General features: G+C 43.0%; 1 protein-coding gene, 2 long non-coding RNA genes and 1 other non-coding gene across 6 annotated transcripts; 2 read left to right on the plus strand and 2 right to left on the minus strand.

The window, feature by feature from the left end:
* Positions 1-5,742: 5,742 nt before the first annotated feature.
* On the minus strand, positions 5,743-31,663 carry LOC139038495 (uncharacterized). Its single transcript, XR_011491533.1, has 3 exons — positions 30,739-31,663; positions 9,515-9,637; positions 5,743-6,820 (listed from the first exon to the last, which is right to left on the minus strand). It is a non-coding gene; the product is annotated as an uncharacterized lncRNA (long non-coding RNA).
* On the plus strand, positions 11,611-11,717 carry LOC139038537 (U6 spliceosomal RNA). Its single transcript, XR_011491578.1, has one exon. It is a non-coding gene; the product is annotated as a U6 spliceosomal RNA (small nuclear RNA).
* Positions 31,664-45,864: 14,201 nt separating the features above from the next.
* PLEKHF2 (pleckstrin homology and FYVE domain containing 2) lies at positions 45,865-66,774 on the minus strand. 2 transcript variants are annotated; one of them, XM_070477368.1, is made up of 2 exons: positions 66,538-66,774; positions 45,865-48,436 (listed from the first exon to the last, which is right to left on the minus strand). In XM_070477368.1, exon 2 carries the CDS (start codon positions 48,420-48,422, stop codon positions 47,673-47,675), a length of 750 nt encoding a protein of 249 aa, XP_070333469.1. In that variant the 5' UTR covers positions 48,423-48,436; positions 66,538-66,774; the 3' UTR covers positions 45,865-47,672. The 2 variants fall into 2 exon arrangements, with proteins under 2 accessions (XP_070333469.1, XP_020737737.1); XM_020882078.2 differs by lacking the exon at positions 66,538-66,774 and adding an exon at positions 65,686-66,246.
* Positions 66,775-66,988: 214 nt separating this feature from the next.
* LOC110130265 (uncharacterized) lies at positions 66,989-97,624 on the plus strand. 2 transcript variants are annotated; one of them, XR_002311791.2, is made up of 4 exons: positions 66,989-67,573; positions 80,120-80,244; positions 92,954-93,025; positions 97,498-97,624. It is a non-coding gene; the product is annotated as an uncharacterized lncRNA (long non-coding RNA). The 2 variants fall into 2 exon arrangements; XR_011491534.1 differs by lacking the exon at positions 66,989-67,573 and adding an exon at positions 68,742-71,266.
* Positions 97,625-113,564: the final 15,940 nt, after the last annotated feature.

Here is a 113,564-nt window from a genome sequence, read left to right on the forward strand (position 1 = left end):
GCCAAATGCATTTATGCCCTTGGTACTAATATGCATGATTGCTTATAATATCCTAATCATAAAATAGCATAAAGAACCTGATTATATAAAAGCCCTAATAGACATAGAGCCTTTTTAAGGGGTAAAGGAGTCCTATTAGAAAACATAAGAAAAATTATTCTATAGGTGGTTATTGGGTTGAGATTTGCTTGCTGTGTTTTGCTTGCTGTGTTTTTGCTTTTAATGTGCTAAGGTTGTGTTATAGAAACCATTGTTAATATAGTTAAAGTTCTAGAGAAATAAGGACTTAGCCCTAGTGTGGTAACAATGAGATGGTTGTTAATTGTCAGCCAGGAGTGCTAGGCAGAAGCTGCCTCACCAAAGTCGCAGAGTCAGTGTGGGGTAAACTTCTTAGATAAACGCAACTGACAACTTTTGCAGAAGGATTAATTTTTGTATTAACAAGAATATAATTCTACTCTGTACTATTTCCCTATGAGACTGTTACCTTTCAGTTAAGGTCACCATAAAAACAGAAAATAGGTTTACATTCACCTGACCTGCATAAAATGTTAATAGCCCCAAGGCCAGAAGATCATGTGCTAAGAATTACTGTAGAATTAGAAAACAAAAAACATCCTGCTTTTCCTAAAAAACAAAATGATGTAATACTAATCCTGTGTAATCATGAGTAAGCATCTTGTACCTTGAAAACGTTCTGTGAAAGGGTATAAAACCAGTTGTCAAAAAATAAAACACAGACTTGGCCCTATCAAGGTTGGTCTCACGTGTCTTCTTCTTCTCTCTCTCTCTCTCTCTCTCTCTCTCTCTCGCTGATGCCGTTCATCCTGAGGGTACCCCCTGGATCCTGCCGAGGCTGGACCCCGGCACAGGGCATTGAGTAGGAAGGCAACTGGAAGGCGAGCGAGCATGGATAAACCCACTAAATCCAGCCAACCAGCCCCTGTCTATTTTCTTCAGCTCAGTTCAGTCGCTCAGTCATGTCCAACTCTTCACAATCCCATGGATTGCAGCACGCCAGGCCTCCCTGTCCATCACCAACTTCTGGAGTTTGCTCAAACTCATGTCCATCAAGTCAGTCATGCCATCCAACCATCTCATTCTGTCATCCCCTTCTCCTCCTGCCTTCAATCTTCCCCAGCATCAGGGTCTTTTCCAATGAGTCAGCTCTTCATATCAGGTGGCCAAAGTATTAGAGCTTCACCTTCAGCATCAGTCCTTCCAATGAATATTCAGGACTGATTCCTTTTAGGATGGACTGGTTGGATCTCCTTGCAGTCCAAGGAACTCTCTAGAGTCTTCTCCAACACCACAGTTCAAAAGCATCAATTCTTCAGCCCTATTTTCTTACAGCCTTTCGTTTTCACCATCTGTTTGGGGACAGAGGGTAGCAGCAGAACCCGCAGGTCCTGGGGGTCAGAAAAAGCAAAACCTGCCACAAGCTTGAGCCTGACAGCTTGGCGCGTTTCTGCCGTATCTGACCTTTCTTTATCTGGCATCTGACCTTTCCAAATTATCACTACGCCCTTGTCTGCTGCTTCCACCCACCCCTCACTTACCAGGCTGTGGGCGTGCAAGGGAAGGATGACTTATCTTCTCAATCAGAAAGAGATGGAGCTCCCCACAGAGACACCCCAGGAAGCCCTAGGACCAGGGTCCCCCTGGGGAGGGATGCCTTTCCTGAACCTGTCACTGCCACCCAAGATTCAGGTCGAGAACCTGCTCTGGGGTTGGCGAGTGTGGGTCTGCTGAAAGCACAGACTCTGAGGGTGACAGGCGGTGGTTACACCTGGTTCTCACCTGTTTGTAGTAATATAGTCCCCAAATGTGGGCATGAGGTCTCCCCCATGAGCCAGAGATCTCTGTGACACTTTCCCTGAATTTACAGTGTTCAGGGACAGAAGCATCCTTCCCCGCTTCCCAACCACACTGCTCAGTGAGGGCCAGCCCAGCTTTGGGTGGGTTTCTATCCGCTTTGTGAGCATGGTAGGCTGAACCATGGCCCCCAGAAGATTTCCACTTCCTACACCTAGAACTTGTGAGTGTTACCTTACACAGAGAAAAAGGGAGGCAGGAGAATTTTGTAGGTGATATTAAGAGTCTTGATGTGGGGAGATTACTCTGGCTGTCCTGATGGGCCCCACATGTAATCACATGAGGCCTTATAAGAGGGGGATCAGATGCACACAGGAGAGACGGCGATGGGACCACAGGGCAGACCCTGGAGTGATGTCACACAGGAGAGAAGGTGATGTGACCACGGGGCAGACCCTGGAGTGATGTCACACAGGAGAGAAGGTGATGTGACCACGGGGCGGACCCTGGAGTGATGTCACACAGGAGAGAAGGTGATGTGACCACGGGGCAGACCCTGGAGTGATGTCACACAGGAGAGAAGGCGATGTGACCACAGGGGCAGACCCTGGAGTGATGTCACACAGGAGAGAAGGCGATGTGACCACGGGGCAGACCCTGGAGTGATGTCACACAGGAGAGAAGGCGATGTGACCACGGGGCGGACCCTGGAGTGATGTCACACAGGAGAGAAGGTGATGTGACCACGGGGCAGACCCTGGAGTGATGTCACACAGGAGAGAAGGCGATGTGACCACGGGGCAGACCCTGGAGTGATGTCACACAGGAGAGAAGGCGATGTGACCAGAGGGCAGACCCTGGAGTGATGTCACACAGGAGAGAAGGTGATGTGACCACGGGGCGGACCCTGGAGTGATGTCACACAGGAGAGAAGGCGATGTGACCACAGGGCAGACCCTGGAGTGATGTCACACAGGAGAGAAGGCGATGTGACCACAGGGGCAGACCCTGGAGTGATGTCACACAGGAGAGAAGGTGATGTGACCACAGGGGCGGACCCTGGAGTGATGTCACACAGGAGAGAAGGTGATGTGACCACTGGGCAGACCCTGGAGTGATGTCACACAGGAGAGAAGGCGATGTGACCACAGGGGCAGACCCTGGAGTGATGTCACACAGGAGAGAAGGTGATGTGACCACAGGGGCGGACCCTGGAGTGATGTCACACAGGAGAGAAGGTGATGTGACCACTGGGCAGACCCTGGAGTGATGTCACACAGAAGAGAAGGTGATGTGACCACGGGGCAGACCCTGGAGTGATGCACACAGGAGAGAAGGTGATGTGACCACTGGGCGGACCCTGGAGTGATGTCACACAGGAGAGAAGGTGATGTGACCACGGGGCAGACCCTGGAGTGATGTCACACAGGAGAGACGGCGATGTGACCACGGGGCGGACTCTGGAGTGATGTCACACAGGAGAGACGGCGATGTGACCACGGGGCGGACCCTGGAGTGATGTCACCCAGGAGAGAAGGTGATGTGACCACGGGGCAGACCCTGGAGTGATGCGGCCACAACCCAGGAGGGCTCCGGAGGCCAGACGGATCAGGAATAGATTCTCCCTAGGACCCCCAGAGCGTCTCATCTCTGCTGACACCTTGATTTTGTTACCAAGTCCAAGCTCGCCCTGCTCACCACAGGACAGGCCAATGAATCCGAGAGACAGGTGTTGAGGCCAGGAAAACGACTTCATTCGGAGAGCCAGCTGACCAACAAGGTGGCAGGCTAGCGCCTCAAAGTAACCATCTTGTTGGGGTCTGGATGCCAGGTTCTTTTATAGAGCCAAAGAGACAGAAGAATGAGGAACTCAAGTCAAAAGGCAGACTAGAGAGGGAGAGGCAGTGAGGAAGTAAGCAGGGTCTTCAGTCTTGCAAAACATCTTCAGGAAGAGCCAGCCTTTGGAAAGGGGTGTGTTACTCTCCTCTTTTTTTGTAGCCATTCATAGGTGGGCTCATATTTTCTTTGACTCCAAAATCACTGCAGATGGTGACTACAGCCATGAAATTAAAAGACACTTTGCTCCTTGGAAGAAAGACTATGACCAACCTAGACAGCATATTAAAAAGCAGAGACATTACTTTGCCAACAAAGGTCTGTCTAGTCAAGGTTATGGTTTTTCCCGTAGTTATGTATAGATGTGAGAGTTGGATCATAAAGAAAGCTGAGCGCCCAAGAATTGATGCTTTTGAACTGTGTGATGTTGGAGAAGACTTTTGAGAGTCCCTTGGACTGCAAGGAGATCCAACCCGTCAATCCTAATGAAAATCAGTCCTGAATATTCATTGGAAGGACTGATGCTGAAGCTGAAGCTCCAATACTTTGCATCACCTGATGCAAAGAGCTGACTCATGGAAAAGACCCTGATGCTGGGAAAGACTGAAGGCGGGAGAGAAGGGGACGACAGAGGATGAGATGGTTGGATGGCATGAATGACTCAATGGACATGAGTTTGAGTAAACTCTGGGAATTGGTGATGGACAGGGAGGCCTGGCATGCTGCAGTCCATGGGGTCGCAAACAGTCGGACACGACTGAGCCACTGAACAATAGGTGGACAGGGATAGATTATCTCTCTATGAGGTGAACAAAAGCTCTAATTTACAGTCAACAAAGGACAGTGTCCTCTGAGCCAAGCTATTAAGTATGGTTATAATAACAAAAGCAACGAAAAGCAAGTCAAAGGAACAGTTACAACGTGGAGTCAGAATTGTCTTCCTCCCTGCAATGAATTCAGCCCAGTGATACTGACTGTGCCCTTAACGGCCACCAGAACTGTAAGAGAACAAATTTCTGTTGTTTCTGTTGTTTTAAGCCACCTAGTGTCTGGCAACTTTTACAGGAGCCACAGGAAATAAATACAGTGAGTGATCTCATAGAACTCACTCCTCTTATTCATTCAACAAGCATCTGCCATGTGCCCACGCTACGCCAGGCACTGCTGTTGGTGCTGAGATGCACGGGCCACATGCCTTGCCCCACGGAGGTATAGCCCAGCTGTGTGATGAGGGCCCAAGGGCGTGGAGATGACTATCTGAAAGGGCTTGTTCCAAATAATTACGGACAGCATCACAGAGGAGGAAAATGAGAGAATGGTCATTTGAACGGATCCTTTGTAAAGGCAGCTTTTAAAAAACCACACAGACCGCCATAAAATAGTTGCACCTACTGTACAAATTATATGCAAGTAGACTTAGCACAGATGTGCTCTTCAGGGAAACAAAGCTCTCTGGATCGGAGCCACGGCCCAGAAGGCCTTCTGTGCCCGCCTGCAGGCCAGCGCTGGTCAGCCTCTGCACTTCTGCCCTGCAGGGATCACGGGTTCCAGCAGAGGAGGCGGGGCCTCGGCCCTCACAGGCCTGTAGAAATGACCTAACCCAGCAACAGGGTCCTGAAAGAGTGGCTTTTCAATGTTAACATAGAGACTGACGGCATGTAATTTACACCAAACCTGAGGATAAGGTCATGACCCCGGGCTCACTTTAGATGAGTCAAAACACAGTGGGCCCAGAAGACTCCAGGCTTTCCCACATGTAAGCTGGTCACATCCGCAGCTGGTGACCTCATGTAACCACCTGGCCGGTGAACCCCATCTCCAAAGCTGGCTAAGCTTCTAGCACCACCCAGGAGTGACCGGATAACCTGATTCTGCAAAATACCTGCTGATCATCTTGGCCACAGGATCCACTCTGTCTGAACAGCGCGGAAGAAGGCGTGGGGGCAGTCCAGGGCAGGGAGGAGGCCAGGACGGTCCGCAGTCTGCCCCATCACCAGGGCCCCCCACTTCTGGGGTTTAACAGTAATCCTTCTTTCCACCTCTTTTGAGAATTAACACATACAACATTTGCAAATACACTTTGGAAAGTGGTAGGTGTGGAGCCAAGGCCAAGTGATATTTTTAATCATTGTCGTTATTCAGTTGCCTCTGGAAACAGTGAACTCTACATCGTCTTTGTTGGGTGCAAAAAAAAAAAAAAAAATCTTCCTCTAAACCAGGTTTCAGTAGCTACAACTGTGTGTGTTGGCTGATTCCCACTCTACCCCCACACTCATTTGCCTCCAAGATGGCTGCTCCAAGGCTGTTTCTCCGCAAAGGCAGGTCTGACTTGTGTCCTCAGCTCCTGTAAGGTATAGCTAAAATTCTTAAACTATCCTGACTGATAAGCAATTCCCTGGGGCCTTGGACCACACTGGATAGTCTAATACCATGATTTATGGTGGGGACTTGGGCCACATGGAGACGCTCAACCTCCAGAGGGCTGGAGATGAAAGGTCAGCCAAGCAGGTGGTGCTCTGGCTACCTGACTGAGCCTAAACGAAAATTCTAGAGAACAAGGCTCAGGTGGGCTTCCCTGGTTGTCAATATCCCAGGTGCATTGTCACACATCATTGCCAGGAGAAGTCGGTGCTGTCCAGGACTCCACGGGGAGAGGACAGCTGGTAGTTCCCCTCTGGGAAATTTCTGCCACAGCTGTTTTTTTCCTTGGCTGAGTCATGGTAATAAACTGTAGCTGTAACAGCTCCATTAAATTCTGTAAGTTCTTCTAGTAATTTATCAAAATTGAAGGTGGTCTCAGCAACAATGATGGACCACAGAGATTATCACACAAAGTGAAGTAAGTCAGACAGAGAAAGGCAAATATCATATGATGTCACTTACATGTGGAATCTAAATTATACAAATTAACTTGTTTACAAGACAGAAATAAACTCGCGCGTGAGTGCCCACTCAGCTCAGTTGTCTGACTCTTTGCAACCCCATGAACCGTGGCCTTCCCGGCTTCTATGCCCATGGGATTATCCTGGCAAGAATACTGGAGTGGGTTGACATTTCCTCCTCCAAGGGATCTTCCCAACCTGGGGATCAAACACATCACCTGCATGGCAGCTGCCTCTTATATTAGTCACTGGATTCTTTACCACCAAGCCACCTGGGAAGCCCAGACCTGGAAAACAAACATGGTTACCAAACAGAAAGTGGGGGAAGAGATAAATTTGAAATTTAGGATTAACAGACACACACTACTGTATAAAATAAACATCAAGGGCCTATTGTATTGTGCAGAGAACTATATTTAATATTTTGCATAATGGAAAAGAATAGGAAAATGAATACATATATACATATAACTGAATCACTTTGCTATACACCTGAGCATTATAAATTAACTATACTTCAATTGAAAAACAAAAACAAAAAGTTGAGGGTGGTCTTGGGGACCCCACCACTTGCCATCGACATCAGAAGTGAGGGTAGTCTTGGGGACTGCCTCCGCACTCTGTAAATTCTTAACATTTTCATACCCTGGACGCCTTCAGCAGTCAGTCTGGTGAAGCCTGTTGACTTTATCCAGGATAATGTTCTTAACAGCATAAAATAAAATATAAAGTAGTTTTTTAAAAACCCACTTACACTGAAATGTAAGTATCAAAATATGTGCTTCTTTATTAACACATTAAATAACAAGTTCTAACAGAAGACTTACTATCTAGTTTCGTAGTATCAGGCATAGACGATATTTTATGTGGACTGCTATTGGTGTCAAAATCACAGGTGTTGTTACTACTAGTGTATGCTGTTGCCTAGATTCATCATTGAAGGAGATTCTCATTCCAGTTAGAGGTTAGTAAGAATAAATGGTCTAATTTTTTTCCTATCCAAGGTCACAAACCCCACGAATTTGACCCACAGACCATCAAGGGCCCTAGATTAAGAGGCCCAGTCCAAGGTCCTTAGATTAAGAGGCCCAGTCAAGGGCTTGGGTTATAATATCACCCTTCACAGCTGTATACGGGCTGCTGCTCTCAACCTTATTGTTAACTATAATAGCTAACACTCAGTGCTTGCCCTGTGCTAGGCATAAGAAAGGTGAAAGTGTCACACAAATCTGAACCATTCTTTTTATATTATATCAATGAATTTAATGGTTGATTTAGAAAGAAATGGCAACCCACTCCAGTATTCTTGCCTGGAGAATCCCATGGACGGAGGAGCCTGGTAGGTTACACTCCACAGGGTTGCAGAGTTGGACACGACGGAGCGACTTCTCTTTCACTTTAAGAAAACAATAGGTACTGCTTCTGGTGAGTTCGACACGGCCAGGCTCATGCCATGTGCTTCCAGGGGACCCTTCACTTAGGCCTCCCTACAGCCTGATGAGGTGAGTCTGCTCTTCTTCCCTTTTACGGACAAGGTGAGTGCGTCTCAGTTTAATCACCTTACTCAAATCATGGTGCCAGTAATTAGTAGAACAGGGAGTGCACACCCAGATCTCTTTGACTTAAGACAAAGCACAGCTCCCCCAGATCAGTGGAATGGCACTCTGCCAACAGAGGGGGCTGCGAGGTGCCACCAGGCGACGTGCCCACAGCGTCCACTTGTGCTCGGGCAGAAAGAGGGACCACTGAGGGGAAATAGAAACAACTTAGCCCCAAGTCCTGCAGGAATTAACAAGCCAGTGATTGCTGAAGCTGCGAGGCTGTTCCTGTGATAATCATTAGCGTTTAGATTCCAGAACCAGGGGCATCACCGAAGACAGCTGCCTGGCGAAGGGCCTCCCTGGTTTCCCCGACAATGCCCTTGCTCTGCACCCGGAGAAACTTGAAGGTGCCCCGCGGAGCAGCGGCACCCTCTGCACCGGGCCCTGAGGACCCCGCTTTCTCCCAAGGGAAAAAATCTCAGCGCTCCTATGTGACGGGAACTCCGCGTCTACAGAGCAGCTTCCGGCCGGAAAGCCCAGGGCAGAGTCCAGCAAGGGCTACCGAGCCCCGGAGCGCTGCCTCCTGCTCGGCGGGACTCAGAGGGGAGACGGAGACCTCCTCGGGCACCAGCAAGTCTGCAGTGTCGGTAGCCTCGGCCGTTCTTATCACCCGGAGGGAGCCGGGCCTGGCCCTGTGGGCAGTCAGGTGGGAGAGTCTGGGCAGACTGGAGGGCGGGCCCGTGGTGGGCTCAGCTCGCCCAAACCACATTAGCATCACCTGTCACTTCACATAAATAGCCGCCCTTCCTACTTCTACCCATGGGAAAGGCAAATTTTCAGAAACCTCATGTCAGCCTCTCCCAGCACTTTCAAACATTTTGTGTGGCACACGTCACAGTATGTAATAACCTCGCATAGGCAGCATTTCTTTTACTCTTGTTTGAGGTCTGAGAGCCGTAAAGGGCAGATTATACAGCCATTTGGTAAGTGAGGCAAGAAGTTCTGGAAGAGCACGTGAAAAGCCACCACCACACAGAAAATAAAATGGCAAAAATAAACCCAGATCTGAGTGGGAAGACCCAACTCTTTCCACTGTATCACACTGACTCCCACTGAGCTGTTCCCACACCTGCAGCCCTTCATCCTGACGAGGCTCCTGGGGTATCTTGGAGCAAAGGCAGCATTAGACAAGGATCTCTGGGTGCTCACAGCCTCCCCCAGCCTGCTGCTCCTGCACTTTGCAAGCCCTCCCCCAGGCCCCATCTCCCACCCCCACCTCCCTGGCAAGCGCTGATGGAGCCAACAGGTTAGGCCATTAGACACTCGCCAACATGCGGTCAGCCTTCACCGACCACGGGTAGGGCAGGGAGCAGCTGAAATGAGAGGGTTAGACAATCCTGTCTACACAGGGATCATAAATGTATAATCCTCGGCACTTACCTCCAGCTTTTTTATAGAGAAAGCATTTCACAAACAGGTCAGGCTTAGGGTGAGTCAGACAGAAGCCATCCCATCTGCTTAGGTCAAGAAAACTCAGGTGGAGAGAATGTTCTAAGCCGCTCCCTGCAGACAACACAGTATCACGTGGAATTCTGGTGAGAGCCCTGCTTGGGGGGATTTTCACAGGGCCTGTCCGGAAAACGGCAGGCACATACCTTTCAGTCTCACCATATTTTCCTTTTTGGTGGTGGAGTTTGGGCCTGGTTCACCAAAGCAACTCAGGCCCAGTCCTGAGAGATGGCCAGGTCACGAAAGGTCATTCAGTTCACACACGGTCCTCCTAATTCCTGAGGTCCCCTCTGGAATTTCTGCCCTTTTCCTCACCCTCTCCCCTCACTGTGGTGCTGGGGCATCCTTCCTGGCCCAGAAACAAACCAATCTAGTAAAATTATAGCAGGCTAAGATGCGGGTGTCACATTTCCCAAGAGAGATGATAGCAGCTCAGCAGAGGACAGTGTGATGGTTGGGTAAGGACTGGGCGACTAGTTTACCGCCTGGACTGATTGTGTAATTGGAAGGCACCTTTCCTTTTTTCTCCCCCTTGCCTTTCAAACCTTTTGGCTCTTGGTTCTCTCTTCCCGTCCTGGGAGAATATCTTGGGAAGGTACCAAAATGCTCTAGTCACTTTCAGATATTAACCAATGATTCTGATTTTCAGACATTAAATATTCCAGGCCAATCTAAGAGAAAACCTTCATCTCAGCCAGCTCTAGGCTCATCCCCTCTTCTTCTTTGGCCCCACAGCTGACACAGACACCCACCCTGGGGAGGGTCAGTGGCTCTTCCGTCTGACCCTCTACTCCTTCCATATTCACTACCTGCTTTGCATCTGCAGGTCTGGAGCCCTGAAGAGAGATGAGAAGCAGAGAGGGCAAGTGTCCATCTAGCTAATGGATTTGTACTCCTCTCTGGCCAGAATTAGCAAATAAAAAAACAAGACGCCTGCTTAAACTTGACTGTTAAATAAACAATGCATAACTTCTTGGCGTAAGAATGTGGCCTGCCGTATTTGGGCAGCCTGTGTTTCCTCTGGCAGAGATAAGCTGGCTACCGAATGCCTCCAAGTCATAGAAGGTGAATTTGTTCCCCATTGCTGCCCTAACTGCCACCAACTTAGAGACTTAAAGTAACAGATGTTGATTCTCTCACAGTTCTTGAGATCTGAAGTCAGAAATGGACTGCATTCCTTCTGGAGGCTCCAAGGGAGAACCCCTCTCCTGGCCTCTCAGCTTTTAGGACCTACCTGAATTTCTTGGCATGTGGCCCTCTCCACCATCTTCCAAGCCAGCACCACCTTCTCTCTGACTTCTGTTCTCTTCCCTCTCTTAAAATGACTCTTGTGACTATATTAGACCTGCCTGGCTAATCAGGATAATTTTCCCATTTCAAGATCCTTAACTTAATCACATCTGCAAAGTCCTTTTTGTAATTAAGGCAATATAATTACAGGTCCTGGAGATTAGGACATATCTTTGCCAATTGTCTACAGGCAAGCTTTTCCCCTGTTCTTCAAGGGGGCCATTGGTGGGTTCTTGAAGATCCCTTGCTGGGGATCCCCAGCACTGCCCCGTTCTCTGACCCAGGAGACATGGGTGATGCCCCTTCCAGCTAACTTTCTACAAACATCTCTTAGCTCCTGCTTGAAAGTTCAGCTCACAGAGGCACTTTTTTTTACTGGAGTGACCCTTCCTGAGCAGATGGAAATCTTGGGTGGGAAGCTTTCAAGACCCATGAGCCTAGGTATCTCCCAGGGTATCAGTCAGGTCACCTTGAACCCCAAGGAAACATTCCAGCCATGGCCCAAAAATTCTGGAAGTGAACACCATATTCAAGAAATAGTTTAATGAAGCCACCTGAAGTGGCATGTTCTTTCTCATTAAAGAAATCCTCAGATCTCTCAGCAATCTTTAAATTTTCTTAGATCCAGGCTGGAGGTGGGTGATGTCCCAAGACCAGAAGTTGCCAAACCAGTTTGGATACTTCTTAGCAAGTTCTTCATGAATGGTCTAGCATCTCTCTTTAAAATATGTGTGTTGGTGCTCGCTTCGGCAGCACATATACTAAAATTGGAATGATACAGAGAAGATTAGCATGGCCCCTGCGCAAGGATGACACGCAAATTCGTGAAGCGTTCCATATTTTTCAGCACTGTTTATAATAGCCAGGACATGGAAGCAACCTAGATGCCCATCAGCAGACGAATGGAAGAGGAAGCTGTGGTACATATACACCATGGAATATTACTCAGCCATTAAAAAGAATTCATTTGAATCAGTTCTAATGAGATGTGTGAAACTGGAGCCCATTATACAGAGCGAAGTAAGCCAGAAACATAAAGACCATTACAGAATACTAACACATATATATGGAATTTAGAAAGATGGTAACGATAACCCTATATGCAAAACAGAAAAAGAGACTCAGATGTATAGAACAGACTTGTGGACTCTGTGGGAGAAGGCGAGGGTGGGATGTTTCAAGAGAACAGCATCGAAACATGTATATTATCTAGGGTGAAACAGATCACCAGCCCAGGTTGGGTGCATGAGACAAGTGCTCGGGCCTGGTGCACTGGGAAGACCCAGAGGGATCGGGTGGAGAGGGAGGTGGGAGGGGGGACCGGGATGGGGAATACATGTAAATCCATGACTAATTCATTTCAATGTATGACAAAAACCACTGCAATGTTGTAAAGTAATTAGCCTCCAACTAATAAAAATAAATGAAAAAAGAAAAAAAAATAAAATGTGTGTGTTAGTAGAAGTGGGGAGCGGGAGGCGGGGAGTGGGAGGCGGGGAGTGGGGATCACCTATTATTCTAGGTTTTGGATTTTAGCCAATATCCCCAGACAACTGGAAAAGTCTAGCCCATCCTTCTGGACAAAGAAAAAGGTGATCCCGAAAATAAATTTGCAGTGAAGTGTGGAGTCACCTGTCTGGGAAGTACTAACATTAAACAGAGGAGAGAGCAATGATTGACTCAAAAGTACGCATCACTAATGGAAAACTGCCTCACATCAATGATACACCTCCCCAGGAAGCCCGTCACACACCTGGCGCTGCCTACCTGAGCCCAGCATCCACATTCTGCAGGGGGAGCCAGGCCTAAGACACACCTTCAGGCAGGAGACAGATGGGCCCCAGGCTGAGCAGCTGGAGTTCCCCTCTGTGGACAGATACTCCAAAATAACAGGAGCAGGAGACAGTTGAGCCCTGCCCAGATAAGAGATAAAAGACTACATATTCCTCATTCTCGAAGTCAAGGAAATCTCCTTGACCACATGTGCACAGAAAGGCTCCTTGGAGGTCAAAAAAGGCAGGTGACATCACCCCATAGTAAGTGATGTCAACTTCTCTATCCACAGGCCTCCTCACTGGGTTCATCTTGGCTAAGTGATGCACACACACACATGGGAGGATCTGGAGAGAAACCACATATGGACTCAGAACCAGGCAAAGCAAGGTGACTGGCTAAAGGATACCCAGAATAAATGCCCCATGTGTGATTCAAATTACCGCAAGAGCACGACTCTCTCTGAGCCCACCCGTGTGTCTGTTTGCACATCCCCTTTTCTCCTCCTAATATATTACTTGTTTCACTCCTCTCCATCTCATTTCTACACAGCTGATGGGCCAGGGCCTTGCCACTGGCTGCTGGTCTAGTGGCTAGGATTCGGTGCTGTCAGTGCTGCGGCCTGACTTCAGTCTCTGGCTGAGAATCTAAATCCTGCTTCAAGCCACTGCAGGCCGAGATCAACCTGAGTTGGCAGGAAGAGCCCACGATGACCCATGGGACGGCAGCTGGAATGGTGCTGGGAGGGCCCACAGGCGGGGCTTGCACACCCACCCTGTAGGTCTGGAGTGGACCTACTTGGTGAGAAAAGGGATCTCAACCAGCGTCCACCTCTGCCGTGGACACAGGCTCCGAGCAGCGGCTTGGAATGCTCTGAGAAGTGGAAGGTGCGGCTGCGGAAGGTGACTGCAGAGTCAGTCGTGCGTGGGAATACTGACCCCCCCCACTTACCAGTTGTGTGACATCGGGGTTCTTGCTCAACCTGTGAGCTCCCATCTCTATAAACTGATGGAAAGCTATCTCTGATCTAGGATTCTTATGAAGAATAAACGAGGTAATGTTTGCAGAGCACCAGGGACCCAATAAATACTGTCTCTCTTTCCTCTTCTAAGACGCCCTCAGGTCAGACACCTTTTCTTTGTGTCTATATCAGCGGGTGTATTTACCATCCAGTCCCTCCTTCAAGCAGGTGCAAATCCATCTGGGACTAAGGACATCCTTCTGCAGTGACCCCTTCTGGCTGTGACACAGTTTCTCTGGCATTGACTTTTGGGTGTGCCTCTGGTTGGAATTCTGCAGGGACGGGTTTTCAGTTTATAAAGATCAGGTGGTTTTGCTATGAGCCCATGAGCTAATTTCACCCCCTACACACTACACACACACACACACACACACACACACACACACAGAGCCCTCACTGGAGGTCTGGGAGAGGGGAGCAGAGCAGAACCGTGCCACCGCCCCACCTCCCACCCAGGACAGCTGCATAAAGCAGGTGTCATGGAATGTTTCCCACTTACTCCAGAGAAACCATCTCAACCCAAGTTCGGAGCAGCCCGTCCCTCCTCGTATAACACGAGGTGCTGGACTAAGCACTTTAACTGCATCTTCTCTTGTCTCACAGCAAGCCCGTGAGACTGGCGGTTTATTACACCTAACTCGCAGAGAAGGAACAGGGCACAAAGACGCTCTAACGTGAGCTGACAGTGTCTCCACCAGAGCTGAGCCCCTCCCCGGGCTATGCAGCAGGGCCTCCGCTCTCCCTGAAGGTGAGACCTGCTCCACCTGTCCCCTGCAAGTCATCTGACCCAATACAAATGTCGGAGAAGCTCCCCCCTCCAAGAGCACTGGCAGCTTCGCCTTCCCTCCAACCCAAGTACCCCGTCAAAGGCAGGAGGAAAGCCTGCCACACTGATCCACTCACATCTGCTGTCCCCCAACTCGGACGGGCGGGTCATCCCTCCCCCACCCCCAGCAGGGGGCCTGGCTCCGGGGCGTGTACGTCGTGGGGGCCCCTCTGTGGGCTTCGGCAGGCCTGGGAGGTGCTGGGTGGACGGCAGGACACAGGGGCTCTGCAGGCCCTCTGCCTGCTAGGGCGGGGGGTGGTGAGTAGGAAGAGGACCCAGCACCCCGGGGGATCTGCAGAGCTGGGCCACGCAGCCCTCTGCCCTCCGCCTTACATTTCCGAAGAGGCCTGTGGGGCAGGCCAGAGAGCCTCTGCCATCAGGGGAGCCAGAGCAGAGCTGATTCATGGACAGGTGTGAACAGAGCCCGGGCAGGCATAGGGATGGGAGGCTGGTGAGCGCAGAGCAGCCAGTTCCGGCTTCTCCCCTGACCTGACCTGCCCATGACCCACTCCTCCTCTGCAGAACCAGGAAGGGAGGGGACAGACACCACCTTCAGCTCCAGAAAGAGATCAGATGCCGTTCTTCTGGAGCTCCCAGTCCAAAAGGAGGCTCGAGACTCCGTGGCCACCCTCACACCAACAGCTCATGTTTGAGCAGCCTGTGACCTTTTTTTAGGCCATTTCATGATACAAGTCCACAGTTTTGATTAACCAAAATCACTGCAGATGGTGACGGCAGCCATGAAATTAAAAGACGCTTACTCCTTGGAAGGAAAGTTATGACCAACCCAGAAAGCATATTAAAAAGCAGAGACATTACTTTGGCAAAAAAGGTCCTTCTAGTCAAGGCTATGGTTTTTCCAGTGGTCATGTGTGGATGTGAGAGTTGGACGGTGAAGAAAGCTGAGCATCGAAAAATTGATGCTTTTGAACTGTGATGTTGGAGAAGACTCTTGAGAGTCACTTGGACTGCAAGGAGATCCAACCAGTCCATGCTAAAGGAGATCAGTCCTGGGTGTTCATTGGAAGGACTGATGCTGAAGCTGAAACTCCAATACTTTGGCCACTTCATTCGAAGAGCTGACTCACTGGAAAAGACCCCGATGCTGGGAGGGGTTGGGGGCAGGAGGAGAAGGGGACAACAGAGGATGAGATGGCTGGATGGCATCACCGACTCGATGGACATGAGTTTGAGTAAACTCTGGGAGTTAGTGATGGACAGGGAGGCCTGGCGTGCTGCGATTCATGGGGTTGCAAACAGTCAGACACAACTGAGCGACTGAACTGAACTGAACTGAACCCTTCCGTCTTTATGCATCTCCCCTACCAGCCCAGCAAGCCTTTGTTGATTGACTCCCTTGGGAATTCACGAGAGCCTCCCAGGAGTCTGGGAGGTAGTCAGGGTTACAAATCTAGGCTTCCAGATGGTAGGAAGGGAACTGACATTCGTTAGGGATAGGGTGCTCGATTTAGCAAATAAAAGCATGTGGTTCCCAATTAAATTTGAACTTCAGCTAAACAGCAAGTAAGTTTTTCAGTGTAAGTGTGTCTTACGGGTATTTGGGATACACCTACCCTAAATAAATTCTTGTGTATATCTCAAATTCAGATTTATCCAGCATCCTGTATTTTGTTGAATAACCCTAGCTAGAGGCCCAGTATACACCAGATGTCGTCTCTACCTTCTCTCATTTGAGCCTCATACAGTCCTGGGAAGGAGAGATTAGTAAGGTATGTTGACCTCACTGTACAGATAACAAAAAGGATACTTAGGGAGACAACCTGATTTGCTTAATATACCTCAGTCCAGAAAAAGTGGGTGAAGACTAGAGCCTTGAGTCTCTGACCTGCCAGGCAAGGCTGTTTCCTCTACCCTACAGTTTAGGATGCCTGAGGTTGCAGAGCGGAGAAGGGCTTGGGGGATTCCACAGCGTTATGGTCAGAGATGATGGATCCTAGCAGGAGACTCTGTTCTTAGAGCAGAGCCCAGGCACCCGGACCAAGTCCACCAGGGCTCCTGGGGGCAGCACCACACAGGTGGGCAGGGATGTGCCCCACAGCACAGTTCACAATTAGTGCCTTTGCACCCAAGTCTTTTAGGATCATGTGTGGAATGCCTGCATGCTACATGAATAACAACCCAGTGATAACAATAGTGAAGTCACTCAGTGTATCCGATTCTTTGTAACCCCATGGACTGCAGCACGCCAGGCTCCTCCATCCATGGGATTTTCCAGGCAAAAGTACTGGAGTGGGTTGCCATTTCCTTCTCCAGGGGATCTTCCCAACCCAGGGATTGAACCTGGGTTCTCCCACATTGCAGGCAGATGCTTTACCATCTGAGCCCCCACCAGGGAAGCCTAATAATAACAAGATAGACAACAGTAACCGTAGCAATATGCACCAGGGGCTTCCCTGGTAGCTCAGATGGTAAAGAATCTACCTACAGTGCAGGAGACCTGGGTTTGATCCCTGGGTCAGGAAGATCCCCTGGAGAAGGCAATGGCAACCCACTCCAGCATTCTCGCCTGGAGAATTCCAAGGACAGAGGAGCCCAGCAGGCTACAGTCCATGGGGTCACAAAGAGTCGGACAGGACTGAGAGACTAACACTTTCAATATGTATCAGGCATTATGATAACTCTTTATATCTGTTACTCCTTTTAATCCCCCCACCATCAAAGGAACAATAATTGTGTTACTATTACTGACAACCACCAACTGTTGCGTGTTACCGTGTGCTGGGCCATACAGGGACTTTGTGTTATCACCCCATTTAACACAAATGACAACCCTATAGTTATCCACATGTCAGCTGAGGATCAGAGAAGTTAAGGGCCAAGATCACACACATAGCTGTCAGAATTCAAACCCAAATCTACCTTCTGAAGCCCGTGTACTTTCCCGGCCCCTCTTACCAAGAGAGCTTGTCCCTGTGGAAGGTCCCCAGACAGAACACAACGGTAGTAGCAGCCAGCTCTTCCGCACTCCCCCTCCACCCAGACAAAGGAATCCATATCAAAACACAGCCTCACTTCCCCTCAGGGTCAATCTGTCCTGGAATGAAAACTTCAAAAGAAAGTCTGGGCCCTATTAAGGCCTCTGGCTGATCAATTAGCCTTGGGATTGCCTCTGTGATCCCCACAGTTTTTGGCCCCTTCCGTCCATAAGCCAGCCTTAGAGAGTGCCTATTGTGGTCTGGTTTGTACCTTTCTATTGAGGTCAGTTTCACCTCCATGCCCTTTGACCTAATTCAATTAATGAACTAAACATTATGACTGAGAGACCCATCAGGTTCCTGAGAAAAGAAGCCAAAGTGTCAGTCTTCCCAAATTAATTTATGGCTTCATTAATCTCATTCGAAAATCAAACAGGACTTTTTGGTGAAACCTCACAAATTTGGAAAAATAAATGGCCAGGGAAAACCAAGGCTTCCCTGGCTGTTCAGATGGTAAAGAATCTGCCTGCAATGAGGGAGACCTGGGTTTAATCCCTGGGTTGGGAAGATCCCCTGGAGGAGGGAATGGCTACCCACCCTAGTATTCTTGCCTAGGGAATCCCACTGAGAGAGAAGCCTGGCAGGCTACAGTCCATGGGGTCCCAAAGAGTTGGACACGACTGAGTGACTTCCACTTTCTTCTCTTAGGGAAAACCAAAAAATTTAAAAGGGGAAAACAGTAATAACTGGGGACTGGTTCATCTTCATTTTAGCATTTCTTATTAAAATAGCAAGTATATGCAAGGTATAGGCAAACATATTAACAGGGAAGAATTAAGAATCCAGAAACAAACTTTATACAAAGAACCTGACAAAGGACATACCTCAAATATAAGGCTAATGGGTAGATTATTTTAAAAAGATTCTGAGAAACAATACAATGGAGAAAAGACAGTCTTTTCAACAGATAGTGTTGGAATAACCAGACATCCACATGAAAAAGAAAAAATCTAGACTAAGATCTTACATTCTTCACAATTCAAAACAAATAAAAAATGCAAAACTATAAAATTCCTAGAAGATAACAGGAGAAAATCTAGGTGACCTTGGGCACGGCAATGATTTTTTAGACACAACACCAAAGGCACAGCTCATGAAATATCTGATGATAAGTTGGACTTCACAAAAATTAAAAATCACACTGTAAAAACGACACTGTCAAGATAGTGAAAAGACAAGCCACAGCCTGGAACAAAATGCTGCAAAAGACATATTTAATGAAGGATTGGGAATCTAAAATACACAAAGAACTCTTAAACCTCAACAATGAGAAAATGAGCAACTTGATTTAAAAATGGGCTAAAGCTCTGAACAGACACTTTATCAAAGAAGACAGAAGATACACAGATGGCAAGTAAGTATATTAAAAGATGCTCAACAACAACAGAAGGACGGGGGGACTTCGCTTGTGGTCCAGGGGGTAAGACTCCGTATTCTCAATGCAGGGGGCCCAGATTTGATCCCTGGTCAGGGAACTAGATCTCAGCACAGCCATATATATATATATATATATATATATATATATGAAAGATGCTCAACACCATATGTCATTAGGGAAATGCAAATGAAAACAACAATGAGATACCACTATATACCTATCAGAATGACTGAAAACTTTAGAACACTGACAGCACCAAAGGCTCATGAGGATGTAGGGCAATGAGAATGCTCTTCCCTTTTGATGGGACTACAAATTATTACAGTCCTTTTGGAAGGCAGTTTGATGGTTTCTTACAAAACTAGACATACTCTCACCTTAAGATCCAGCAGTTTTTTTCGCTGCTTGGTATTTACCCAAATGAGATAAAAACTTATGTCACTACAAAAACCTGCACGTGGCTATTATAGCAGCTTTTTTTATAATTGCCAAAACTTGGAAGCAACCAAGATTTTTCTGCAGGGAAATGGATAAATAAACTGGTATATAATGGTCAATACAATGAAATATTATTCAACACTAAAAAAAAAAACCAAGCTACCAAGACCTGACAAAAATATAGAGGAAAGTTAAATGCACATTACTAAGTGAAAGAAGCCAATATGAAAAGGCTACAAATGGGATGATCCCAACCTTATTATAGGATTCCAGCCATATGATGACATCTTGGAAAAGGCAAAGCTATGGAGACAATAAAAAGATCAGTGGTTACCAGGGGTTGGGGATGGTAAGGGATGAATAGGTGGAACACGGAAGATTTTCAGGGCAGTGAAACCACTCTGCAGGATACTATAAAGTTGGACTCATGTCATTATACATTTGTCAAAACCCATAGAATGTACAACACCAAAAATGAACCCTAATATAAACTATGGACTTTGGATTATAATGTTGTGTCAATGTAGGTTCACCGATTGAAACAAATGTACAACTCTGGTGGGGGATTTTGACAGTGAAGGAGGCTGGGCGTAGGGGGTTGAGAGGAGAAATAAGGGAACTCTGTATTTTCTGCTCAATTTTGCTGTAAATCCAAAACTGCTCTAAAATATAAAGTCAATTTTTTTTTTAATTTAAGGTTATGGGGAAATGGAAACTTGGAAAAATATTTAGAAAATCATGTCATTTCACACTCAAAAAACTTTTAAGTTAAAATGTAAAAAAACTGACACCAAATAGAAGAAAATATCATTACTTCATCTTATACCTGGATAGGGAAAGACTACATAAGCATAACATCAATAAAATAAATTATAAAGAAAATGATCAATTAATTTAACTACTAAGAAGGCTGAGTGCCAAAGAATTGATATTTTTGAACTCTGGTGTCGGAGAGGACTCTTGAGAGTCCCTTGAACTATAAGGAGACCAAGCCAGTCAATCCTAAAGGAAATCAATCCTGAATATTCATTGGAAGGACTGATGCTGAAGCTGAAATTCCAATACTTTGGCCACCTGATGCAAAGAACTGACTCACTGGAAAAGACCCTGATGCTGGGAAAGATTGAAGGCAGGAGGAGAAGCAAATGACAGAGGACAAGATGGTTGGATGGCATCACTGACTCAATGGACATGAGTTTGAAGCAAGCTGTGGGAAATGGTGAAGGACAGGTAAGCCTGGTGTGCTGCAGTCCATGGGGTTGGAAAGAGTCAGACACAACTGAGCAACTGAACAGCAACAATTAAACAACTTAAAAGTGAAAGAAAGTGAAGGTGTTAGTTGCTCAGTTGTGTCCGACTCTCTGCGACACCATGGACTATAGCCCATCAGGCTCCTCTGTCCATGGAATTCTCCAGACAAGAATACTGGAATGGGTTGCCATTGCCTTCTCCAGGGGATCTTCCTGTCTCAGGCATCAAATCCAGGTCTCTTGCATTCCCGGCAGATGCTTTAATGTCTGAGCCACCAGGGAAATCCAAACAACTTAAAACTCAAAAATCTTACTATTAACTCAAATTTTTTTTAATATTACTATGACAAAATGTTTCTATATCTTTAATAGTTAAAAGTTAAGCAGCAAGATTTCAACAGAAAAATGCATATGATATGACTAAAGAATTTACAGAAGTATCTTCTTTAGTGACTATTAAATCTGTTAAAAAATGAAATTCAAATAAAAATAGCAATGGAACATCATTTACTCCCATTAATTTAGAAAATATTATCTAGAGTAATAATACTCAATATTGATAAGGGTGTGATGAACAAAGCCATTTCTGAGAAATGATTGAACAATATGTATCTAGGGCTTCAAAAATGTTCATACCTTTGATCTAGTAATTTCACTCCAAGAAAATAATCTGAAATATGAACAAACATTGTGCACAAAAAAGTTCATCACAGTGCTATTTATAATACTGAAAATTTAGAAAAATGTAAATGCCTAACAATAGAGGAACCGTTATTATTTTACAATGATTAAAAATATTTATCAATAGTTTCCCCCAAAGGAAAACAGCTTTATTCATCTGTTATTTTGATGATAAAAACAGTTTTCTTTCATCATAATTCCAAACATTACAAACAATAAGCAAAAAAATGACAACTATCCCAAATTCTATCATCAACAGGCAATCGCTAACAGTCTAGCAAATTATCTTATAGCCATCTTTCTGGGCATATAATTTTGCCAAATGGAATCATGATATCCATTTTTTTCAAATTGTTTATTCCACTGAGTTGCTAATAGACATTTTTACATAATAATAAATGCAGACATATTTTTGGGCCATTAATCTGAATGGCCATATTGTATTCCAGAGTACAACTAATTTCCTACTGGTGGATATTTCCTACATTTTTGTAATAACAAAAAAGTTATTACATTTTTGTAATTTTGTTATTACAAAAATTTTGTTATTTCCTACATTTTTGTAATTTTGTTATTACAAAAATGTAGGAAATATCACAAGGAGCACACTCATGCAATCACCTTTACACGTATGTCCAATCATCTCCTTAGACACAATCAGAAACCAGCCTTGAAGAATATGCCTGTCCTAATAATAACACATACTTTCAAGCTCCCCTCCAGAAAGTCTGAACCAATTACCCCCCCAGCAAGAGTTTCAAAAGCCCATGGCCCCCAAACCTGCTACTGTCCCTCTTTGCAGTTGCCACCAAATACCACAAACAAGGACTATCTTTATTGCTTTAATTGGTATTCTTTTAATTATGAATGAGAAAATATATTTATTTCTCATTTGCTTTTAATCTTTTGTGAACTGCTGTTTATGTCCTTTGCTCATTTTTAAAGGCCTTGCCTTATTAATATTAATTTGTAAATGTCCTTTGTATCTTAGAGATATTAACTTATTGTCATAATTGTTGCAAACATATTTCCTTCATTTGTCATTTATATTTCAACTTTATTATTCTTAATCTTCAAACTGTTTTATTTAATTGTATGTACCTGAATCTATAAAATGTTCCTCTATCATTTCCCTTCGGTATCTTACCTTCTGCATTTCAGGACAATAAAGATAGTTACCCATATTTTAGTATTTTATGGTTGATTTTTAGTCTTTGAATTTTTAGTATTTACAATGTATTTTGGTATAAAAATTGAAGTAAGGATCAAGCTTCATGGTGTTTCTGCTAGGTAGCCGTCAGGGATTTGATTTGCCACCTTTATCACATGCACATAAACACTGTCCTAGTTGTTAGGGCTGCCGTAACAAGCGGCGGACTGAAGGGCATAAACAACAGAAATTTCTTTTTTTTTTTTTAACACCAAAAACATCTTGTATTGGGGTGTAGCCGATCAACAATGTTGTAGTTTCAGGTGGATAGTGCAGGGACGCAGTCATACATATACCTGTGTGCGTTCTCCCCCAGACCCCCATCCCATTCAGGCTGGCACATAACAAGAAATTCATTTTCTTATAGTTCTAAAGCTAGAAATCTGAGACCCAAGTGTCAGCAGCGCTGATTTCTTCTGAGTCCTCTCTCCTTGTCTTAAGACGGCTGTCTTCCTGCGTTTTCACTCGGTCTCCCCTCTGTGCACAAGGTCTGTGTCTCAATCCGCTCTTCTTACACTGACACCAGTCATATTGGATTAAGGTCACCCTAACAGCCTCATACTAACTCAATGACCTCTTTAAAGACCCTCCAATATCTCAAATCCATCACATCCTGAGATACTGGGGGTTAGCACTTTTACTTGTGAATGTTGGGGGGACATAATTCAGCCCACAGCACACACACACTCACTCCGGTCTGTACCATCTTGTTTCATTGAGCTGTCTGCTGCCGCACTGATATTATACACACTTAGTTGCTATAGCTTTGTAATACCTTCTAACCCACTCCAGTCTTCTTGCCTGGAGAATCCCCATGGACAGAATATCCTGGCAGGCTACGTTCCATGGGTTCACAAAGAGTCAGGCATGGCCGAGCGACTGAGCGCAGCACAGCACAGCACCTGTTAATACTAAGTGGGCAAGCACCTCCTTGTGACTTGCCTTTTTCAGAACTGTCCTGGCTATTTTTATATTGCTCCCCTGCCCCTATGAGTTTCGGAATTCATTTGTAAGCACTTGGGATTTTTATAGAGTTTACATAGGATTTATAGATTGGCTTGAGAATGTGTGTCTTTCCATGCATCCCAACCTTATTTCTCTCAGGAGAGTTTCATACAGATTTTATTCTATTTTGTGTGGGGTTTTGAATATTCCTAGATATTTCATTTCCTTGATACATTTGTAAGTAGAATATCTTTTCCATTACGTTTTCTAATTGGTTGATGCTGAAATATAAGAAACCATTAATTATATATATATTTAACTTGTAAACTACAGGGAATGCTATTACTTCCAAAAGCTTTTTAATGATTCTCTTGGTAAACAATCATATCATCTTCAAATGACGACAATTTTGCCTTCTTCTCTCCAATAGACTTGTTTCATTGTCTTGCTCACTATGTTGACATGTACTTTTAAACAAGGAGAAAAGGGTGCCATTTATTTTTCTTTGACTCTAACAGAACTGTGTCCAATCAAGGGTATTACTATTAATTTCAGATTTTTAAAAATTATGTGAATTTTCATATGACTTTTCAGTATCAAAATGATCATATAAAGTGCTCACATAAGACTGATTAACAGATTTCCTAATATTCTTTATCTCTGCATTCCTGAAATGAAATTCACTTGCTCATGCTACATTTCTTCAACCAGACTGATGGATCTTATAACCAATATTTTATGATATTTTCCATCAATGTTTATAAATAAAACTGAAATGCAAAATATGTGTGTTCCCGTGTGCTATCATTTCTATCTAGTACAATTAAAGTTTGTGCTATGATTTTTGTTTGGGAAAATGCATATTCATTGTTTGCCTATATGTACAGGGCAGAAAAAAAGGACATCATAATGGTAACACTGGTTATCTTAAGGGGGAATTATGAAGTTTTTTCCTTTAATTTTCTATAACAATTGAGCATCATATTTATAACAAGATGTTTTAAATATATGCCACTAAAAAAGAGTGGGTGAAAGTGTATTAGCAGTTATCTCTGGAAGAGGGAATGAAACATGATTTTTATCTTCTCTGTCCTGCTATGAATCTGTCTATCCATCAGTATTTCCCCTTTCTGTCCATGCCCTGACCCTGCTGATTAAAAAATACAAATATACACATTTACATTATTACTTTCTTTTTTTAAGAAACTACGATTGAACTTAGGACTTTTCAAATTATAGTAAACCAGTGCAAATGGATGTAAACTCTCCTCAGGATAAAGTGAATAGGAAATTGTACGGCTATTAAGTAGGGTCTAATCAGAGAAGGCTCTCAGCTGTGACTATCTTATTTTGGTAACTGGAGTCAGGTATGAGCTACGTCTCTGCTTATATGAAAGCAGATATCTGTCTGGGATCTCAGCAAAACGAGGAAGTTTTGCTCCTTTAGGAAGTTAGCATCTTATCTTGAGTGGTACAAGAGGGACTTTAAACAGCCTACAGCCTCACAAACCACACCTTCAGTCTTACACAAGGCACTAGCATGCGGATATTGGCATCTCTCTTCCAAATAAGCCTAAGCGCTCCACCCACTTTGACTAGTGTTCTTAAACTGTCTTTAAAAAAATGCTGGGGATGTCCCTGGTGGTCCAGCGATTAAGACTGCACCTTCCAGCGCAGGGGGTATGGGTCTGATCCCTGGAGAGGAAGCTAAGATTTCCACATGCTCACAGCCAAAAAAAAAAAACACCCACAAAACATAAACAATACTGTTACAAATTAAATAAAGACTTTTTAAAACATGGTCCACATAAAACATTGCTGGAATTTATGAGGGAAGATGCCTCCCTCCGCCCACCCTGTGACCGCCTCCGGCCGTTGCGCCTTCCCAGCCGAGGTCCCGACGCTGCAGGACAGACAGTGCTGCACAGACAAGCAGACAGAACCCCGTCGGCGCTCTGAGTCACGAAGTGGGGGGCAGTGGTTATACGGCAAGAGATAACTCGATGCTTATTCTAGGTTTACTGGAAAACAAGCTATCTTGCAACTGCTCAGGATAAAGGATTCCCCACAGCACTGCAGAACTTCCACAGGAACCATGAAAGCCAGATAAGCCGCAAGGCCACATGCATCCTGCTAAGCAGCTGCACCCCGGGAAGCAGGGATTCAGCTCTGACTCCTTATGTAAGAGCCCAACAATGGGTCCCCATTAATCATCGGGCTTCTCAGAGATTAGTGGTGAAGGGACAAATCTGGTGAAGGTTTTCAAAAAGTAAAATAAAAGATTTACATCATCCTGCCAAAAATGAAAGATCAGAGTTGTGAGTCTTGGAAAAGTTTCATATTGCCTTCATGCAGTGATCAGGTGAGCCCTCGACTGAAGGTAAGAGCAGGGCCTGGACCAGTGAGGGCTCTGGCTTCTGAGGACCCTTCATCAGCCCACCAAGGGCTACACTGACTGTTAAAGGAGAAAAATGAATCATTCAATCAACAGCGGAATTCAGTTTCCAAACAATTATCTTATACGTATGCCCATCTCCAGCTTTCCAAGTGCTTTTGCAAACCTTGCTTCATTTGATCCAAAGAACTGCTTACAACAGAGATGGCAGATACCATCATTCCTAATAAAAACAGCTTCCATTTTATGTGCAACTACTGTGTGCGCAGTACTGGCCTAAGAGCTTCAAAAACCTTGTATCATTTATCCTCACAACGACCCTCTGAGGTTAGAACAATTGGTCTGCGCTTTGTTTTGTGGCTTTGTGTTTTGCTTTGGGGGTTTTATTTATTTATTTTTGGCTGAGCTGGGCCTTCGTTGCTGCCCACGGGCTCTCCTGGTTGCGGAGGTCAGGGGCTTCCCCGCGTGGCGGCTTCTCGCTGCAGCGCACAGGCTCTAGGCTGCAGGCTCAGTGGTCGCGGAGCAGGGGCTCAGCTGCCCTGCGGCGTGTGGAATCTTCCTAGATTCCTAGGGTTCCAACCCATGTCCCCTGCATTGGCAAGCCAGATTCTTAACCACGGGACCACCAGGGAAGTCCCAGGAACAGCTGCTATCCCCAGTTCACAGCTAAGAGAACAAAGGACTTGAAGAAGTAAACAAAATGCAAATTCAGTTAAACAGGTACATCCCCAATTTCTAAAGGAAGGAATCCAGGCCTTAGCAAAGTCGAGTGACTCTGTAAATTCACAAGGTTCATAACCACACAAACTGAGTCTTAACCGCAGGTCCACCTGATTCCAAAGACCACGATCTTAACCGTTTGGCTGCCCACCCTCCCGGCATCACTGGTAAGTTACCACGGGGACAGGAAGCCTCCGGTCAGCAGTCAGTCAACGTGGCAGAAGGAGCCTCACCACTTCTGTGTCGACACCACGCCGCTTCCCAGTTAGAACCTTCACTGCCGATTCTGAGACTTTTGGGGAGAGTTTTTACATTTTTTCCTGTGAAAAGTTTCCCTTGGGAAAAGTCAGATGCTCTCGCCTTCCTCCATCAAAACAGTCTGATTCTAAGGGACCCGTTGCTGCTTCCTCTGGGAGGCTGCCTGACTTCGTGAGTGGATTTAAGAACATGCTCCCCAGAGGTCAAACCAGCAGTGCAAAGTGCCAGGGGTGCTGGCATGTGGCTGAGAACCCGGGGGAGCAACCCGGGCCATGCTGTGGCCGGTAAGCCCCCCAACAAGGCTGCCGCGGGGGGGGGGCGTGCCCTGGCCTCACCCCCAGAACGGGGAGGCTTTGCTTGCTGTCCTTCCAGCTGGCCGGTGGGGGCCGGCCGCCTGAGTCACACGGAAGGGGCTCAGTGGCCTGGGCTTACCACGTTCTCCGCTCCCCACACAGATGTGTCCAGATGTTTCCAGAAACGCCTCCACCTACAGCTTGCAAGGAGCCCTGGGCCACCTGTTCTGGAAGGCCTCCCAAAGCCGGAGTCAGCGTTTATTTCTTCCTCAGGCTCAAGCAGATGACGGAGGTCAGTGGCACCAACATGGAACACGCTAAGTTGGAATGAAAGACCCAAGCAGCTCAGGGGGGACAGATCTCGTGATAATGGCAACTCAGGGATAAAACGAGCCCCACCCCCAGGGGCCCGCCGCTCCCGGCTCCGGCTGTGACTACCGAGCAAAGGGAGGTGGGCCGGAGCCCCTGGAAGGGCATGTGCACCCTTGCTTGGCCAGGCTTTGGGACCAGGGACCTGAGATGTGACTTCACCACTCCGTTGTGGCAGGTGGATCTGCATCTGAAGGACTTTGACCGTCCCTTTTTCTCCCCAGGCAGGAACTGAGGGTGGAGGGACCTTACAGGGTCACCTGGGCACCCAGAGCAGAAAGACACGACAGGTGAACACGGCCCAGCCCCAAGTCTTTCTGGTATTTCATCTCCTCTGAGGGCTAAGTCAGTATATTTGTTTCAGCAACAAGCCTAAAGTTACATTTGGGTAAATAAAGTAGGACTAAGCTACTGCAGGGGGAAAAAATATCTCAAGCTTTTCTAGAACAAAAAAGAAGTTTGAACTTGCTTCTGGCAATAAACTTACAGGAGAGAAACTCTCCACACTGAGTCCTCCCACCCAAGTGTGACAGTGGGGCCATGGCCAGTTAAGATCCCAAAACAGATCCATTCAACCTTGGCTATGTGTTAACTTAACCAGGGGAGCTGTTAATAAATTCTGATATCCAAGCTCACCAGACTACTGAACCTCAGTCTCAGGAGTAAGGCCTCAGCGTTGGTTATTTTTACAGAAGCCTTCCTCCCCATCCCCACCCCTTGTGTGCAGCCAGGGTTAAGAACTGCTGGCAATCATTTTCCCCTCAAATGAGCCTCACACCTTTGTAAACATGTACCTCACCGAGGAAAGGAACTGGGCAAGCCACGTTTTCACTTCTCTTCACTGTGTACATGTACAACCACTGTCTTCAACGCTGTCTCCCATTCCTGCTGTCTTTTGCTTTGGACATTATTGTGTCTACTCAAGGAGCTGAGCTGACCTTCCCCCAGAGACACCCTGGAGTCTCAAATGATCAGAATTAATTTATTTGTATCTTCTGTTATGCTTGTATCTCTTACTTGTTTTGACAATAAAAATCCTTACTACTTTCTCAAATGTAAAAAAAAAAAAAAGAAGAACTGCTGGCCTGAAGGCTAAGAGAGAGGCCTCAGCAACCCAGAGTGCCTGCAGCACCCACTATGATGTTCAGACACAAAATACGACAGCAGCATCCCCAGGCTACAGACCCCAACTTATGAAATCATGCCCAGGGGTATGGTCAGCTTCATGTTGCATTCGTCTCCATCCACCCCTCTAGGCTACTCCAAGAGTGCACAAGCAGTGCTGGTAGACGTCTGCTGCTTTTGGAAACAAACATCTGCATGTATCTTTGTGGGCAGTGTTACTGTCCATCAAGGTCCTTAGCTCCTGGCTGAGGAAATGGCATGCATGCATGCTCAGTCACCCAGTTGACTCTGACTCTTTGTAATCCCATGGACTGTAACCCGCCAGGCTCCTCTGTCCATGGGATTCTCCAGGCAAGAATACTGGAGTGGGTTGCCATGCCCTCCTCCAGGGGATCTTCCCTACCCAGGGATCGAACCTATGTCTCTTGCGTCTGCTACATTGGCAAGTGGGTTCCTTACCACTGTGCCACCGGGGAAGCCCCAAGTGAGGGGCAGATGACCCAAACTAAGACGATCCAGCCCTCTCTCCCCAAAATCTGACTCTTGGGTGGGGTAACAAAGGAGTAGAAAATGGTTGGAGCTGAGTTGTGCTGGTATCGGCCTGGGAATAACTAAGAGTCCTGGCGCTGTCTTGCTGCCTAAGACCCAGGCCTTTCTTTCTTCAAGTCTGTGAGCTGCCCCCAGAATATAACAAATGCCTTTTTGCTTTAATTAGCCAGAACTGGCTTCTGTTGCTCACAATCAAAGAACTCTGATTGACAACTTCATCGATCAGAGCAGGTGAGGCTATGCTCTGATAAAGCTCCACGCCATCCCAGTCCACGGGGGCCCTGCTGTGTCATCCCCTCCCTGGTACCCAGGCTGATGGGGAGCCATCCCCAGAATACTGCCAGTCACGATGGCAGAGTTTCCCTCAGAGGATCTCACACTGTCTATTAGACTCTGGCCTTGGGTGACACATGCCAGGGCTCACGGCTCATTGGCCAGAACCAACCAGAATTCCCACGGCTCCACCCAACAACTAAGACCACAGTGCAAACAGCACTAATGGTCTTTAGCTCCATTAATCCAACAGCTCAAATAAACTGAAGACAATCTGCCAAATTATTGTTTTGGTATGTTTTTCAGGGCTAGCTTGGAGAAAAAGAAAAAAGTGGAAGTGAAGTCGTTCGGTCGTGTCCGACTCTTTGTGACCCCAGGGACTGTAGCCCACTAGGCTCCTCTGTCCATGGGATTTTCCAGGCAAGTGTACTGGAGTGGGTTGCCATTTCCTTCTCCAGGGGATCTTCCCGACCCAGGGATCGAACCCCAGTATCCCTCATTGTAGGCAGATGCTTTACTGCCTGAGTCACCAGGGAAACACAATTCAAAACAATGTTTCCATGAGAAAGTAGGTGCCATGTTCCAAATAGTTGATGTGTAAAAGAAGGTGGACTCTTGCCTGGGAAATCCCATGGGCAGAAGAGCCTGGCAGACTACGGTCTACGGAGTCCCAAAAGAGCCAAACACGCCTTAGCCACTAAACAACAACAACAAAAGGTGGAACACAATCTGCTGACAAGTTTGGCTTCCTGCTTCTCAGGTTGCTCAGTGCTAAAGCAGGAGCTTGGGTTCGATTCCTGGGTCAGGAAGATACCCTGGAAAAGGAAATGGCAACTCACTCTGATATTCTTGCCTGGAAAATCCTGTGGAAGGAGGAGCCTGGCAAGCAACAGTCCATGGGGTCTCAAAAGTCAAACAGGACTTGAGTGACTAGGCTCAGCACAGCACAGCAATTAAACAGCAGTGGCAACAATACTTAGATAATTATTTAAGAAACAAGACCCCAGACTTTGACAGGCCGACTGGATTACTCAACCACAGCCATGACAAACAGGGCCGGCTAATGCATTTGTGGGGCCCACTTGTGGGTCCCCTTGTTCAAAGAGCAAGAAAAAGTGTCATTAAATGTACTAAACTATACAGCTTTTTCCTTTCTTCCCTGGATGTTTTATTTGCTAGTTCATGGTCTCAGAAAAGGTAAGGTAAAGTATCAGCATGAATTTTACTGTTTATAGTGTGCAAAGCCAGTTTTAAATGCACACACAGGCACCTTGGACAAAACTCCTATTTCAGAGTTGGCACTGGCGTGGGTCTTTAGTTCTTGACAGAACCCTGTTAATGCTGCAGGTCACTGACTCAACTCACCTTAATTTTCCTTCTTTAATACAGAGCAGAGTGCCAGCCCGGCCACCCTCATCTGACTGACAAGAAGGAGCGGTGGTGTGGCTGGCTCTGTCTCCATTTTCTTCCACGGCATCGTTGTCAGAGCAAGCAGTCGGCTCACCAGGGGAGGAGCAGGACTGAGAGAGCATAACCAGCGTGTTCCTCGCTTTCTTCCTGCTTTCCAAGCAAGTTCTGATGCAGACGGCTTCTCAGGCTGCAGGAGCCTCTGCGGACCCCGGCAGGGATGCGACGCGCTCAGCCCGCGGCGGCTCGCATCTCACCGAGCGCGCACGCGTGGCACACCAAGCCCCGTGGTCCACAGGCGCCCAGGACCCTGCGGAAACGCGTGACGGGCACTCGCAGTGCCAGCTCCGTGCTCCCTTCACTTACAAAGCAGACGTTCAAAGAAAAAAGTTATTGGCGATTTTGAGAACGGTGACGGCAGAGCGTTAAAGCAGAGGCCCCTTCTGAGCACAGATCCCTGCGATGGCGCAGAGCAGGCCCAGGGATCCTGCCTGTGACACCACTGCCTTCAGCGTTCGCGCTGCCAGGAAACCAGCGGGGCGTGTTTAGCGATTCTGAGCCAGTGTCCTAAGAGCTATGAAGAGGGCTTGAACGGTAGGGCCTGCCGCTCTTCCTTTCAGACCACAGATGATTACTCAACAGCTATTATATGCTGTTTTAGGTGATGGAGATAAGACAGTAAACATAAAAGAAAAGCCCTGACCTCAAGAAGCTGACTTCCAGCTGGAGAGACAAAAAACAAAATGTGTAAACAAAATCAAATATTGTGTTGGATGGTAGCTAAGGGCTAAGGAAGGAAAAATAAACCAGGGAAGGGGCAGGAAGGATGGGATTGAGGGTAGGGATACTTAACATTTTACAGCCGTTTACCACGGTAGTGAAGGACAGAGGAAATATTACAGGAGAAAGCTGATGGGGAACTGGCAGGTGCTGGCAGTCAGAGACAGGAAAAGTTTTCTGAAGAGGGGCTGGGTTGTGCTCATGCAGATCCCCACCCCCAACCCCCACCAGCTCCACCCAGCCTTGGGCAGGGCATCTGCACAGGGAGCTTCCTGCCACTTGCAGCCAAGCTGGTCTAGTCTGTGCAAGTGTGAAATGAGGTTCATTAAAAGACTGTTACCCTGAATGCAACGGTTGGACAGAGGATGAGCTCTTACAGCCTCAAGAAAGTTCAGAAGCCCACGTTTAAATCAGCTTTTCAGTCAAAGCTTTCACATTTATGGTTAAATGAGCCGGTTGATTAGGCGCCACACTGCTGCTGCTGCTGCTAAGTCACTTCAGTCATGTCCAACTCTGTGTGACCCCATAGACGGCAGCCCACCAGGCTCCCCCATCCCTGGGATTCTCCAGGCAAGAACACTGGAGTGAGTTGCCATTTCCTTCTCCAATGCATGAAAGTGAAAAGTGAAAGGGAAGTTGCTCAGTCGTGTCCGACTCTTAGCGACCCCATGGACTGCAGCCTACCAGGCTCCTCCATCCATAGGATTTTCCAGGCAAGAGTACTGGAGTGGGGTGCCATTGCCTTCTCCGGATTAAGCGCCATAACTTAGGCCAAAAATGGAGGGGATTCCCCACCCCCGGCCTGTAAATCAGATGTCCAATTTGCCTAAGTGAAAGCGAGAGGGTGACGTATATTTGCCCAGGGTTTTACTCTGCCAGCGGAACCCAGACCAACACCAGGCCTTCCAGAACACTGTACTTGTCAGCCTATCTTTTTTAACATCTCCAGAAACCATTCAGTTTCCTCTCCAAGAGAATTGCTTCCTAACTTCTGAGCACTTTTTAAATGAATTTGTGATGCATTTCTTGACAACTATAATATTTGACAATAGACATTAAGAGGGCTTCACTGATAGCTCATTTGGTAGAGTCTGCAATGTAGGAGACCCCGGTTCGATTCCTGGGTTAGGAAGATCCACTGGAGAAGGGATAGGCTACCCACTCCAGTATTCTGGCCTGGAGAATTCCATGGACAGTCCATGGGGGTCACAAAGAGTCGGACACAACTGACTGACTTTCACTTCAGACATCAAGATGGAAAGGTTTAGGAAAAAATGAAGATATTCTCTTTATCCCTCGCTTGTATGATGTTTGTCTCCCTCTCTTAGTAAATCAACAGACAAAGATAATCAGGAGGCTCTCGGGACCTTGTTCTTGAGTCATTTTCACAACCCAGGTTCAAATTCCACTTCTATTAATTTTTAAGATGTCCATTGGTTTGGGGAGAAGAAATTATATTATCACTTCTATAACTAAAACATGGTGACCTTGCAAAAAAAAAGTCAGCCTCAAATATGCTAACCGTCTAGACACAGGGCCACATGTCCCCTTTTTAATTTGGGCAGAGTTTAATGTGAAAGTTAATGTCTAGCCAGATCTTCCTGCCTGGTTTTCAAAGCATGTCCGCACAGGCTGCAAGGGGAGCGGAGTGGGTAGCCTGTTGAGGGAACAGTACCTGGAGGCCGGGATGCTCCCCAGCCCGGCCTGATTGGCTTTGTACTCTCAGGCAGGATGAAGAGGGCTGGTGGGGACGCCCTTACCCATTCACCACTCCCACGCGGAACTCAGTCTGAATGGCCTCTGGTGTTATTATTTGTTGGCATATTCTGCCCACGTCCCCTCGGCATTACACACTGGCATCTCTGAAGCTGGCTTTGTCTCCCACCCATTGTTGGGTTTGGGCTGCGTTTCTGCATTTCAAGGCCCTTAAAGAACCTCACGAAGTAGGAGAGAAAAGAAAGGGGGCAGTCAGACAGGATACACTGGTGTACTATTCTTACCATCCATCCAATTCCAAGAAGCTCCTGCATCTTGAATAGATAATAAAAGGTTGGTGTGCAGCTGGGCCCCATTGACCCACTACCCTTCCCTTACATGCCGGATAAGGGAGGCTTTAGGATGCATCACGGAACACAGAAATGGCTACCTTAAGAAACAATCTATACTTACAAGTATCCTAGTTAAAAAAAATAAAAGGCCAATGTGGGTCCATCAGCTGTGACAAAGATACCACCTTGGAGATGGATGTTGAAGATGGGAGAGAATGTGTATGGCGGGGAGAAGGGGGCATATAGGAACTCACTGTACTTTCTCTCAAAAGTTTCTCTGAACCTAAAACACTCCAAAACATAAAATCCACTAAAAACTAAAAGCCATGAGGAGATCTATTTATTTAAAATAGTTTTCTTAGCCAAACCTTATTCACATATACTGCGGGAATGAAACAAAGTGAAATTTAAATGAACGATAAAAATATTCTTTATCCTTACGCAGCAGATATTTGCATGTTATTTAAAATACAAGTAGTAAATTAAAACACTGATCATCTCGTGCTTAACTATTCATTAAACATCTGCTGAACAATGAACTTCTTAAAAACAACTCTGCCCGAAAAGTGCTATTATTATCCCTTCTTCACACAAGAGGAAACAGGCTGAAGCAGGTTAAGAAAATTGTGTCCAGTCACACAGCCAATAAATGAGCAGCTAGGAAATTAGCATCCACTGAAGAAAGGAAAAAAATAAAGGAGGAGAGGGCATTCACCCAATATTGTTTTGCCTAAAAAGACACAAATTAAGCACATTAAAAAAAATTTAATTGAAAAAAAAAGAACCTTATCCTTATGTCTAAAAGATAAGCTGTAATTAGTAAGTTTGGAGGAGTGGAGAGATAAGGAAAAAAAGAGGGATACCATTTTCAGGGGTTGTTGTTCAGTCGCTCAGTCGTGTCTGACTCTTTGCAACCCCATGGACTGCAGCACGCCAGGCTTCCCTGTCCATCACCAACTCCCGGAACTTGCTCAAATTCATGTTGATCAAGTCGGTGATGCCATCCAACCATTTCATTCTCTGTTGTCCCCTTCTCCTCCTGCCTTCAATCTTTCCCAGCTTCAGGGTCTTTTCTAATTCAGGGGAGAGAGAGTTAAAAGAATTCTGCTGGGGTGGAGGGGGGCAGTGTTATGGAGGGTGGCAAGGGGAGGGAAGCTAAGTTTGGAGACAAAAAGTGAAGAGGGGAAAGGGAGAACGTGAGAGAAGAGAGGAAGAAATATATTAAAGAGTGGGACAATTTAATTTATGTGACTGTCATATTGGAATGTATTGGTTTCAACAAAATGATAGTCTATGGTGGCATCACATGGGCAAACATGCTTGTAAACGAGTCAGAGTCAATTGTATGATTCAGTGAAAGGCCTTTGCATAGTTTTCCATCTCTGCTGAGTGTAGATGCTGCTGCCCCTCTGGGACCTGAGGCTGCTGTACCTTGTTCCTCAGGCTCAGGCCCCCGGGGCTCTCACGGGGGAACATCTCAGGACTCACTGTCTGAAATATGTGTTTGGGGTACACCATGGCCCCCCAGTGAAACCCAGTGGCTTCCTCTAGGGCTTAAAGGAAGAAACAGCCAATGCTGGGGGAAGAGCCTATTTGTCTTGGCTGAGAGCCTGTGAGCCAGTCTCTTCCTAAAGGATTTTCAGAAGACGACTTAACTTTGCTGGATGTTTGCCTCATGTGCTAGTGATAGAAAATAACCCCATGCACAGACACACTCGAGGGGCCGCTCTCTACACCCCGCCCACCTGCACTCAAACCCCAGAACCATCCAGATGGGGGAGGTAAGCCGTTAGGAGAGGCCACTGCCCAGAATCAACGATGAGTCCTCCTCCTGCGCTCTGTCCTCTGCATTAAAACACTCACTGAATGAATGACGCATCTTCAGGTCAGCGTTTTTTAACCCAAACTTACACTGGTGCCTGAACGATTGATCCTGACTGGCAAACGGCTACCATGAAACTAGGCAGCTGAGTTCTCCGCGGGCCTCCGGCTCACTGCTCTAGGCGACCTTGGGCAAGTCCCCACCGGGGCCCGGATTCCTCAACTTGACAGAGTAAGTCAGACGACCTGACCCTTCCAGCCACAAACTTCCATTATCCTGCTCACCTGCCACCTCACAGCAGGGGCAAAACTGGAGTTTCAAAGAATCAATCTTGAATTCTGACCAACACATGAGCCCACCCAAGACTGACCAGTTCACACTTACACATTGGAACACACATTTCCATGCGCCTTTATCTCACATACCATATGCAGGCTAAGGAAGTCCTATCTCACAAACAGAGAACAAGATAAACAGTCTTTATCACTGCATGGGACTCCCAGGGAACATCCAAGGACAAGCTGATGATAAGGAGGTAGAATAATCTGTCCTTTACCTCCAATGTGACTGAACTGCTCAATTTCTATAGACTCTCTGTTATTATTTTAAAAAGGGCAAAAAAAATTTTAAGTGATGAGTTAATATTTAATTGTTGAGCAGTCACAAAGAAACCCAGGGGAGACTGAGAATGTTTAAACATCCAAATGGCGGACCACTCTGAAACTGTCACATCTAATAAGCATCTTGTAATGCATCAATCTCTGTCACACTTCAGAGCCTCAAATCCTACCTTGCGTGCTAAGTCCTACCTTGGGTGCATACTTTCTTCCTTTTCTCTTGTCTGCCCTTGTGATTCTGATTACTTATTCCCAGGATTTTTAATTAAAGAAGCCCAGTTATGAATAAATTTATTAATTAATAATATCAGTGTCTCCTTCGAGGACTGTCAGGTGGTGAAGCCAAGCAACACCAACGATGTGCATATATTCAGTGTCTAAGTGAGTTCAGGGTCTTAGATTCAATTGTTAATACAAGAGATTTATCACAGTTGATCAGTTCAGTCAGTTCAGTCACTCAGTTGTGTCCGACTCTTTGTGACCCGATGGACTGCAGCACGCTAGGCCTCCCTGTCCATCACCAACTCCCAGAGTTTACTCAAACTCATGTCCATTGAGTCGGTGATGCCATCCAACCATCTCATCCTCTGTCGTCCCCTTCTCCTCCCGCCTCCAATCTTTCCCAGCATCAGGGTCTTTTCCAATGAGTCAGCTCTTCACATCAGGTGGCCAAAGTATCGGAGTTTCAGCTTCAACATCAGTCCTTCCAATGAACACCCAGGACTGATCTGCTTTAGGATGGACTGGTTGGATCTCCTTGCAGTCCAAGGGACTTTCAAGAGTCTTCTCCAAAACCACAGTTCAAAAGCATCAATTCTTCTGTGCTCAGCTTTCTTTATAGTCCAACTCTCACATCCATACATGACTATTGGATCTCTTAGACACTCTGTAACCCCCAAAGAGCTCTGAATTTCCTTGTCCTTGATCACCTCCTACGCCTGCTCCCTTCTCTCCGTAACCTTTCCCCACGAGCCCTCTGGAACTTCATTCCATGATAAAGTCTCTCCTGCCCACAACCATGTCACACTGGGTCTCCCCTTCACCTCTTCAGGCTAAACCAGTCACAGCTCATCACTGCAAGGCCACCACTCCTCCCCTGTCACCTTCCCAAGCAGATGCCATTCATCCAGACTGGACCCAAGAACGGGAGGAGAACCACACTGTTGGCTCCCAATGACAGCTTACCCATTCGTGCTGATGCGAAATGAGCCTCTATACTGTCCTGTCAGTGTCAGATGCCAACCCCCATCACTCTTCATCCTCATTCAAGGAGCCTTTGGCACCTTGCTCCATCTTCCTGTCCGCCCCTAGTCCTGCCATTGTCCTGAGTAGCTTCAATCTTAGTTCTTTTCACTCCAGCCATCATCATCACATCTGATTTTCTGTCAGTGAGACCTTCTGTATCGCGACTCCTCTGCTTTCTCCTTCTCTATCAACCCCCGCCTGGTTTTACTTCCTCCCCCCCCAAACCCCTCCCTTCCTGGGTTTCCCTAGCAAACCCAGACTCCATGACACATCACATCAGTCACTCTTACAGACATCCTCACTCTCCTCTCTTGGCTTCAGGAACACTCTTAATTTCCCTCCCCTAAATCCCCTTTTCAATATGTCTTTCTCCTTTCCCTTAAGTGTCAGTGTTCTTGAATGCCTATTGGATTCTTCCCACTCTCCCCTGATAATTTCATGTACACTGCTTGTCTGTTTCTGGCAATTAATTTTTTTGTCTAAGATTCCAAGTCATTTGCTTTGCAGTTTCTTTTCACAAGGACACTAAACATAATTGGCCTGTATGCAGGTCAAGAAGCAAGTTAGAACCAGACATGGAACAACAGACTTGTTCCAAGTTAGGAAAGGAGTACATCATGGCTGTATATTGTCACCCTGCTTATTTAACTTATATGCAGAGTACAGCATGAGAAATGCCGGGCTGGATGGAACACAAGCTGGAATCAAGATTTCTGGGAGAAATATCAATAACCTCAGATATGCAAATGATGCCATCTTTATGACAGAAAGTGAAGAGGAAATAAAAAGCCTCTTGAGGAAGGGGAAAGAGGAGAGTGAAAAAGCTGGCTTAAAACTCAACATTCAAAAAACAAAGATCATGGCACCTGGTCTCATCATTTCTTGGCAAATAGATGGGGAAATAGTGACAGACTTTATTTTCTTGGGCTCCAAAATCACTGCTGATGGTCACATGAAATTAAGACACTTGATCCTTGAAAGAAAAGCTATGACAAACCTGGAAAGCATATTAAAAAGCAGAGACATTACTTTGTTGACAAAGGTCCATCTAGTCAAAGCAATGGTTTTTCCAGTAAACCAGGGATTATTCCATGCTTGTGCCAAACATTTTAAAATATTATATAGTTTCTTTTATTGAAATATATCCAGATTTTGTTTATGAAGTTTACTTGTAAGGAAATCCTATTGAGTCAGTTCTCAACTTTCCTTTTTGCCATTAGAAACAAGAGTAACACCAAGTTTTAAAAATCCTACTTTTCAAACTCAGATCATCGCAATATTTTGTGAAAAATTGATAAGATCTTGAATTTTTCTTCAGCCATAAAGCCTTCAATGGAATACTGACTAAAACTTTAATACCTGGGAAAAGATGGTATATTTTACCATACATCCCTATACGTGCATGCTCAGTAACTCATTCATGTCCAACTCTTTGGGACCCCATGGACTGTAACCCACCAGACTCCTTTGTCCATGGAATTCTCCAGCAAGAATACTAGAGTGGGTTGCCATTTCCTACTCCAGGGGATCTTCCTAACCCAGGGGTCAAAACCCAAATCTCTTGCATCTCCTGCATTGGCAGGCAGATTATTTACCACTGCACCACCGGGTAATCCCCAGTACATCCCTATAATATGCCGTATTTTGAAGTTACCAATAGATCACAGTCTTGGCCTCTGCAGATCTAAATTCAGCCATAGGCTTCAATAGACAGCTCTTGGCCTCTCATTTCATAGGAAAATACAGCAATATGTCCTCTAAATTTAAATACATATTCCAATTGTTCCTAAAGAAAAGTTACTAGGGAAGTTTTTCCTGCTGAGAGGCAGTGGAAGTCCACCGGAAGTCTGCCTGAAGCTTAGTATTTATCCTTAGACTAGTTTGAGAAAGGATTTGAGTAACCTAAGAGATTAGCAAAGAGGTCATGATGAGTGGGGGTTTCCCAGGTGGCTCAGTGGTAAAGAATCCGCCTGCAATGCAGGAGTCTTAGAAGACTCAGGTTTGATCCCCTGGAGAAGGAAATGGCAACACACTCCAGTATTCTTGCCTGGAAAATTCCATGGACAGAGGAGCCTGGTGGGCTACAGTATGGGGTGGCAACAAATCAGGCCATGACTTAGCGACTAAACAACAGCAGCAAAGATGAGTAGAAAAGTTCTTCACCTTTCCCAGAGCAGATTCTACTGGAAATTCCAAAGCTCACTTGCAAAAGGAAAACCTTATGTGACTTTCTTTTGCAGAAATGTGAAAACCAAGAAAGGCTCTTGCTCAGCAAAGGCAGGGCACAGACGGTGAAGGGGCACAGACTCCTTTCCCAGGGCAGCCCCACATGGGCTCGTCCTGGCGCTGGAGCACAAGCCAGGCCACCCCCCACCCACCCCCCACCGGCACACCCTCAGAGCCGGCCGGATGGGCTGGAGCAGGTGGCCTGGGGTTCCCAGGTACACTCAGGATACATTTACCTTTCTCCCAGAAGAGGATGCTCCAGGGGAGACATACTGCACTCAGTTGAACAGGCAGTTGTGTTGAGCGCTTACTATATATCAGGCACGATGTGAGACACTGGGGATAAAAGGCTGAACAAGGCCGCCTTCTGCCCGTAGCCAGTCCCAAACGAGCCCAAGAAACAGGCAATTGAGTCACAATTGAGCTGGGTTTCCTCCAAACCTCCAGAGCCAGGAAGCAAATCCCAATCTTTTCTTCCAAAGCTCGCTGTTCTAAGAACTGGCAAAGGCTTGGAAAGAGCTGCATTCTTTAGATACATAACGTCCTAATTAGTGGCTATCCTCCAAGGCCAAACAAAGCAGCCTGGGAGCAGACTTCAAAGCCACTCATCCGATGACAGACTAGGACACAGAATGACTTGAAATGAGAATAAGGCCTGGCTGAGCTACATTTTGCCTGCATCCCAATTATCACCGCTGCTGGCATGCCCGATTTATTCTCTCAGAAGAGCTTTCTTCTCTTTGTCATCCCACAGCAAGATAAACCATTCTTCCGTAGACCCCAAAGTGAAATATTAACAAAATCAATAATTAAAAGATGAGTGGAAATTTGACCCTGAAAAATATCATTCTGCTTGAATTCAGGAAGAGAGCTTTTAAAAGCTAGAAACCTATGAAACTTAGTCATTATATCCCAAAATATGCTTTACTATACCAGGTTAAAAGTAAACTGGTCTTTAAAAAATCCAGGTATTCTAAAAATATAATCTCTCTTAAACTCACTGTCCTTGCATCTCTTTTAAACTCATTGTCCTTGCCCCGGCAGTTTGCTCTGCTTTTCTGTTTCTTGATGAGGTATTTTTCTGTATAATTATTTTCATTTAATTAGCGACATTACCTTTATACATGTGACTCATGTAATTTTCTGAAATTATATCATGGTTTACCATCCTGGCTCACATATAAATATAGAATTGTGTATAATAGTAGCCACTTATTTTTTATATCAAAGAAATACATTTTCAAATAATTTCTGGAGAACTGTGTGCTTCAAACCCATTCCTCTGGTTCCTTTCACTAAAGCTCTCTTAAAATTCAATATATTCCATTCATAGATCCCTCATTGAAATTGATGTCTTAGGTCTCCTCCCTCAAGCATGTTCTAGATTCAGGGTCATAGCACTGTTAAAACAAGTGTATTTATGATTCATTTATAAGTTAAACTAAAGCCCTGAACATTTGTTGTTCAGTCAGTCCTGTCTGACTCTTTGCAACCCCATAGACTGCAGCACACCAGGCTTCCCTGCCCTTCACCATCTATCGGAGCTTGCTCAAATTCTTGTCCACTGAGTCAGTGATGCCATCCAACCATCTCATCCTCTGTCGTCCCCTTCTCCCGCCTTCAATCTTTTCCAGCATCAGGGTCTTTTTTAATGAGTCAACTCTTCGTATCAGGTGGCCAAAGTATTGGAACTTCAGCTTCAACCCTGAACATAACTTTACAATTTTCCAGTTTTCATCATTAAATAAAAACTGGAAACCACGTGGGTTATCTTGGGCAACATACGAATGTCAGCTGACTTGGTTTAAAGCCAGGGTTTGTAAATCCCCCGGGGTCTTAGCAAGGTGGCGGGAGGACAAGCCAAGGACTGGACTGCTTCTTGGCTCCACACCTCCCTTCAGGCAGAGCAGCTCAGAGTTCCTATCTGTACATGCCATCGGGTGAGTTTGTTTCAGCTATCCCCCTGCTTGCTTGCTTGCTTTCTTTCACCACCAACCCGCCGTTCTTCTTTTTCTAGGAGGTGTATCATGTGCATAGGTCCTTCCCTTCTCCTTCTGAGCATTCAGTCCTAAGCCACTGGGTGGACCACAGGAAGGGAGGGGTCTGTACATAGGAGCCTGGTGGGGGTTGGGGGTCGGAGCCAGAGAGGAGAGTGCGTTGGGGAGGGTGGTGATGGGGTGAGGAGGGCAGGCAGCCTGGTGCGGTGAGTCAAAGCCCAGAGCGGGCAAGATGTCCAGATGCAGAGTGTTGGGAGCCTGGCATGGGTGGTTCAGTTGGAGCTGGAGTTCCTAACCCAAGCACAGTGAGGAGGAAGGGCGTTCACACAGGGGTGAGGCTTTGGGCCTGGTGTCAAAGCAGGATGAGGAGGGCCCTCAGTCGGAAGTGGGAGCGGCCCAGGGAGGAAGTCGGAGACCACGCGGAGTAAAGTGTCCTCGTGTGTGGATGGCTCAGAATGAGATGGCTAGGCAGGGTGAGGAGGGCATCCTCACAGATCCCCTGAAAAGAAGCAGGTCACCAAAGACCACATAAAGTTTGACTTGATTTGTGAAATGTCCAAGTAAGGCAAATCTATACACAGAAAAGTAGATCAGTGGTTGTCTGGGGCTCAGGAGATTGGGGAGTAAAAGGGGAGTGATCACTAATGTGTGCAGGGCAACTTTGAAGTGATAAAAATGTTCTGGAAACGGTGGTGATGGTTTTAAGATTATAACAAAAACCATTGAACTGTGTAACTTCAGCTTAATTTTTTAATTGTATGCTTTAAATGGACGAACTCTATGCTAAGTGAATTATATCTCAATAAAGCTAAAATTAGAGTAAAGCACATTATTTCCTCAAAACATTAAGCTGACTGGAGTGAAATCTGATTAAAGCAATACTGACTACAGTACTCCTTTTTTGATAAACTATTAGCTAATACCATCAAAGCTTTACAGCAATCATTTCAACTAATGTGAATCGTCAAATATAACAATGGTTTGGATGGCAAAGACAACACAGTATTAGCAATGTCGTCAACCAACTTCCACTACCTTTTCTATTACTATTCAATTAAAAGGATAACATTATCAAGCCAAGCAATTCTGCTGCCAATTTGTTTTTGCCAAACACTACATTTACAGTGGATGCAAAGAGCAATACTGTTGGTTAAAAGGCTTAAAAATTCTACTTTCTGGGTTGAAATTTGGTATATTAAGTATACTGTTGCAAAAAAAAATTTCTCTTACTTCAGATGCCAAAGTAATTAAGAAATTTTGTATTTTTAAGAGAATGCCATTAAAAATAACCAGTATAGAAATGACCTTTAAGTTTAAAATATAACAGATACTTAATATTGTTGTTCAGTCACTAAGTCACTTCAGACTCTTTGCAGCCTCGTGGACTGCAGCACACCAGGGTTCTCTGTCCTTCACCATTTTTCAGTTTGCTCAAACTCATGCCCATTGAGTCGGTGATGCCATCCAACCATCTCATCCTCTGTCGCCCCTTCTCCTCCTGCCTTCAATCTTTCCCAGCATGAGGGTCTTTTCCAATGAGCTGGTTCTTTGCATCAGGTGGCCAAAGTACTGGAGTTTCAGCTTCAACATCAGTCCTTCCAATGAACAGTCAGGGCTGATTTCCTTTAGGATTGACTGGTTTGATCTCCTTGCAGTCCAAGGGACTGCCAAGTCTTCTCCAGTATCACAGTTCAAAAGCATCAATTCTTGGGCACCCAGCCTTCTTTATGGTCCAACTCATATCCATACATGACTACTGGAAAAACCATAGATTTGACTATGTGCACCTTTGTTGGTAAAGTGATGTCACTGCTTTTTAATATGCTGTTTGGGTTTGTCATAGCTTTTCCTACAAGGAGCAAGTTATCTTTTAATTTCATGACTGCAGTCACCATCTGCAGTGATTTTGGAGTCCCAGAAAATAAAATCTGTCAGTTTCCATTGATTCCCCGTCTATTGCCAGGAAGTGATGGGACCAGATGCCATGATCTTCATTTTTTGAATGCTGAGTTTCAAGTCAGACTTTTCACTCTCCTTTTTCATCCTCATCAAGAAGCTCTTTAGTTCCTCTTCACTTTCTATTAAGAGTGGTGACATCTGCTTATCTGAAGTTATTTCTCCTGACAATCTTGATTCTACCTTGAGCTTCATCCAGCCCAGCATTTCACATGATGTACTCTGCATGTAAGTTAAATAAGCAGTGACAATATAGTCTTGACATACTCCTTTCCCAATTTTGAACCAGTCCATTGTTCATGTCCAGTTCTAATTGTTGCTTCTTGACCTGCATACAGATTTCTCAGGAGGCAGGCAAGGTGGTCTGATATTCCCATCTCTTTAAGAATTTTCCACAATTGGTTGTGACCCACACAGTCAAAGGCTTCCAGCATAGTCAACGAAGCAGAAGTAGATATTTTTCTGGAATTCCCTTGCTTTTCCTATGATCCAACGGATGTTGGCAATTTGATCCCTGGTTCTACTGCCTTTTCTAAATCCAGCTTGTACATCTGGAAGTTCTAGTTTCACGTACTGCTTAAGCCTAGCTTGAAGGGTTTTGAGCATTACCTGGCTAGCATGTGAAATGAGTACAATTGTTTGGCATTGCCCTTCCTTGGACCGGAATGAAAACAACTTTTCCAGTCCAGTGGCCACTGCTGAGTTTTTCAGATTTGCTGGCATGTTGCATGTAGCACTTTAACAGTGTCACCTGTTAGGATTCGAAATAGCTCAGTTGGAATTCCATCACCTCCACTAGCTTTGTTCGTATAATGCTTCTTAAGGCCCACTTGATTTCATACTCCAGGATGTTTGGCTCTAGGTGAGTGACCACACCTTCGTGGTTACCCAGGTCATTAAGACCTTTTTTGTGTAGTTTTGTGCTCTCTAGGCACCTCTTCTTAATCTCTTCTGCTTCGATTAGATCCTTGCTGGTTTTGTCTTTCATTGTGCCCATCTTTGCATGAAATGTTCCCTTGATATCTCCAGTTCTCTTGAAGAGGTATCTAGTCTTTCCCATTCTATTATTTTTCCTCTATTTCTTTGCATTGTTCACTTAAGACCTTCTTATCTCTCCTTGCTATTTTCTGGAATTCTGCATTCAGTTGGGTGTTACCTTTCTCCTTTGCCTTTCACGTCTCTCCTTTCCTCAGCTACTTTTTTTTTTTTTTGGAGATGGTTTTGGCCACTGCCTCCTGTACAATGTTACGAACTTTCATCCAGAGTTCTTCAGGCACTCTACCAGATCTAATCCCTTGAATCTATTCATCACCTCCACTGTATAATCATAAGGGATTTGATTTAGTTCATATTTCAGTGGTATTCATTTAACATTTAATAAATGTTGAATGAATCTAAAGTAATTTAACTTTTAAATAAAAACTTTAAAGTCACTATCAATAAACACAATTTCATGTATTTTCATCCTAGTCTTTACTATTCAATTTTATTTATCTTCAACAATGTACAGTAATCAGGTGGATTTGTAGATAACTAATACTTTACTGTATAGTGCAGAAACATATATTTGAGAACAAATTAGCATATCCAAGAGAAAGAAGATTACAGCTCACTACTGGAATCTTTCAGGAATCATAATGGTATAGTTAAAACTACCCATTTAAGAATTTCAGCATAAAAGACATATATAAACATTTGACTTTGTACAAAACTGGCCATTTTACGTACTTGACCCAAAGGTATGAACTCCTATATTAAGGTGTATTCAATTTAACATTTATCTTTGGCATCTATGGGATTTTGTTTCCTTTATGCCAATAGTTATCAATTTCATTAATGTACCGGGAATCCAGTACAGTCCAAGTAACTTTCATTAGAGTACAGGATGAGAAATTGGGACCAAAATGATTCCAGGTTTATAAGTACAATTTTTAAGTTCAAAAAAAAAAAAATCACAGAAAAAAATCTGGAAGAAAAGAGTCTGGATTCTATTGGCAGGTAAATTCCATGAAAAGGAGGCAATTTCTGTTCACTGCTTCACTCCTAGTGCCTAGAACAATGCCTGAAACACAGAACAGCAGTCCCCAAGCTTTTCGGCACCAGGGATGGAGCAGGGTTGCGGAAGACAATTTTTCCACAGATCAGGGTACAGGGTGGGGGTGGGGACATGGTTTCTGTATGATTCAAAAGTATTACATTGACTGTGCACTTTATTTCTATTGTTATTACATCAGCTGCACCTTAAATCATCAGGTATTAGATCCCGGAGGTTGGAGACCCCTGACATAGAAGACACTCACAGCTCTTGAAATGAGGTAAAATATGCATAACATCTCCATTAACCTTAGCAAGGGAAAAAATTCTTCAAGTTACAACATGCACAGAACAGAAGATAAAGTTGTAAAATACTTTTTATTGTAAAAACAGAGTCAATAGAGGTTGACAACATAAATGTTATCTCAGAACATTTCCCCTTAGTTCTTCAATTTCCTAGGTTCCTATGTACCACCAAGTCTCCATTAGCACATGTCAGGTTTTATGGTTCTTTTCAGATATGTTTATTGATTATGTGTAAATATTGCTTAGAAACAAAAGTCCATATTAAAACAAACAAAATACCTGCTGTGCCTTTCTTTCACATTTCCTACAGGGAGACCTATCTCAGGTGCTTTCACAATTTAAAAGTTAAGTTAGTGCCTTAACCAAACCAAAGAATCCTCTGTCACAAATTATTAAATCAAACCTCTCATGACATTTCCCATACATCCAGATTTAAAGATTTTAAAACAAAATGAATTTAGAATTTAAAACAAACTTCAGGCTGATTTTTCATATTTGAAAGACTATTTGCAGCATACAAATGGAGAGAGTAGTGCAAAACGCATCAAGTTTTATATGATAAATATACTTTCAACCTAATGGCTGCCTCAAAAGCAAAGAGTGAAAAATTATCCCTTCTCAAAAGCAATCTAGATGGACTCAATAAAGTTCACAATTTAGAAAGATCAACTGCTACTCTATTTCCATAGATTGCAAAATGATTTCAGAAACATATTAAAACATACCATTGTTTTACAAAAATAGAAATATTATTTGGGACTTTACAAAATTTTATAAAATATAACACTATATTTGTAAATTCGAGATAGTTTCACACTGAAATAGAAAATACTTCCACAGATATGAAGTCTATCAAACTTAACTGGTCTGTACTGACCATCCTCCTACATTATTTCTTCCAAATCTTTAACTATTATCTGTGCTCTAGCGTGAGATTTTTTTAAAGAGATTGTTTATATTTCAAGAAATTGTATAAGATTTTTCATTTTAGAAATAATGTTAAAGCAGATGAACTTATACCTAAAAATGTGTCAGTGGAAATAATGCAATGACCATTTGTCCTTGGTAAATTTCAAACCAAACTCCTAAGAATGGCAATTATAATTTGGTACCTATTGAAAGTAAAAGTATAATAACAATAATATTTTATGACAAAATATTCATACAGAATGAAGGACCTCAAAATTTAGTTACTTGTAGGTGTCAAATGAGAAGCATTTCCTAATTACACCCATCTATAACATTCATTTTATCACCTCAGAAAGCACCAGTGTACTTTTAAAACAAAACCAGAAAGTGAGAAGATAAAGGCTTATTTCATGCAACAGTGCTATTATGATAAGGCACCACCTGGTATATGAAAAAGTCAAAGTATTTCCAAAACATGTATTTCTGTTACTGGTATCTTAACCTTTAGATAGGATGGTTAGAAAAAAGCTAATAACATAATTCACTAACCACATCTTACTCCTTTCTCCATCATTCTTTGCTTTTAGTTTTTCCATATAACAGAACATAAAATAAACAACAATGCAGCACATGATATGTTAAACATGTCTTTCCAACCATCCAAGAAAGTAGTCTAGAATTAAAACAAGAAACCAAATATTTGTCTGATATATTTGCAATAGCCTATCCCTGTAGAAGAATAGGGAGCTGGGGGAGGTGAGGAGAAGTTGTGGGGGGGAGGGGGATGATAACAGGACCTATTTTCTATAGAGTATACTGAGGCACATAGGTTGAAAGTTTCTCAGGCAAATTCATGGCAAGAGCAAAATGGAGAGAAAGCTCAGAATTTTACATTCCTCCAGAGCTGATTTCTCAGATAGTCACACCCGATTAAATATTTCAAAATATGCCCTTAGTCACTGCTATCATCATCATCATCATCATCAGATACATCATTTAAAGGAGGCTTCAATGACTGACTGTAAGAGTCTGATCTAGCAGGCTGGCACGTGGCCATGTCCCCAGTAGAAAGCAGGTCATAGCAGAAGTCACAAATCCGCACAGGCTTAGAGGACTGGCTGGGAAGAAGAAATCTCTTTTCAGAGCAGGGCCCACAGACAACAAAACCACATTTGCGGCAATGGTGACGACGATTAACAGGTGTGAATTTTGCTTTCTGACAACGCATACATACAGTTGCCTCAGAGTCAGGAACCCAGACGGCAGCATGTTCATTACTGGGTGTCTTCCCACTTTTGGAGAGTAAATCAGTGACACACTTATTTATATGGTTCATCCATTCTGATTTCTCAGTGGCAGTGGCAGCATAAACTGCAAATGATTTCGTTGGTGTCTTGATCAGCCATCCATTCCTCAAGTCTCCCTCATCTTTGATGGAATCAATTGTGACATTTTCCAGGGGAATAATATGTTGTTTGTTATATTTTTTCTTCTGGATGACAATATTGCCATATACAAGAATATCATTAAATAAGAAAAACTGCCTTGCTTTGGGCTTTTTCCTGCACAACTTAGTCAATACGCCTTCGCCAATAAGAACACGTCCAGGTATAGTTAAGGGTTGGCCAGCTGCTCCAAAACAGTTTTCTACTATATTTATACGTCTAGTATTTGCTTCACTATTTGCCAAGCGATCCACCATCTTTTGCTAATAGCCTTAAAAAAGAAAGAGAGAGAAATTAGCACAAATTATAAATTCATGTACATTTTTTAAAATGACATCATCTAAATTTAATCTAACAAATCATACTTTTACCCCAAAGCAAAGTTCTCCAATTGTTTCTAAAATAATCACTAAGCACACCAAAAGAGCTAACATCTCTCGATTTTTATAATCATCAAAAACACTATTCACCATCTCGACATATGTACCAGACTAGTTAAGGTATTTATGAAAGAATAAACTTCCTATAGACATAAAACAACAAATAATTAGAAAATTAATATAAGTCATCAGGTCCATAAAATTTAATCTTAGAGGTATCAAACAAGAGGGTCAAATATTATATTACTATAAACTAAGAGAAATGACTAATTTTTCCAGTAAGCTCTTACCACTAAGCTATAGCCTCAGTTCTCTCACCTGATTACCAGAATGGTTTCCCAACACATCTCACTGCCTGAGGTCTTGTCCCTTAAATCAATCTTCAGGCAATAATTTCATAAAAGCAAATCTGATCATGCCATTACTCAAAATTACTCCCCTTAACCTATAAAATGCAGAATCTTTAGGATGGCATAAAGCCCTTCATTATCTGGTTCTTGCTTATCTTCCCAGACTCATCCTAAGTCACTCTTTACCTCAAATCCTATGTTCTAAGAAAACCCTATCACTGGCAGTCATCAACTACACAGATCGTCTCTCATGCTGCTGCATCCTTTACTGTTCACTTCCCTGGTAGCTCAGACAGTAAAGCATCTGCCTACAATGCGGGAGACCCGGGTTCGATCCCTGGGTTGGGAAGATCCCCTGGAGAAGGAAATGGCAACCCACTCCAGTATTCTTGCCTGGAAAATCCCATGGACGGAGGATCCTGGTAGGCTACAGTCCATGGGGTCGCAAAGAGTCGGACACGACCGAGTGACTTCACTTCACTTCACCCCCAGCTAACTCTTCAGTTCAGTTCAGTCGCTGAGTCATGTCCAACTCTTTGTGACCCCATGAATCACAGCACGCCAGGCCTCCCTATCCATCACTAACTCCCAGAGTTTACTCAAACTCATGTCCATCAAGTCGGTGATGCCATCCAGCCATCTCATCCTCTGTCATCCGCTTCTCCTCCTGCCCCCAATCCCTCCCAGCATCAGGGTCTTTTCCAGTGAGTCAACTCTTTGCATGAGGTGGTCAAAATATTGGAGTTTCAGCTTCAGCATCAGTCCTTCCAATGAACACCCAGAACTGATCTCCTTTAGGATGGACTGGCTGGATCCCCTTGCAGTCCAAGGGACTTTCAAGAGTCTTCTCCAACACCACAGTCCAAAAGCATCAATTCTTCGGCACTCAGCTTTCTTCACAGTGTATCCTTCAAAACTCAGTTTAGGTTATCATGCCTACTCCAGGAAGCCTTCCTTAAACTCAGTTAGACTAAACACCTTCCTCTGTGCTCTTCATATTCTCTGTACCTTCTGGACTTACTCTTGTGGAAGGACTGAAATTTGTCCTCTCCATAGAATGCAATGGAAACTAAAAGGCACAAACCATCTGATATCTACCTTTGAAACTCACATCATCTGGCACAACAAATGCTTAAAAATGTTGACAAGAACATCTTAGCAATATGCAAAACCCACATTAATCTAATTTTAAATAAGCATAGATTTAAGCACTAGATCTAATTTTTCCCCTAATTTTGGGTCCTTATAAAGCCTTCTTGCCTTCCACAAGGGTGGACTCTGCCCTGAAAGTTATTCCCAAGAATTAATGACAATGCATGGCTCCAAACTGTGATGGCCTCTCTTTCTAATTAGGGCAAATCTGCCAGCCAATTAAAAGTCTACTGTCCTACACACAAGTGCATCACAGAAGAGGAAATAAAAAACAGTCAACATACAAAGAGGTTCAATTCCATTTATAATTAAATAAGCAAATAAAACATTAGGATATTTTTTCATTCAGCAGATTAACAAAATTTTTTAAATTTCTTAGGAAGTAATACTATTACGGATATAGGGCAACAGTTACCCTCATACACTATAGAAAATATATGTACCTGTAGATCCAGGTGCTTAAAAGAAAACTGACTTAAGTGCATAAAGATATGTACAATGAGTTTCAATACAGCACTGTAACAGGAAAAAAAAAAAAAAGGAAAAGCTCCAAATGTTTAAAAAAAGGAATTGGCTGAACAAATATGCTAAATATCTGTTAAGAATGTGATAGATCTAAATACAATGATATGGGAAAATGTTCAAGATATTTAGGTGGGGAAAGCTGAACATAATGATCTCATTTTTGTTTCAAATATATACCAAATTTCATCAAATCTAAGATCCTGTTGATTTTTAAGATAAGAGTCTCATTTTATGTGCTATTGAGAATGAAAAATGTTGCCAATTAAATCATGGTACACTTTTGATTATAAGACATCCCAATTTTAAAGACACAAAATATAGTAAAACCTGTTCATGTTTAGAGTCAATGAAATATGATATAAGCGCATAATCACAGACACTAGTTAAATGTGTAAAATTAGAAAACTATATAATATCCACAATGGTTATTTAGCTCTGGCAAGTACAATTATGGATAATTCTTCATATTTACATTATAGTCAAACACTCAACAAGTGTTTGTTAGGCACTGATTTAGGTACAAGGAAAAAAAAAATCTAAATAACACAGGCAAGGTCCCCACTCTTCAAGGCTTACCTCCTAGTTGGGGAGGAGGTAAACAGAAAACAGGAAAAGAAAACACAAAAATCAAGAAAATCTGTGCAGTGGTTTTCACACTTATTATTTTACTATTTTAACTGTCTCAAACTCCTGTGAAATAACTAGAGAAGTTTTTCTCTCCCAAAGAAGCATCTAGTAATATTAGCTGAAATGTGAGCTGAAGGAGAATCTAAGGCATGAAGAGATTCAGGCAAACAGTCTGGAATAACTACTCACTGGGAGCTCAAGCAAGAGCTGAGCACTGCACATGCATTACTATACTTCCTACCCAGATCAACTTTATGATAGAAGATGCACTATTAGCTCCATTTTACAGATGAGCAAATGGACATAAAGGAGTTAAGTACCATGCTCACAGCTGTCACAGAACTGGGGCTCACAGCTAATTTCTCTGTGCTGTAGCCAATATATTACGGCACACTATTCCTTAAGGCTCCACTGACTCTACAAGAACTAAGAAAGCTACTGCTAGCCTCTGGACTCTCACAGTAAACCCTAAATATACTGAGGATAAAAGAATACTAATTTGAGAAAGGAGAGCTCATCATTATTTATTGGGCCAGTCTTCTGATTTTGCAATGTATGAAGTCTAAATCTCTGTTCATAAGTCTTTCTCCCTGTTTAAGAATTATGCAACAAAAGTAGAGTTTAGGGCATTAACTGTTACTTGGCTAGAACAAATAGCTTTCAAAGTCTGACAGTGACACTAATATGAAATGTATTTCATATTGCAGTGTTACAAACATATATAATTCAACTATGTATCATGTATTCTGCTGCTGCTGCTAAGTCGCTTCAGTCGTGTCTGACTGTGCAACCCCATAGACGGCAGCCCACCAGGCTCCCCTGTCCCTGGGATTCTCCAGGCAATATGGAGTGGGTTGCCACTTCCTTCTCCAATGTGTGAAAGTGAAGTCGCTCAGTCATGTCTGACTCTGCAACCCCATGGACTGCAGCCCCCCAGGCTCCTCCGTCCATGGGATTTTCCAGGCAAGAGTACTGGAGTGGGTTGCCATTGCCTTCTCCGGATGTATTCTAGCATCTTCATTTATTTTAATGACAGCTGTAGCCCATTTGATTGACTTACTGTGACCTATTAATACATTTGAAAAACAATGAGCACAAAGAACTTCAGACCTTTGGCCTCCCTTCCCTTATCCCTGTCAGTTCTGAAATATTTTCTGACAAGAAAAGGGGAAGCACTGAGCTTGAAAACCCAGGAATATACACACACAGAAGAGAAGGTTGGCTGGGCACCACAGGGAGGGACTGAGGATGGGAGACTAGCAAACGGGAAATCAAAATACTACCTTTCGCTGGATAACTGCTAGATACCCCAAGGCAGGTTCTCAATAAACTGGATTTATAAGGCACTACCCTTTGGCCTAGGCCGAAACAGGACCTCTACCTTCTCTCAGAGTCCAAATTCAAGTCTACCACCTGAGGTGCCCCAAACAGTAACAACTCTCAAAGAGTTTTGTGAGAGTATCAGAATACAAGGATACTGAAGCTAGACAAAGAGTGAGCCCCTTGCATATCTGCAGGAAAAGAAGACAACTATTAATATAAAATGTGGCCCAATGGAACTTCTGTCTACTTTTCTTAGGCAGGAATACCAGTGAATATAGTAAGAGCTAGGAAGAATAAATCTTCTGGCAGAGAAGACTTCTTTAGGATAGATTCCAAGAAGTAAAATTACTGGGTCAAAAGGCACCAATGTTCAAAGCACAGGCTACCTTTTACAGAATTTCCATTCTGAAAGGCAATACCAATTTACCAAGTGGCATGATGACCGTACCTGACCCATCTTGTCTCACACAGAATATTTTCCTTTAAAAATTTCAGCAGGGTAGACTTTTTTAAATGTAGATTTTTTATTCATTTCTCCTACTTCTATTTATTATGTTTATCCATTCAAAAACTGTTTACTGAACACTTTCTAAACGCCGGATATTATCCTTTTCCTCTCAGAGCTCAGAGTCTAGTGGAGAAGAAAGACAGTAAGTAAGTAAATGAACAGGTGATTCTAAAAGGTCAAGTGCAATGAAGGAAATCAGCAGTGTGCCAAGATATAGGGAAAAAACTCATTTATTGAGTAATTCAAAGACTTCACTGAGGTGGTGCTACACACTGGGTCTTAAAGGATGAGAAGTCAGCTTTACAAAGGAACTAACACTATGAACAAAGATCCTACAACAGGAAAGAGTACTTTCAATTTAACTGAATGTTTTATAGCTACCTAGTGAGACTGGCCATTTTCTAATATGTTTACTAATCTGTATTCCTATGTTTATATATTTAGATTATTAACCTGTATATTATACATAAAGGCTATTAACCCATTTATCTCAGTGCTTTTCCTAGTATGTTATTCTGCAATTTTGTTTATGGTGTTTGACATAGAGGGAGTTTGTCTTAAGTAGTTATACTTACATATATTTTCCTTTGTGATTTTTCCCATGACTCCTAAACTTTTCTTATCCAGATATCAGATGTTCCTATTTAGTATTCTGTTTTATGACATGAATTTTACATTTAATGCTTTTATACACCTGAAATTTATTCTGGTATAGGTAAGAAACCCTTTTTTCTTTAAAATATTCACATTCTAAAGATGCTAACTGCTCCAGAATCACCAAATATTGTGTGACCTCAGGTTTCCACACTTATAAATGGAAATAATAATAGCTACATCAGGAGAGGATTAAAGGAGATAATGCATAAATAATGTTCAAAGCAAGTAGTCAACATGTGGTAGCTATTATTTATTGCTATTAATAATCCAATCTACTGATTTATAATGTTCTATCATATTAAATTTTTATACAGAATTATAACACTACTTCTGGGCTGTCTGGTCTAATCCTTCACTCTGTTTTTAATTCTTTTGTCAGTAACATTTACCTGGTAAAACTAGCTTAGAGTATTTCCCATTACTTAACATTTTACATGTTTTAGCTAATCTCCTCTGATTATTCGTCCAGATGACATCTACTCAGAACAGTGGTTCCCAACTTAGCTGCCTGAAACCACAGGTGAGCTCTAACCTATAGAATACCAGAAAGAATAGTCATCTCAAAGTACCATCTGGGTCCAAAATATTCTTTTTATTTATTTTTAATATACTGTTATTTTACAACTAACTTACAGCAATACAAATAAAGGGATAGTAAAAAAAAAATTACTTTAAGAACAATCTTTATAAATATTTAAACACAGCAAATATCTTATTCCATGTTTCCATTACTGAATGCATACAGAAGCAAAACAATCTGTATGTTTGCAAAGGATAAAAGATGTATCCTTTAAATGCAACTAACTGCTCATAAGTTATCAAGCATGAATCTACAGTATTTCCATTTGCTTTTAGGAATATTGTTTACTAATTAATTCCGAGTCTGAGAAATCGTCGAGAAAATCATCAGTTGAAGACCTGCAGTCTGAGATTTCACTAGTAATGCTTTACCATCATTATTAAGTCTAAGTGTAGCCTTTTCTTTCCACTTATCTTCTGACTTGTCTAATCACTCTGAAATGTATAGTTTTGTCCTTTTATTGTCATTTATGGAAAATGTAAAATGAAAAAAATCTATATTCACAAATGTTAAATGAAAGCTTAAAATAAACAGAAAAGACTAAGAAGGGTATCTCCAAATTGCTCTTGTATCTTTTTGAAAAATGATGCAATACTTTGGTTAATGTAATAATAAAGCTGAAAAGTGGTGCAATGGTGGTGATATATTTTATCACTGTATCATCCTTCTAGGCAATTACTTCTATGTTCTTTTTTGGGGGGGGGGTGTTAATAATTCCTAATAGTAAAATGCTTCATGATATAGGGAAAATAAGATCACTAAAATCCTGTACTGTATCTTAGATTTATACATGTCTAATAAGCCCATATGGTAATCACAAACTATGTTATTTAGTAAGTAAAATTTCCTTTTTGTTTTGAAAATCTCTAAGAAATAATAAAATATATAAATATCAATCATTACAAATAACTAGAACTGATTAAAACAGAAATTCAAAAACCAAAATTGAAACCAATAGACTGTGATGATAAATATAAAACGTTAAGAATCATGGTTATCTAGATCTCTCCCCAAGATGTTCTGATTTTATTAGTCTGAGGTATGTGGGGTATGGCCTACACTGATATCCTTTAAAATTCCCCAGGTAATTCTACTGTGCAGCTAAGGTTTAGAACCATGTTAAATTACAATAAATAAATGAAAAAAATAAACAGACCAAATCCACTGAAATTTTGATGAATTCATATTATAGTCATAAATTAACTTGTCATAGTCATATAGTCATAAATTAACATAAAGATGTTAATTTATAATTTAAAATGTTCCTAACAGGTTGATACTATCTCTTTCCAAGATTTTAAATCTTGGGTTAATGGGCCCAGTAATTCTGTAGGTTTCCTATCACAAGATTATGATGTTACTTACATAGATTCCCAGGTACTTCATACTTTTGTTGCTATTTTGAATCTAATCTCTTTTCCACATTGTATTTTCTAATTCATTATAAGAAAAGTACTAATATTTCTGTTAGTTTCTTCCCATATCCAGCCACTTCGGGGAACTCTGCATTCTAACCCACTCCGGTACCCTGGCCTGGAGAACCCCATGGACGGGGGAGCCGGGAGGGCTGCAGTCCGGGTCGCACAGAGGAGGATACGACTGAGCACAGCACAGCACACGCTCTAACAGTTCTCCACATGACTTCCTCTGTCTTCTTTTCCAGCAAATGGTGTCTGGCAGCCTTAATTCATAGTTTAAAACAGGAAAAGCATACCGAAAACAAAACAAAGAAATCCTCTTAACCTTTATACAGTCAGCTTTATAAACCACCATCCAAAATTTCAAAAAAAGTTTTCTTGTAGACAAGAATTGTATTTGAATTGTCCAAGTTCCACTCTACTTTTTTGCTAACCTTGTTTCTAAAGTTAATATGTTCCTCAGTAGAGTGTCTACCACCTGTTAAAAATGAAATACTAGATGAGGCAAAAACTCTCTTAAAAAGAATACTGGTTACAATTGAGAAGCGAGTCCAACTGTCACAGAATACTATGGCCCAGTTCTTCTTACTGAAAACCAATACCTCTTATCTCATCCTTGTGGGTGAGTTTAAAACAAAAAATCATCTAATTAACTTCTTACTTGAATCCAAGACATCTGATATCAGTGAGAATGAGTATTCATTCAACTGTGCACTGTACTGGAAAAAACAATAAACTATGAACCAAAAGACCTGGATTCTAATCTCAGCTCAGGCACTAAATAAGAGATTTCATACAAACTACCTAACTGCTCTACACCCACCCACACCAGCCACCACTTTGAATAAAATAATCTGCAAAGCCCTTTCTGCCTTTAAAATAATGAACTCTGAAAAAAAAAAAAATAAAAAAAAAAAATAAAATAAAATAAAATAATGAACTCTGCTAACAGATAACACTTCTGGTTTACTACAAGGCTTTGTTGTTTCTGTTTTTTGTTTTTAGTCGCTAGGTTGTGCCTAATTCTTTTGCGACCCTATGAACTGTAGCCCACCAGGCTCTCTGTCCAAAGGATTTCCCAGGCAAGAATACTGGAGTGGGTTGCCATTTCCTTCCCCAGGAGATCTTCCCAACCCAGGGATTGAACCCACAACTCCTGCATTGGCAGGCAGATTCTTTACCACTGAGCCACCAGGGAAACCCACTACAAGACTTACTTGCCTACAAATTATTTTCAATCAAATTTTTGACTGTGTCTTAACATCCATCAACATTTTTAAATCTGTGTTACTGCTGAGTTCAGACTACAGCAAATGTAGAAGGAAAAGAAGACATAAACAGGAAAGCAGGGAGGAAAAAGATATTTTCAAAAAGCAGCATCTGTAAGAGGTAGATCCTCCTTGGGCAAATGTGTAAGTGTTACAGCAGACTATCCCTCTCCTAATACACCTAAGTCTAATGAGCAACTATTCTAAACACCTAAGAAAAGCGCAAAAAGGTTTTACTTTCGAAAGTTATATAACTTAGTAAGTATAATAATAATCAGGAAATTCTAGGTAAGACAATCAATAAAATACTAGGATAATAAAGAAACAGTTGAACATGTGGCAAATTAAATTTGGCATTTTAGTAAAATGTACTTATTCTATCAATAAGAAAAGACAAAGTTTTTCCCTCTCCTTTCCAGTAGGACACCATTTTTTTTTAATGCATGTTTTTCCATTATACTTTGCTACCTTCAGAAATAAATATTCCATTCATGCGGACTTTACTATGCATTTGGGGAAAGTCACTGAAGACACAAGAAACTTAAAATATATGGCAGTAAGTATTAAATATGCTCAAAATAATTATTCAAACACTAACAGGAAGTGAAAAGTAAAGCTATGGCTAATTTAGCATCTCAGTAAGGGCAGTTTCAAATAGGTTAGGCATGACAGAAAAACTCACCATGGTATATAAAGAACAACTAAGCCACAGTTGAAGATTTTCTAAAAACCAGAAGGGTCACATTATGAATTATTTTTAAAAAAAGGTCTTTAGAGAGGGGAAGAATATGACCTCAAGCAGAAACAAGTCTTCTAGTCTTTAACTTGCATTTAAACCACATCACAGAAGACAACATTAATATTCTTTAACTACAGCTATGATCAGGTAACTCTATTCAACAACCAAAGGTTCCCTGGTCAACTAAATCAAATCCAAAATCCTTAATCTAGTATGTAAAGCCCTTCAGTCAAGCCCCAGCCTGCCTATCTTTTCAGTTTTGCCTCTTTCTGTAAGTTCTCTTATAATCAAACCAGACTACCAGTTATTCCCAGGATATGCTCTGGGCTTCCTCCCCTCCACCTGCTACTCTGAAATCTTACCAGTCAATTCAGTAACCTCACTGCCACGTGGTGTTTCACCTGTACCATTTTATGGCACTTACAATTCTATTAAATTTTATAAAAATGTCTATGTCTGCTTAATTTCAACAGATTTGGAGGTTCCTGAAAAAAAAGAACATCATTTCCTACAACTGTGTATTCCCAACAGCGCCTACAAAATTGCTTGCATATACATACCAGCAATGTGCACTGAGCAGTTAAAAGTGGTAGCAACTTCTCAATCTTGGGTTTTATAAAAATCAAAGACATCATTTTTGACATTCATAGTACTAATTTTCACACAAAACAGGAACCACACCCCACACATCAAATGCTTCACTAGGCCCACAGATCTTAAATTTACAGCAAATGTTCCGGTCTATTTAACTATGGTATCTAATTATGAATTCTAAGTGTTGAGCATAGCAGATCCTGTTTTTAAAGTCTCAATCTCATGATAATATATAAAAATGATTTCTTCTCTTGCCAAAAAGCACAGCTGTTTAGTTAGCAAATAAAAAATGATGATGTATGCGTATTTTCATCAACAAATTTCACATCGGAAAACTGCATCATGTCAGAAAGTATTTGTAGAGGGGCAGCTGTACAGTGCTGACAGCTGTTAAATCATTGTATAACATTTGAAAAATAAAGCTGGTACCCATTATAGCCCTAATAGTAGTTACAATCTCATTACATTCAAGACTTTATGCTTTGTGTTAAAGGGGAAAAAATAATGAACCAGACACTGGGAATTAAGACGTGTTTCCAAAAAGTTTTAATAAAAAGCACAATGAAATAAATACTATAATTTAAAAAAAGTGGTAAGGAAGAATGCAGCAGTTGAACACTTGAAACAGGCTGTGAAAAAAAAGTTGAACTTCAAAAGACAAAAATGATAAGGCATAAAGCCCTACAAGTAAAAATGTGTTGTAAAAAAGTTACATGTACTCCACTCCCTTGCTTTTAAAATCTGAAGAACTGTAAGGACTCCTAATTTTTAAAATAGAGTGTTTCCCCCGCTCCCCCCGGAAAAAAAAAAAAATTACATGTACAGCTGCAGAAAAGGCAGTAGAAGAGTTATTCAGCAGAAAAAGTAACTTAGTGGAAAAATAGTGGAGAAAAACAGGGGAGAGATCTTGTTGATTCCTGAGAGTTCTTTTCAAAGCTTCAGGAATGAGTGGCCTGATTTGATCTGGATTCTTCTAAGATAACTGTGGAAACAATGAAAAGATTTCAGAAGGGAGAGACTGAAAGCAGGACCTAGCTGAAAAATTACTACAAAAGGGGAAAGTTGAGGCGAGTCTGAAGTTTGCAACAAGAAAAGGAAAAACTGGTAAGGTTCAGGACTGCCATAACTAATTAGACGTGGAAGAGTAAAACTGAAATTAAATCCCTGGGTTCTTAGTGTAAGCAATATGAAAGCTAGTAAAATCAGTAATTTTCAATGAATTTCAAGTAAAAAAACATTTACTGATCACTTTGTACAAAGGTAGAGGTACTCAAAACTCCCAATTTTTGTGAAGAAAGATAGTCACCAAGCTTACATACACAGATATATGTAATTCATTGTTATACATCAGGGTATGTTTCCAAAGGAAAGAGGACGATGGGAGAAACTGATAAGGAAGGAAACAAAATAAGAAAGTGTTTGGTACGCATACAATGTGCTATGAACTGAGGAATACGATTACCTCAAATCTGTGCACTCAAAGTCTAAAGGAGCAGAGGAAAAACCAAAACATAAAATTTTTTTAATTAAAAAAATAAAAAGAGTGATGAAACCTCAGGCCAAAGATTATGGTTGGCTTTGATGGTATGGTAACTTTGATCAGGGGGAATATTTAGAAACTCTTAAATGACTAGAAATTCAAGCTAGGCCTTAGAGCAAAAGTCAAACTATTTAGGGGAGAGGGAGAGAGAAAAAAGATGATGGTATTCAAATAAAATAAGGAAATAACTGAGCCCAGGCTGAAGAAGCAGAGTCTGGGGAAAGTGTAGCGGTAAAGTAGAAATCTGGCAAGATAGTGAAGAGCCAAATACAAAGGAAAAGTAAGCATCAGACTGACCAGCTTAGGCTTTACTATACAGGCAATGGGAAGACTAAGGTTTTTAACTAGGAAAATATTAATAAACATGCAGAGGCAGAATACAGGATGAGACTACCAAAGAAGCAATACTGAAGGAAAAAAAAGAAAAAAGCAGGGGTATATTACAATATTCTCTAAATGAAAGGTAACAAGTCTAAGCCACAAATTTGACACCAGAAATAAAAAGGGGAAGATAGAAGTAAGAGAGATTACTGAGATAAGGCAGAAAGGATTTAGCAATCAAGTGAATGTGTTTGAAACTGAATGTAAGATAACTTGTTTTACAGCATTTAAGGTTTAAGCATAAGCCATTGGGCAGATCAGATGCTAGCTTTGTTCCAGGAGGGAGAAGAAATCATTCTGGGATATACTTATCTTGAAGTACCTTCAGGGTATCCGTCATACAAACATCTATCAGACAACAGAAACACCAAGAAAAGCAGGAAGCTCCAGGACATAAAGAGATGTGAAGAGCTGACTGTTGTTGCTGTGAATGAGGAGAGGGCAGAGGACTAACCTCTGGGGAATGCCTGATTTAAAAAGCAGAAGAAGCAAGAGAAGGAGACGAGAGCACAAAGCACCTTTTCAACATGCTTTCACATGTCCCCCAAGTCTCAGAGACTAAATCAACTTGTGCCAAAAGGCCACAATGCGCACTGAAACGTGGAGGGAAAAACTCAAGGACTAAAGGCAAGATATAGTAACATTTCAGACAGCAGAGTTCTTTGATTCTGGAATTTTTAACCACAGAAGTTTATCCTGAAAAATAAAACTCTTGGGAGTGGTAGTAGGGGGCTGTTAAACAAATTCTTCCCTGTAGCATCAACTTTAATAGCGACAAACAGAACCTAAATTTCTAGCCCTAGAAAGGAATGGCTAAATATAACATTTAAAAAGCCAAATATCAGGACTTGCCTGGCGGTCCAGTGGCTAAGAATCCAAACTAAGATATCTCATGCCGTGGAGCAACAAAGCCTGGGCACTGTAACTACTGCGCCTGCACCACAGCGAAGCTCCCTGCATGCCGCAGCTGAGACCTGATGCAGCCAAACAATTTTTTTTAAAAGCCAAATATCATAAAATAAAACATTTTACTACATAAACATTTTAAACTTCAACACCGGTGGGGGGGGGGGGGGGATTAAAGTTAAAGAAAAACTATTGCACAATGTGGCAAAGGATCACATTTTTAATATATAAAGGGCTCCCATAAATCATGAGATAAAAGGAAAATATTCCCCCCCAAAATGGGTAAGATACAAATGGCAATGTCCAAAGGAACAAATGAAGTGAAAGTTTAAAGTGAAAGTCACTCAGTCGTGTCTAACTCTTTGGGACCCCATGGAACTCTCCAGGCCAGAATACTGGAGTGGGTAGTCTTTCCCTTTTCCAGGGGATCGTCCCAACTCAGGGACTGAACCCATGTCTCCCGCATTGCAGGTAGATTCTTTACCACCTGAGCTATCAAGGAACAAATGAAAACAACAAGTAAATGGAAAAAACATTGGCACTCAGTGCAAATCAATGAAATAAAAATTTAAATGATGTATTATTCACCTAAGATGTGGAGAAAATGAGCATGCATAGTCTTCAGAGTATATACTGGAATAGCTTTTCAAAATGCTATTTCCGGCAATGTAAGCACTTTAAAAAGTTTCTACAATTCTACTTCCAAGAATAAATGCAAAAAATAATTAGACCAGTGTACAAAGTTGTTTACATGAAGACGTTCACTGCAGCTTTGTCTATAATGCTGAAAAGTCAGAAACAACCTAAATGTTCAACAAAAAAAATTATGGCATACCCATACAATGTATTTTTAGATAGCTCTTCAGAGAACACAGATTAATATTTAACATGGAAAATTGTTAAATAAGGCAGTTTATGAAATAAAAGCTTCTAAACAGCACATACAACATAAATCTTTTTCTTTAAAGTCTGGAAAAACACCCACCAAAACTTCAGTACTGGTTATCTCTAAGTATTGATACTAGGGTGAAATATTTGGACACTGCCTAATTATTTTCTATTGAACATATTCTCATAAACAAAGAAATGGGTTTTAAATTAACAAAATATTAAAGAATATTTAGAAAAATATAATGAACACAAAATTATAATTAGGGGCTTCCCTGGTCTCTCAGTAGGTAAAGAATCCACCTGCCAATGCAGAAGAAGAATACAAGTTTTTTTCCTTCAACTACTGTTTAAACAAAACAAGTATAAAGAATTAAATGGAAATGTAAAGGAAAAAAAAGATGAAAGAGTTGATGCAAAGAAGAAAACAGAAAATTCACATCACAAAATCCATAGAAGGAAGCAAGGTCATCTGTTAAGAGTCAAGTGTTTCAAGACTGGGTTTAGCAACCTGAATTAGGAGTGAAAAGGCAATAAAGAAAATGAGTCAACTTTGGGATGAAAAATATCAGAAATGAACTAACACACAGGCAGCTGGAAAACAAATATTTAACAGCCATGATAGATGTGCTTTTTTCGGGGGTGCTGCTGCTGCTGCTGCTAAGTCACTTCAGTCGTGTCCGACTCTGTGTGACCCCACAGACCGCAGCCCACCAGGCTCCTCTGTCCCCGGGATTCTCCAGGCCAAGTGGGTTATGGCAACCCACTCCAGTACTCTTGCCTGGAGAATCCCGGGGAAAGAGGAGCCTGGTGGGCTAAAGTCCATGGGGTCTCGAAAAGTCGGGCATGACTGAGTGACTTCACTTTCGGGGGTGCTAGGCCGGGACAAAAGAAAAAGTAAAAGGTGTTATTTACAAGTTGAGAATTGACCAGTAACATAAGATCAAGAAGAGGGCTATGTGGTACTAGTAGGTTCATAGTATATGAACTACAGAATTCAAGATTGGCAAAAGGGAAGAAAACTAACAGCCTGAGAAGGATTGCAGGTGACCATAAGGACAAAAAGTTGGTTCACTGGATAGGATGGAAAATACAAAGACAGACCCTTGAATGACAATCTCTAGTCACAGTTTAAGATCTGAGGTCTAAATGATGACAAGGTTAAAGAACACAAGTCATTCATGTAGGTCATTAATGTAAAATGGAGATGAAGGTCACTGAACTTAGTGAACTGTAGGTCTGAATGTGGTCTTTCTGGCCTGAAATAAAGGTAACTATTCCTTTAATCTTTGTGCACTTCACTTTCCTCCAAATTCATTCTTTCTAACCTGACAGGAATTTGGCTGGTACCTAACCTCTCTCTGCACTTTATTCAACCACAAAATGAAGAGAATAAGGAGATGAGAGACTGAATTAAATCAATGGTTCTCAATGCTGACTGCACATTAAAACAAAGAGACAAACAAAAAAACTGGCAAAGCTACCTATACTTTGATTCCAAAGCCAGTGATTTGATTAATTGTTGAAGGGTGGGGTTCAGGCATCAAGTATTTTTTAAGAAGTTACTCAGGGAATTCTAATGAGCAGCCAAAGTTGAGAACTGAACTAGGTATTTCTAAAGGTTCCTTCCCTTTTAAAAGTTTGTTCACTGCCACTGTGCTCATTTGCTGATTAACCTACTGAACATCCTGCACCAAGCACTTCCACAAACATCTTAGTAAACACTGGGAGGCAAATGTTTCTGTGTCAATTTACAAATAAGTTCAGTGAAGGTTAAAGAAATGAAGTGACCTGTTCAAGATTCAAGAGTCACAAGCCAGAATGGAGCCCAGCTAGAATTGAGGTTTGATTTGATTTTGTTCCAATCCATCCTACATGTAACTTGCTTTATCTAGCACTCACAGCAATTACTTGAATGCCTTCTGTTCTCTTCCCAGGACCCCTTCTCCTCCCGCCCCCAAGCAAAGCACAAAGTTTGTGATTCACAAGTTGACTGGAGAGAAAATTATGGGAACAAGGAATTAACCCCAAATTTTACAGTAATTTCATTACAGAATTACAGACCACCACCTACGGAGGGTTTGCAATTTAAAACAGCACTATGAGAGTGTATTACGGAGTGCATTTTATTCACTTAAGCCAACATACACCTTGCTATTAAACACACAGCTGGTGTACAAAGCTGGTTCTCAAAGATAAATTTATCAACAGAAAAGCAATTTTTATGTTTTCCAATAAGCAAGATGTTCTAAAACAAAATTCTAAGACAATTCCAGCAAAACAATAAATGACAAGAGAAATGAGAGTGTTCTATCAAATAACTTAAATGTATAAACATAATCTTCAAATTTTTAAGGCATTAACTATTTCTATCCAGTGCAAACACTAAACACAGTTGCATTTTAAAAGTATGATTACTTTTTTGCTGACCCACTGCTTCTGCTTTTTTGTTGATTATACTTCAGTACATTATCTACTTGGAAATTTCATAAACATTCAAGTTCTGTACCCCTAATCCAAAATTAGTTGAGTTACTAAGATAAAATCTCAACAACAAAAAAAAGGCAATTAGAAAAGATCTAACTACTTTCGCTTGGAAAGTGCAATTTAACAAGAAATTCATGAAGTATATTTACAAAAGTGTATGTGTATTCATCCATTCAAACCTTTCATGAGCATCATGTTCTCAGCACCCTGAGGAGGAAGAGGCAAGTCAGAGCTCATGTAACGCTTGCTGTTGAAGAAGTGCCATGGCAGAAAAATGTAATATTTACTGGGATTCATCTGGACAGATAAGTGACTTATTCTTGGGGAGAAAAGGGGGTGGGATAAGGAGAACTGTGCAAATAAGCTTTAAAGAGCACAGGTTGAGTATTTTTAAGAGAAAAAAATTCAGTATATAAAACCTTGGAAATAAGGGGAAATTCCTAGGAAACACACACACACACTCACTAAGGAACTAAATTAAAATCAGAAAGAGCAGCTAGGACAGAGAAAACAAAGTGGACAGAAACTACTCCAAGGGAATGAGTTAAGTATCCTGCAAAGTTACACGATAAGAAAAATGAGAAGGCTTCAGCCATAAGACCTCAGTTAAACATCAACTTGTCCGCTAGATTTGTGACATTAGTTAAATCACCTCAATTCTAGGTAACTTTTCATCCAGAAAAACACATATGTATAATGGCAATCACCTGACAATGAAAAAACAAAAACTAAGAATATTAGCAATCAAACCTGAGCAGAAGTTATATTTTTACCTACAGATTAAGAAGAGAAATTCTCCGAGACACTTTGAAGGATTTATCTTCTTTGTGATTAAGAATGCTCTCAGTACAATTAACAAATTTGGAAGCCCAGATGCCTCTATTAAAACTAGTAACTGACATTCATTTACTTGGGTGATTCAAGCTGAATCTTTTTTGATGCCTTGGTCAGGGCACCAGTTTTATTTTTTGAGGCGATTACATGTGCTTTCCAAATAAGTAACTTAATACCATTCACCTCTAACGCTGTGAGGACCGAAGAGATTAAAAACAGAAGCCTTCGTTAATACTAATTAACCCGAGGACCCCATGAGCTACCAGAGTACAGAAAAATGTAAATACTCAGAAACACGGTAGGCATGCACCCTTTAAGGAACCAAACGAGGGGGAAAACTTTACAATGTCAAGATCACTTCACCTTATTCTTAAGGGAACAACACATGCCTTTCTCTCAGTGAACCGTCTTGGCTTTCTTCGCTGAAGTTCTTCAGTAACGCACTAAAAAAACAACAAACCTTGAGTCTATGAATTACAGAGACGGGCTTGGTTATCTGTAACCTTCATACTACCCGTTCTTTCCACCGCACATTCGCAAGTTACTATTACAACTTAGTAAGAGCGCACAGCGGGTATTCAAGCCGCATGAGCAGCAAGCTCTCGGCATCAAACACAAATTTTAAAGAAAAACTTGGGCATACGACTTTAAAAGACTCCACATAAGTAAGGCGTCAGAGCCAACCCTTCTATCAGGGCAAATTGTGCGGTGCCTTTTATTTTTTTTTGGTCTCAAATCACATAAAAAGACACTGTTCAAGTTCTCAAATCACATAAAAAGACGCTGTTCAAGTTACAAGTTCCCTGATGCCCCGGCCCTGCAAACTTTCTGGACAGAAAGACGCTGGCACCCCAAGACGCCAGTGGCCACGACGGGCACCCAAGTCTTCACGCCCTCACAACTTCTCGCCGGACCTCGGGGTTCCCCTCCCCGCGGGCCGGACGAGCACCCGCGCGGCCCTACCCTGCGGCCCGCGAGCCCTCCGGCGGGCGGCCGCGGCCCCCTCAGGGCGCGGGGAGCCGCTCGGGAGCGCCCCGTTTCTCACAGACCCCAACATGGCGTCGGCCGCCGCCGCTGCCGCCGCCCGAGACGACGACACCTCCCCGCGCCGCCGACGGCCCGGGGACGGCGCGGGGGAAGCGCCCGGAAAGTTTCGCTTCTCTTCTCCCGGCCCTCCGGGGAGCCGCCCAACGACCAAGCCCGGGCTTCACCTACCCAGCCGGGCGCGGACGGCCGCAGCGGCGAAGGTCCGATTTCTCCTCGTCCCGGGCGCCGCGCACGGACCTTCCTTACTTCCCCGCCCCAGCTTCGCAGGGTGTGCAGCCAGCGGCCCTGCGCAGCCGGCGCGATCCGGACGCGGCGGGCGGGCGGGCGGGCGGGCGTTGCAGACGCTCGCAGGTGACCCTCCCGCCCCTCCAGCCGAAGCCCACAACAGCCGCCGGGGCTGGCCTCTCCCCTGCGCGCGCGCGCAGAAGCGCGCCACCACCCACACGCCGGGCGCGGGCGCGGGCGCGGGCGCGAGCACACCCCCAGCGCTCGCTCCCCGCCCTTTCTGGCCTGCTCCCTGGCCCCGCCCGGGCAGTCCCGCGCGCCGGGCCCGAGGGGGCGGGGCCAGCGCGGAGGCCACACCCGCCTAGGCGGCTGGGGCTCGCTATTGGCTCCTTTGCTCGGAGTCGAGGGCGCGCGCCCTGACGCGGATTGGCTGCACGTGAGACGTCTTTTACCTGGGCTGCCGGGCGCTGGCGAGCGCTCGGAAAGGACGGTTCACCTCCTCGTGAAGTGCTTACCGACGCTATAAACATGGAAGGATGGCTAGGCCCCTTTCCCGTCACCCTGAACGGGCCTTGCGGGGAATTCAGGAACTTTCCGCAACCGGGAAATGAAAGCTTTGGATTTAGCTGCCCAAGGCATCCGGGTAGACATCTGTTTGCTACATCCCCGTGGCGCGGCCGTTCCTGCACCCTCACGTGTTTCATCCGCTTGCTCGCCCTGAAAACCCAACCGCTTGAAACACAGGGAACGACGGCGGCACACATACCCCACATACTCCGCACAGCCTTTTAAATGATGCCCTTATTCCCTGACTTAGAATTCTGGTCTTTCCCAAAATTTTCTATGACACCACAAACGTGCTTCACACTCTTGGGAAACAGTGATGATGGGTATACAGTATATAAGGTCGAACGTGCCCTTCATTTATACCACAGCTAAGTGCGCTGGTGGGTCCGTGGAGACGTAACGGATGCCTAAGGTACACAAGAACTGGGGGCCTGGTGGCCGGGGGTGGGGGGTGGGAGTGGGGGTGGGGAAGACTGCTTATTCGCTTCAAACAAGAAGTGAATAGGCAGAAATTAGATTTGAGTAAATTTTATCTTTCCCATTGATCAAGATTTTGAAAAAATACCTGTCTTTTTCTATTTTTCTTTTTTTAATTGTTTTCTTCATTTCTGTTTGTTTTTTCTTTTCTTTGAAATAGTAACTTTTTTTTTTACCTTTGATTGTTGTTGAATCAGAACCATCAGAACCCACACACATAAAAGAGCACCCACCTAGGGAACATAAAGCAGGTCTTTGTTCCAACCAACTTTCTTTTGGTCTGGGATCTGCCCTCTCCAGATCTTCCACCTCCCCTCCTCTTCTGTTTGAATATATCAGAAACAAAATTTTTTTTTAAAGAATTGGTGACTAGAACAATACTGGCAAGGATGAATTTTTTAAAATAGGAAAACAGGAAATCACCATCACAGAATCCTTTACAAGTGTTAGCTGTAGTTGTCTGTAGACAAGTAAAAATGTTCCTAGAACTCTCATCTCAACCATCACCATACCCCAAATTCATTTAACCTCATTCCCCCTCTGCACACAGAACAGCCTCTGTCAGTGGAAAGAAGGATGGACTTACCTCCAAAATCCCTTTAAATTTTGAGATTAGGAATTGCTATGTCTGATCAGTTGTCTAAGGTCTAGTCTAAAGTGATAGGAAACATTTTTGATCACTCACCTATTAATAAAAATGTTTGCCCTCTCTCACCTCCCATAATGCTTATTTAGCTTACCATAAATGTCATGGGGACTTCCCTCCTGGCTAAGTGGTAGACTCTGCCTGTAAATACAGGAGACATGTGTTCAATCCCTGAGTCAGAAAGATTCCCTGGAGAAGAAAATGGCAACCCACTCCAGTATCCTTGCCTGGGAAATTCCATGGACAGGGGAGTCTAGTGGGCTGCAGTCCATGGGGTTGCAAAAGTCACATGATTTTGTGAGTAAACAACAACAAAAGGCATGGACTTAGCAGCCAAAAGGACTAATCAAAGTTTGGCTTTGCCACCAGCTACACAGTATCAAAAGGCAAAAAGATATGACACAGGAAGATGATGCCCCCCCCCCCCCGCCCAGATTGGTATGTGCCCAATATGCTACTGGGGGAGAGCAGAGAAATAGCTCCAGAAAGAATGAAGAGACTGGGCCAAAGCAGAAATGACGCTCAGATGTGAATGCGTATGGTGATGAAAGTAAGGTCCAATGTAAAGAACACTGTTGCATAGGAACCTGGAATGTTAGGTCCATGAATCAAGGTAAGTTGGATGTGGTCAAGCAGGAGATGGCAAGAGTGAACATCAATATTTTAGGAATCAGTGAATTAAAATAGATGGGAATGAGCAGATTTAATTCAGATGAGCATTATATCTACTACTGTGGGCAGGAATCCCTTAGAAGAAATGAAATAGCCCTCATAGTTAACAAAAAGAGTCCAAAATGCAGTACTTCAAGAAGCAACAATTAGAACCAGACATGGAATGAACTGGTTCCAACTTGGGAAAGGAGTATGTCAAGGCTGTATATTGTCACCCTGCTTATTTAACTTATATGCATAGTACATCATGTGAAATGCCAAGCTGGATGACTTGCAAGCTGGAATCAAGATTGCCAGGAGAAATACCAACAACCTCAGGTATGCAGATGTCACCATTCCAATGGCAGAAAGCAAAGAGGAACTAAAGAGCCTCTTGATGAGGGTGAAAGAGGAGAGTGGAAAAGCTAGTTTGAAACTCAACATTCAAAAAACCAAGATCATGGCATCCAGTACCATCACTTCACAGCAAATAGGAAAAAAATGGAAACAGTTGCAGCTTTTATTCTCTTGGGCTCCAAAATCACTGCAGACAGTGACTGAAGCTTAATGAAATTAAGACCCTTGTTCTTTGGAAGAAAAGCTATGACAAACCTAGACAGCATATTAAAAAGCAGGGACATCACTTTACTGACAAAGTTCCATCTAGTCAAAGCAATGGTTTTTCCAGTAGTCATGTATGGATGTGAGAGTTGTACCATAAAGAAGGCTGAGAACCGAAGAAGCGATGCTTTCAAACTGTGGTGCTGGAGAACTCTTGAGAGTCCCTTGGACTGCACGGAGATCCAACCAGTCCATCTTAAAGGAAATCAGTCCTGAATATTCATTGGAAGGACTGATGCTGAAGCTGAAGCTCCAATACTTTGGCCACTTGATTCAAAGAGCCAACTCATTGGAGAAGATCCTGATGCTGGGAAAGATTGAGGGCAGAAGGAGAAGGGGACGGCAGAGGATGAGATGTTTGGATGGTATCACTGACTCAATGGACATGAGTTTGAGTAAACTCTGGGAGTTGGTGTTGGACAGGGAAGCCTGGCATGCTGCAGTCCGTGGGGTCGCAGAGTCAGACACGAACAGCGACTGAACAACAACCTGTGTCCTTGGCCACACCCAAATTTTGCCTTAGTTTCTTCATTTGTAGCATTAGGATATTTAAATTATCTACTTCACAGCATCATTATGAAGATAAAATGACTTAATATTTGTAAAGCATAGTGCCTAGTACATGGGAAGGGCTATAAAGGTAAAATATATATAATTAATTGTGTATAAAATAATATATATAATATATGCACACATGGGGGCCTTCTCTGGTGGCTCAGACAGTAAAGAATTTGCCTGCAATGCAGGAGACCTGCGTTCAGTCCCTGGGTCAAGAAGATTCCCTGGAGAAGGGAATGACTACCGACTCCAGTTTTCTTGCCTGGAGAATTCCATGGAGGAGCCTGGCGGGCTACAGTCTATGGGGTCAAAAGGAGTCAGACACGACTGAGCGAGCAACACTTTAGCCGACTGTAGTTATTTAAATTAAAATGTTTGTTCCTGGGGGGATTTCCCTGGTGATACAGTGAATAAGAATCTGCTTTCGAATGCAGGGGACACAGGTTTGATCCCTGATCTGGGAAGAATTCCCGTGCCTTGAAGTAACTCAAGCCCACGCATGGCAACTACCAAACCCACCCTCTAGAGCCCTGGAGCCGCAACTACTGAAGCCCATGCCCCTGGAGTCTGTGCTCTGCAAAAAGAAAAGCCACTGCAATGAGAAGTCCTGGCACCGCATCCAACAGTAGCCCCTGCTCACAATAGCTAAAGAAAGCCCGAGCGCAGCAACGGAAGAGCCCAGCGAACCACAAAGAAATAAAAAATTTAGCTCCTGGGACTTCCCTGGCAGTCCAGTGGTTACGACTCCTCCTTCCAATGCAGGAGCTTGGGTTCAATCCCTGATTGGGGAACTAAGATCTGCATGCTGCACAACTTGGCCAATAAATAAATAAATAAGTAAATAAGATCACTTCATTAAAAAAAAAAAATTAGTTCCTCCATCATATCAGCCACATTTCAAGTGCTTAAAGGTCATATAACTACTGAACAGTGTAGATATATTTCTATCATTGCAGAGACTTCTATTGGATAACACTGACAAAGCTGAAAAAAGCAAGCGACTCAGGCAGTATGATCAACTCTTGACTTGAACTTGTAACTGGGGTACCCTGTTCAAATCGAGTGATAAGATCTCTCTCTGAGCCTCACATCTCTATAAAATGAAAATAAAAATAGGAACTACCTCATGGATTGCCACACAGAGAAAATGAGGTAAGGTGTTAAAGTCTTTGGCAGAGTGCCTAAGAGGAACTTGGAAATGTTAGTAAAATTTGAGTTTAACCCAATTCTACAAGCCTGAAGGGTAAAGATATTATCCTTGACTCTAGCAAGTAAGCTTTTAAAGGATATGTATTTTGGAAAAGACAAGAATTTGGTTAACTTCTAGTTGAAAACAGAATATTCAGAGGAAGATGACAAATACCTGGATTTTAATTACTACTGGATTTCTTTTTTTTTTTTTGGTAAAGAATCCACCTGCAGTGCGGGAGACCTGGGTTTGATCCCTGGGTTGGGAAGATCCCCTGGAGAAGGGAATGGCTACCGACTCCAGTTTTCTTGCCTGGAGAATTCCATGGGCTGTATAGTCCATGGGGTTGCAGAGAGTCGGACACGACTGAGTGACTTTCACTTTCACTTCGCTTTCTTTTTTACTTTTTTGAAGTTTTTTGGCTGCACTGGGTCTTCACTGCTGGGAAGGCTTTTCTCTCGCTGCGGCGAGCAGGGGCTCCTCCTCATTCAGTGCACAGGCTTCTCACTGCGGGGGCTTCTCTTGTGGAGCACGGGCTCTAGGCACACAGGCTTCAGCAGTTGTGGTGTGTAGGCTCAATAGTTGTGGCACGCAGGCCTAGTTTCTCCGCAGCATGTGGGGTCCTCCCAGACCAGGGATCAAACCCATGTCCCCTGCACTGGCAGGCGGATTCTTCACTGAGCCACCAGGGAAGCCCACTACTGGATTTCTTTGTTCCTGGTCTTCTCCCGGTGGTACCCATTTCAGTAATGGCACTGCCACCCACAAATGTCATGAGTCATCACTACACCATCCCCTTTCCCATCTTCTCTAACCAATCCTTTTGCCTCCAAAATATGTAGGATCTGCTTCCAAAACACTTTATCTGGTCTCTTCCCCTCTCTTTGTGTCCCCTCTGCACCAAGAGCATACAGGCTGTATCAACCCCCCGCCCAGGCGGCCATGTACCTGGTGCAGGTTGTAGTAGTAGGACAGCCTTATGGAGGAGTCCCTTTCCCTCTAAGGCAGTGTCAATTTAATATTCATCACCAATATTCTCTGGCAGGTGTCAGTAAAGTGTCTTGTTCTAATAAAAGTATTTTATAGCAATTTTTCAACAAGATGGAAATGTCTTGAGGAGTAGAATACTCTTCTAATTTGCCCAAAGATGCCACATGGGGTATAACATTTCTCTTTCACTTAGAACAAAATGCCAGCTCATCACCAGGTCCTACAAGGCCTAGCACAACCCAGCCTCTACTAGTCTGTCCGTCTAAAATGATGCCCCACTCCACCAAATTCCAGTGATGTTGACCTTCTGTTGTTTTGAAAATAGATCTTGTTCTGTGGTGTCCACCACCTCGGCCATTTCCCTACCTAGACAGTCCCAAGTCCTCCCCACCCTGCCCTTCACATAGCTGTGGCCCCCCCATTTTCTGTCAGGCCTCTGAGCCCTGAGAGGGTACCCTGTGTGTTTCCCTCTCAGAACCCGGAGGTCTGTCTGGAAACTGTAAGCTCCTAAAAGCAGGGAGCTCAGTGTCTTGTTCTCCTTCTGTCCCCAGGTCCTAAGAGGACGGGAGGTCAGCGGTTGTTCGTTTTAGCATTGTTGCCACCCCTTTCTACACTCTGCTCTGCAGATGGGGAGCAAACCTAGAACTCCGTTCTAGTCCCTGAGGACTTTTCCCTTAGTGGTTCCAGGGTGGATTCTGCCGTTGGAGACATATGTGAGATCGGAAAGGCAGAAGAAAAAGAGAAATCATTTCTCTCCAGTATAGCTTCAGGCAGCTCAGATAACAAGGGACTGTTTTCCTAGACTCGTGGAAAAAATGAGACAAACCTGAAAAAAAATGGCATTATATTTTCTAAAGCTGGGGGAGGGGGCCGAATTCTAAAAAAGGGCAGTAGAAATGTTCCAGATTTAAAGAGGCAAAAGAGACATCACAACTAAATGCAATACGGTCAGCCCTCTAGATCTGTAGATGCCAAATCTGAGGATACAGGGGTCTGACTATTATGCCATTTTATACAAGGGACTTGAGCACCTGTGGATTTGGGGATCTGCACACAGCATGGTGGGGGAGGGAGGGCTTCCTGGAACCAATGCCCCTGCGGATAAGGAGATATGACTGTATCCGACCATGTGCTGGGTCCTGAACTGATACTGAAAGGGGAGAATGATACAGAGGATATCGTTGGGTAAACTGACAAAATTGGAATGTGAACAGAAAACTAGGTAAAAAGTGTTGTGTCAGAGTTAAATTCATTGTTCTGGCTAAGAATAATAACCAGAGAACATCCCTGCTTTTAGGATATGCACACTGAAATATTTAGGGGCAAAGGACTATGATGTGTATAACACCTGCAAATAACTCAGAAAAAAATTAATATAATATATGTAACTTAAATGTTAATGACTTCCCTGGTGGCTCAGGCGGTAAAAGCGTCTCCTACAAAGCGGGAGACCCAGGTTCAATCCCTGGGTGGGAAAGATCCTCTGGAGAAGGAAATGTCAACCCACTCCAGTATTCTTGCCTGGGAAATCCCATGGACAAAGGAGCCTGGCAGGCTAGAGTTTGTGGGGTTGCAAAGAGTTGAACACAACTGAGCAACTTCACAAATGTTAAGTATAAAAGAGAGAAGTCACCTAAGTAAGTGATAAAGTAAATGGAGTAAAATATTAGCAGGTGAATTTGTGTAGAGTATATGAATATATAGGTACTATTTCTATTCTTTCAAAATGTAAATTTGAAGTTATTCACCCAAAAAACAATAGTTAAAATATCTATACGATGAAGCATTAAATAAACTAAACTGATTAACGCAAGACAAACTAGAATAATTCTCTTAAATATCCAGTCTCAAAATAGGCCCGGACTGACAGCTACAATTAAAAAACAATACATTTTATACTTTTTTTTCTGTTAGTAATTCACCAGTGAACAAAAAGTGAATTTACTTTCCTTGAAGAAATTAATGCTGCTTGGCTATGGGAAAATAACCTATCATACACAAAGTGACTTACAGTGTAAAATACTTAAATTTTTTAATAAAAAAAGCCTTATAAAATACTTAGCTATCTTTGGCAGGGTTATGCATAATTCCTTTCCTTCTTCTCTGTAATTTACCAATCCTCTATAATAAGTACATATTGTTTTATTTTTGTAAAAATCACCCAAGGCATACTCATGGGTAAGTATTTCAATGAAGTATGAATCATATTCAAATGCTCATACACAAAAAGACACAATGTCTGCTTTCTTTGATAGAAAATTCCTAAATGATTTACATATTACCTTCTGTGCCAGTGGTGGGAAATTATGTAACAGATGCCTTATTTCTCAATATTAACATCTGTAAATGGCAAATAAAACATTAGCTTCAACATACAGTTATCAAGTAAGCTTACCATATATAGAGCTAGCTCAAAATAAGTATAGAACCTGCAAAGTTGGAACAAAAAATTCATCCAAAACTTTAAATCCATATATTATCAAAGGAATCTACTTTAAAGAGCAATATATTTTTTCTAGAATACTTGTATAAATAGGTGGTTCATAGTTTACATGAACATAGTTTACAATAAATTTATATAAAGAGAAGAAATTTAAGCATGATTCATTAATTCATTTTCAAATAAAAATTAAAACTTTTACAGTTTGGAGCCAGATAGACCTGGGTTCAGATTTCTGATACTGCAACATATTAACTAAATAACCTGGGTAAATGGCTTAACTCAATTTTCTTATTAGTAAAATTTGTAAAATGGGAACAATAATCCCTGCTCCCTAGGACTATAAAGATTAGGGGTAACATGAGTAAAGCACTTAGCATATAACAGGTGCTCAGTACACAGTGGATGTGGTGTTAATTGTTGTAGTAGTAAATGTTTTCCTTTTTTTTTTGGACCTTACCACGTGGCTTGTCGGATTTTAGTTCCCCAACCAGGGATGGAACCCAGGCCCTTGGCAGTGAGAGCACCAAGGACAATAAGGGAACTTCCATGTTGTTGTTATTGAAATTATTATAAAATCAAAATTTTACATGAAAAGGCAGGAAATAGTATATTAAACCTTGACATGCCTGATTCACAGATCCCTGGCCAATACATGCAAAGAGACCTCCTCCATATTTGTGCCTCACTGTACACTTAAAACTGAGAACAAACAACGACAGTTCACAAGTAGCATACATCTTATGTGACAAGTGGTCATCCAGCTGCAGCCACAAGACTGTGCTTCTCACCTGAACCCCCCCCCGACTCTGGAGTCACCCCCAACACTCTTCTGCAGCCTCTACTTCGGCTCACGCCACTCACAGCTCTCTTTACTTCTTAGCTAAAGCCCAGCCACCAGGCCTGGCAGGCGCCAGGACAGGCAGGATAGATGGAACAGGTTCTAGAAGAGAGGCAAGGTGGCTGGACCCAGAGAAAAGGTCCAAACTCCTTGCAGCACAGTTGCCTTGCTTCACTGCAACTGGGCCTCAGCACACATAATCAGTGCCCGTTTCGTTATGACTCACGCATAAAGAAGTCCAAATCTGGAAGTGAAACTGAGTGCCAAGGCAGCCAAGAAACAGGGAACAGAGGCAAGAGATACAGACGCACAGCCAGGGACTGCAGGACTTGGTGCAGAGGACTGTTTCCAAGCTGGGGTCAAAACTCCTAAAGGTTGGAAAGGATGTTTTGATGTGGAAAACACTGCAGAGCTTTCTGGTGGTAATGCAGAGCTTCTTCATGGTAATGCAAAGTTATGAATGGCCTCATCCCATCACTCAGTACCTTCTCCTCACTTCCTCCAAGTGCTGAATTTTTTTCCACTTACTTTTCCTCCAAAGCATCTCCAGCATATCTTCTTATTTTCTCCCAGCCTCTACTTTTCTGTAGGAGGATCCTGATACACAGTCTCCTTTCCCAGAAATGGAGTACGTGTCTATGTAGGTGTGTGTGTGCTTAATCACTACAGTCGTGTCCAATTCTTTGTTACCCCGTGGACTGTAGCTCGCCAGGCTTCTCTGCCCATGGGATTCTCCAGGCAAGAACACTGGAGTGGATTGCTATGCTCTCCTCCAAGGGATCTTCCCAACCCAGGGAGATGGAACCCACGTCTCTTAAGTCTCCTGCATGGGCAGGGAGGTTCTTTACCACTAGCGCCACCTGTGTCTATATATAAGATAGTGCTAAGTCGTGTCCAACTTGCAATCCCATGAACTGTAGCCTGCCAGGCTCCTCTGTCCGTGGGATTCTCCAGGCAAGAATACTGGGCTGGGTTGCCATTTCCTTCTCCAGGGGAACTTCCCTACCAGGAAATGAACCCAGGTCTCCCACATTGCAGGCAGATGCTTTACCAACTGAGCTATGTGGGAAGTCATGTCTAAGTATAGAAATACAAATGTGTACATCATCACAGATTTGAAGACCAAAATAATCCACAAACATCTTCCACTTGAGGAAATGGTTCAGATGGGAAGTGAATTAGCCTTATTTATTTAAATGGCATAAGGTATGTAGGGAAGACAAACAAGGACCATGTACATTCTAGCAAGGGGAGAAAATATAGATAATAAACATGATAATTGCAGACAGTGATAGAAAGTAATAAAAGAAATACACGTGGGAAGTACCATGACATCACCCAGGACTATTTAGGGTGTTATTGTTGTTGCTAAGTCACTAAGATGTGTCTGACTCTTTTGCAACCCCATGAACTGTAGCCCACCAGGCTCCTCTGTCCATGGGAATTCAAAGGCAGGAATGCTAGAATGGGTTACCATTTCCTCCTCCAAGAGATCTTCCCAACCTAGGGATAGAACCCATGTCTCCTCCATTGGCAGACAGATTCTTCACTGCTGAGCCACCAGGGAAACCCTATGGGGGATACTTTACCTCTCAATATTCATCAACCCCACCACCATTACTCTTTCTTGCAAAGGAAAACTGGTAGCTTCTCAATATTATGTAAGTCACTGTGCAAATGCATCTTCAAGACAAGTTCTTTAGACGAAAGTCACCACCAACTCCTCCCACCATCACATACTCTCAACCAGATTACTGCCCCTAAACTAATCTTCTATAAAAATTTTGGAGCCATCACAGAGTTTTTAATGGAAAATAATTGGCTATTTTAGATAGGATGATTCATTCAGCTGGGCTAAGGAGATGACAATGCATTGAAGGATGAGAAAGAGGCAGCTCTTGAAAGAGCTAGAAAAAAGATCAGTGTGGCAAATGCATATGTGTGCTCAGTCATGTCTGACTCTCTGCAACCCCAAGGATGGTAGCCTGCCAGGCTCCTCTGTCTATGGGATTTCCCAGGCAAGAATCCTGGAGCGGGTTGCCATTTCCTCCTCCAGGGGATCTTCCCAACCCAGGGATAGAACCTGTCTCTGGAGTCTCCTGCATTGGCAGACAGGCTCTTTGGGAAGCCCAGTATAGCTCAGGGAGAAGCAGATGTATCAAGCATAATGAGGTAGCCAAAGGCCGTAAGAGTTCTTACTTGAACGAGAAGGGCTTGAACTGAAGGGTGATAAGCGGGAGAGTGTTTTTGTTGTTTAGTTGCTAAGTCATGTCTGACTTTTTTGGTACCCCATGGACTGTAGCTATATATTACAATGTGAGGAAGACACTATTTGTTTATATGGCATGATAGCTATATAAAAATTGGGACAGAAAACAATAAGGAAATTTATGAAAGGTTAGCTGTTCTACTTTAATCTTTCTAATATTTTATGCAATTCCTATTCTTTTAATCAGCTTTATTGTTGTTGCTTAGTCACTAAGTCATGTACGACTCTTTGCAACCCCATGGACTGCAGCACACCAGGCTCCCCTGTCCTTCACTATGTCCCAGAATTTGTTCAAACTCATGTCCATTGAGTCAGTGATGCCATCCAGCCATCTCATTCTCTGCCATCCTCTTCTTCTCCTGCCCTCAATCTTTCCCAGCATCAGGGTCTTCTCCAAAGAGTCGGCTCTTCATATCAAGTGGACAGTTTTGGAACTTCAGCTTCAGCACCAGTCCTTCCAATGAATATTCAGGGTTGATTTCCTTTAGGATTGAACTGGTTTGAACTTCTTGCCATCGAAGGGACTCTCAAGAGTCTTTTTCAGCACCACAATTTGAAAGCATCAATTGTTCAGCGCTCAGCCTTCTTTATGGTCTAACTCTCACATCTGTACTTGACTACTGGAAAAACCATAGCTTTGACTATATGCACCTTTGTCAGCAAAGTGGTGTCTCTGTTTTTTTTTTTTTTAATATTTATTTATTTTTATTTATTTGGCTGCAATGGGTTTTCTTTGCAGCATGTGGTATCTAGTTCCCTGACCAGGTATCAAACCCAGGTCCCCTGCCTAGGAGTTTGGCATCTTACCCACTGGACCACCAGGGAAGTCCCAGTATCTCTGCTTTTTAATACATTGTCTAGGTTCATCATAGCTTTCCTTCTAAGGAGCAAGTGTCTTTTAATTTCATTGCTACAGTCAACATCCACAGTGATTTGGGAGCCCAAGAAAATAAAATCTGCCAGTTTACATTTTTTTCCCATCTATTTGCCATGAAGTGATGGGACTGGATGCTATGATCTTGGTTTTCTTAATGTTGAGTTTTAAACTAGCTTTTGCACTCTCCAGAAAAACATCTATTTCTGCTTTATTGACTATGCCAAAGTCTTTGACTGTGTGGATCACAACAAACTGGAAAATTCTTAAAGAGATGGGAATAACAGACCACCTGACCTGCCTCTTGAGAAATCTATATGCAGGTCAAGAAGCAACAGTTAGAACTGGACATGGAACAACAGACTGGTTGCAAATCGAGAAAGGAGTACATCAAGGTTGTATATTGTCACCCTGCTTATTTAACTTATATGCAGAGTACATCATGAGAAATGCTGGGCTAGAAGAAGCACAAGCTGGAATCAAGGTTGCTGGGAGAAATATCAATAACCTCAGATATGCAGATGACATCACCCTTATGGCAGAAAGCAAAGAGGAACCAAAGAGCCTCTTGATGAAAGTGAAAGAGGAGAGTGAAAAAGTTGGCTTAAAACTCAACATTCAGAAAACTGAGATCATGGCATCTGATCCCATCACTTCATGGCGAATAGATGGGGAAACAGTAGAAACAGTGACAGAATTTATTTGGGGGGGGTTCAGAATCACTCCAGATAGTGACTGCAGTCATGAAATTAAAAGATGCTTGCTCCTTGGAAGGAAAGTTATGACCAACCTAGACAGTATATTAAAAAGCAGAGACATTACTTTGCCTACAAAGGTCCATGTAGTCAAGGCTATGGTTTTTCCAGTAGTCATGTATGGATGTGAGAGTTGGACTATAAAAAGGCTGAGAACTGAAGAATTGATGCTTTTGAACTGTGGTGTTGGAGAAGACTCCTGAGAGTCCCTTGGACTGCAAGGAGATCCAACCAGTCCATCCTAAAGGAAATCAGTCCTAAATATTCACTGGAAGGACTGATGCTAAAGCTGAAACTCCAATACTTTGGCTAACTGATGCAGAGAGCTGACTCTTTGGAAAAGACCCTGATATTGGGAAAGATTGAGGGCAAAAGAAGGGGGCAACAGAGGATGAAATGGTTGGATGGTTATCACCAACTCAATGGACATGTGTTTAAGTAAACACTGGGAGATAGTGAAGGACAGGGAAGCCTGGCATGCTACAGTCCATGGAGTCGCCAAGAGTCAGACAAGACTTAGCTACTGAATAACAACAAAGCAATGAAGCCCAGGAATTTTATTTGATAATTGAAAAAAGTGATGTACTTTCTCCTGGGGACATGAACAACGAATCACGTAACCTCAGGACTTTTGGTATCTATCGTAGGACCATGAAGAAATCTCCCTAAGATGCAGCTCACATAGTGGAAACCAGACAGAGAGAGGAAAAGAAATGAGACCTTGATACTGACAAGTCTTATCTGCAACCTGAACCATCTCTAGCCTCTTTAGGTGAGTTAATGAATTCCCTTCATTGTTTAGGTCAGTGAAGCTGGGTTTTCTGTTGATTTCAACCAAAAGACTCCTATTTAATAATACCAACACTATGACCCAGTCACCTTGAGTGAAAAATACACACATTTTTTACTTCAAAATATAGTTAAACTGAACTCAAAATGTATAGAGCATCAGTCAGTTCAGTTCAGTTCAGTCACTCAGTTGTGTCTGACTCTTTGCATCCATCTGCAGCATCTAAAAAACATTTTTACAATTGAGAACACTCCAGATTTCCAGCTGCTGAGGAGTGTCATTCCTCAAGTGTTGACTGGTTGACATCTGCTTGGACAAACAACCATGGGCAGCTCTCTGCACTCCAAGCTTTTCTCAAAACTATCTGCTGAGCCATCGGGTTGGACGCCACTGAGAAGAAACCTTGGTGTCTTGTGAAAACCTCATCCAAGGCCTGACCACCCCTGAATGGAGAGCAGGCAAACAGAAAAACTCCTGTGCAGTCAGAGGCTTCTAACTTCCTGCCCTGTGGTTTGAATGGTGAAGTCTGAGTATGTGCTATGCAGTTCCAAACAGTGTGACTGAGTCAACCTAGAGGCTTCAAGGTAAGAGAAAAAGGGGAAATGGAGGAACATTTTTAAATCCAGGGAGCCGTATTCTCCCTTTCATTCATATTTCTAACTCTCCTGTCCTCTTACCACATTTGACCAACTGGAGAAGCCTCCAAGATAGGATGATGTAACAACATAAAAATTGTCAAGGGAGAATTTCCAGAGATTATAGAGTGAATGAAACACATGATTTGTGGTCTTCTCTGTCATACAAACCCATCTTCTCTTGGGTCACCATATTTTTCCTTTTTCCTCTCTCCTTCTTGGTGTTGACAAATACTAAGGCATTAAAAGAAGAACTTTTTAGACTTCTGTGGTAATGACAGATAAAGCAGATCCATTAAATGTAAAAAAGAATTTTTAAAGACTTAGCAGTTTGCAAGATGGGCACATGATTTGACAGGTCCTTCAAATGCAAGACTATCTTGATATATACACTTTCGCTTATTGCAAATCTCAGAAGGGCATTTATATTAACTTTTGGGTAATTTCAGATCTAAGCTGAAGCCCTAGTGTCAAAGTTAGTTTTATAAATCTCCACGAACTATCAAAGAAAGCCATATCTGCCTTTTTTGTTGTTACTGCTATTTTGATCTCACAGCAAGCAAAGAATGTAGGAGAAGGTAAGGGCATAATCCTCACCTGTATACACGGAATGAAAGAAGGTGATTCTAGAACAGTGGAGGAAAATATACACAGAAAGTAGGCAAGATGACTCATAAGTACAAGCACTAAAATAGCTCGGCTTTTGTATGTGGTGTGACACGTCCGCCAACAACTAACTAATGTAATAGAATACTGAATCACTTGGGACTAGATTTATTTAACAGCTCCTGTCAAGTGCACCTACATATGTAGAACCTGCTGCTGACTTTCAGCAAAAATGTCTATCAGTCTGAGGGGGCGGGAGGGTGGGGGAGCGGCAGGGAGGTCACCCACTGGTCGGTGCCAGGGCAGCAGCTGCCCTTGCTTTAATGAGGTCCCCCTCACTTTGCCTTCCACCTACCCGTCTGATGAGCACGGGGCGTTCAGAGGCGGAGTCCCAGGGGCCCTGCTGAGGCTGAGGGCGGACTCTCCTGCCGTCTCTCTCCTGCAGGCCTCCGGCTGCTGTGGGCCCTTTTCTCCTTCCAGCCAGCCCCGCGTGTTTCATCTCTGGCTCCATTTTGCGCCTTCCAGGCTGAGGATCCACATCTGCTTGTTTCACGCGGTCTCTGCTCCTTGCTCACAGAAGCAAGCGCGTCCTTTCCAAGTCAAGGCTTCATGGGGCACTGGTTCAAGGGAGCAGACAGGGAAAGAACAGCAAGTGTGGGGAAGCCTCAGGGCTCAGGAAAACTTCCCAGGGCCCCACCTGGCTCCCCCGGACATCCCTCGGCCTCCGCACACCCTGATTTCCTGGCACTGACCAGTGCCAGGAGGACAGGGCTCACCTCTCTCTGGTGTGGGGCGAGGGGCAGGTGAGAGCCCCACATTCCTGCCGCCTCTCCCCCAGGGCTGATGCATTCCTGGGCCTGCGGTTCCAATCAGGACCGAATGACGGAATCAACTGGTATCCCCTCTGACATCATTTTCTGAAGTTAAAAATTCACATTTCTGAGGTGTCCTCAGGCCAAGGACACGTCTTCCTATGTACTCCCTACTCCATAGGAAAACAACTCTCTGCGGGCCTTCCCTCACACAGCTCGCAATAGAGCAGTCAGGCGGTATGTCTCCAGACCTTACTCTGTTGCTTGCTTGCTCCCTGCGTGGTCTCGGGCACACCACGCAACGCCATTAAGCCTCAGTTTCCTTGCCTGTGGAACTGTGGTAAGGTCTCAAAGAGATAGTCCATGTATCACTGATTTGGGGACACGTTTGGGAAATCCCATGGACGGAGGAGCCTGGTGGGCTCCAGTCCATGGGGTCAGGAAGAGTCAGACACGACTGAGTGACTTCACTTTCACGCATTGGAGAAGGACATGGCAACCCACTCCAGTATTCTTGCCTGGAGAATCCAGGGATGGGAGCCTGGTGGGCTGCCGTCTATGGGGTCACACAGAGTTGGACACGACTGACGTGACTTAGCAGTAGCAGTGAGAATTAACACCAGCAAGGAGCTCTCCTCAGTGCTCTGTGATGACCTAAACGGGGAGGACATCTTTTAAAAGTGGGGGGGGGGGGGCGGGGATCTATGTATAGGAACAACTGATTCACTTGGCTGCACAGCGGGAACTAACACAACATTATAAAGAAACCATACTTCAATAAAAATTTTTTAAAAAAGAATTAACACCAGGACTCTTGCCAATTAACACCAGGACTCCCACACGTAAAGGAATAATGCCTGGCGTGGCAGGGGCCTCCTGGACTTTGCTCCATCACTGCAGCTGGTGACTGTTCTGACCAGTTGGCACCTTGGCAACCATCCACCGGTTGGCAACCATGGTTGCCAAACATTTTCAATCTTCATGTTGGTTCTACTGTGAGTACTGAAAGCTTAGTCACCTAGAGAAGTATGTGCTAATGGGTCTTTAAAGTGTGGGCAAGGCAAGACAGGAATCGCAACCAGAAAGGATGGGAGGGGCTGGGAGGGAGCAGATGGTAAGGTGGCTTTTGTCTGCACCGTGATAGGCAAACAGGATCTTAATGGCTTGCAGCCTAATAGAGAAGCTCAGGAAGACTGTTGTATTACCTTCCGTGGCCACCATAATGAATGACCAGGAACTGGGCTTAAAAACAAAAGAAATTTATTCTCTTACAGTTTGGGAAGCCAGAAGTCCAAACTGCCTCTGCAAGTCTTGGCAGGGCCATGCTCCCTCTGAAGATTCTAGGAGGTTATCCTTTGTTGCCTCTTCCAACCTCTGGTGACTGCAACTGTTCATTGGCTTGTGGCAGCATCACACCAATCTCTGCCTTCCTCTTCACATGGCTCTGCTCAATGAGTTTCTATGTCTCAAATCTCCCTTGGCCTTTCTCTTGGAAGGACATCTGTCATTGGAGTTAAACCAGGATGATCTCATTTTGAGAGCCTTAATTATATCTGCAAAGACCTTTTCTGAAGATAAGTTCAAATTCACAGGTTCTGGGGGTGAAGATTTGAACATCTCTTTTGTGGGGGGCGGCCACTATTCTCTACTATCACCCTACTACAATTATACACAAAAGCAGAAGACTTTGCACATAGACAGCACTTAAATACTGTAGCTGATACATATCTTCACTGTGCTTGATAATTTTCAGAAGACTGTAATTCTATGACATGGAAGAGTGTGAGGGGGGAGCCTTGGTGCCTACCCAGAAATGCTCCCCAGAAGCATTCTGCTGCTCTGCTCTAGAAGGGAATCTGTCTCCTCATCTTTTCCAGCTTCTAGAAGCCACCCACATTCCTTGGCTCCTGGTCCCACATCACTCCCTCCTCCACTTACCATCACATCTTTTCTCTCTCACTCTGACCTTCCTGCCTCCCTTTGATAAGGATTCTTATGGTTTATTGAGTCCACCCAGATAGTCCAGGATAACTGTCCCATCACAACATCCTTCATTTAATCTTATCTGCAAAGCTTCTTTTCTGTACATTTGGGTTCCAGGGATTAGAATGTGAACATCTTTGGGGGTTATTATTCTGTTGACCAGAGTTGGGAACTTGGGTTTCATTCTAAGAGCAGTAGGACTCAGTGGGTTTCAAGGAAGGGATTGAAACCAGCAAAACTAGTCTATGGTACAAGCAGAAGAATCATACTGAATAGCAGAGACAAAAAGACTGGCCATGGCCAGAGGGTTTTAAAGTTTAGAAGCAACTTACACAACACATTTAAACTTATAAGCTAGCTGGCCATGTGTAGGAAAACTGGTTTGGGTCTTTCTCAAGCAATCCTTGGAAGTTTTTGTGAAGCCCCGAGTCCCAAGATGCCTTTGGTTATTATTATAGGTGGACAGCTGGACAAGGTGGACCAGATGACTATTTGGGTCAAGATTCTATGCCCATGATGAGTAGGCCAGGTGTGGGTGTGCCTGGAGTAATGCTGTTTTAGTAGACACAGTTCCTGCCCAAGTGTTGTCCCATAGAGAAAGATACCAGAACCAATTCAGGAACAAGAAAATGGCCAAACAGCCATAGGAAGGAATGCTGTGAAACTTTCAGAAATCCAGAAATGTGCATTACGTCGATTCCCAGAAATGCTTTATTAACACTAAGTACAAAGGGTACATGGAATTGTTTGTGTGGATTACATGTGTGTTTAAGGAATATGTAAATCACTAAAAATTTTATAAAGATTTAACTTCTCTCTAAAGTTTGGGAAGTTCATTCCAACACATCTGGGCTTCTGGCAACAGCTTCTTGTCTCTGATCTTGCTCAGAATTGCTCAGAATGCCTTCCAGAAACTCCTTTAGGATTGGCTCTCCCTGCTCCTCTCTTCCCTGGTTTCTGATCCCATCCCTCCCCGCTTCCACTCTCTTTACAACCTCCATACTACCTTATTTAGATGACCTGTTAGAATAAAGCTCCTGAGCCCACTGGCTGGTCCAGGAGTCCCGGCTCGCCCTTTACAGATACAGGTGAACAGGCTTCCTGCCCGTGTCACTCAAAGTCAGACCAGCCAGACCAGTCCAGCAGGTTTCATCTCCAAGTAGGGGATCAGAGAGATGAGATAATAATTCCTTTCCAGAAACACATTGCCTGGAAAAGTTACAAGTTATTTACCAACTAGTATAAGAAAAATTGTGCTCAGTGAGAAATTTTTCATAGCAACACAAATCTTAGAGCTGACACTGAATATTGGGATCCAGAAAGGATGTTATCCGATTACACCTTGATGAGGAAAATGAAACACACATGAAGAAGCCCAAAATGCCCTTCAGGAGACAGGAAAACAATATGGTTATGATGTACAGTTGTCCATTACATCAAACCATATAGCCTGGCATTGGGGAGCAGGGAAGAATAGTGTAAAGATTCAAAAACACAAACATCCTGAACTCAGATTTCCAAGCTCAACCTCCAGCTCTGTCACTGATGCTTTTGAACAAGGGATTTAACCACTCTTTGTCTTAGTTTCTATACCTGCTCAGTCTGGATAATAATAGTGCTTTACTTTATTGGGTTGCTTTGAAGATTAAATGAGTAAATATATAAAAGCACTCAGAACAGTGTCTGGAATGTAGCAAGCACTCAGTGTGTATTAGCCATTTCCTATCTGGCTCCTCAAATAAGTGGCGCCCATGAACCAAAACTCACAGGGCACTGCAATTTTATCTACTGATATAAGCTCCACGAAGGCATCTTGATGATAGCTGGATTGAAGCATGTTCTGTCTGGTGTATGGTTTGTTGGTGAAGCAAGATGCTAATGAGATCACAGGGCGGAAGAGTGAAGTCTCCAACCATCTCTCAAGCATAAGCCACTGGCTCGAAGGACATCTGGTCACCATTACTGACTATTATTGGACTATGGACCTCCTTATTGGGGAAATTACACAGCCATAGTCAGCATATGTTAGGTCTTTAGGATCCCATTCCTGAATACATAAGAATGCATTTTACCACCACCCAGAGGATTGAATAAGGATAATTCAAAGAAAATAGGAAAAGAATCCATATAAGAACATGTTGATGCGCAACTTTGAATTGCTTAGAACTGAGACAAAATATCACATGAAAAGAGGCAGAGACAGACAAACATGCATAATCTTGGATAAGTCACTTTTCATTTTACCAGTTTCAGTTTCCTTATTAACAAAGAGATGGAAGTGTAGATGGTGACCTAGATCAGCCTACTGGAAGACCAAATCCTTTCTTACGTGAAACACCCAGAATCTCATATAGCACATTATTAGAAAGACTATCTTAGAGGATCTGTAATAAGAAGTATCCCATTTATTCTGCCCCCTGAAACTTCTAATCCAATTCTGAGAATATAAAGAAATACTATGCTGTAGAGGAAAAAAAAAAAAAACATAAGAAATTAACATGTGATAAGTATTATTAACTAAAGTACAGATTCAAATCTCACACAATTTTTTGCTAGTGTACATTATTTGTTTTCAAACTTTATTCAAGATTCCACTTTGTATTTAGTTGCATTGAGCAGCTTCAGCTACATGCAACAAATTCTGGTAAATTCTCTTTTCATTTTTATTCTGTTACAAATATTTTCTAGTTTTACTTATTGTGGCTTCTTAGATATAACCATTATGTAAAAGTGGACATTTAACTTGCAAGTACATGGGGTTTTTAAGTAGCTTTGATATTAACTTCTCATTTAAACACTTTCTTCTCTGCAATCACCCTCTGTGTTTTTTCAGTCTTTTAACTTTATTGAGGCTTTCAATGGCTAAGTCAAAGATCTCTCTTGGTAAATGTCACATTGCACTTGAAAATATGTGGGTTATTTTCAAATATCTTTTGATATTGATTTCTAACATAATTCCACAGTGATAAGAGAACAGACTCTGTATGATTTCAATACCTTTAGACCATGAAATTTTTGTACCTTTTTTAAATGTCCCTGGATATGTCCCAGTATCTCCTAGTTTATAGTCTATGGGAACTTGGATAGAATTTGTATCCTACTATTGTGTGAAAATTGTATAAATAATAATGTTGAATTGGTGCATGGTGTTTTCAAATCTGCTAAATGCTTCTACTTTTAATATATTCATTCTATTTTTGAGAGTTTGATATTGGAACTCTAACAAAAAATCTTAATTTACCTACTTAAAAATAATTGTAGTATATAGTGGAACTATATGTAACTTTGTTCTATATTTTCCAAGTCTCCTGTAAATATGTTATCATAATTGCTTTCATAATTTATTATAATATCAAAATGCTTTCATAATTTAAAAAGTTAAGAAGAAAGAGAAAAAAGAGAAAGCGAGAAAACAATTCAATTTATAATTTCATTAAAAAGAATAACATACCCAGAAATAAACTTAATCAAGGAGGTGAAAACTGTAAAACACTGATGTAAATCTTAAAACTGTAAAACACTGATGAAGGAAATTGAAGATGATACAAAGAAATGAAAAGATAGCCTGTGTTTTTTGATTGGAAGAGTTAATATTGTTAAAAATGTTCATACTACTCAAAGCAATCCACAAATTCAATGCCGTTCCTATCAAATACCAATGGCATTTTTCACAGAACTAGAAAAAAGTAATTCTAAAATTTGCAGTGGCCACAGGACTGGAAAAAGTCAGTTTTCATTCCAATCCCAAAGAAAGGCAATCCCAAAGAATGCTCAAACTACTGCACAATTGCACTTATCTCACACACTGGCAAAGTAATTCTCAAAATTCTCCAAGCCAGGCTTCAGCTGTACGTGAATCATGAACTTCCAGTTGTTCAAGCTGGTTTTAAAAAGGCAGAGGAAACCAGAGACCAAATTGTCATCATCCGCTGGATCATCAAAGAAACAAGAGAATTCCAGAAAAACATCTATTTCTGCTTTATTGACTATGCCAAAGCCTTTGACTCTGTGGATTATAATAAACTGTGGGAAATTCTGAAAGAGATGGGAATATCAGACCACCTGACCTGCCTCTTGAGAAACCTGTATGCAGGTCAGGAAGCAACAGTTAGAACTGGACATGGAACAACAGACTGGTTCCAAATAAGAAAACGAATAAGTCAAGGCTGTATATTGTCATCCTGCTTATTTAATTTATATACATCATGAGAAATGCTGGGCTGGAAGAAGCACAAGCTGGAATCAAGATTGCCGGGAGAAATATCAGTAACCTCAGATATGCAGATGACACCACCCTTTATGGCAGAAAGTGAAGAAGAACTAAAGAGCCTCTTGATGAAAGTGAAAGCGGAGAGTGAAAAAGTTGGCTTAAAGCTTAACATTCAGAAAACTAAGATCATGGAATGTGGTCCCATCACTTCATGGGAAATAGATGGGAAAACAGTGGAAAGAGTGGCTGACTTTATTTTTCTGGGCTCCAAAATCACTGCAGACGGTGATTGCAGCCATGAATTAAAAGACTCTTGCTCCTTGGAAGGAAAGTTATGACCAATTTAGACTGCGTAATAAAAAGCAGAGACATTACTTTGCCAACAAAGGTCCATCTAGTCAAGGCTATGGTTTTTCCATTGGTCATGTATGGATGTGACAGTTGGACTATAAAGAAGGCTGAGCACCAAAGAACTGATGCTTTTGAACTGTGGATTTGAGAGTCCCCTGGACTGCAAGGAGATCCAACCAGTCCATCCTGAAGGAGATAAGTCCTGGGTGTTCATTGGTAGGACTAATGTTGAAGCTGAAACTCCAGTACTTTGGTCAGCTTATGCAAAGTGCTGACTCCTTTGAAAAGACCTTGATGCTGGGAAAGATTGAAGGCAGGAGAAGGGGATGACAGAGAATGAGATGGTTGGATAGCATCATCGACTCAATGGACATGGATTTGGGTAGACTCCAGGAGTTGGTGATGGGCAGGGAGGCCTGGCGTGCTGCGGTTCATGGGGTCACAAAGAGTTGGACATGACTGAGCAGCTGAACTGAACTGAACTGAATTCTAAAATTTATATGGAAACACAAAAATCCCTGAATAGCCAAAACTATTTTGAGAAAGAGGAACAGAGCTAGAAATATCATGTTGCCTGATTTCAAACTATACCACAATATTACCGTAATCAAAACAGTATAGTACTGGCACAAAAACAGGCACACAGATGAATGGAACAGAATGGCCCAGAAACAAGCCTAAGCATACATGGTCAATCGATCCATGACAAAGGTGGCAAAAATATACACTGGGGAAAGGACAGTGTCTTCAGTAAAGGGTGTTAGGAAACTGGACAGCTACTAGCAAAAGAATCAAAATGAACTACTTACTTAGACCATATAAAAAATTAAAATTAAAATGGATTAAAGACTTAACGGTAATCTGAAACCACAAAACTCCTAGAAGAAAACATTAGCAGTACACTATCTGACATAAATCTTAGTAATTTTTTAGGTCTCTTTAGGCAGGTGAAACAAAACCAAAGATAAACAAATGAGACTGTATCAAACTAAAGAGCTCTGTACAGCAAAGCAAAGCAAAGCATCAACAGAATGAAAACGTCCACCTCCTGAATGAGGAAAGATATTTGAAACAATATATCTGATAAGAAGTTAATACCCAAAATACATAAAGAACTCATACAACTCAACGTCAAAAAAAAAAAAGAAAGAAAAAACCTGATTGAAAAATGCAGAGAGGACCTGAATAAACACTTGTCCAGAGAGACATGCAGATGGCCAACCCACGGAGCCACTCAGAGCCAGTGACACAGCACCTCACGCCTGTCTCAACAGCTGTCATCAAAAAGACAAGAAATAAGAAGTGTCAGCAAGGATGTGCAGAACAGGGGGTCCTTATGCACTGCTGGTGGGAATGTAAATTGGTGACAGATGGGAACTGACTTCTTGTGGTGATCATTTAGTAATGTATAGAAATATTGAATCATGTTGTACATCTGAAATAACACAGTATTGCAGGTCATTTATACTTCAGTTTTTAAAACAAGAAAGAAATACAGCTGTCAGGGTAATATGAAGAGTGTCTGACAGCAACTGAACACACAATAGGCTAATTTACAGGAGGAGAAGCCTAAGAATAAGAAATGTGAATCTTTTATAATGGGTGTTTAGGCAACACCTTTAGTTCCAGATGAGACATTACCTCTTTAATACTGGACTGTAACCATAACTGCTCTTTGCTTTACAGGGAGACACTATCTCTATCTTCCAAGGCTGTTCACTATATAAACTTCCCTAGATGAAGCTAAGAAAGATAATCCAGAATAAAAGGAAGTCGGTATCTCTGCTTGCAAGCCATGCAAAACAAGAAAGATACGTGGAGAATTATCTCCCAGTAGTGGAGGCTATAGCCTACAGGGTTGTAGACAGTTGGACACAACTGGAGCCACTCAGCCTGCCCAGTGGTGGCTCATTGGTAAAGAATCCGCCTGCCAATGCAGGAGACACAGGGGACATAGTCCCCATCCCTGGATCGGGAAACCCCCCTAGAGGAGGAAATGGCAACCCACTCCAATATTCTTGCCTGGAAAATTCCATAGACAGAGGAGCTTAGCAGGCTGTGGAGTCACAAAAAGTCAGACACAACTGAGTGACTGACCACACACACAGTAGTTACTAGCAAATTCTGTTTCCTAACTTTTTATATAAATACCCTGATGTTGGGAAAGATTGAAGGCAGGAGGAGAAGGGGATGACAGAGGATAAGATGGTTGGATGGCGTCACCAACTCAATGGACATGAGTTCGAGTAAACTCCAGGAGTTGGTGACGGACATGGAGGCCTGGTGTGCTGCAGTCCATGGGGTCACAAAGAATCAGACATGACTGAGCAGCTGAACTGAACTCTGAGGACCATAGGGCTTTATTGTGTGTGCTATGGTCTGATGTTCATAAATGTAAAAGTGGACATTCTAAACTCTTTTCTGCCTAGTGATTATAATGGACCACTGCAGCAATGCTTAAATGCAAAGGTAAAATACCTATTGTCATTTTATTCTTTTGAGAGTTTTAGAAATAGACCAGTCTTTGCCTGGGCCTTTCTAGGCAGTACTGTACTAGGTAAGTATTTACCAGCTCCACCTAAAAGAGTATAGATATTTGTCCACCTGGTTGAACCAGGCTACCTGGAATGACAGGGCAGGCACCAATCAGGTACACTTCCTTGTGAACCCAGCACCATGGGAATAAATTTCCAGTAGGTTGCAGGGCAAGATTTCCAGCAAGTTCCACTGAAATAGCATGACCGTGGCTTGTTTCTTCATCAGAGAGACACAGCTGTGCCCTTTCCAGCAGGGTCTGGATCCCAAATGTAGGTGGGGAGATGGAAGTGCTTCGATCTTTCTCAGGTGCTCTGGCAGCCCTGGGGGAGGATTGCTGCATATACCCACTCTCCCTGCATGCTTTTGGACTCTACTTGTCCCTAGCCAATCTAATGTTTAACATATCCTGCTATAATTAATCATTCTTTTTTCTCACTTGTTTATAATTCCTATTGAAATAGAGTTGGTTTACAATGTTGTGTCAATTTCAGATGGACAGCAAAGTGAATAATTCTGTAGACTGAACTTTCCCCGTTCAGATGACCTTGTGGCTTCTTCTCCTGGTGGGACCCTGAATGGCGCAGCTCGGGGCAGTGGGGTGGGGAGGGGAGAGCTCGGGTCAGGCCCGGACGACACTTGCTGGGCCAGAGGCCTGCTCTTCCTCTGGACTTCTCAGTTACGTAGGCTGATACTTTTTTCTTCCTTAATGGATCCATGTTGAACTGGGTTTTCTGCCTCTGGCAAATTAAAGAATCTCAATTACATAAGCCACAAAAGGAGAAGGAACAGTTAAAGGAACAAGAAATGTTTACCTAGGAAAAAAGTCACCTTCCTAGAAGGCAGTATGAGAACCATTTACATTTCCATTGTGTGAAACAATTTGCATATTATGATCAATTTGAATTATATGACCATAATATAATTTGTCACCTGGTGACTACACAACTGAGCAACTAACACTAACTAATTAACTAACATAATTTGTCATCCAATGACCAAATTAGAACCAGTGGGTAGTAGTTACAGAGAGACAAAATCTCAGTTCACCATGACAGCACAAGGGAAACTTTTCAGCAATTCGGTATGCAAAAGTGGAATGAACTGCCTTGTCCTTTGGGAGGGCTCTGTCCCTGGAGGGGTTGGGGTACAAGAGGTGGGTGAGTCACTGTCAGGGATGCTATGGAAGGGATGCTTGCATTGAGTGGGATATGCAACTAAATGACCTGTAAAGTCTTTCCCAAGTCTAAGATTCTACTATTAGATTGTGGAAATTCCTTAGCCCAAATCCTATTAGTCAGTCCCAGTTAAGAGAAAATTCAGACAAGGGCAACATTGTGCATTATGTGAACCACTTGGGATTGGAACTTCGGGTACTGCCAGATGTTATCATCAAATGCAAAGAAAATGGACTAAGTCACCAGATAGGGGTGTTTAAATAGATTTCTTTGCCCTGCTCAGAACACAATGTATTGCATGAAAAACAGGAAAGCAATTACTGTAAATAAAATCATTCTAAAAATAAACATATTAAAACCTTGGTTTTAATTTGGTTCTAGCATATTTACCTGATTCAGATTGCTTAAAGAGAAGGTAAATGAAAAGCACTCCAAGATCTGGCTTCACCCAAGGTATGGAACATTAAGCTGGGAGGCAGCCAACATTGATTCTATTCCGGCTTTTTACAGTGACCTTGGGGCAAGGGGGAGGGGAAGAGAAAGAAGAAAAAGAACTTGATTTTGCTGAGCTTTGGCTTGTCCAAGTACAAGAATCAACAAAACAGTAGTCACACCTACATCACAGAGTATATGAAAGTTAAACAGGAAATGCCTGCAAAAATAGAAAACAATGTGTTTGTCTATGAACATAATAGATATTTTGAGTCAGAATCTTTTAATGCAAAGGTTTCTGGGAATAAATTACACTGAAAGCTGCATTATTCAGCCATTGTTTTCCAAAACCTTCTGAATTAATATAACTTCTAAAGGTATCTCAACCAAAACTAGCCAGTTCTAGCATGTAGGACAAGTTGGTTTAACATGTACCTAACAAAGAAAGAAAGAAAGTGAAACTAAAACATATTTTAAAAAAAATCAGAAACACAGTATACTCAGAGACATAATATATTCAGGAAGTCAGAGGCAACTTTGCATCTGACTATATACGGAGTAGTCCTCTAGACCAAACATTTCAGCAAATCAGATTATTTCCTTTTCACTATCGACCTTTTTTTTCCTTTTCTTTAAAAGGAAAAAAAGAATTCCAACCACAGCTCCGTAACAGGTTTTATAGAGCAAAACTTGCTTTCAAGTTTAATTACTTACTTTGTCCTTCTATTTACTATTGTTCCTTCTATTTATTTTTTTGCATGCAGACTGTATCCTGAGCAGGAAATCATTTTAAAACCTAATTCTTACGGATATCCTCATATCAAGGACATTTTATTTATTTATACAGATTGAGGGAAGGCAGGAATTGATTAGGAGCCAAGAAAGGTAGGGACTGCCCCCGGATTGAGCCTTTACAACTTGACTTCCTGATCGATTAAAATAAATTTCTAGATCAGGTGGACCCATTCATATTCAATTCACTCCAAAGTCTCGTGTATGACTTAGGGATTGTTATCTGCAGCCCAGACCAGCACAGAAGAGCCTCAACACACTCTGTCCTACAGGAAAAAGGTTTGGGAGAGCACGTTACAGAGATTCTCCTGAAGCCTGGAGCAATGAAGGAGGTACCAGAGAAAGCCTTAGAGGCCAAACTTCCACTAACAGTTTATTTAATAGGCATTTGCAGACGCTCTACTGTAGGTAATGCTTTAGAGGCGAGAAGACAGAGGTCAAGTGGCCAGGAATGAAGAGAACAGGTGGTGTGCGCCTCTAGCAAACCCCAGTGAGAAGGCTTGGGCTCTGTAATGTGAGGTGAAGAGACAGAAGGGGCAGAATACTTAAGAGGCTGATCTTGCGAGGAGTTCTCCTCTCTGTTTAGTGCAGGGAAAATACTAGGAGCGCTTCCTAGCCCCTGCCTTGCATAAACCATGGACGTTTTGGCCAGGCAGTGGAAGGGAAGGCGTGCAGAGAACGCAGAGGCAATCACCGTGAGCACAGCCATCTTTGTCGGCCAACACGGAAACCTAGGAGAACTGGTCGGGGCTGGCGGGGTCCAATAAGAACCCACCCTGGGAGGGAAGCCACTTTCAGGGGAAATGGGCCTCTCTGGATTAGAGAGTTGCCCTCACAACGTTGGCAGTATTGTGGCATCGACATATGAAGAGAGGCCTCAAGGTTTGAGGTCACCATGTTGGCGATGGCTCTAGCTGCAGCTGAACATCAGCACTGGCCTGTTTTCGTATGCTCGGAACGAGACGTTACACACGAGCATACATCTTCTAGATTTCAAGGAGAGACACTTGTTGCTCATTCTTGGCACATAGTCATAAGGAAGGGCTTGCTGGGAAATGTGGCCTTGGGAGGAAATAGGATTTTAGAATTCAGGGGTTCTCCCCCACCTTCTCAGTGTTAAAGAACCCGCCTGCCAATGCAGGAGATGCAAGTTCAATCCCTGGGTCAGGATGATCCCCTGGAGAAGGAAATGGCAACCCACTCCAGTGTTCTTGCCTCGAGAATCCCATGGACAGAGGAGCCTGGCGGGCTACAGTCCATGGGGTTGCAAAAGCACTGGACGTGACTGAGCAACTAAACAACAACAACAGCCCCCCCTTCACCACAACTAGAAGTTTGGCTCTTTCCTTCTGGGTGGGCGAGGACGGGGGGTGCACTCCAGTCCCAAAGAAGGGCATGACCAGGTTCAGGTTCCACTAGATCTGTGCCTGCCACAGAGATCACAGTACACAGAACTCATGTTAACACCTGAACAGATGAGCCAAGAGTTAAAGGGGATGGGAGGAGACCAAACCAGGTCTCTGCCTTGTTGCCAGAGCCTTTGAAGGAAGATTGTCCTATTTCTGTTCTCAAGTCACAAAGTGAAAAGCATTCCTCTCAGTCGGTATTTTCAGGTTAAAAGCAACCTACACCCAGGTTTTCTTGCATTTAGTCTAAATTGGCTCAGCTGGTCAAGAATCCACCTGGGTTTGATCCCTGGGTTGGGAAGATCCCCTGAAGAAGGCAAGGACTACGCACTCCAGTATTCTGGCCTGGAGAATTCCAGGGACTGTATAGGCCACTGGGTCGCAAAGAGTCAGATACCTGAACGACTTTCACTCCACTCACTCACTCAGTCTAAACTGGCCCAAACCAGAAATGGTGAAAGTGAAGCCAGAGATCTTATAACTGTCTTAGGAAAGATAGTATTTTTCAAACCTTCAGGTTCTTTGGGTTTCCCTGGTGGCTCAGACGGTAAAGCATCTGCCTGCAATGCGGGGAAACTGGGGTTCTATCCCTGGGTTGGGAAGATGCCCTGGAGAAGGGAAAGGCTACCCACTCCAGTATTCTTGTCTGGAGAATTCCATGGAAAGGGAAGCCTGTAGGCTACAGTCCATGCGGTTGCAGAGTCGGACACGACTGAGCGACAAACACGCATTAACAGTGGTAGGTTTTTTGCGTTTTATCACACTTGGGAAAAATGTAGACTGATGGTGCACACGTTAATCATTATTAGGTGGTCTCAGAAAACTGACTAAACAATAGGTTAGTTAACCATTTTTCTTTTGTTTCTATTCTAACAAGTGAAGCTTCTCTACCAAAACAGAGAAGTGAGAAACTATATGATCGTATTTACCTTATTTTGTCAAACAAGTTTCAACAACTGTTAATTTTATGGGGTTATTTAAAATATTCTACAGAATGTTGCTTACTCATAAGACTTTTTTTTTTTTTACTCATAAGACTTTGTATGTAAGTATGTTTATGGACAATTTTAAAATAAAAAAAATAAAGAAACATCCATACAGAATATATTGCAAAATGATGCTGGTGAGACTATCTAATGATATGAGAGATCTAATATTAATTAAAGAGAGCAGAGCACAAAACTCTATAATATGCAGTGTAATTTTAATTTTAAATAAACATTATGTGTTTAATTAAAAATCATAAGAGTGGAAAATATGGTGGTTGTCAGTGGCTAGGGGGAGGGGAGAATGAGGTGTTAGTGATGAACAGGTATAGAGTTTTAGTTTCACAAAATGAAAGAGTTTTAGAGATGAGGTCTGCACAAGGATGTGAAACTACCTAATGCCACTTAATAGTGAGTAAAATGATGAATTTCATTTTTTATAATATTTATTTATTTATTTATTTGGCTATGCTGGGTCTTAGGTGGGGCACACAAGGTCTTTAATCTTCATGGTGAAATGTGGACCTTTAGTCGTGCAAGCAAACTCTTAGTGGGATCTAATTTTCTGACCAGGGATTGAACCAAGGCCCCTTATATTGGGAGCACAGAGTCTTAGCCACTGGACCACCAGCAAAGTCCCTAAATTTTATGATACATATATTTTACTATAATTTTTAAAATTATATATCCAAGTTAAAAGTCTAGACAAAAACACAATAAAACCCCAGAAGTCATTATTTCAGAGTGGTGGAATTATATATGGTTTATTTTCTTTATGATTTTCCACAGCAAATATTTTTTAATAAAAAAAATGATTTAAAACACCTCTTTTCAAACTCCAGCTTTCTTAGATTTCTCAAATCATCAGTCTGCTTTACAACTTCTTCAAGATTTCCCCAAGCACAGCTACTAGACTTTCTTCTTCTTGGAACACAATCTGTAGAATTTCCCATTCAGATTTCATAGAATTAGAAAAACTGATCTCTCAAATAGTCCAAGAGATTTCAGTTCCATCCTCGTAGTCGTAGTGTCAATTTTTAATTCAGAGGGTGTGGTCACTATACCCATAAAGTTTTCCAGCTTGTCCATGGCCTTTGCCCATCTAATTTTCTCTGCATTTTCTCCTACCTCCTCCCTCTGTGGTTTAAGAACCTGCGGTGACAGAGAGTAGATGAGGTTTCTCACACCTTTCGCCATGACTGCTGTCAGTTCACTGAGTCATTATACAGGGCTCTACACATCTCTCCTCAGTTCTGAGCACTCAGGATGTAATAATAGACATTCTTTTTTTCCTTTTTTAATCTGTTAGGAAAATTCACTTTGGGAAAGCAGAAGAGTCCTGATCAGCATATCACCGCTAAGGCATAAGCTGCTCTCACCTAAAACTCTTTGCAAGCAAGGAGTTGTTGGAAATAAAGGACTACCATTTCAATGAATGAATCTTGGAAGGAAGTTCTTTCATGAGCACATCAACTTCTAAAAGTTTAATTTTCATCTCAGGCATCAATAATATAAACAATATTGTTATAAAACAATTAAAAAAACAATAAAAATATAAAACATTATTTTAACAACTGCATAGCATTCTACATCTATTGTTGAACATTTCCATTGTTCCTAATTTTTTCCTTTTACCAATTATGCCATTACCAATAAGGGAAGTACTTTCAAATTCTCAAATCAAGATGTCATAATTTAATCTTTGTTATTCACTCTTAGCTTCATTTCATGTGCAGTCAAGGACTGTGGCCTAGGCAATTCTCCATTTGCAAATCTGGGACATAGTGCATCATATATTTTGGTCATTTCCCATGAATGCTTGAAAAGAAGATTCTCTCTGAGTCCATAATGTGCTTTGAAAAGGGACAACATATCCAGGCACAGGTAAAAATGGGAAAATGAGTTTGTTCTTGGATTCAAGGTTCTAGGGTCTGCAAAGCTCAGGTGGTTCCTTACCTCCCTGTCAGGCCTTCTTAAATGGGATTTTACCAGCATTGCTACTGATAAACAGTGCAACCAGAGACTACTCCATCTCCCAAGTGTGCAATATCTCGGCTTCCACTTTGGCAACTGCAATAACATTAGTAATAGCAAAACCAGCTCCTTCCTGCAGCTTTCCTCAATGAAATCCTCAAAATTAGACTTGCCTGCTTTTGGTCCGTGGAGTCTCAGATACTGACTGAGATGAAAGCTTTGGGAAAAAAAAATCAATGTGGACCAGGGGCTCAGAGAAGATGATAAAGGTGAAAAGGTCACAACGTGATCCAGTTTGGGTTAGATAGTTCCAATACTTTGGCAAGATGCTTATAGTTATTATTAAGACATATATACCTTAAAATTTACTGGAGGACTATAGTTTCCACTACTTAATAGCTCTGCAGTTCCCACATCCATAAAATGGGAAGAATAATGCTAGCCTCTTAAGGTTATAGGGAAGCCATGATGCTGTGAAAGCGCTGCACTCAACATACCAGCAAATTTTGAAAACTCAGCAGTGGCCACAGGACTGGAAAAGGTCAGTTTTGTTTCCAATCCCTAAGAAAGGCAATCCCAAAGAATGTTCAAACTATTGCACAGTTGCACTCATCTCACACGCTAGTAAAGTAATGCTCAAAATTCTCCAAGCCAGGCTTCAACAATATGTGAACCGAGAACTTCCAGTTGTTCAAGCTGGTTTTAGAAAAGGCAGAGGAACCAGAGACCAAATTGCCAATATCCGCTGGATCATTGAAAAAGCAAGAGAGTTCCAGAAAAACATCTATTTCTGCTTTATTGACTATGCCAAAGCCTCTGACTGTGTGGAACACAATAAACTGTGGAAAATTCTGAAGGAGATGGGAATACCAGACCACCTGACCTGCCTCTTGAGAAACCTGTATGCAGGTCAGGAAGCAACAGCTAGAACTGGACATGGAACAACAGACTGGTTCCAAATAGGAAAACGAATAAGTCAAGGCTGTATATTGTCACCCTGCTTAATTAACTTATATGCAGAGTACATCATGAGAAATGCTGGGCTGGAAGAAGCACAAGCTGGAATCAAGATTGCCGGGAGAAATAGCAATAACCTCAGATGTGCAGATGACACTACCCTTATGGCAGAAAGTGAAGAGGAACTAAAAAGCCTCTTGATGAAAGTGAAAGAGGAGAGTGAAAAAGTTGGCTTAAAGCTCAACATTCAGAAAACTAAGATCATAGCATCTGGTCCCATCACCTCATGGGAAATAGATGGGGAAACAGTGGAAACAGTGTCAGACTTTATTTTGGGGGGCTCCAAAATCACTGCAGATGGTGATTGCAGCCATGAAATTAAAAGACGCTTACTCCTTGGAAGGAAAGTTATGACCAACCTAGATAGCATATTAAAAAGCAGAGACATTACTTTGCCAACAAAGGTCTGTCTAGTCAAGGCTATGGTTTTTCCAGTGGTCATGTATGGATGTGAGAGTTGGACTGTGAAGAAAGCTGAATGCCGAAAAATTGATGCTTTTGAACTGTGGTGTTGGAGAAGACTCTTGAGAGTCCCTTGGACTGCAAGGAGATTCAACCAGTCCATCCTAGAGGAGATCAGTCCTGGGCGTTCATTGGAAGGACTGATGCTGAAGCTGAAACTCCAGTGCTTTGGCCACCTCATGTGAAGAGTTGACTCATTGGAAAAGATCCTGATGCTGGGAGGGATTGGGGGCAGGAGGAGAAGGGGACGACAGAGGATAAGATGGCTGGATGGCATCACCAACTCGATGGACATGAGTCTGAGTAAACTCTGGGAGTTTGTGATGGACAGGGAGGCCTGGCATGCTGCGATTCATGGGGCTGTGAAGAGTCGGACACGACTGAGCTACTGAACTGAACTGAACTGAATGAGCAATGTCTGCTTAATAATATTAATTCTTCTTTTATCAGCTGTCATTTCTTAGTCCATTAAGCAAGACCCCCTTTTCATCCCTATTCATTTTGATTAATTGAATTGTTCATAAATTTGCAGAGAAACACGCCTTCTCAGCCTGACCTCCTGCAAGGCCCAGTAATTTCTTCTAAGTCCCAGCTGTGATGTCCTTCCCCTTTGCATTCTTCACCTTCTAACCCTTCCCCACCTCAAGTTTCTGAGCCCACTGCCCACAGCTCCCAAATATCCACACGCTTCTAAATAAGGAGCACTTGCATGCTGGTTTGACCCTAATTGGCAATTAAGCTATCAGTGAATTGGGTCAAGTATCAAACACCTACAGTCAGCAAAAACAAGACCAGGAGCTGACTCTAGCTCAGATCATGAACTCTTATTGCCAAATTCAGACTTAAATTGAATAAAGTAGGGAAAACCACTAGACCATTCAGGTATGACCTAAATCAAATCCCTTATGACTATACAGTGGAAGTGACAAATAGATTCAAGGAATTAGATCTGATAGACAGAGTGCCTGAAGAACTATGGATGGAGGCAGTGATCAAGACCTTCCCCAAGAAAAAGGAATGCAAAAAAGGAAAAATGGTTGTCTGAGGAGGCCTTACAGATAGCTGAGAAAAGAAGAGAAGCTAAAGGCAAAAGAGAAAAGGAAAGATATACCTATTTGAATGTAGAGCTCCAAAGAATAGTAAGGAGAGATAAGAAAGTCTTCTTCAGCAATCAAAGCAAAGAAATAGAGGAAAACAATAGAATGGGAAAGACTAGAGATCTCTTCAAGAAAATTGGAGATACCAGGGGAATATTTCATGCAAAGATGAGCACAATGAAGGACAGAAATTGTGTGGACCTAACAGTATTCTTGCCTGGAGAATCCCAGGGATGGAGGAGCCTGATGGGCTGCCGTCTATGGGGTCGCACAGAGTCGGACACGACTGAAGCGACGCAGCAGCAGCAGCAACAGTAACAGAAGCAGAAGATATTAAGAAGAGGTGGCAAGAATACACAGAAGAACTATACAAAAAAGATCTTCATGACCCAGATAATCATGATGGTGTGGTCACTCACCTAGAGCCAGACACCCTGGGATGCAAAGTCAAGTGGGCCTTAGGAAGCATCACCAAGAACAAAGCTAGTGGAGGTGATAGAATTCCAGTTGAGCTATTTCAAATCCTAAAAGATGATGCTATGAAAGTGCTGCACTCAACATACCAGCAAATTTTGAAAACTCAGCAGTGGCCACAGGACTGGAAAAGGTCAGTTTTCATTCCAAACCCTAAGAAAAGCAATGTCAAAGAATGCTCAAACTACCGCACAATTGCACTCATCTCACATGCTAGCAAAGTAATGCTCAAAATTCTCCAAGCCAGGCTTCAACAGTACATGACCCATGAACTTCCAGATGTTCAAGCTGGTTTTAGAAAAGGCAGAGGAACCGGAGATCAAATTGCCAACATCTGTTGGATCATCAAAAAACCAAGAGAGTTCCAGAAAAATATCTACTTGTTTCACTGACCATGCTAAAATCTTTGACTGTATGAATCACAGCAAACTGTGGAAAATTCTTCAAGAGATGGGAATACCAGACCACCTGACCTGCCTCCTGAGAAATCTGTATGCAGGTCAAGAAGCAACAGTTAGAACCAGACATGGAACAACAGACTGGTTCCAAATCGGGAAAGGAGTACATCAAGGCTGTATATTGTCACCCTGCTTGTTTAACTTATATGCAGAGTACATCATGAGAAATGATGGGCTGGATGAAGCACAAGCTGGAATCAAGATTGCCGGGAGAAATATCAAAACTCAAATATGCAGATGACACCACCCTTATGGCAGAAAGCAAAGAAGAACTAAAGAGCCTCTTGATGAAAGTGAAAGAGGAGAGTGAAAAAGTTGGCTTAAAACTCAACATTCAGAAAACTAAGATCACGGCATCCAGTCCCACCACTTCATGGCAAATAGATGGGGAAAAAATGGAAACAGTGACAGACTTTATTTTCTTGGGCTCCAAAATCACTGCAGATGGTGACTGCAACCATGAAATTAAAGATGCTTGCTCCTTGGAAGGAAAGTTATGACCAACCTAGACAGCATATTAAAAAGCAGAGACATTACTTTACCAACGAAGGTCCATCTAGTCAGAGCTATGGTTTTTCCAGTGGTCGTGTATGGATGTGAGAGTTGGACTATAAAGAAAGCTGAGCACCAAAGACTGATGCTTTTGAACTGTGCTATTGGAGAAGATTCTTGAGAGTCCCTTGGACTGCAAGGAGATCCAACCAATCTATCCTAAAGGAAATCAGTCCTGAATATGCATTGGAAGGATTGATGCTGAAGCTGAAACTCCAATACTTTGGCCACCTGCTACGAAGAGTCGACTCATTGGAAAAGACCTTGATGCTGGGAAAGCTTGAAGGCAGGAGGAAAAGGGGACAACAGAGGATGAGATGGCTGGATGGCATCACTGACTCAATGGACGTGAGTTTGAGTAAACTCCGGGAGTTGGTGATGGACAGGGAAGTCTGACGTGTTGCAGTCCATGAGGTGGCAAAGAGTCAGACACAAATGAACGACTGAACTGACTGACTGATGAAACACCTCTTAAAAATAATTGTTCAAATCTGCTACATTTACAAAGATTCGTAAGCTGAACTTAAAAACTTAAGTTGAACTTAAGGATCAACTTAGGATCTAGAAAGATGATACTGATGGGTTTATTTGCAAGGCAGCAATGGAGAAACTGACACAGAGAACAGACTTACGGACACGGGGAGAGGGTGAGATGTATGAAGAGAGTAACATGGAAACTTACAATACCATATGTAAAATAGATAGCCAACGGGAATTTGCTCTATGTCTCAGGGAGCTCAAAGAGGGGCTCTGTATCAACCTAGAGGGGTGGGATAGGGAGGGAGATGGGAGGGAAGCTCAAGAGGGAGGGGACATGTGTATACCTATGACTGATTCCTGTTGATGTTTGACAGAAAACATCAAAATTCTGTAAAGCAATTATCCTTCAACTAAAAAAAAATACATTCTTTAAAAATTATAAAAAGAAGTTGTTACTATTATAAACAGAATATTCATTTTAAATTTAAAGACTAAATCAGCTTTTTACAGACACTGAAGAAGCCCTGACGTTGACTAAGCTGGGTGGAGAAGGGCATGGATCACACAGAACTTGGAAGAAAAGTAAGAGGCACTGAGGAGCAGTCAGCCGCTAGGGATTACCTGCCTCGGGCTGGAGCCGAGGACAGTCTTAAAGGATTGGCGTTTCCGTGCCCTGCCTGCCTTGGCACTCCACCCTGGGGCTCAAAGGTCAATTGCCCTGAGATTGTCACTTTATTAAGAGAATGAGGCCACAGGGAGTGGCTGGGGGTTACTGACCCTATGCCCCTTCCCCATTAAGATGTCCCATGTCCCAATCCCTATGTCCTTCTTCCTCTAACAGCACAAAGGTGACAGTCTTCCCATGGGTCGCTGGATTTGCCCAGATCACCTGCTGCTCCTCTTTCACCTACTGCGGCATACTTTGCAAACTAAGACTAGCTGCCTGCATGCAAGAAAGACAGAATCTTCTACAATCATGGGTCAAACTTAGACATGTGAAGTCACTTTTCTTTCTTTTTTTTTTTTTTTTTTGCCATGCTGGGAGTCTTGTGGGTTTTGTGGGTTCTTAGTTACTAGATGAGGGATTGAACCCTGACGCCTGTAATGGAAGTACCATCTTAACCACTGGAGCCCCAGGGAAGACCCACATATTTTTTTTGTTTATTCCCCTCCCTCAACTCGAACTGGGTGGTGGTTGTCACCTGTCAGTTACAAACAAACTTAGGAGTCATAGAAATTTGTGGGAAAAGCAGGGACAGGGTGGTGAGAAGGAAGTGGAGGGGAAAGGGAGAAAAGGGGTATTTCTTTAAGGTCTAAAGAGGACCGTGAGGGGGCTTCCTGCTGGCTCAGTGGTAAATAATCGCCTTCCAATGCAGGAGACATGGGTTCAGTCCTTGGTCCAGGGAGATTCTACACGCCGAGGAGCAACTAAGCCCGTGGCCACAGCCGCGGAGCCTGCACCCCAGAGCCTGGGAGCCACAGCCCCGGGAGCCCACAGAGACACCACGGTGAGAGGGCCGCTCCCCGCAGCAAAGAACGGCCGCGGCTCGCGGCAACCAGGGAAAGCCTGCTCAGCGATGAAGACCCAGCACACTCAAAATCCATCAATCGATTTTCTTTCTTAAAAAAAAGAAAGACTTGAGAAAGGGAAAACAAAGAACAGCTTAGGATAATTAAGTGAGGGAAGAACCATGAGTGGACTCTGAAGGGAAGATGCTTGGCACTAAAAATTCTAGCTAATGTTTACTGAACACTTCCTCTGTGTGAAGAACTTGTCTTAAGGACATTGCATCTTATCTTGTTTAAGCCTTCTGACAACCCCAAAAGGTAGGGTATTTTGTGGGGTCCGGCGAGGGGGCACGATGTTGATTAGAAAATGGAGGCATAGATGAAGTGAGTTGTTCACGGTCCCTGCTGGGGGGGCCAGGACACAAGCCCACCGTAGCTACCTAGAACCTAAGCATCATCTGCCGACCCCGTTCCCGCCTCCCTAGGCTTCCTACTTGACGGCTCCAGGGGAAAGGAAAGCTTCCCCTGAGCAGCACAAGGGGGGCATCGTGGCCAAGGATTTGGTTAGAACAAACTCAGTAAACTCAACATATGTTTTCTGTAATTCAGATGCTTTAGGAGCAACTGTTCTCTTGAAATTGCAGATCAGCAGAGAAGATGAATCTAATTCTAGATACTATTCCTACATGTAAGGATGGATACAGGAGCTTTTGTTATTTACTTAAAAGACTTCCTGAGGTATAAATATAAATAACCCTAGTAAAAGATGCTGACCAGTTTGGGGTCTGGCCTGCAGATGATTAGCATGGAATCAAATTATGTCAAAGGGGAATTTGGGGTTAACCACATGCCAGACAACTCCATTTAGAGACAGTGGAAGACATACCAGTGTGATTCAAAACTCTTGAGTTGCAATGTGAAGGTGGGAACAATGGCCCGGGTACAAATAAGAAAGGTGTAAATGTGAAAGGTCGACACTACCAGCTGTTTGCAGGTAACACACAGATAGGCAAACTGCCCAAGAGCGTGACATAATAAGGAGAGGGTGGGTAGAGTTGGGTTTGTTTTAAGGGCACACAGAAGAAAAGGGAAGAGGAACAAATGAGTTATTTTCATTTATCTGAAGAATTCAAGGAAGATTTTTTTTGGGGGAGGGGGGCAGATGTAAGTTAAAAGGAGGTTTTCTGGAAGAGCTTCCAGGGCAAAATAAAGAAGATAGATTTAAGCTTGTGGTGGGTGTTTGGAGAATGGAACAGATGACTTTCAATAATATTAAGCAATGAACCAGAGTGACAGCAAGAAATAGAAAGTGGCAGAAAATAGCGCTTGAGAGGAAATGAAAGGACCATGACTCAACTTTGTGTCAATCCTGCACAGGAAGAGAAGGGCGGGGGGCAGGAATTAGTAGGGAAAGGTGAGGAAAGACAAAAGTCAGAGCTTCGCCGCAGGAACCCCAAGTCTCCACGAAAAGAAGTGTCAGAGCGCAGAGCCAGAGCCGCTAGCAGAACCTGAGATAAAAGAAGAACATGCTTGTGTGTGCTCAGTCGCTTCCGTCTCGGCCAACTCTGTGCGACCCTATGGACTGTAGCCCGCCAAGTTCCTCTGTCCCTGGGATCCTCCAGGCAGGAATACTGGAGTGGGTTGCCATGCCTTTCTCCAGGGGACCTTCCAGACCCAGGGATCAAACCCGAGTCTCTTATGTCCCCTGTGTGGGCTGGCAGGTTATTTACCACTAGCGCGTCTGGGAAGACCAGAACAGGGTAAGTCAAGTACAAGAGGAGAAGAGAAATCCAGAGCATGAGTTAAAGGAGTAAATACAATCAGATATTAACATTATAATGCTTCAGTAGCTAGTGGGGCCATGCTACCTAAGTATCAGGTGTAAGAAAGGAAAATTCTAGAGAAGGAGCTTCAAGTGGGGAGAACTCCAATGCCATACAAGAGAGACAGCTGAGAGATTCTCCCCACAGCAGGTTATTTGGAAGGGGAGCACATTGGGTAAAACCAGGTACGATCACTTAACAAGAAGCGCCTCCCACACCAGTCAGACGGGACACCAGCTGAGACAGTAGGTCCTGGGATCCTGTCCTCACACGGTGCCAGGAAGAGGAGGTGGAGGAAGGTGGTCAGGGGAAGGGCTTGGAAGGGCCCAAGGCAGGGGGACCCTCAGGGTGGCAGATATTTACCCAGAAGTAAAGTTCACTGCACAATAGTACAGCCAATGGCCCCCGATATTTAAACACAAAATACAGGCCCCACTATTATGAAGTAAATTTGAGAATAGTATTTTTCAGGACTTCCCTGGTGGTCCAGGGGTTAAGAATCCGCCTTCAGTGCAGAGGAAGGCAGGTTCCATCCCTGATCAGAGAGCTAAGATCCCACATGCCTGGGGACAACTAAGCCCCAGCACTGCAGCTCCTGAGCAAAGGATCCCAGATGCCTCATGCCTCAAGGAAGACCCTACACAGTCAAAATACAAATAAACAGCAAAGCCAAATAGAGGCGAAGTCAAGGCACTTACTCGTTTAAAAATAATAATAATAATACTTTTCCAAGTATCTTTGCAAAAACCACGCAAGAGATGCCCATTCTGAGCCCAGCTGACCCCACCCTGAATTGAGCATGCACAAATGATCCCCAGGCGTTGAGCTCCTGCCCTCGCCCCACTCCCCCTTAGGAGCTTTGGCTGGTTCCAGAGAGAGACACCCAGGACCAACTGTTGTTCGTTCCAGTTCATTTTATGGGGGTTTGAGGGAGTGAGTAGCTGGCATCACCATGCAGTAACTTCCTGCCTCCATCCACTCTAAATGCACTTAAGCGCTGAGGTTTAAGAGAATAGTTGGAGCTAAAAACTATGGAGGGAGAAAAGTAAGAATATTGATAACTCCCCCCTTCCTTTTTCTCCTAAACATAATTTACACTGTAATTGCATTTCTTCCATATAAGGAGATACTGTTGCAGGGAAGAGCCAATTCTGACTCCATGATGGATATATTTCTTTGGCTTTATCCTTTGTTTTTCATTGTCTTTGGTATTATAATCATATATAATAACCTGCCTCGGGGAGCCTTATCCCTCTGCCTGAAGAGATTAACACATTCCCTCCCTGAAGTTAGCCATTCCAGGAGATATTTGCAAGATTGTTTTCATTCAGTGGCTCAGTCATGTCCAATTCTTTGTGATCTCATGGACTGCAGCACGCCAGGCTTCCCTGTTCTTCACTAGCTCAAAGAATTTGCTCAAGTTCATGTCTATTGAGTTGGTGATGTCATCCAACCATCTCATCCTCTGTCATCCCCTTCTCCTCCTACCTTCAATCTTTCCCAGCATCAGCGTCTTTTCCAACGAGTCAGCTGTTCGCATCAGGTGGCCAAAGTACTGGAGTTTCGGCTTCAACATCAGTCCTTCCAATGAATATTCAGGACTGATTTCCTTTAGGATGGACTGGTTTGATCTCCTTGCTGTCCAAGGAACTCTCTAGAGTCTTCTCCAACACCACAGTTCAAATGCATCAATTCTTCAGCTCTCAGCCTTCTTTACAGTCCAACACACATCCACATCCACACATGACTGCTGGAAAAATCATACCTCTGACTAGACAGACCTTTGTTGGCAAACTGATATCTCTGCTTTTTAACATGATGTCTAGCTTTGTCATAGCTTTTCTTCCAAGAAGCAAGTGTCTTTTAATTCCATGGCTGCAATCACCATCTGCAGTGATTTTGGAGCCCCAAAAAAGAAAATCTGCCACTGTTTCCACTATATCCCCATCTATTTGCCATGAAGTGATGGGACCATATGTCATGATCTTAGTTTTCTGAATGTTGAGTTTTAAGCCACGTTTTTGACTCTCCTCTTTCACCTTCATTAAGAGGCTCTTTATTTCCTCTTCACTTTCTGCTATAAGGGTGGTGTCATCTGCTTATCTGAGATTATTGATATTTCTCCTGGCGATCTTGATTCCAACTTGTGCTTCATCCAGCCAGGCATTTTGCATGATGTACTCTGCATATAAGTTAAATAATTAGGGTGACAGTATACAGCCTTGACGCATTCCTTTCCTAATCTTGAACCAGCTTGTTGTTCCATGTCTGGTTCTAACTGTTGCTTCTTACCTGCATACAGTTTTCTCAGGAGATATGTAAGGTGGTCTGGTATTCCCATCTGTCTAAGATTTTCCAGTTTGTGGTGATCCACATAGTCGAAGGCTTTAGTCAATGAAGCAGAAATAGATGTTTTTCTGGAATTCCCTTGCTTTTTTGATGATCAAATGGATATTGGCAATTTGATCTCCAGTTCCTCTGACTTTTCTAAATCCAGCTTGTACATCTGGAAGTTGTTGGTGCACATACTTTTGAAGCCTAGTTTGAAGGATTTTGAGCATTACCTTGTTAGCATGTGTAATGAGCACAATTGTGCAGTAGTTTGAACATTCTTTAGCATTGCCCTTCTTTGGGATGGGAATGAGAATTGACCTTTTCCAGTCCTGTGACCACTGAGTTTTCCAAATTTGCTGGCATATTGAGTGTAGCACTTTAACAGCATCATCTTTTATGGTCTTAACTTCCTCAATTCCTTCCCTTCTTTGACTTATAAAAGAACTGGCATCCAGCTTCTGATAAGATGGTTATTTTGAGACATTAGTCTGCCACCTTCTCCAGTCAGCCAGCCTTCCAAATAAAGTCATATTCCTTGCCTCAATACCTTGTGTCTCGGTTACTTGGCATGTCCTGCAGCTAGCAAACCGAGCTTGGACTCGTGGTAACATTACTGGAAAGGCATTTCAAAGAGATCCTTAGGAAAGTGATTCAGCTGAAAATAAGCTTAAGTTGACTTCTGAAGCCAAGCCTTAGGTCATTATGTAAAAATACAGGGCCCATAGGGCACATATGGAAAAGGGAAATTGACAGAAAGGAGCTGCCTCTGCAGGCCCCTGGAGACTGTGCATGGAGCAGGCAAGTTTTGGGCATGGGAATAAATTGAGGTAGAAAGGATGAGTCCAGCCAAACAAAGCACAGTGGAAGAATATTCACTGTTGCCCATTTTGGGAGTGGTAATGACATTGATCCTGCCAGTTCCAGTTTCCAGAGGGAATCTGAAAAGAAGCTGGAGCCTTGTGTCAGGACCTTATGTGATGGGCATAGCTGTCCCTCTCCAGTCCTGCCAAGGCCTGGAGGTCAGAGATGGGCGTGAGTGTGGGACAGAAGCAGGCGAAGCGGTCACCTTCGTAAGGCGGTCGACCCTGGTGGGCGTACTGGACTCTAGCATCCTTGCAGCAGTGAGGGCTGCTGATGGCGCTGCAGACAGCAGGGCCCCAAGTGCAAGCACCTGAGTGGAGACCCCTCGCTGGTGGATGGCCCCTGGCCTGAGGCACCTGCAGGGCTGGCCCCCGGGCACTGCCAGGCAGAGTTTGATGAGCACTGATTGTTGGCTTCCCTCCACTCCCAAAGTTGCTCCCAACTCATAGATGCAGGCTGGGGTTTTCAGTTAACTAGCGGGAGGGGCATCTTAAGAAACTGAGTTTTGTTGTCATCACCCATGTGCCACACCCCAAGCCTGAATCAAATGTGCAAGAAAGACTGGAAGTTGTGAAACTCAACTCAGAAGTCCCTGCTGACTGCAGTTCTGTGTTGAGTTCTAGTGGAACTACAGCCTCAGAAGCTGGGTGATGGGCCGCTTAGCAACCGTGTGCCAGAGAGAAATGCAAAGCAAAACCAAATAAAAGGACAAGGGAAGGAACTGGGGATGACCTTTTCAAGGAGGCAGAGAATGGTGAGAAATATTCTTGAAATGTTTAAAATAAAAGTGCTAAGAAAAGGAGAAAGTCAAAGTTTTTAAACAGCCAATAGATTTCTGGCTACACAGACATTTAAATGGAAGCACATGCCCAGGAAACCAAGGTAGAGAAAGCAAAGGGCAGCTAGAAAATGCAGAGAACAGTGACAGAGGCACATGATGAGCCAAGACAAAGGTCTAGGGAACTTTAGGAGAAATGGGAAGGGAAACAAAGTGTCTTACTCCAAGAAAGAAAAAATTGTACAAAGAATCACAGAGATGGGGACGAAGAACCTTCACATGTTAAATTGCTTCAGTCGCATCCGACTGTTTGCAACACCATGGACTGTAGCCTGTCAGGCTCCTCTGTCCATGGGATTCTCCAGGCAAGAACACTGGAGTGGGTTACCATTTCCTCCTCCAGGGGATCTTCCCAACCCAGGGATTGAACTCGCATTTTTTCTGTCTCCTGCATTGGCAGGCAGGTTCTTTACCACTAGCACCACCTGGAAGCCCATGGAAGAATCTTTGGGTAGCAGAAATGTGGACTCCTATAAAGGTATAAGCAGCTGCCAGAAGTAGGAATATATGTATGAAGGAGAAAGGGGAATTTTTAAGAGCGAAGTTTCATTTGGATCCTGGTAATTCCCATAACCTGCTGCTGGCGCACCCAGGGGATGGCACACCCCTCCCTCAGGAGATGACAGTCACCACCTCACAGCCAAAGACTTCCTCTGGGGACTTTAGAATGCATTCCCTGATTGCAGGCTGGGAGAGCACTCCACAGGAACCAAGGACCCAGGGAAGCATTTATGTCAGGCTTGCATTCCCAGCAAAGGATTCTGAGGGGTGCCTAAAGGAAGGGGCCGTTCCTGGGTTGCTTGCTATTTCTCAAGCCGGATTAGGAGAAGCAGGGATTAACTAAGGATTGAGTGCTATTTGTAGCTAAGCCATGGGCTATCCACGGTAATAAGTGAAAATAGGTAAGTGGGTCTGTGACTGGTTATTACGGCATTTTACAGCTTTGAGAACAAAAGATGTTTTCTGTTCATTGCAACTGGTCTTCTCTCTCTCTGTCCTCCCAGCCTGATGGTTAAAGGCAGGGCTGCTTTTTCCTTTCTCAGTGTGAGCTGATTTTTATTCTTTCAGTATTGGTTAGGTTTTTTCCTTTCAGTCCCATCTTGACCAAGGGTAAACAATGTCAGCCCTTAGGACGCTATTCTGTGAAATCCAGTTGTTCAGTCATTTAGTTGTGTCCGACTCTTTGCAACCCCACGGACTGCAGCACACCATGCTTCCCTGTCCTTCACCATCTCCCAGACCTTGCTCAAATTCATGTCCATTGAGTCAGTGATGCCATCCAACCATCTGTTTCTCTGTTGCCCACTTCTCCTCCCGCCTTCAATCTTTCCCAGCTCAGGGTCTTTTCCAATGAGTCAGCTCTTCACATCAGGTGGCCAAAGTATTGGAGCCTCTGCATCGGTCCTTCCAATGAATATTCAGGATTGATTTCCTTTAGGATGGCCTGGTTGGATCTCCTTGCAGTCCAAGGGACTCTCAAGAGTCTTCTCCAATACCACAGTTTAAAAGCATCAATTCTTTGGCATTCATCCTTCTTTATGGTCCAACTCTGACATCCATACATGGCTACTGGAAAAACCATAGCTTTGACTAAATGGACATTTGTTGGCAAACTTTTAGCTCTGCTTTCTAATATGCTGCAGTCTAGGTTTGTCATAGCTTTTCTTCCAAGGAGTAAGGGTCTCTTAATTTGCTGGTTGCAGTCACCATTTGCAGTGAGACCCAGATCTTCCCCATAATCCAGAATAGACCTAAAGGCAGTTCAGAGATAGATTTTATTTTCCTGGGGTCCTAAATCACTGTGGATGGTGATTGCAGCCAGCAAATTAAGAGACCCTTACTCCTTGGAAGAAAAGCTATGACAAACCTAGACTGCAGCATATTAGAAAGCAGAGCTAAAAGTTTGCCAACAAAGGTGCATATATCCAAAGCTATGGTTTCTCCAGTAGTCATGTATGGATGTGAGAGTTGGACTGTAAAGAAGGCTGAGTGCTGAAGAATTGATGCTTTCAAACTATGGGGCTGGAGAAAACTCTTGAGAGTCCCTTGGACAACAAGGAGATCAAACCAGTCAGTCCTAAAGGAAGTCAATCCTGAATATTCATTGGAAGGACTGATGCTGAAGCTGAAGCTCCAATACTGGCCACTTGATGCAAGGAGCCTACTTATTGGGAAAGACCCTGATGCTGGGAAAGACTGAGGGCAGGAGAAGGGGATGACAGAAGATGAGATGGCATCATTGACTCACTGGACATGAGTTTGAACAAGTTCTAGGAGATAGTGAAAAGGAAGCCTGGTGTACTGCAATCCATGGGGTTGCAAAGAGTCAGACACAACTTAGAAACTGAACAACAACAGTTCAGAGAACCTCATGTACAGGCAGGTAAGAGAAAGCTGCTCATTCCTTCTGTTGTCTGATAAACTGTGGATCATCTGATCAGACAGTAGCTGTGCATTAGCATCTGGATTCTGGAGGTCACACAATTGAATTCTGCAACACAGATAAATACTTGCGGAATAGATTATGACCAGGGTGTATAGTCTATTTCTTAACCAAGGGACAAATTCACTCAGATTTGTACCAAGAACAGGTTCCACCCCCATTCGGCAGAGTCTGTAGAAACAGACCCAGGAATATTAGCTATGCTCAGTTGAGTATGAACTCACGTTTAGATTAATGTAGATAGAGAAGGCTTCATGTAGAAATATAAATATATATAATACATACATGGCTAACCATACACACAGTTTCCTTTGTTCTGTCAGCTGAGGGTACCTGGAGTCAACACTCCACTAGCATGATTGCACCTACTGCCCAGATTTGGGTTTCTAATACCATTCTCTAATAAAAGAAACCAGGGCTCTTTGGAGAAATAACTGATTCTAGGACTGGGGCAGAAAATACAAGATAAAGCTAGAGCAGCTTGCAGTGCCAGAAAGTAAATAAGTGTTTCTGAAAGATACAAGGAAGAAGAGAGAGAGGAAAAGAGTGAAAGAAAACACACGTGCGCTCTCAAGGAAGGGACACAGTGCAACTGACAGGGTTCCCATGGCCAAAGCTGGGATAACCTGAGCAAGAAAATAAGGTACTGTTGGATTGTAACTCAAAGGATAAAGGAAATATCCATGAGTCTATGCTGCTTTAAATAAAAGATTGAATAAGTTTAAAAACGGGAGAGAAGAGACAAATCTCCCATGCAGAAGGATTTCAAAACTTTTATGTAGATACTTTGCCCTTAAGGAATGGAACACAACGCCCACTCCTGGAACGTGAGCTGCCCGTGGTGACTTCCTTCCAAAGAGCACGATATGAAAAGATGGGGATGGCGGGGGTGGGAGGAGCTTAGGAGTGGTGGTGACTTTAGAGTGGAGAAACTTGACAAAACTACCTCAGCCAGGTAATCAAGACCCACATCAGCGGTGGGAAGTCTTATTGACATACCCTTGATAAGATGTGATGAGAATGGTACTTCTTCAGTCTTCCCCCAGAAAACCCA

The sequence above is a fragment of the Odocoileus virginianus genome, chromosome 15 (genome assembly GCF_023699985.2).
Source record: "Odocoileus virginianus isolate 20LAN1187 ecotype Illinois chromosome 15, Ovbor_1.2, whole genome shotgun sequence".
NCBI classification, from domain to species: Eukaryota; Metazoa; Chordata; class Mammalia; order Artiodactyla; family Cervidae; genus Odocoileus; species Odocoileus virginianus.

What these genes read in the sequence shown, in the direction of transcription:
- PLEKHF2 (XM_070477368.1), bottom strand. Translation starts at nt 48,422, where the DNA reads ATGGTGGATCGCTTGGCAAATAGTGAAGCAAATACTAGACGTATAAAT.